The following is a 122,556-nucleotide window of genomic DNA, read 5'->3' on the forward strand; positions in this document are numbered from 1 at the left end:
GGAAGGTGAGAGGGTGAGGTCAAAAGAGGAGAGGAGTGGAAAGAAGGAGGCAGAGAGGAATGAGTCAAAGGTAGACGTGGGGAGGTTAAAGTCGCCCAGAACTGTGAGAGGTGAGCTGTCCTCAGGAAAGGAGCTTATCAAGGCATCAAGCTCATTGATGAACTCTCCGAGGGAACCTGGAGGGCGATAAATGATAAGGATGTTAAGCTTGAAAGGGCTGGTAACTGTGACAGCATGGAATTCAAAGGAGGCGATAGACAGATGGGTAAGGGGAGAAAGAGAGAATGACCACTTGGGAGAGATGAGGATCCCGGTGCCACCACCCCGCTGACCAGAAGCTCTCGGGGTGTGCGAGAGCACGTGGGCGGACGAAGAGAGAGCAGTAGGAGTAGCGGTGTTGTCTGTGGTGATCCATGTTTCCGTCAGAGCCAAGAAGTCGAGGGACTGGAGGGAGGCATAGGCTGAGATGAACTCTGCCTTGTTGGCCGCAGATCGGCAGTTCCAGAGGCTACCGGAGACCTGGAACTCCACGTGGGTCGTGCGTGCTGGGACCACCAGATTAGGGTGGCTGCGGCCACGCGGTGTGGAGCGTTTGTATGGTCTGTGCAGAGAGGAGAGAACAGGGATAGACAGACACATAGTTGACAGGCTAGAGAAGAGGCTACGCTAATGCAGAGGAGATTGGAATGACAAGTGGACTACGCGTCTCGAATGTTCAGAAAGTTAAGCTTACGTAGCAAGAATCTAATTGACTAAAATGATTAAAATGATAGAGTACTGCTGGGGTAGGCTAGCTGCGTTGTTGACACTACCCTAATCAAGTCGTACCGTTGAGTGTGAAGTTTCTACAATGCTGCTTATCGGGAGCTAGCTGGCTAGCTAGCAGTGTTGGTTACGTTACGTTGCGTTAGGAGAACGACAATAGCTGGCTAGCTAACCTAGAAAATCGCTCTAGACTACACAATTATCTTTGAAACAAAGACGGCTATGTAGCTAGCTATGTAGCTAGCTACGATCAAACAAATCACACCGTTGGGACTGTAATGAAATGAAATGAAAAAGTGATACTACCTGTGGAGCGACGCGGAATGCCTCCTCCCTAAGTTTGTTTTACTCACTGCTTTAGCACACTCTGCTAACCCTGATGTCCTTGCCGTGTCTGAATCCTGGCTCAGGAAGGCCACCAAAAATTCAGAGATTGCCATACCCAACTATAACATCTTCCGTCAAGATAGAACTACCAAAGGGGGCGGAGTTGCAGTCTACTGCAGAGATAACGTCATACGAAAGTAACGTCATACTTTCCAGGTCCATACCCAAACAGTTCGAACTACTAATTTTGAAAATTACCCTCTCCAGAAATAAGTCTCTCACTGTTGCCGCCTGCTACCGGCCACCCTCAGCTCCCAGCTGTGCCCTGGACACCATTTGTGAATTGATCGCCCCCCATCTAGCTTCAGAGTTTGTTCTGTTAGGTGACCTAAACTGGGATATGCTTAACACCCCGGCAGTCCTACAATGTAAGCTAGATGCCCTCAATCTCACTCAAATCATCAAGGAACCCACCAGGTACAACCCTAACTCTGTAAACAAGGGCACCCTCATAGACGTCATCCTGACCAACTGGCCCTCCAAATACACCTCCGCTGTCTTCAACCAGGATCTCAGCGATCACTGCCTCATTGCCTGTATCCGCCACGGAGCCGCAGTCAAACGACCACCCCTCATCACTGTCAAACGCTCCCTAAAACACTTCTGTGAGCAGGCCTTTCTAATCGACCTGGCCCGGGTATCCTGGAAGGACATTGACCTCATCCCGTCAGTTGAGGATGCCTGGTCATTCTTTAAAAGTAACTTCCTCACCATTTTAGATAAGCATGCTCTGTTCAAAAAATACAGAACCAAGAACAGATACAGCCCTTGGTTCACTCCAGACCTGACTGCCCTCGACCAGCACAAAAACATCCTGTGGCGGACTGCAATAGCATCGAATAGCCCCCGTGATATGCAACTGTTCAGGGAAGTCAGGAACCAATACACGCAGTCAGTCAGGAAAGCTAAGGCCAGCTTCTTCAGGCAGAAGTTTGCATCCTGTAGCTCCAACTCCAAAAAGTTCTGGGACACTGTGAAGTCCATGGAGAACAAGAGTACCTCCTCCCAGCTGCCCACTGCACTGAGGCTAGGTAACACGGTCTCCACCGATAAATCCACGATTATCGAAAGCTTCAATAAGCACTTCTCAACGGCTGGCCATGCCTTCCGCCTGGCTAGTCCAACCTCGGCCAACAGCTCCGCCCCCCCGCAGCTCCTCGCCCAAGCCTCTCCAGGTTCTCCTTTACCCAAATCCAGATAGCAGATGTTCTGAAAGAGCTGCAAAACCTAGACCCGTACAAATCAGCTGGGCTTGACAATCTGGACCCTCTATTTCTGAAACTATCTGCCGCCATTGTCGCAACCCCTATTACCAGCCTGTTCAACCTCTCTTTCATATCGTCTGAGATCCCCAAGGATTGGAAAGCTGCCGCAGTCATCCCCCTCTTCAAAGGGGGAGACACCCTGGACCCAAACTGCTATAGACCTATATCCATCCTGCCCTGCCTATCTAAGGTCTTCGAAAGCCAAGTCAACAAACAGGTCACTGACCATCTCGAATCCCACCGTACCTTCTCCGCTGTGCAATCTGGTTTCCGAGCCGGTCACGGGTGCACCTCAGCCACGCTCAAGGTACTAAACGATATCATAACCGCTATCGATAAAAGACAGTACTGTGCAGCCGTCTTCATCGACCTCGCCAAGGCTTTCGACTCTGTCAATCACCATATTCTTATCGGCAGACTCAATAGCCTCGGTTTCTCGGATGACTGCCTTGCCTGGTTCACCAATTACTTTGCAGACAGAGTTCAGTGTGTCAAATCGGAGGGCATGCTGTCCGGTCCTCTGGCAGTCTCTATGGGGGTGCCACAGGGTTCAATTCTCGGGCCGACTCTTTTCTCTGTATATATCAATGATGTTGCTCTTGCTGCGGGCGATTCCCTGATCCACCTCTACGCAGACGACACCATTCTATATACTTTCGGCCCGTCATTGGACACTGTGCTATCTAACCTCCAAACGAGCTTCAATGCCATACAGCACTCCTTCCGTGGCCTCCAACTGCTCTTAAACGCGAGTAAAACCAAATGCATGCTTTTCAACCGATCGCTGCCTGCACCCGCATGCCCGACTAGCATCACCACCCTGGATGGTTCCGACCTTGAATATGTGGACATCTATAAGTACCTAGGTGTCTGGCTAGACTGCAAACTCTCCTTCCAGACTCACATCAAACATCTCCAATCGAAAATCAAATCAAGAGTCGGCTTTCTATTCCGCAACAAAGCCTCCTTCACTCACGCCGCCAAGCTTACCCTAGTAAAACTGACTATCCTACCGATCCTCGATTTCGGCGATGTCATCTACAAAATGGCTTCCAACACTCTACTCAGCAAACTGGATGCAGTCTATCATAGTGCCATCCGTTTTGTCACCAAAGCACCTTATACCACCCACCACTGCGACTTGTATGCTCTAGTCGGCTGGCCCTCGCTACATATTCGTCGCCAGACCCACTGGCTCCAGGTCATCTACAAGTCCATGCTAGGTAAAGCTCCGCCTTATCTCAGTTCACTGGTCACGATGGCAACACCCATCCGTAGCACACGCTCCAGCAGGTGTATCTCACTGATCATCCCTAAAGCCAACACCTCATTTGGCCGCCTTTCGTTCCAGTACTCTGCTGCCTGTGACTGGAATGAACTGCAAAAATCGCTGAAGTTGGAGACTTTTATCTCCCTCACCAACTTCAAACATCAGCTATCCGAGCAGCTAACCGATCGCTGCAGCTGTACATAGTCTATTGGTAAATAGCCCACCCATTTTCACCTACCTCATCCCCATACTGTTTTTATACTGTTTTTTTATTTTATTTATTTATTTACTTTTCTGCTCTTTTGCACACCAATATCTCTACCTGTACATGACCATCTGATCATTTATCACCCCAGTGTTAATCTGCAAAATTGTATTATTCGCCTACCTCCTCATGCCTTTTGCACACATTGTATATAGACTGCCCATTTTTTTTCTACTGTGTTATTGACTTGTTAATTGTTTACTCCATGTGTAACTCTGTGTTGTCTGTTCACACTGCTATGCTTTATCTTGGCCAGGTCGCAGTTGCAAATGAGAACTTGTTCTCAACTAGCCTACCTGGTTAAATAAAGGTGAAATAAAAAAATAAAAAAAAATATTTCATACGGAAAGAAGTATGTTCAATAGAAAAGTAAAATTAGCATGTGCGCATCCTCTTCCCCCGCGCACGCACAGACTGATTTCCAACTATGCCTCCCGGTACCAAAACTCAAAATTCTTCCTCGTTTTGGAAAAACAAGCCTGAAACCTTGAACAAAGACTGTTGACATCTACTGGAAGCCAAAGGAATTGCAATCTGAGAGCTGGAATTACATAGGACCCACAGCTTTCCATTGAAAGGGCATGGGATCTCAAAAAACACAATTCTGGTTGGTTTGTCTTTGGATTTTCGGCTGCTATATCAATTGTGTTTTAGTTGCATACATTATTTTAACATTTCTACAAACTTCAAAGTGTTTTCTATCCAATGATACCAATTATATGCATATCCTGTCTTCTGGGCCTGAGTAACAGGCAGTTTACTTTGGGCACGTCAGTCAGGTGGAAATTCTGAAAAAAGGACCATAGCCCTAAGAAGATGTATTAATATCTGATTACAGTTACGTAAAGTGATTTTGTAGTCATAACTCAAATTGATAGAGTCACTGTGTAGGGGGTCCAGAATTCAGTTGTATCAGCTTGACATTTTTGAGTAATGTCCCCACTAAACCACACCTCCAATATAATTTCCCAGTGTACTTTGCCATTTCAAATTAATTGTAGAGTTACCACCCATAACTATTTGTTAGGAACAGAGACATGGTTGTTGAATTCATCATTTTCAGTCCTGTTGCCTTCACCAAGTCAGTTTCTAGGCAAATATGTACAATAATTATAAACTGTGTGGTTGCTGATGCCGATTGGCTGACAGCTGTGGTATATCACGGGTACGACTAAACAATGTTTTTTATTGTTCTAATTATGTTGGAAAACAGTTTATAATAGCAATAAGGCACCTCTGGGGGTTATGGTATATTACTAATATACCACACCCCTTCGGGCCTTATAGCTTAATTAAACTCTTTATAACAATACATTACATATCTCATGAGGCCTAATTTTAGGCCTAGATTTACCTTAATACAGTGGCATGAAACCCATGGTTTACAGGCTACATCAGGCCTGCAAGTAGGTTTGCAAAATTCTGACTGTTTTTTTTAATCCTTGTTGAATGATTTCCAGGAATCTTCCAACTGGGATTTCTGGTAAACCTGGGAAATTTACCAGAATTATGCAACCTTATCTATAATGCTGTATCTTACACCAAGAACACATCCTCAGTCATTTCTTATCTGAAGCCGAATAGTCAAAACAATTCCTCATGCAGCAAAAACTCAACAGCGCTCACCATTAGGCAGGATATATGCTTTGACTGAATAGGCATACAAGAAAGGCTAATAGTTTGTTAACACCATCTGCTTTCGTTTGCTCATGAAAAACAGTAGTTCAACAAGATCTAAATGCATATTTCCATGAAACTAATTGACGTGAAGAATTATAATTCACAATGGACATTGATGAAATGAGGTATGCCTAACTTGGTGTTTGAGGGTATTAAAATAGAACATGTTCTTGAGACAATATGTGTGGGCATAGGCAGACGCTGCAATTGGAGGATATTCAATAGGCTACATCTGTCGGTACAAATTTCAACTGAGAAATGATGACTTAAAACAAAAATGAGCGCTCCCTCAACTAAGAAATAGCACTACACCACTGAATATCTCTAAGAATAGATCTGTATAAACCATATGTTCAAAATGTTATTTTCTCTAGCTATGTGAGAAAGATATTGTAAGGGTTTTCCTCCTCTTCGTCCGAAGAGGAGAGGCGAGAAGGATCGGAGGACCAATATGCGGTGTGGTAAGTGTCCATACCGTTTTTAATAACAAAAACACTGAACACTATGAAATTCAAAAACAATAAACGAATACGTGAAATGACAAAACCGAAACAGTACCGTGTGGTGAAAAACACAGACACGGAAACAAACACCCACCAACAAACAGTGAAACCCAGGCTACCTAAGTATGATTCTCAATCATAGACAACTAATGACACCTGCCTCTGATTGAGAACCATACTAGGCCGAAACATAGAAATCCCCAAAATCATAGAAAAACAAACATAGACTGCCCACCCCAGCTCACGCCCTGACCATACTAAATAACGACAAAACAAAGGAAATAAAGGTCAGAACGTGACATATATGGCAAGCCTAGGAGTCCTTCTTCAATAGCAGAGTGAGTTTCCCCTCAACACAGTAAGCTGTGGAAGGTATGGCTGGCCCAATGAAGGAGCATTCCTCCCAGTCAGAAGTACTGACTCACAAAGCCCTGTAAGCACTCACTTTGTCAACCTTCTGAAGGTCTAAGCAAGCACACAACCTCCATCATATGTGACTCGTTTCAGGAAACTAGGCATATGTCGTAAATATATATATTTTTTATCAAAATGCATTTTTTGGCAGAAATGCCTTCTGGCTTTTCAAATGTTGCTACATAAGACCGAATCCAGGTGGTCAGTCACATATTTCATAACCACACACTGTGATAAGTAAGTGTCTTGTATGGTCAATATTCCTGTCAATTCAGAATCCTTCAGATCATCTTTTGTATCCTATGTTGATTGATTCCAGGAATCAGTTGCAGTCAGTTACTGCAGTCAGAGAGTCCCAAACAGTGAGCCAAGCATTCACTTCTGCCTCCACTGGTGATTCACTCAGTTCATTAATCAGAGTGAAATGGACTTGGGCTCACTTAGTTAACCGGGCCCCAGCACCCCCTCTATAACATGAACATCTGTCCAGACTTTATTAATCTCCCCATCAGCTTCATCAGTGAATGATACCCAGCTACTGACATTTTGGAAGGTGGGCCCATTACTTTCTGGTAGTTACGATGAATGGGTGGCTGACTACTATCCCCCACCAATGTTTGGGGCGGCAGGTAGCCTAGTGGTAAGAGCATTGGGCCAGTAACCGAAAGGTTGCTGGATTGTATCCCTGAGCTGACAAGTAGAAAAACTGTTGATTTGCCCATGAACAAGGCAGTTAACCCACTGTTCCCTGGTAGGCTGTCATTGTAAATAATAATTTGTTCTTAAGTGACGTGTGTAGTTAAAAAAGTTTACATAAAAAAAAAAAAACAAGTGGCTTTGTGAAATTGCTGTTCCTCAAAACCATGGGTGCTTCTCAGTACGCAGACTCCCAATATCTTACTATAGGGTCTCAAAAGCATGGGTGCTTCTCAGTACGCAGACTCCCGATATCTTACTATAGGGTCTCAAAACCATGGGTGCTTCTCAGTACGCAGACTCCCGATATCTTACTATAGGGTCTCAAAACCATGGGTGCTTCTCAGTACGCAGACTCCCGATATCTTACTATAGGGTCTCAAAACCATGGGTGCTTCTCAGAACGCAGACTCCCGATATCTTACTATAGGGTCTCAAAAGCATGGGTGCTTCTCAGTACGCAGACTCCCAATATCTTACTATAGGGTCTCAAAAGCATGAGAAAGAGAGGAACAAAAATCTATTGGATGACCAATGATTGTCTGATGGTAAATGTACTAAAACGGCATAACTCAAAAAGCATGATGTTCATCATTAACTTTTCTGTGTGACTCATTAAGGACAAAGAAAATGGAATCAAGAAAACAGAATCATTTAATAATGAGCCTTCAGGAACTTTAGGGTGGATATTGTCTACTTTTTGTACACTTCTCAAAAAAATAAAGGGAACACTAAAATAACACATCCTAGATCTGAATGAATGAAATATCCTTATTAAATACTTTTTTCTTTACATAGTTGAATGTGCTGACAACAAAATCACACAAATATTATCAATGGAAATCAAATTTATCAACCCATGGAGGTCTGGATTTGGAGTCACACTCAAAATCAAAGTGGAAAACCACACTACAGGCTGATCCAACTTTGATGTAATGTCCTTAAAACAAGTCTAAATGAGGCTCAGTAGTGTGTGTGGCCTCCACGTGCCTGTATGACCTCCCTACAACGCCTGGGCATGCTCCTGATGAGGTGGCGGATGGTCTCCTGAGGGATCCCCTCCCAGACCTGGACTAAAGCATCCGCCAACTTCTGGACAGTCTGTGGTGCAACAGACTTGGTGGAGGGAGCGAGACATGATGTCTCAGATGTGCTCAATTTGATTCAGGTCTGGGGAACGGGCGGGCCAGTCCATAGCATCAATGCCTTCCTCTTGCAGGAACTGCTGACACACTCCAGCCACATGAGGTCTAGCATGGTCTTGCATTAGGAGAAACCAAGGGCCAACCACACCAGCATATGGTCTCACAAGGGGTCTGAGGATCTCATCTCGGTACCTAATGGCAGTCAGGCTACCTCTGGCGAGCACATGGAGGGCTGTGCGGCCCCCCAAAGAAATGCCACCCCACACCATGACTGACCCACCGCCAAACTGGTCATGCTGGAGGATGTTGCAGGCAGCAGAACATTCTCCACGGCATCTCCAGACTCTGTCACGTCTGTCACATTTGCTCAGTGTGAACCTGCTTTCATCTGTGAAGAGCACAGGGCGCCAGTGGCGAATTTGCTAATCTTGGTGTTCTCTGGCAAATGAAAAACGTCCTGCACGGTGTTGGGCTGTAAGCACAACCCCCACCTGTGGACGTCGGGCCCTCATACCACCCTCATGGAGTCTGTTTCTGACCGTTTGAGCAGACACATGCACATTTGTGGCCTGCTGGAGGTCATTTTGCAGGGCTCTGGCAGTGCTCCTCCTGCTCCTCCTTGCAGAAAGGCAGAGGTAGCGGTCCTGCTGCTAGGTTGTTGCCCTCCTACGGCCTCCTCCACCTCTCTTGATGTACTGGCCTGTCTCCTGGTAGCGCCTCCATGCTCTGGACACTACGCTGACAGACACAGCAAACCTTCTTGCCACAGCTCGCATTGATGTGCCATCCTGGATGAGCTGCACTACCTGAGCCACTTGTGTGGGTTGTAGACTCCGTCTCATGCTACCACTAGAATGAAAGCCCCGCCAGCATTCAAAAGTGACCAAAACATCAGCCAGGAAGCATAGGAACTGAGAAGTGGTCTGTGGTCCCCACCTGCAGAACCACTCCTTTATTGGGGGTGTCTTGCGAATTGCCTATATTTTCCACCTGTTGTCTATTCCATTTGCACAACAGCATGTGAAATTTATTGTCAATCAGTGTTGCTTCCTAAGTGGACAGTTTGATTTCACAGAAGTTGGAGTTACATTGTGTTGTTTAAGTGTTCCCTTTATTTTTTTGAGCAGTGTATATTGCTTAAAATGTCTGAAGTTCAAACAATGATTTGTATTCACTTTGATAAGTTAAACCTTAATCACAAATCATCATCAATCAATCTACCTTAACAAAAAATGACTTAAGTAAAAGTGAAAGTCACCCAGTAAAACACTACTTAAGTCTAAAAGTATTTCGTTTTAAAACTACTTAAGTATCAAAAGTAAATGTAATTGCTAAAATATACATAAGACTAAAAAGTTAAAGTATAAATAATTTCAAATTCCTTATATTAAAACAAAACAGGCGGCCCAATACTCTTGATTTTAACATTTACAGATAGCCAGGGGAACACTCCAACACTCACACAGCTTAACTGATGTTCACTGCAGATAAACACTATTATTTCCTCAGAATGCCATAAATCTAGTTGCAGTAACGTATGGAAAAGAAAGGAATATAAAGATAGTATACATCCCTGTTAAGTCCATGTTCTCATGTAGTCTGTATGTGCCCTTAGGTATTGTGTGAGTTACATTCAGGAGACAAGTAGCATCCCTGGAACTGTACACCAATTAATCACATTTCTGACATTGGTATGTTTCTTGCTGAGAATGATGTGTTGTAACATTCATGCTTTATTAAAGAATCTATACCTATGATACTACATCATGTATACATTTCACAAGTACATGTACATCAAGTATTATTGTTAAATGAAAATAAAATGACTGCATTTGTGTCAAGACAGTGATGATATATAAATATATATATATATATATACAGTTGAAGTTGGAAGTTTACATACACCTTAGCCAAATACATTTAAACTCAGTTTTTCACAATACCTGACATTTAATCCAAGTAAAAATTCCCTATCTTAGGTCAGTTAGGATCACCACTTTATTTTAAGAATGTGACATTTCAGAATAATAGCAGAACAAATTATTTATTTCCGCTTTTATTTCTTTCATCACATTCCCAGTGGGTCAGAAGTTTACACACGCTCAATTAGTATTTGGTAGCATTGCCTTTAAATTGTTTAACTTAGGTCAAACGTTTCAGGTAGCCTTCCGCAAGCTTCCCACAATAAGTTGGGTGAATTTTGGCCCATTCCTCCTGACAGAGCTGGTGTAACTGAATCAAGTTTGTAGGCCTCCTTGCTCGCACATGTTTTTTCAGTTCTGCCCACAAATTTTCTATGGGAATGAGGTCAGGGCTTGGTGATGGCCACTCCAATACCTTGACTTTGTTGTCCTTAGGCCATTTTGCCACAACTTTGGAAGTATGCTTGGGGTCATTGTCCATTTGGAAGACCCATTTGCGACCAAGCTTTAACTTCCTGACTGATGTCTTGATATGTTGCTTCAATATATCAACATAATGTTCCTCCCTCATGCTGCTATCTATTTTGTGAAGTGCACCAGTCCCTCCTGCAGCAAATCACCCCCACAACATGATGCTGCCAACCCTGTGCTTCACGGTTGGGATGGTGTTCTTCGGCTTGCAAGCCTCCACCTTTTCCCTCCAAACATAACGATGGTCATTATGGTCAAACAGTTCTATTTTTGCTTCATCAGACCAGAGGACATTTCTCCAAAAAGTACGATCTTTTTCCCCATGTTCAGTTGCAAACCGTAGTCTGGCTTTTTTATGGCAGTTTTGGAGCAGTGGCTTCTTCCTTGCTGAGCGGCCTTTCAGGTTATGTTGATATAGGATTTGTTTTACTGTGGATATACTGTAGATACTTTTGTACCTGTTTCCTCCAGCATCTTCATAAGGTCCTTTGCTGTTGTTCTGGGATTGATTTGCACTTTCGCACCAGTACATTCATCTCCAGGAGACAGAACGTGTCACCTTCCTGAGAGGTATTACATTTACATTTACATTTAAGTCATTTAGCAGACGCTCTTATCCAGAGCGACTTACAAATTGGTGCTTTCACCTTATGACATCCAGTGGAACAGCCACTTTACAATAGTGCATCTAGGTCTTTTAAGGGGGGGGGGAGGATTACTTTATCCTATCCTAGGTATTCCTTAAAGAGGTGGGGTTTCAGGTGTCTCCGGAAGGTGGTGATTGACTCCGCTGTCCTGGCGTCGTGAGGGAGTTTGTTCCACCATTGGGGGGCCAGAGCAGCGAACAGTTTTGACTGGGCTGAGCGGGAACTGTACTTCCTCAGTGGTAGGGAGGCGAGCAGGCCAGAGGTGGATGAACGCAGTGCCCTTGTTTGGGTGTAGGGCCTGATCAGAGCCTGGAGGTACTGAGGTGCCGTTCCCCTCACAGCTCCGTAGGCAAGCACCATGGTCTTGTAGCGGATGCGAGCTTCAACTGGAAGCCAGTGGAGAGAGCGGAGGAGCGGGGTGACGTGAGAGAACTTGGGAAGGTTGAACACCAGACGGGCTGCGGCGTTCTGGATGAGTTGTAGGGGTTTAATGGCACAGGCAGGGAGCCCAGCCAACAGCGAGTTGCAGTAATCCAGACGGGAGATGACAAGTGCCTGGATTAGGACCTGCGCCGCTTCCTGTGTGAGGCAGGGTCGTACTCTGCGGATGTTGTAGAGCATGAACCTACAGGAACGGGCCACCGCCTTGATGTTATTAGAGAACGACAGGGTGTTGTCCAGGATCACGCCAAGGTTCTTAGCGCTCTGGGACGAGGACACAATGGAGTTGTCAACCGTGATGGCGAGATCATGGAACGGGCAGTCCTTCCCGGGAGGAAGAGCAGCTCCGTCTTGCCGAGGTTCAGCTTGAGGTGATGATCCGTCATCCACACTGATATGTCTGCCAGACATGCAGAGATGCGATTCGCCACCTGGTCGTCAGAAGGGGGAAAGGAGAAGATTAATTGTGTGTCGTCTGCATAGCAATGATAGGAGAGACCATGTGAGGTTATGACAGAGCCAAGTGACTTGGTGTATAGCGAGAATAGGAGAGGGCCTAGAACAGAGCCCTGGGGACACCAGTGGTGAGCACGTGGTGAGGAGACGGATTCTCGCCACGCCACCTGGTAGGAGCGACCTGTCAGGTAGGACGCAATCCAAGCGTGGGCCGCGCCGGAGATGCCCAACTCGGAGAGGGTGGAGAGGAGGATCTGATGGTTCACAGTATCGAAGGCAGCCGATAGGTCTAGAAGGATGAGAGCAGAGGAGAGAGAGTTAGCTTTAGCAGTGCGGAACGCCTCCGTGATACAGAGAAGAGCAGTCTCAGTTGAATGACTAGTCTTGAAACCTGACTGATTTGGATCAAGAAGGTCATTCTGAGAGAGATAGCGGGAGAGCTGGCCAAGGACGGCACGTTCAAGAGTTTTGGAGAGAAAAGAAAGAAGGGATACTGGTCTGTAGTTGTTGACATCGGAGGGATCGAGTGTAGGTTTTTTCAGAAGGGGTGCAACTCTCGCTCTCTTGAAGACAGGAGGGACGTAGCCAGCGGTCAGGGATGAGTTGATGAGCGAGGTGAGGTAAGGAGAAGGTCACCGGAGATGGTCTGGAGAAGAGAGGAGGGGATAGGGTCAAGCGGGCAGGTTGTTGGGCGGCCGGCCGTCACAAGACGCGAGATGTCATCTGGAGAGAGAGGGAGAAAGAGGTCAGAGCACAGGGTAGGGCAGTGTGAGCAGAACCAGCGGTGTCGTTTGACTTAGCAAACGAGGATCGGATGTCGTCGACCTTCTTTTCAAAATGGTTGACGAAGTCATCTGCAGAGAGGGAGGAGGGGGGAGGAGGATTCAAGAGGGAGGAGAAGGTGGCAAAGAGCTTCCTAGGGTTAGAGGCAGATGCTTGGAATTTAGAGTGGTAGAAAGTGGCTTTAGCAGCAGAGACAGAGGAGGAAAATGTAGAGAGGAGGGAGTGAAAGGATGCCAGGTCCGCAGGGAGGCGAGTTTTCCTCCATTTCCGCTTGGCTGCCCGGAGCCCTGTTCTGTGAGCTCGCAATGAGTCGTCGAGCCACGGAGCGGGAGGGGAGGACCGAGCCGGCCTGGAGGATAGGGGACATAGAGAGTCAAAGGATGCAGAAAGGGAGGAGAGGAGGGTTGAGGAGGCAGAATCAGGAGATAGGTTGGAGAAGGTTTGAGCAGAGGGAAGAGATGATAGGATGGAAGAGGACAGAGTAGCGGGGGAGAGAGTGCGAAGGTTGGGACGGCGCGATACCATCCGAGTAGGGGCAGTGTGGGAAGTGTTGGATGAGAGCGAGAGGGAAAAGGATACAAGGTAGTGGTCGGAGACTTGGAGGGGAGTTGCAATGAGGTTAGTGGAGGAACAGCATCTAGTAAAGATGAGGTCGAGCGTATTGCCTGCCTTGTGAGTAGGGGGAAGGTGAGAGGGTGAGGTCAAAAGAGGAGAGGAGTGGAAAGAAGGAGGCAGAGAGGAATGAGTCAAAGGTAGACGTGGGGAGGTTAAAGTCGCCCAGAACTGTGAGAGGTGAGCCGTCCTCAGGAAAGGAGCTTATCAAGGCATCAAGCTCATTGATGAACTCTCCGAGGGAACCTGGAGGGCGATAAATGATAAGGATGTTAAGCTTGAAAGGGCTAGTAACTGTGACAGCATGGAATTCAAAGGAGGCGATAGACAGATGGGTAAGGGGAGAAAGAGAGAAGGACCACTTGGGAGAGATGAGGATCCCGGTGCCACCACCCCGCTGACCAGAAGCTCTCGGGGTGTGCGAGAGCACGTGGGCGGACGAAGAGAGAGCAGTAGGAGTAGCGGTGTTGTCTGTGGTGATCCATGTTTCCGTCAGAGCCAAGAAGTCGAGGGACTGGAGGGAGGCATAGGCTGAGATGAACTCTGCCTTGTTGGCCGCAGATCGGCAGTTCCAGAGGCTACCGGAGACCTGGAACTCCACGTGGGTCGTGCGCGCTGGGACCACCAGATTAGGGTGGCCGCGGCCATGCGGTGTGGAGCGTTTGTATGGTCTGTGCAGAGAGGAGAGAACAGGGATAGACAGACACATAGTTGACAGGCTAGAGAAGAGGCTACGCTAATGCAGAGGAGATTGGAATGACAAGTGGACTACACGTCTCGAATGTTCAGAAAGTTAAGCTTACGTAGCAAGAATCTAATTGACTAAAATGATTAAAATGATACAGTACTGCTGGGGTAGGCTAGCTGCGTTGTTGACACTACCCTAATCAAGTCGTACCGTTGAGTGTGAAGTTTCTACAATGCTGCTTTTCGGGAGCTAGCTGGCTAGCTAGCAGTGTTGGTTACGTTACGTTGCGTTAGGAGAACGACAATAGCTGGCTAGCTAACCTAGAAAATCGCTCTAGACTACACAATTATCTTTGAAACAAAGACGGCTATGTAGCTAGCTATGTAGCTAGCTACGATCAAACAAATCACACCGTTGGGACTGTAATGAAATGAAATGAAAATGTGATACTACCTGTGGAGCGAAGCGGAATGCGACCGAATGCGAAAGTTCTATTCAGTAGACGTTGGCTGGCTATTGGCTAGCTAGGAGTGTCTCCTACGTTAAGGGCGACAAAATAGCTGGCTAGCTAACCTCGGTGAATTAAGATAATCACTCTAAGACTACACACTCTAAACTACACAATTATCTTGGATACGAAGACAGCAAAGACAACTATGTAGCTAGCTAATACTACACTAATCAAGTCGTTCAGTTGAGTGTGATAGTTACTACAGTGCTACGGTAGCCGGTGAACGTATGCTAGCTGGCTAGCTGCTAGGCAGATAGGAGGACGACGAAATACGATAATAACGCAATTATCACTCTAAGACTCCACACTCTAAACTACACAATTATCTTGGATACGAAGACAGCAAAGACAACTATGTAGCTAGCTAACACTACACTAATCAAGTCGTTCAGTTGAGTGTGATAGTTACTACAGTGCTACGTAGACGGTGAACGTGTTGGGCAGATAGGAGACGACGAAATACGATAATTACGCAATTATCTTTGATACAACGACGACTATGTAGCTAGCTAAGAAGAAATTGCTAAGATTAGACAAATCAGACCGTTGTACTATAATGAAATGTAATGAAAAAGTTATACAACCTGCAGACCGAAGCGCGGATGCGACTGGCTCGCTCCAACCCGGAAGTTGGTTATGTGGTCCCATGGTGTTTATACTAGCGTTTATACTAGCGTACTATTGTTTGTACAGATGAATGTGGTACCTTCAGGAGTTTGGAAATTGCTTCCAAGGATGAACCAGACTTGTGGAGGTCTACAATTTTTTTTCTGAGGGCTTGGCTGATTTCTTTTGATTTTCCCATGATGTCAAGCAAAGAGGCAGTGAGTTTGAAGGTAGGTCTTGAAATACATCCACAGGTACACCTCCAATTGACTCAAATGATGTCAATTAGCCTATCAGAAGCTTCTAAAGCCATGACATAATTTTATGGAATTAACCAAGCTGTTTAAAGGCACAGTCAACTTAGTGTATGTAAACTTCTCACCCACTGGAATTGTGATACATTGAATTATAAGTGAAATAATCTGTCTGTAAACAATTGTTGGGAAGAATTACTTGTGTCATGCACAAAGTAGAGGTCCTAACCGACTTTCCAAAACTGTAGTTTGTTAACAAGAAATTTGTGGAGTGTTTTAAAAACAAGTTTTAATGACTTCCGAATTCAACTGTATATATACGTAAACCACTGTTCAAAAGTTTGGGGTCACTTAGAGATGTCCTTGCTTTTGAAAGAAAAACAACTTTTTTTGTCCATTAAAATAACATCAAATTGATCAGAAATACAGTGTAGACATGGTTCATGTTGTGAATGACTATTGTAGCTGGAAACGGCATATTTCTTATGGAATATCTACATAGGCCTACAGAGAGGCCCATTATCAGCAACCATCACTCCTGTGTTCCAATGGCACGTTGTGTTTGCTAATCCAAGTTTATAATTTTAAAAGGAATTGATCATTAGAAAACCCTTTTGCAATTATGTTAGCACAGCTGAAAGCTGTTGTGCTGAATAAAGAAGCAATAAAACGGTCCTTCTTTAGACTAGTTGAGTATCTGGAGCATCAGCATTTGTGGTTTTCATTACAGGCTCAAGATGGCCAGAAACAAATAACTTTTTTCTGACACTTGTCAGTCTATACTTGTTCTGAGAAATGAAGGCTATTCCATGCGAGAAATTGCCAAGAAACTGAAGATCTCGTACAATGCTGTGACCTACTCCCTTTTTCTTTGCTACTCTGCCTAGAAGGCCAGCATCGACACCGGCCTCGAGTGCGATCACAGGAATGCAGTGCAGGTCGCTCAGAACCCAATGCAGCTGATGTAGGACCCAAATTGCGTTTGACGGGCCAGTTGCTGCTGCCGAAGTTATGGCGGTGTCAGATGGACCAGTTGTCACGGGGTTGGACGGATCGGTTATGGCGGCGTCAGACAGGCCAGTTGCAGCTGCTGAAGTTACGGCGGTGTCAGATGGACCAGTTGTCACGGCGTTGGACGGATCGGTTATGGCGGCGTCAGACAGGCCAGTTGCAGCTGCTGAAGTTACGGCGGTGTCAGATGGACCAGTTGTCACGGCATTGGACGGATCGGTTATGGCGGCGTCAGACGGGCCAGTTGCAGCTGCTGAAGTTGCGGTGGCGCCGGACGGACCAGACGCAGCGTCGTCGGACGGGCCATTCTCGCTGTCTCCCTTAATGGTCGATTATTCTGTCACGCTGGTATGAATGATTCGGGAGGCAGGCGCAGGTGCAGCTGCTTTGAAAAGTGTAGCAATTTTGAGCCTCGGATTGATTACATAGACTGCTACCTTAACATCACCATGACTCTTCAGGTACTGAAATTTCATGATTCCGTTTCAGACTGAAAAATAATCAGGACCAGTAGCTGCCTATCTTTCTATATGAGTTTCTTTATGTCGTTACTTTTGGTTTACTGCTCATCCAGGGGTAATACAGCAGCTAAATTGTTAAAAGCTTATGTATTTTGTCTATTACCATTTATTGGCCTGACATATTATGAGGCAACATTTTCAGGCACTTTGCATTCCCGAGTGATTGTGTGCCACAGACTTAAAATTGACATGACAGAAACTGAAGGTAAGCACACTGTACGTCTTTCCCTTAGACTATCAGGTTCAATTGATTTCATTACAATGGAGTCATATATTTTACATTTACATTAGTTTCCATAAAATAAGCCTGGTGGACTGACCGTCTTTGAATGTCACTGGCTCTGGAAGTTTAACCTCACCAGGACCCAGGAGCTGTGTTATTGTTGCTTGATACAATTCTGCAGTTTGGTGAGTGAACTGCTGCAGGCTATTATGGTAGCTTAAATGGCATCACACTTTAAACAAACTATGAAAATACTGTACATAATGAGAAAAACTGCTTTTCTGACTACCTTAGCCTCAGCATTTCAGCACAAACGTGTTCTATAAACATGTTCTACTAACACCCAGTGTGAAAGTAACTGCTGAGTGCTGAGACACCACACTTTTATTACGGCTGTTATTGTTCTACATATTATTTCACAATTTCATTTGAATTATATTATTGAGATTACTAAATTAAGTTTGGTGACTGCTTTTTTGATCGTTGAATATTTAGCCAAAGTCAAGTTTTAGGGAGACATTTTAATGTCAGCCTCTCAATTAGCAGACTGGAGACACAAGTTGGAATGATTATTAGAATTGAATTAAATATCAAGTAATGTCTATTCCTGGCTGTTGATCAAACCATAAATGGCCAAAAAATATATCACAACTCTTCTTGTGCTTGGCAATGTTTCCATGAGAATCTTAGTATCTATAAAGGACAAAAATAGAAATGCAACATGCAACAATTTCAACAATTTTACTGAGTTACAGTTGATTGGAATCAATTTAAATAAATAAATTAGGACCTAGTCTATGGATTTTACATGACTGGGCAGGGGCGCAGCCATGAATGGGCCTGGCAGGGCATAGGCCCAAACACTTGGGAGCCAGGTCCACCCACTGGGGAGCCAGGCCCAGCCAATCAGAATTTGTATTTGCCCACAATGGGGCTTTATTACAGACAGAAATACTCATGAGCACCTCCCTCCCCATCCACAGACGATCCAGCAGGTTAAAAAGGCGGATGTGGAAGCCCTGGGCTGGCGTGGTTACACGTGGTCTGCGATTGTGACGTCAGTTGGATGTATTTCCAAATTCTCTAAAATGACATTGCAGGCAGCTTATGGTAGAGAAATGAACATTCAATTATCTGGCAACAGCTCTGTTGGACATTCCTGCAGTCAGCATGCCAATTGCACACTCCCTCAACTTGAGACATCTGTGGCATTGTGTTATTTGACAAAACGGCACATTTTAGAGTGGCCTTTTATTGTCCCCAGCACAAGGTGCACCTGTGTAATGATCATTCTGTTTAATCAGCTTCTTGAGGTGTGGCACCTGTCAGGTAGATGGATTGTCTTGGCAAAGGAGAAATGTTCACTAACGGGGATGTAAACAAGTTTGTGCACAACATTTGAGAGAAATAAGCTTTTGTGCAAATGGAATATTTCTGAGATCTTTTATTTCAGCTCATTGAAAATGGGACCAACACTTTACATGTTGCGTTTACATTTTTATCCAGTATTTATGTATTTGAGACTGACAAGTTGTCAGCCAAGGAGTGGGGGTGATGGTGGGTGATTTTTTTTCTTCAGGATAACTGTTTTGGGGAATATTTTACTTTAGTTACTTTGTTTCTGTTCATCAAAGATTTACAAGAAGGCTACATGGTACAGTGCATCTCACATGGATCAATTTCTGGTTTATATTAGCACAATGTGCATAAATGTTTCGAATGGGCATCGTATAGACATTTATAATTTAGCAGACACTCTTATCCAGAGCGATTTACAATAGTGATTGCATACATGTCCATACTTTTGTTCCACTATACTGGTCCCCTGTGAGAATCGAACCCACAACCTTGGCATTGCGAGATGTCCACAATTCTATTTGGGTTCCAGTACATTATATAGATATTTTTTATATTTTTATACTTGCTTTTTTGTGTGTCATGACATTAACCTAAAATAGGTTCACCGGTACAGTGTTCTGAACTTTGGCACACCTCATTATTCCCCCAGGCACTAATGTTAGCTGTGTATCACCCAAGTGGGTGCTACACATTGGTGGTGGATGAGGTGATTTTCCCTCTTGTAAAGCACTTCAAGCACCTAGGTGGAAAAGAGCTATCTAAATCCCAAAAGATAATGTTCCTTGTTGTTTATCTAGTCTAGTGCATCAAGGAGCATTATGTGTTTTGGAATGAACATAACTTTTAAAGTGGTTTTTCACTCTTTTCTAAAACAATATTACCAGCGAATCCCTTGAATCTGAAGGTATACTACCATATAAAGACAATAGAGAAGTTTCTTTTCACATAAAAAAATACATGATTGAAATAAGGTATGACATTACCTAGGGAGGGCTGGGGCATTGTAAAAGTCTGTCTGGAATGGAAGCCAAGTCATGCGAATATTACCTGATAAAATAGACTAACTTATCCTTTAAAGGGGACAATTGACTACTAGGTAATCAGTGTTTCCTCTGGCAATGTACTTTATATCCATGGGAGTCTTGTCCTCAGATTTCATTGTCCTCATCCTAGGTTAGTCTGAGACAAATACTAGTAGGCAGTGGTGGAAAAAGTACCCAATTGTCATACTTGAGTAAAAGTAAAGATACCTTAATATAAAATGACTCAGGTAAAAGTGTAAGTTACCCAGTAAAATACTACTTGAGGATATCAAATGTAAATGTAATCGCTAAAAAGCATCAAAAGTACTTAAGCATCAAAAGTAAAAGTATAAATCATTTCAAATTCCTTTTAGTGAGTCTGCCAGATCAGAAGCAGTAGGGAGGACCAGGGATGTTCTCTTGATAAGTGTGTAAATTAGACAATTTTCCTGTCCTGCTAAGCATTCGAAATGTAGCGAGTAATTTTGAGTGTCAGGGAAAATGTATGAAGTAAAAAGTACATTATTTTCTTTAGGAATGTAGAAGTAAAAGTTGTCAAAAATATAAATAGTAAAGTAAAGAACAGATACCCCAAAAAACTACTTAAGTCGTACTTTAAAGTATTTTTACCTAAGTACTTTACACCACTGCTAGTAGGCCAGGCAGGCATAGGTACTCCATAGACTTCTGGGCTACCGACTTTAAGGCTAATCTGAAGATAGTGCTGGCTAAGGCTAAATCTGATGAGTGTCGAGAGTATAGGGATATTGTTATCCAAGTCGGCACCAACGATGTTAAGATGATTCAGAGGTCACCAAGCGCAAGATAGCTTCAGCATTTTAATTATCTAGAAAGATGTGTCGGCATCAAGTAATTGTCTCTGCCCCCCTCCCAGTTAGAGGGAGTGATGAGCTCTACAGCAGAGTCTCTGGCCCCCTCCCAGTTAGAGGGAGTGATGAGCTCTACAGCAGAGTCTCTGGCCCCTCCCAGTTAGGGGGAGTGATGAGCTCTACAGCAGAGTCTCTGGCCCCCTCCCAGTTAGAGGGAGTGATGAGCTCTACAGCAGAGTCTCTGGCCCCCTCCCAGTTAGAGGGAGTGATGAGCTCTACAGCAGAGTCTCTGGCCCCCTCCCAGTTAGGGGGAGTGATGAGCTCTACAGCAGAGTCTCTGGCCCCCTCCCAGTTAGGGGGAGTGATGAGCTCTACAGCAGAGTCTCTGGCCCCCTCCCAGTTAGGGGGAGTGATGAGCTCTACAGCAGAGTCTGGCCCCCTCCCAGTTAGGGGGAGTGATGAGCTCTACAGCAGTCTTACAACTAAATCGCTGGTTGAAAACTGTTTTATGCCCCTCCCGAAAGATAGAATTTGTAGATAATTGGCGCTCTTTCTGGGACTCACCCACAAACAGGACCAAGCCTGGCCTGCTGAGGAGTGATGGACTCCATCCTAGCTGGAGTGGTGCTCCCATCTTACTGTATCTACGAACATAGACAGGGCTCTAACTCCCCTAGCTCCACAATGAGATAGGGTGCAGGCCAGGCAGTAGGCTGTTAGCCAGCCTGCCAGCTGAGTGGAGTCTGTCACTAGCCCAGTCAGTGTAGTCAGCTCAGCTATCCCCATTGAGACTGTGTCTGTGCCTCGATCTAGGTTGGGCAAATCTAAACATGGCTGTGTTCACCTTAGCAATCTCACTAGAATAAATACCTCCATTCCTGTCATTATTGAAAGAGACTGTGATACCTCACTTAATGTTAGATCCCTCACTTCAAAGGCAGTTATAGTCAATGAACTAATCACTGATCATAGTCTTGATGTGATTGGCCTGACTGAAACATGGCTTAAGTCTGATGAATTTACTGTGTTAAATGAGGCCTCACCTGCTGGTTACACTAGTGACCATGTCCCCCGCGCATCCCGCAAAGGCGGAGGTGATGCTAACATTCATGATAGCAAATTTCAATTTACAAAAGATTTTGAGCTTCTTTTGAGCTTCTAGTCATGAAATCTATGCAGCCTGCTCAATCTCTTTTTATAGCTACTGAGTTCCTTGAATTCCTATCGGACCTTGTTGTCATGGCAGATAATATTCACATTTTTGGTGACTTTAATACTCACATGGAAATGTCCACAGACCTACTCCAAAAGGCTTTCTGAGCCATCATCGACTCAGTGGGTTTTGTCCAACATGCCTCCGGACCTACTCACTGCCACAGTCACACTCCGGACCTAGTTTTGTCCTATGGAATAAATGTTGTGGATCTTAATGTTTTTTCTCAGAATCATAGACCTCCATTTTATTACGTTTGCAATCGCAACAAGTAATATGCTCAGACCCCAACCAAGGATCATCAAAAGCCATGCTATAAATTCTCGGACAACACAAAGATTCCTAGATGCCCTTCCAGACTCCCTCCACCTACCCAAGGATGTCAGAGTGCAAAAAATCAGTTAACCACCTAATTGAGGAACTCGATTTATCCTTGCGTAATACCTTAGTTGCAGTCGACACCCATAAAAACAAAAAACATTTGTCAGAAGAAACAAAGCTCCCTGGTATACAGAAAAAACCAGAGCTCTGAAGCAAGCTTCCAGAAAATTGGAACGGAAATGGTGCTACACCATGCTGGAAGTTTTCCTACAAGCTTGGAAGGACAGTACCGTGCAGTATCGAAGAGCCCTCACTGCTGCTCGATCATCCTATTTTTCCAAGTTAATTGAGGCAAATAAGAACAACCCAACATTTATTTTTGATACTTTCGTAAAGTTAACTAAAAAGCAGCATTCCCCAAGAGAGGATGGCTTTCACTTCAGCAGTGATAAATTCATAGACTTCTTTGACGAAAAGATCATGATCATTAGAAAGCAAATTACGGACTCCTCTTTAAATCTGCGTATGCCTCCAAAACTCAGTTGTCCTGAGTCTGCACAACACTGCCAGGACCTAGGATCAAGTGAGACACTGAAGTTTTTTAATACTATATCTCTTGACACATTGATGAAAATAATCATGGCCTCTAAACCTGCAAGCTGCATACTGGTTTGTTGGATGGTTTGTCCTCTGCATAGATGGTTTGTCTTCTGACAAATCAACTATAAATTTTGGCGTTCCTCAAGGTTCCGTTTTAGGACCACTATTGATTTCACTATATATTTTACCTCTTGGTGATGTCATTCAGAAACATAATGTTAACTTTCCTTGCTATGCAGACGACACACAGCTGTACATTTCGATGAAACATGGTGAAGCCCCAAAATTGCCCTCCCTGGAAGCCTGTGTTTCAAACATAAGGAAGTGGATGACGGCAAATGTTCTACTTTTAAACTCGGACAAAACAGAGATGCTAGTTCTAGGTCCCAAGAAACAAAGATATCTTCTATTGAATCTTACAATTAATCTTGATGGTTGTACAGTCGTCTCAAATACAATTGTGAAGGACCTCAGCGTTACTTTGGACCCTGATCTCTCTTTTGATAAACATGTCAAGACTGTTTCAAGGACAGCTTTTTTCAGCTACATAACATTGCAAAAATCAGAAACTTTCTGTCCAAAAAGGATGCAGAAAAATTCATCCATGCTTTTGTCACTTCTAGGTTAGACTACTGCAATGCTCTACTTTCCGGCTACCTGGATAATGCACTAAATAAACTTCAGTTAGTGCTAAACACGGCTGCTGGAATCATGACTAGAACCCAAAAATGTGATCATATTACTCCAGTGCTCTCTACACTGGATTCCTGTTAAGGCTAGGGCTGATTTCAAGGTTTTACTGCTAACCTACAGAGCATTACATGTGCTTGCTCCTACCTCTGTTTCTGATTTGGTCCTGCCGTACATACCTACACGTCAACTACGGTCACAAGACGCAGGCCTCCTTACTGTCCCTAGAACTTCTAAGCAAACAGCTGGAGGCAGTGCTTTCTCCAATAGAGCTCAAATTTTATAGAATGGTCTGCCGATCAATGTGAGAGACGCAGACTCTGTCTCAACCTTTAAATCTTTATTGAAGACTCATTTACATTTACATTTACATTTAAGTCATTTAGCAGACGCTCTTATCCAGAGCGACTTACAAATTGGTGCGTTCACCTTATGACATCCAGTGGAACAGCCACTTTACAATAGTGCATCTAAATCTTTTAAGGGGGGGATGAGAAGGATTACTTTATCCTATCCTAGGTATTCCTTAAAGAGGTGGGGTTTCAGGTGTCTCCGGAAGGTGGTGATTGACTCCGCTGTCCTGGCGTCGTGAGGGAGTTTGTTCCACCATTGGGGGGCCAGAGCAGCGAACAGTTTTGACTGGGCTGAGCGGGAACTGTACTTCCTCAGTGGTAGGGAGGCGAGCAGGCCAGAGGTGGATGAACGCAGTGCCCTTGTTTGGGTGTAGGGCCTGATCAGAGCCTGGAGGTACTGAGGTGCCGTTCCCCTCACAGCTCCGTAGGCAAGCACCATGGTCTTGTAGCGGATGCGAGCTTCAACTGGAAGCCAGTGGAGGGAGCGGAGGAGCGGGGTGACGTGAGAGAACTTGGGAAGGTTGAACACCAGACGGGCTGCAGCGTTCTGGATGAGTTGTAGGGGTTTAATGGCACAGGCAGGGAGCCCAGCCAACAGCGAGTTGCAGTAATCCAGACGGGAGATGACAAGTGCCTGGATTAGGACCTGCGCCGCTTCCTGTGTGAGGCAGGGTCGTACTCTGCGGATGTTGTAGAGCATGAACCTACAGGAACGGGCCACCGCCTTGATGTTAGTTGAGAACGACAGGGTGTTGTCCAGGATCACGCCAAGGTTCTTAGCGCTCTGGGAGGAGGACACAATGGAGTTGTCAACCGTGATGGCGAGATCATGGAACGGGCAGTCCTTCCCCGGGAGGAAGAGCAGCTCCGTCTTGCCGAGGTTCAGCTTGAGGTGGTGATCCGTCATCCACACTGATATGTCTGCCAGACATGCAGAAATGCAATTCGCCACCTGGTCATCAGAAGGGGGAAAGGAGAAGATTAATTGTGTGTCGTCTGCATAGCAATGATAGGAGAGACCATGTGAGGTTATGACAGAGCCAAGTGACTTGGTGTATAGCGAGAATAGGAGAGGGCCTAGAACATAGCCCTGGGGGACACCAGTGGTGAGAGCACGTGGTGAGGAGATGGATTCTCGCCACGCCACCTGGTAGGAGCGACCTGTCAGGTAGGACGCAATCCAAGCGTGGGCCGCGCCGGAGATGCCCAACTCGGAGAGGGTGGAGAGGAGGATCTGATGGTTCACAGTATCGAAGGCAGCCGATAGGTCTAGAAGGATGAGAGCAGAGGAGAGAGAGTTAGCTTTAGCAGTGCGGAGCGCCTCCGTGATACAGAGAAGAGCAGTCTCAGTTGAATGACTAGTCTTGAAACCTGACTGATTTGGATCAAGAAGGTCATTCTGAGAGAGATAGCGGGAGAGCTGGCCAAGGACGGCACGTTCAAGAGTTTTGGAGAGAAAAGAAAGAAGGGATACTGGTCTGTAGTTGTTGACATCGGAGGGATCGAGTGTAGGTTTTTTTCAGAAGGGGTGCAACTCTCGCTCTCTTGAAGACGGAAGGGACGTAGCCAGCGGTCAGGGATGAGTTGATGAGCGAGGTGAGGTAAGGGAGAAGGTCTCCGGAAATGGTCTGGAGAAGAGAGGAGGGGATAGGGTCAAGCGGGCAGGTTGTTGGGCGGCCGGCCGTCACAAGACGCGAGATTTCATCTGGAGAGAGAGGGGAGAAAGAGGTCAGAGCACAGGGTAGGGCAGTGTGAGCAGAACCAGCGGTGTCGTTTGACTTAGCAAACGAGGATCGGATGTCGTCGACCTTCTTTTCAAAATGGTTGACGAAGTCATCTGCAGAGAGGGAGGAGGGGGGAGGGGGAGGAGAAGGTGGTAAAGAGCTTCCTAGGGTTAGAGGCAGATGCTTGGAATTTAGAGTGGAAGAAAGTGGCTTTAGCAGCAGAGACAGAATAGGAAAATGTAGAGAGGAGGGAGTGAAAGGATGCCAGGTCCGCAGGGAGGCGAGTTTTCCTCCATTTCTGCTCGGCTGCCCGGAGCCTCATCTCTTCAGTAGGTCTTATGATTGAGTGTTGTCTGGCCCAGGAGTGTGAATGTGCACGGAAAGGCACTGGAGCAACAACCACCCTTGGTGTCTCTGCCTGGCCGGTTCCCCTCTCTCCACTGGGATTCTCTGCCTCTAACCCTATTACAGGGGCTAAGTCACAGGCTTACTGGTGCTCTTCCATGCTGTCCCTAGGAGGGGTGCTTGACTTGAGTGTGTTGAGTCACTGACGTGATCTTCCTTTCCGGGTTGGCACCCCCCCTTTGGTTCGTGCTGTGGGGGAGATCTTCGTGGGCTATACTCGGCCTTGTCTCAGCATAGTAATTGGTGGTTGAAGATATCCCTCTAGTGGTAAGGGGGTTGTCCTTTGGCAAAGTGGGGGGGTTATATCCTGCCTGTTTGGCCCTATCCTGCCTATTTCTCCTGTCTTATCCGTATCTGTCCTGTGTGAATTTAAGTATGCTCTCTCTAATTCTCTCTCTCTGTCTCTCTGTCTCTCTGTCTGTCTCTCTCTCTCTCTCTCTCTCTCTCTCTCTTGGAGGACCTGAGCCCTAGGACCATGCCTCAGGATTACCTGGTGTTCTAGGATTACCTGCTGTTCTAGTTTCAACTGTTCTGCCTGCGGCTATGGAACGCTGACCTATTCACCGGACGTCCTACCTGTCCCAGACCTGCTGTTTTCAACTCTCTAGAGACAGCAGGAGCGGTAGAGATACTCCGAATGATCGGCTTTGAAAAGCCAACTGACATTTACTCCTGAGGTGCTGACCTGTTTATTATTATTATTATTATTATTTGACCCTGCTGGTCATCTATGAACATTTGAACATCTTGGCCATGTTCTATTATAATCTCCACCCGGCACAGCCAGAAGAAGACTGGCCACCCCTCATAGCCTGGTGCCTCTCTAGGTTTCTTCCTAGGTTCCGGCCTTTCTATGGAGTTTGTCTTAGCCACCGCACTTCTACACCTGCACTGCTTGCTGTTTGGGATTTTAGGCTGGGTTTCTGTACAGTACTTTGTTACATCAGCTGATGTAAGAAGGGCTTTAGAAATAAATGTGATTGATTGACTGATTCTGTTCTCTCACTGCACTCTAACTGACTGAATTTTATTGTCATATTTTGTTCTATTGCTATTGTACCACTCATAATATAAATTCAACCAAATATGAAAAATAAAACCAGAACTCAACACTGGCTAGCCGCATGTATGGCTGTTCTAGATCTTGCCTTAGCAATTCCAATTCCAAGCGATTCCAAATCCCAATAGGATTAGTCTATACTCCAGTCACTGTTGGTTACCCTTAATAAAGGAACATTTCAATAAATGTCTACTTCATATTCATCATCTCCAACACCACTCCAACATCAACATGTGAAAATAGCGCATTCAAATTTCAAATCAAATCAAATTGTATTTGTCACATACACATGGTTAGCAGATGTTAATGCGAGTGTAGCGAAATGCTTGTGCTTCTAGTTCCGACAATGCAGTAATAACCAACAAGTAATCTAACTAACAATTCCAAAACTACTGTCTTCCAAAACTACTGTCTATCAAAAATATGGCTTTTCCTGAACCCTCTTTTCAGAGTGACACTGATTATTCTATATTCTATAATTCTTCCATCCACACCACAGTCTTTTATCATATGGGGATTGTTTCCACTTTCCAGCGTTACCAGAACTTCCATTCAGCATAACTATATATTTCAGTCCAATATGTGTCACCTGGCCTCCATCTGCCCTGTGATAATAGGCCTGTATTACTAAATATGATTAATAAAAGCTATAACAATAATACAGTGCTAATGAGGAGTGTGTCTTATGGCAACAGCCTGGGTTCTCACACAAAGACTAACGTCATGACTCTATGACCCAGATCAATCAGGAAGAAACAGCCTGGGTTCTCACACAAAGACTAACGTCATGACTCTATGACCCAGATCAATCAGGAAGAAACAGCCTGGGTTCTCACACAAAGACTAACGTCATGACTCTATGACCCAGACCAATCAGGAAGAAACAGCCTGGGTTCTCACACAGAGACTAACGTTATGACTCTATGACCCAGATCAATCAGGAAGAAACAGCCTGGGTTCTCATACCAAGACTAACGTCATGACTCTATGGCCCAGATCAATCAGGAAGAAACAGCCTGGGTTCTCACACAAAGACTAACGTCATGACTCTATGACCCAGATCAATCAGGAAGAAACAGCCTGGGTTCTCACACAAAGACTAACGTCATGACTCTATGGCCCAGATCAATCAGGAAGAAACAGCCTGGGTTCTCACACAAAGACTAACGTCATGACTCTATGGCCCAGATCAATCAGGAAGAAACAGCCTGGGTTCTCACACAAAGACTAACGTCATGACCCTATGACCCAGATCAATCAGGAAGAAACAGCCTGGGTTCTCACACAAAGACTAACGCCATGACTCTATGACCCAGATCAATTAGGAAGAAACAACCTGGGTTCTCACACAAAGACTAACATCATGACTCTATGGCCCAGATCAATCAGGAAGAAACAGCCTGGGTTCTCACACAAAGACTAACGTCATGACTCTATGGCCCAGATCAATCAGGAAGAAACAGCCTGGGTTCTCACACAAAGACTGACGTCATGACTCTATGGCCCAGATCAATCAGGAAGAAACAGCCTGGGTTCTCACACAAAGGCTAACGTCATGACCCTATGACCCAGATCAATCAAGAAGAAACAGCCTGGGTTCTTACACAAAGACTAACGTCATGACTCTATGGCCCAGATCAATCAGGAAGAAACAGCCTGGGTTCTCACACAAAGGCTAACGTCATGACTCTATGACCCATATCATTTAGGAAGAAACAGCCTGGGTTCTCACACAAAGACTAACGTCATGACTCTATAACCCAGATCAATCAGGAAGAAACAGCCTGGGTTCTCACACAAAGACTAACGTCATGACTCTATGACCCAGATCAATCAGGAAGAAACAGCCTGGGTTCTCACACAAAGACTAACGTCATGACTCTATGACCCAGATCAATTAGGAAGAAACAACCTGGGTTCTCACACAAAGACTAACGTCATGACTCTATGGCCCAGATCAATCAGGAAGAAACAGCCTGGGTTCTCACACAAAGACTAACGTCATGACTCTATGGCCCAGATCAATCAGGAAGAAACAGCCTGGGTTCTCACACAAAGAGTAACGTCATGACTCTATGACCCAGATCAATCAGGAAGAAACAGCCTGGGTTCTCAAACAAAGACTAACGTCATGACTCTATGGCCCAGATCAATCAGGAAGAAACAGCCTGGGTTCTCACACAAAGTCTAACGTCATGACTCTATGACCCAGATCAATCAGGAAGAAACAGCCTGGGTTCTCACACAGAGACTAACGTCATGACTCTATGACCCAGATCAATCAGGAAGAAACAGCCTGGGTTCTCACACAAAGACTAACGTCATGACTCTATGACCCAGATCAATCAGGAAGAAACAGCCTGGGTTCTCACACAAAGAGTAACGTCATGACTCTATGACCCAGATCAATCAGGAAGAAACAGCCTGGGTCACATTTGGGAGGAAAAGTTATTATTTCTTAGTCACATCAGGAAGTAGCTGGAAGTGGAACTTCTTCACTCAGTGGTTAAAGATGTCAACATTTGCCTCAAATTAACCAATGTCATCCTGTTACCATGGCAACTAATGATGTTATTAACACAGAACTTGGGCTTGCAGCAGGCTTCCCATGTCTTGTCTCTGTCTTGGCTTGAATGGATCTCTGAAATCTCCAGATGAATAGGAGTGTTTCTGCTCTTGATCTGCTCATACTGGAAAAGGGAGAAATACACACGGGCTGTTTCAGACACTTAAAAATAAAACATGTTGATAACAGAGTTGCCAAGAGATCATTGAACTGCAGGTAGCAGAGGGGTTGGAGAGCTCCAACACTTGGATGATGGCTGAAGGGGTCCACTAGGAAATTGATTCCCTTAATTTAAAAAATCCCTGTTCACTCACAGCTGGGCCTTGCATGATGTTACTGTATTAGCATCAGGAAGCTGCCATAGAGTCAATGTGAACTTGTTAAGGTGTTCGGAGTGTAATGATCCACAGGAGACCATTGCATAATGGACATTACATGAGCCCTGCAATGGATGAGGAATTGCTCAGAACCCCCCCAAGTCTCTCATGTTGTGGAGAGCCTTGGAATCAATGACCTTTCACTAGTAAAATGCATAGCGGGTCGTTCATAGCCATTAGAGGTTGTGCAAGAAGATGATAATCGAATGTGGCACTGTATCCCTGCTAGGGGCTGCATTATGTCATACCTTTGACCAAATACATTATGTATGAATGGCCATTATATGTCAAAACATCAACATTGTGAGGGCAGGAAAACAAAAGGCCTTCAACTAGCATTTAAACATGTTGTAAACGTACAGTCCTTTATAGCACTCGTTCTCAATCCTGGTCCTGGGGACCCAAAGGAGTGCACATTTTTATTTTTGCCCTAGCACTACACACCTTATTCAAATCATCAAAGCCTTATGATGCGTTGATCATTTGAATCAGCTGTCTAGAGCTAGGGCAAAAACTAAAATGTGCACTCCTTTGGGTTCCCAGCACCAAGTGTGGGAACCAGTCCTTTATGGGGCGATGCTTAGCCTACAACTTGGAAGTGGGGACATTTAAAAATATTTTTCAAAATCACCTTTATTTAATTAACCAGGTAGGCTAGTTGAGAACAAGTTCTCATTTACAACTGCGACCTGACCTTGATGAGCTCTTCCACAATTCTATGCGGTGAAAATTATTATTTGGGTGAAAAATTATTCTTTACAAATGATTAATCTACATTCAGTGTCATTAATTGTAATGTGGTTATGCCAGTCTAAATGCAGATTATAATGTATGAAATACCTTGGGTCATACAGAAGAATACTCATGCCAAACATGATTTCCTTGTTTTTATTAGCATTTTAGGGGCATGAATCTGCTTCCATAGGTCCATAGGTTCAATGTACATGAAATGAGTCAACAAAGGTGTCTCAAACTGTTTTCCTAAACAGAGGACTAAATGTGTTTGCTTACAAGTGGCGATTAGTGAAATGGGGAGCAGACCCTTCTAGTTGGGGCAATCTGCCAATGCCCCATCTGTGCCCCAGCCCACTGAGGGCACAGTCTCAGGGCACCATGGAGGGGGAATGGCTCACACGCAGGGGCAGGAATGAGTAAACAAAGACAACATAAACATTCAGAGTGCCTGTCCCTAAAGAAACACCTTTTGTTTCTCACAGGGATGTTGTTTTGAATATTTTACAGACACTCTTATCCAGAGCAACTTAACTTAACAAGCATACTGTATACATTTCTGTATTTTTTTGTATTGGTCCCCCATAGGAATTGAACCCACAACCTTGACATTGCAAGCACCATGCTTTACCAAATGAGCCACACAGGACTTAGCCACTGATGGTGGCTTCATGTACCAAACCAACCCAGTCTGTGACATATACAGTGTATTCGGAAAGTATTCAGACCCCTTGACTTTTTCCACATTTTTTTCCATGACAGCCTTATTCTAAAATGGGTTAAATAGTTTTTTCCCCCCTCATCACCCTACCCCATACCCCATAATGACAAAGCAAAAACAGTTTTTTGCGTATTTATGACAAATAAAAAAGTATTCAGACACTTTACTCAGTACTTTGTTGAAGCACCTTAGGCAATGATTACAGCGTCGAGTCTTCTTGGATATGATGCTACAAGCTTGGCACACATGGTTTCCATGTGTTTGATGCCATTCCATTTGCTCCGTTCCATTTCAGCCATACTCCCCTCAGCAGCCTCCACTGTCATTTACTCTGATGTGGTTACCTTGATGAGTCCTTATTTAGAATTCTTTCTCTCATAGAGATTTGTCCCAAATAGCACGATGTAGTGGATTACTTTTGACCAGGGCCCATATAGCTCTGGTGTACAGCCGTGGCCAAAAGTTTTGAGAATGACACAAATATTAATTTTCTGAAAGTTTGCTGCCTCAGTTTGTATGATGGAAATTTGCATATACTCCAGAATGTTATGAAGAGTGATTAGATTAATTGCAATTAATTGCAAAGTCCCCCTTTGCCATGCAAATGAACTAAATCCAAAAAAACTTTTCCACTGCATTTCAGCCCTGCCACAAAAGGACCAGCTGACATCATGTCAGTGATTCTCTTGTTAACACAGGTGTGAGTGTTGGCGAGGACAAGGCTGGCGATCACTCTGTCATGCTGATTGAGTTCAAAAAACAGACTGGAAGCTTCAAAAGGCGGGTGGTGCTTGGAATCATTGTTCTTCCTCTGTCAACCATGGTTACCTACCTTGCTTTGCACAAAAGGGCTACACAGGCAAGGATATTGCTGCCAGTAAGATTGTACCTAAATCAACCATTTATCAGATCATCAAGAACTTCAAGGAGAGCGGTTCAATTAATGTGAAGAAGTGCCATTTCGGACGCAGACGCTGTTGTGACCTGGAGATAATTATAAAGTTTAAAACTAACCGACGTTGCTGTTAAAACAAATTGCTCCGATCAATCAACATGTTCCATTTCTCTGAGGATAAATCTCAAGACTTTTAAGAGGGACAGGCACAATGAACTGTGTTGCACTGATCCTTATAATGAGAAGAGATTCAAGTATCCCCTGGTTGTGTACTGCAGTAAACTAAGAAACACCTGTATTATTGGAAATGAGGACATGCTAACATATATCAATCATTGTATTTCCTATTTCCTTTGAAGACCAGTATCCATAGCCGCGGGAATCCTTTTTTTGCCCGTGCTACAGACGACTATTGCGGTCCGCTAATACAGGACTAGTACAGGCCCAGTACAATATTTTCATATTTGTTTCATTCAGATTTTTCAGGGGGTGTTGCAGCACCCTCAGCACCCCTACTTCTCACAGCTATGCCAGTATCGATGACCAGTAATCATGATTGACTTTACCATCACTCGTTCATTGGTGCCATCATTCACGGTGTGTAATCAAAAAATATATATATATTGGTCACATACACATGGTTAGCAGATGTTAATGTGAGTGTAGCGAAATACTTGTGCATCTAGTTCCGACAATGCAGTAATATCTAACAAGTATTCTAACAAATTCACAACAACTACCTTATACACACAAATGGATGAATAAGAATATGTACAGTGGGGCAAAAAAGTATTTAGTCAGCCACCAATTGTGCAAGTTCTCCCACTTAAAAAGATGAGAGAGGCCTGTAATTTTCATCATAGGTACACTTCAACTATGACAGACAAAATGAGAAAAAAAATCCAGAAAATCACATTGTAGAATGTTTAATGAATTTATTTGCAAATTATGGTGGAAAATAAGTATTTGGTCACCTACAAACAAGCAAGATTTCTGGCTCTCACAAACATTTACTTTGACATTTACTTTCTTTGCGTTCTGTTCAGACCCTTTTCCCCAAATTTACCGTGTGAAGGAATAAATTCCCTGTAAACTGTAAATTCTCTGCCTTTTGTCATCCTTACTCGCACCTACAGTCCAAGTCATCTTTCACTCCACGGGGAGTTGAGTTGTAGCAGGGTGTTGCGTTCCCTCTTCCTAGAGGCGTTCGTAACAGTCGCAAATGGGTCTTCCAAATGGACAATGACCCCAAGCATACTTCCAAAGTTGTGGCAAAATGGCTTAAGGACAGCGAAGTCAAGGTATTGGAGTGGCCATCACAAAGCCCTGACCTCAAGCCTATAGAAAATATGTGGGCAGAACTGAAAAAGCGTGTGCAAGTGTAACCGGTGTAACCAGATCAGGTTGTTTTAATTAAGCAGAACCCACTCTCTGCATCCTGCATCTGCATCCAAAAGAAAAGAAAACATTTGTAGAGCACATATGTTCCGCGAATCGTCGCCTCTTTCTACACAATACAAGGGACTGGGATCATTCGAGGAGCTAGCCATCGTTCACACATACCCTAATACCCTAGCTAGCTATTAACCACATGTTGAATTCAGAATTTTGATATCATCCTAAAAGGTACAATTACAAGTGCATCTTAACAATACCATCCACTTATGAGTAACCTCTAAATATACAAAATTATTCATGAACAAAACACTGTGTGTATGACTTTGTGCTTAAAATAATCAAACTTTTCTGAAGACGACAGAAAAAGTGTGCCTACCTCTCATAGTGCATCAAAATGATTTGAGCACAAGCACGCAGGGCAAAATGTAAGGACACACTCCCCTTCTCCCAGGATGCAGGCATGCATAATAACAAATCAACACGACATATTAATATATGAACCTGGTGAAATTCACACGGTACTTTAACAACTGTTACACGAGCAAGGAGGCCTACAAACCTGACTCAGTTACATCAGCTCTGTCAGGAGGAATGGGCCAAAATTCACCCAATTTATTGTGGGAAGCTTGTGGAAGGCTACCAATACATTTGACCCAAGGTAAACAATTTAAAGGCAATGGTACCAAATACTAATTGAGTGTATGTAAACTTCTGACCCACTGGGAATGTGATGAAATAAATAAAAGCTGAAATAAATCATTCTCTCTACTATTATTCTGAAATTTCACATCCTTAAAATAAAGTGGGGATCCTAACTGACCTAAGACAAGGAACTTTTACTAGGATTAAATGTCAAGAATTGTGAAAAACTGAGTTTCTACAACATCCGCAGAGTACGACCCTGCCTCACACAGGAAGCGGCGCAGGTCCTAATCCAGGCACTTGTCATCTCCCGTCTGGATTACTGCAACTCGCTGTTGGCTGGGCTCCCTGCCTGTGCCATTAAACCCCTACAACTCATCCAGAACGCCGCAGCCCGTCTGGTGTTCAACCTTCCCACGTTCTCTCACGTCACCCCGCTCCTCCGCTCTCTCCACTGGCTTCCAGTTGAAGCTCGCATCCGCTACAAGACCATGGTGCTTGCCTACGGAGCTGTGAGGGGAACGGCACCTCAGTACCTCCAGGCTCTGATCAGGCCCTACACCCAAACAAGGGCACTGCGTTCATCCACCTCTGGCCTGCTCGCCTCCCTACCACTGAGGAAGTACAGTTCCTGCTCAGCCCAGTCAAAACTGTTCGCTGCTCTGGCCCCCCAATGGTGGAACAAACTCCCTCACGACGCCAGGACAGCGGAGTCAATCACCACCTTCCGGAGACACCTGAAACCCCACCTCTTTAAGGAATACCTAGGATAGGATAAGGTAATCCCTCTCACCCCCCCCCCTTAAAAGATTTAGATGCACTACTGTTCCACTGGATGTCATAATTTGTAAGTCGCTCTGGATAAGAGCGTCTGCTAAATGACTTAAATGTAATGTAAATGTAGATATGTACATGAAGGCATGGTAAAGTGACGAGGAAGCAGGATAGCTAATAATAAGAGTACATTTATGAACAGAGTAGCAGCAGCAAATTATGAGTGTGTGTGTGTGTGTGTGTGTGTGTGTGTGTGTGTGTGTGTGTGTGTGTGTGTGTGTGTGTGTGTGTGTGTGTGCGAATGTAGTGAATGTGGGTGGGTTTTGTGTGGGTTTTTGTGTGTGTGGGTTTTGTGTGGGAGTGTCAATGCAGTGTGTGTTAGTGAGTCTGTAATGAGTGCGTGTAGGGTCAGTGCAGATTGAATGGTACATTTACTATTTAGCAGTCTGGCTATTTAACAGTCTTATGACTTGGGGGTAGAAGCTGTCTCGGAGCCTGTTGGTCGAGAGCCGACGCTTCGGTACCGTTTGCCAAATGGCTTGGGTGGTTGGTGTCTTTAGCAATTTTTTTGGCCTTCCTCTGACAACGCCTGATATAGCGGTCCTGGATGGCAGGGAGCTCGGCTCCAGTGATGTACTGGGCTGTCCTCATCACCCTCTGTAGTACTTTGCGGTCAAAGGCAGTTCATTTGCCATACCAAGCGGTGATGCAGCCAGACAAGATGCTCTCGATGGTGCAGCTGTAAAACTTTTTGAGGATCGACGGGCGGCAGGTAGCCTAGCGGTTAAGAGTGTTGGGTCAATAACCGAAAGGTTGCTGGTTTGAATGCCCGAGCCGACTAGCTGATAAATATGTTGTTGTGCCCTTGAGAAAGGCACTTAACCCTAATTGCTCATGTAAGTCGATCTGGATAAGAGCGTCTGTTAAATGACAAAAAAAAAAAAAAGTCAAATCTTTTCCACCTCCTGAGGGGAAAAGGCCGCTGCAGAGCCCTCTTCGCGACTGTGCGGGTGTGTGGACCAAGTCCTTAGTGATGTAGACGCCAAGGAACTTGAAGCTGTGTATTTGTGACATGTCTGTAGACTTCACACATTGCATTCCATTTGAATATGCAGACTGGGCAGTCTAGTTATCTACGGTATCCATTTTAGGACATCATCAACTGAAGATGTCCTAAATGTAATGCCTTCATTTCATAGGACAATGAGGTGACTTGAATGACCAAACACATGAGCATGGTCCAAACCTTTGATGACATGGGCTGGATGATGCTCAATTACCTTTTATTGCAATTGATTGAAGCTTTTTAGAGAGAAAATGTTAGCATGGCACTTATTCCAGCAGATGTGCTTAAACACAGCTGAGGTGCGTTCTTGTCACGCAATGAACATTACAATTGTGTTACACACTAGAGAGAATGATGTCCCATTTGTTTATTTCACAGAAATGAACAGAGCTGAAGGAAAGCTTGCATGAAAAAAATATATGTTGTTTTTATATTGTCGATAAGTGAAAGGTAGGCCTATACTTATATCATTTGCTTTCACCTATGTTTGAACATGTGACACGAGAACATTATGCAGCAGAACATTGCTCCCGTAGGACCTAGTCAAAGACAGGGTTTGATCTCCATGTGTGATGAATTCTTTACTGTGACAGTGACATAATTAACAGGCTGTAAATGGTTCTTGTTAAACTCACACTGGGCTTATGAAGCGACTGGGACTTGAAATATGTCCCAAATGGCACCCTATTCCCTAAATAGTGCACTACTTTTGACCAGAGCGCTATAGGCCCTGGTCAAAAGTAGTGAACTTTAAAGGGAATAGGGTGACATTTGGGAAGTCGCCTTGATCTTCACACAGAGCCACAGAGGAGCGGAGATGGAGACATGCTTTGCTTGCACTGAGACATTTTGATATGTCCTCTGCACATCTTGAGGTTAAGAGGCAGACAGTGAAACAGCAGCAAACTTAACTTATCCCCATAATTAACATAGACGGGACTCCACTTCAAAGACACATGGGTGGCGTCCCAAATGGTACCCTATTTTATACTTTTAACCAGGGTCCATAGGACTCTGGTCAAAAGTAGTTCAGTATAAGGAATAGGGTGCCATTTGGGACACAACCATACTAATAGGCATTCCTAACCAGCAACAGGGATTACTACTGCTGTGTATAAGTTAAAGCTGTTCTCAATAATCAAACAGACAATAAATAATAATTACATTTCTTACTGCTTGTTAGCTGTTTGTTATTCTTCTCCTGGCCATCTCTGACAGGTCCAGATTTCAGACTTCTTAACATAAATGCTGTTCTATGTACATTCAATTATCAGATGAGGACCATTACATTGTTAGTATCCATAAGAAATATATGAACAATGTAGTTAAGTAAAGAAGCACGTCTCTATATGTGATTGAAAGGAGGTAGGTCTCTCTTTAATCCAATGTCTGTGGATGTGATAGCAAGTTTTTTTTTATCTTTTCAAAAAAAGCAATGAATATCAGGATTTTAATATAGACGATTTGAAATCTGTTCGGACTTCTGAGTCTTTCCAGTTGAATTCATCCTATCAGAGACATCCTCACTGCATCCATCACACAGCTTAACTTTGAGTTAATAACTGTCCTCATGGCTAAAATGAACAACTTTTCTTAGTAGCAACAGTCCTTGTCTAAAAACCCATGATATAAGTATACTGCCAATGGAATGTTTGCTAATGATCTCAGTGACCATTGTCCCATTGCCTGCATAAGAGATGCTAAGCGACTTAAATCCTGCCCACGCATTTTTACAAAGAGACATTTTGGAAATTTTAATAAGCAACAGTTCATGTCTGATCTGGGGATGTGTGACTGGGAGATTGTGTCATCCATATCTGACTCTGATCATTCCCTAAATTGTTTTACTTCTCTGTTTAACACTGTTGCAGATAAACATGCACCAAACATGAATTGTCTGAAAAATTACTGGAAAGAAATTCAGCTTGGGCTAGATTGACTGATATTCCATCGGACTTGCAGTCCTTCAGACATTTCAGAAATAGAAAAGCAAAGTCAACATACTTCTTGAACCGTGTATCTGAGAATGATGGGAATCGAGTGATTTTCTAGAAAGTGATCAAATATCTGAAACAAAACTCTGATGGCGTCAAGTCTAGTTTACTGGATATTGCAGAATGTGTACCACAAGGGTCCATCTTGGGACCTGTTCTCTTTACTATTTATATAATTCATATTGGTCTATCTGTTAAAATGTTCATCTGTATGCAGACGACACTGTTATCTACTTAAATTGTTCTATTTAACTAGGCAAGTCAGTTAAGAACAAATTCTTATTTACAATGAAGGCCTAGCCTGGCCAAACCCAGACGACGCTGGGTCACTTGTGCGCCGCCCTATGTGACTCCCAATCCTGGCCAGATGTGATGTAGCCTGAATTCAAACCAGGTACTGAGATAAAGTGTCTTGGACCACTGCGCCACTCGGGAGACCCTCTATGCCATTTCCCCAACTGTTGACCAGGCTGTTAGAGATGCAATCTAACCTTGTTGCCTTCCGGGATGGAGCGAGCCGGTCGCATCCGCGCTTCGGTCTGCAGGTTGTATAACTTTTTCATTACATTTCATTACATTTCATTATAGTACAACGGTCTGATTTGTCTAATCTTAGCAATTTCTTCTTAGCTAGCTACATAGTCGTCGTTGTATCAAAGATAATTGCGTAATTATCGTATTTCGTCGTCTCCTATCTGCCCAACACGTTCACCGTCTACCGTAGCACTGTAGTAACTATCACACTCAACTGAACGACTTGATTAGTGTAGTGTTAGCTAGCTACATAGTTGTCTTTGCTGTCTTCGCATCCAAGATAATTGTGTAGTTAGAGTGTGTAGTCTTAGAGTGATTATCTTAATTTACCGAGGTTAGCTAGCCAGCTATTTTGTCGTCCTTAACGTAGGAGACACTCCTAGCTAGCCAATAGCCAGCCAACGTCTACTGAATAGAACTTTCGCATTCCGGTCGCATTCCGCTTCGCTCCACAGGTAGTATCATATTTTCATTTCATTTCATTACAGTCCCAACGGTGTGATTTGTTTGATCGTAGCTAGCTACATAGCTAGCTACATAGCCGTCTTTGTTTCAAAGATAATTGTGTAGTCTAGAGCGATTTTCTAGGTTAGCTAGCCAGCTATTGTCGTTCTCCTAACGCAACGTAACGTAACCAACACTGCTAGCTAGCCAGCTTGCCCCGAAAAGCAGCATTGTAGAAACTTCACACTCAACGGAACGACTTGATTAGGGTAGTGTCAACAACGCAGCTAGCCTACCTCAGCAGTACTGTATCATTTTAATCATTTTAGTCAATTAGATTCTTGCTACGTAAGCTTAACTTTCTGAACATTCGAGTCGTGTAGTCCACTTGTCATTCCAATCTCCTCTGCATTAGCGTAGCCTCTTCTCTAGCCTGTCAACTATGTGTCTGTCTATCCCTGTTCTCTCCTCTCTGCACAGACCATACAAACGCTCCACACCGCATGGCCGCGGCCACCCTAATCTGGTGGTCCCAGCGCGCACGACCCACGTGGAGTTCCAGGTCTCCGGTAGCCTCTGGAACTGCCGATCTGCGGCCAACAAGGCAGAGTTCATCTCAGCCTATGCCTCCCTCCAGTCCCTCGACTTCTTGGCTCTGACGGAAACATGGATCACCACAGACAACACCGCTACTCCTACTGCTCTCTCTTCGTCCGCCCACGTGCTCTCGCACACCCCGAGAGCTTCTGGTCAGCGGGGTGGTGGCACCGGGATCCTCATCTCTCCCAAGTGGTCATTCTCTCTTTCTCCCCTTACCCATCTGTCTATCGCCTCCTTTGAATTCCATGCTGTCACAGTTACCAGCCCTTTCAAGCTTAACATCCTTATCATTTATCGCCCTCCAGGTTCCCTCGGAGAGTTCATCAATGAGCTTGATGCCTTGATAAGCTCCTTTCCTGAGGACGGCTCACCTCTCACAGTTCTGGGCGACTTTAACCTCCCCACGTCTACCTTTGACTCATTCCTCTCTGCCTCCTTCTTTCCACTCCTCTCCTCTTTTGACCTCACCCTCTCACCTTCCCCCCTACTCACAAGGCAGGCAATACGCTCGACCTCATCTTTACTAGATGCTGTTCCTCCACTAACCTCATTGCAACTCCCCTCCAAGTCTCCGACCACTACCTTGTATCCTTTTCCCTCTCGCTCTCATCCAACACTTCCCACACTGCCCCTACTCGGATGGTATCGCGCCGTCCCAACCTTCGCTCTCTCTCCCCGCTACTCTCTCCTCTTCCATCCTATCATCTCTTCCCTCTGCTCAAACCTTCTCCAACCTATCTCCTGATTCTGCCTCCTCAACCCTCCTCTCCTCAATTTCTGCATCCTTTGACTCTCTATGTCCCCTATCCTCCAGGCCGGCTCGGTCCTCCCCTCCCGCTCCGTGGCTCGACGACTCATTGCGAGCTCACAGAACAGGGCTCCGGGCAGCCGAGCGGAAATGGAGGAAAACTCCCGCCTCCCTGCGGACCTGGCATCCTTTCACTCCCTCCTCTCTACATTTTCCTCCTCTGTCTCTGCTGCTAAAGCCACTTTCTACCACTCTAAATTCCAAGCATCTGCCTCTAACCCTAGGAAGCTCTTTGCCACCTTCTCCTCCCTCTTGAATCCTCCTCCCCTCCCCCCTCCTCCCTCTCTGCAGATGACTTCGTCAACCATTTTGAAAAGAAGGTCGACGACATCCGATCCTCGTTTGCTAAGTCAAACGACACCGCTGGTTCTGCTCACACTGCCCTACCCTGTGCTCTGACCTCTTTCTCCCTCTCTCTCCAGATGACATCTCGCGTCTTGTGACGGCCGGCCGCCCAACAACCTGCCCGCTTGACCCTATCCCCTCCTCTCTTCTCCAGACCATCTCCGGTGACCTTCTCCCTTACCTCACCTCGCTCATCAACTCATCCCTGACCGCTGGCTACGTCCCTCCTGTCTTCAAGAGAGCGAGAGTTGCACCCCTTCTGAAAAACCTACACTCGATCCCTCCGATGTCAACAACTACAGACCAGTATCCCTTCTTTCTTTTCTCTCCAAAACTCTTGAACGTGCCGTCCTTGGCCAGCTCTCCCGCTATCTCTCTCAGAATGACCTTCTTGATCCAAATCAGTCAGGTTTCAAGACTAGTCATTCAACTGAGACTGCTCTTCTCTGTATCACGGAGGCGCTCCGCACTGCCAAAGCTAACTCTCTCTCCTCTGCTCTCATCCTTCTAGACCTATCGGCTGCCTTCGATACTGTGAACCATCAGATCCTCCTCTCCACCCTCTCCGAGTTGGGCATCTCCGGCGGGGCCCACGCTTGGATTGCGTCCTACCTGACAGGTCGCTCCTACCAGGTGGCGTGGTGAGAATCCGTCTCCTCACCACGTGCTCTCACCACTGGTGTCCCCCAGGGCTCTGTTCTAGGCCCTCTCCTATTCTCGCTATACACCAAGTCACTTGGCTCTGTCATAACCTCACATGGTCTCTCCTATCATTGCTATGCAGACGACACACAATTAATCTTCTCCTTTCCCGCTTCTGACGACCAGGTGGCGAATCGCATCTCTGCATGTCTGGCAGACATATCAGTGTGGATGACGGATCATCACCTCAAGCTGAACCTCGGCAAGACGGAGCTGCTCTTCCTCCCGGGAAGGACTGCCCGTTCCATGATCTCGCCATCACGGTTGACAACTCCATTGTGTCCTCGTCCCAGAGCGCTAAGAACCTTGGCGTGATCCTGGACAACACCCTGTCGTTCTCAAATAACATCAAGGCGGTGGCCCGTTCCTGTAGGTTCATGCTCTACAACATCCGCAGAGTACGACCCTGCCTCACACAGGAAGCGGCGCAGGTCCTAATCCAGGCACTTGTCATCTCCCGTCTGGATTACTGCAACTCGCTGTTGGCTGGGCTCCCTGCCTGTGCCATTAAACCCCTACAACTCATCCAGAACGCCGCAGCCCGTCTGGTGTTCAACCTTCCCAAGTTCTCTCACGTCACCCCGCTCCTCCGCTCTCTCCACTGGCTTCCAGTTGAAGCTCGCATCCGCTACAAGACCATGGTGCTTGCCTACGGAGCTGTGAGGGGAACGGCACCTCAGTACCTCCAGGCTCTGATCAGGCCCTACACCCAAACAAGGGCACTGCGTTCATCCACCTCTGGCCTGCTCGCCTCCCTACCACTGAGGAAGTACAGTTCCCGCTCAGCCCAGTCAAAACTGTTCGCTGCTCTGGCCCCCCAATGGTGGAACAAACTCCCTCACGACGCCAGGACAGCGGAGTCAATCACCACCTTCCGGAGACACCTGAAACCCCACCTCTTTAAGGAATACCTAGGATAGGATAAAGTAATCCTTCTCACCCCCCTTAAAAGACCTAGATGCACTATTGTAAAGTGGCTGTTCCACTGGATGTCATAAGGTGAAAGCACCAATTTGTAAGTCGCTCTGGATAAGAGCGTCTGCTAAATGACTTAAATGTAAATGTAAATGTTACAGAAAGAACTTGTTGGTTTAAAATGTGTACTTAATGCAGCCAAGACTAAATATATGTTGTTCTCTAATTCTCACAAATGTTTTTTAGATGGACTACATATTTATTCATTGAACAGTTCTCCCATCGATTGGGTTCCCGCCTATAAATATCTGGTCTTATTTTTAGCACCAATTGGTAGATTTAAAAATACTCTAGTCTTGTATATTATTTAGGGCTAGGAAAGTATATATGAATAATAAAAAATATATACATATATTTTGGTGAATCAAAAATACAGTGGTTTGATTCATCCTGAAAGTTGTCATATTCAATTGTTGAAATATGAAATATTGGAAGGTGAGAAAAGTGTACAATAGGGGTTAAACAGTAGTCCTATAAATCTACCCTAATAATCCTCACTAATCATGGATCTGTGATGACAATAGCCCAGTCATTGTGAACCATGTGCCAGGCTCCAGGTTTAAACTGCTACATATGCTCTGTGTTCCATTTTGATTAAAATAGGCTACATGTCCCTTGTAATATGTTAGCATAATATGATCCACTATTGATAGTGGACTACTACATAAACGTGACAGAGGAAAGAACAGTAAACTAACGATGCAATGGAAGGATACAAAATGTAAGGAATCTAACGCTAAAGTCAGTGACAGTTATAAATGTATTTGGTTATAACTGATGGTGGCTACCAATAGTGGCTAATATTTAACACAATACACATTTTTGGGCATATAATTAAAACGTTCTAGAAAAAATCAACTCGGTAGGTTTGGCGCTATTGTGTCATTTGCACATTTCTACAGAAGCCTATAACTTGGGTCTCCAAATTTCATCCCAAGTTATAAGGCTAGAATTACATCAACTTCACTGTGAAAAAGGTGATACAGTATATTGATATGCTTCAGTTTGCTGGCATATGACTGGTTTCATATTTGTCTAGAGCAATCATAAAGTAAAATATTTCTAAATTAATAATAATTTATATTTACAATCTATAGCATTTCAGGTAAGACCCAAGCGCAGACTGTGTTGAAGTAACAATGTTTATTACAGCAACAGGGGCAGGCAAACAACAGGTCAAGGCAGGCAGGGGTCGATAATCCAGAGTGGTGGGGCAAAGGTACAGGATGGCAGACAGGCTCAGGGGCAGGCAGAGTGGTCAGGCATTCACCAATATATACTGTATATTCACCAATATATAGAGTCCAGACAGGCAAGGGTCAAAACCAGGAGGGCGAGAAAAGAGAGACTGGAGAAAAGCAGGAGCTACGAAAACCGCAGGTTCACTTGACATACAAGACAAACTGGTAACAGACAAACAGGGAACACAGGTATAAATACACAGGGGATAATGGGGAAGATGGGCGACACCTGGGGGGGGGTGAAGACAATCACAAGGACAGGTAAAACAAATCAGGGCGTGACACAATCCCCTTGTCCAAACGGCTTACTCATTTACTTAGCTCTTATCAATAGCTTTTATCAATTTGCAAATGACAGACCATATTCATTGTGACATCGCGTGTAAGGGTGGTGAAATTATGAGGGAATAAATTGAAGGTCCGAATACGGTAGATCTGTAGACACCTCCGCCACACCTTCATTTATTTGATCTCCACTCCAACGAATAGCTGGTGAATAGCATGCTATTCTTATGCTTAAATTCAATGTCAGAATACGCATAGAGAGAAAAGAGCATAAAAATGGAATTACGTTCCATTTACGCTCAACTCAGGAAGGAATTCACCCCAACCTGCATACTAAAATATTTTTAGCCTGGTTGCTCATGGTAACAGAGTAGCTCAGCATATGTCTCCTACATTGATGACCAGTAATTGTTGCTATTTGTACTAACAGCTTCTTCTTAGTGACTCATCATGAACAAAATAGCTATTTATTTGACATACATAAGTGATTGTCATGCACTTATAACACGTATTCAATCATACTTTTCAACTCAAGAAAACTACCAACAAGACAATCATAGGTGAGCAACAGCTTAATATTTGCATATTTGGACATGTGTGGTAGGAGCACGGCATTTTCCCAGATATAGAAGAAATCTGTGTTTGGAGCATCACAAAAATACATGTTTTAGAGAACTGGTCATCATTTGTTAATTAATAAATGTGACTGTTTATTTCTTCGCTCCTAAAGAACATTGACATGCACTGAGTGCACAAAACATTAGGAACACCTTCCTAATATTGAGTTGCACACCCTTTTGCCCTCAGAACAGTCTAAATTTGTCGGGGCATGGACTCCATAAGGTGTTGAAAGCGTTCCACAGAGATGCTGGTCCATGTTGACCCAATGCTTCCCACAGTTGGGTCAAGTTTTCTGGATGTCCTTTGGGTGGTGGACCATTCTTGATAAACACGGGAAACTGTTGAGGGTGGAAAACCCAGCAGCGCTGCAGTGCTTGATACACTCAAACCGGTGCACCTGGCACCTACAGTGCCTTGCGAAAGTATTCGGCCCCCTTGAACTTTGCGACCTTTTGCCACATTTCAAGCTTCAAACATAAAGATATAAAACTGTATTTTTTTGTGAAGAATCAACAACAAGTGGGACACAATCATGAAGTGGAACGACATTTATTGGATATTTCAAACTTTTTTAACAAATCAAAAACTGAAAAATTGGGCGTGCAAAATTATTCAGCCCCTTTACTTTCAGTGCAGAAAACTCTCTCCAGAAGTTCAGTGAGGATCTCTGAATGATCCAATGTTGACCTAAATGACTAATGATGATAAATACAATCCACCTGTGTGTAATCAAGTCTCCGTATAAATGCACCTGCACTGTGATAGTCTCAGAGGTCCGTTAAAAGCGCAGAGAGCATCATGAAGAACAAGGAACACACCAGGCAGGTCCGAGATACTGTTGTGAAGAAGTTTAAAGCCGGATTTGGATACAAAAAGATTTCCCAAGCTTTAAACATCCCAAGGAGCACTGTGCAAGCGATAATATTGAAATGGAAGGAGTATCAGACCACTGCAAATCTACCAAGACCTGGCCGTCCCTCTAAACTTTCAGCTCATACAAGGATAAGACTGATCAGAGATGCAGCCAAGAGGCCCATGATCACTCTGGATGAACTGCAGAGATCTACAGCTGAGGTGGGAGACTCTGTCCATAGGACAACAATCAGTCGTATATTGCACAAATCTGGCCTTTATGGAAGAGTGGCAAGAAGAAAGCCATTTCTTAAAGATATCCATAAAAAGTGTTGTTTAAAGTTTGCCACAAGCCACCTGGGAGACACACCAAACATGTGGAAGATGGTGCTCTGGTCAGATGAAACCAAAATTGAACTTTTTGGCAACAATGCAAAAGGACCGGATATTTTCGTTGAGTTTCTAGCCGGACATTTTTCCAGACGGACAGCTAATGATCTTTACATCGCCTCCTGATGAATTTTATCGCTTATTAACGTTTACTAATACCTAAAGTTGCATTACAAACGTATTTCGAAGTGTTTTGTGAAAGTTTATCGTCGACTTTTTGAATTTTAAAAAATGACGTTACGTTTTGAAACGATGTTTTTTTCGTTTATCACACAGTCTACATATAACGATATCTAGGCTTTATATGGACCGATTTAATCGAAATAAAGACCCAAATAGTGTTTATGGGACATCTAGGAGTGCCAACAAAGAAGATGGTGAAAGGTAATGAATGTTTTCTATTTTATTGTGCGGTTTGTGTAACGCCGAAATGCTAATTATTTTGTTTACGTCCCCTGTGGGTCTTTTTGGGTGTTACATGCTATCAGATAATAGCTTCTCATGCTTTCGCCGAAAAGCATTTTAAAAATCTGACTTGTTGCCTGGATTCACAACGAGTGTAGCTTTAATTCGATACCCTGCATGTGTATTTTAATGAACTTTTGAGTTTTAACTAATACTATTAGCATTTAGCGTAGCGCATTTGCATTTCCAGAGCTCTAGTTGGGACGCAAGCGTCCCGAGTAGAAGCAACAGGTTAAAATTGATGGGAAGATGGATGGAGCCAAATACAGGACCATTCTGGAAGAAAACCTGATGGAGTCTGCAAAAGACCTGAGACTGGGACGGAGATTTGTCTTCCAACAAGACAATGATCCAAAACATAAAGCAAAATCTACAATGGAATGGTTCAACAATAAACATATCCAGGTGTTAGAATGGCCAAGTCAAAGTCCAGACCTGAATCCAATCGAGAATCTGTGGAAAGAACTGAAAACTGCTGTTCACAAATGCTCTCCATCCAACCTCACTGAGCTCGAGCTGTTTTGCAAGGAGGAATGGGAAAAAATGTCAGTCTCTCGATGTGCAAAACTGATAGAGACATACCCCAAGCGACTTACAGCTGTAATCGCAGCAAAAGTTGGCGCTACAAAGTATTAACTTAAGGGGGCTGAATAATTTTGCACGCCCAATTTTTCAGTTTTTGATTTGTTAAAAAAGTTTGAAATATCCAATAAATGTCGTTCCACTTCATGATTGTGTCCCACTTGTTGTTGATTCTTCACAAAAAAATACAGTTCTATATCTTTATGTATGAAGCCTGAAATGTGGCAAAAGGTCGCAAAGTTCAAGGGGGCCGAATACTTTCCCAAGGCACTGTACTACCATACACCGTTCAAAGGCACTTAAATATTTTGTCTTGCCCATTTTCCCTCTGAACTGCACACATATACAGTCCATGTCTCAATTGTCTAAAGGCTTAAAAATCCATCTTTAACCTCTCCTCCCTTCATCTACATTGACACACATGCACAATATTAAAGTGCCTTTGAACGGGGTATGGTAGTAGGTGCCAGGCACACCGGTTTGAGAAGCATCGCTGTGGAATGCTTTCTACACCTTGTAGAGTGTGGGCCCCGACTAAATGAGGCTGTTCTGAGGGAATATGTTCCTAATGTTTTGTACACTCGGTATACATTGCCCTATAAAGTTCTGGCTATAATACTTCTATATGAAAAGTGGGATTGTTATTGACTTTTTCTCTCTTTCAAAGCAAAACTCACACACAATCCCTTCTTTGAGGAACATGATAAATGTAACCATGTAGTAATGGAACAATGATCTCATCGACCTAGTGAGACACTAGAGATTATCTTCGGGTGTAACGCCAGACAAGGGGCTGTATAAATATCATGCCTAACTAGAACGTCTTAATTGAAGCCCTCTCTCTTCTTGAATATTTGCGGTCTGTTGTAATGTTGACTGAATGCTAAACGACTGAGCCTTACTAAGCATCTACTGTAAAACTGTGAGAAAATTTGACTGCTTAGCCATGTAATTCTGTACTTTATTTGTCAACAAGAAGTATCAAGAGACTTTTTATTGTAGAGGAGAAATGTGCAGTCAGTCAGGAGATTGTTACGAGTCCTTTTCATTCATCCCACTGAGAACATGTGCCATAAAATGTCATATTTAAAACCAATTGTGGAGTCTTACTGTAAGTTTTTGGCACTCCAACAGTGCATGAACAGTTATGTCATCATCATCATATGTGGAGACCGTGAATACATAAGGTATTTAAACTACGATGACGGCATGCAAGCTTATATATAATCACAATGACCCTGAGAGGGACTATTAAAGTAAACACAAAAAGGTTAAGAATACTTTCTCTCAGATTCTCTTTTCCAAGTATACATTATCTAGCATGTGTACCCTGAATACGCTAAAACATCCCCTTGTCCATAAACAGTATTTAAAGCTTAATTGAGACTTAACTTTGATCTAGACTTGTTCATGGTGTATAATCAATACAACGACACAGTATATCATAATTTACCATCTTGTCTTACTCTGCCATTTTACCATGTAATTTAGTATGCTCCCATACTATGATGGTCTAAAGACCAGTTTGATGGCACTGCACAGTGTATTGCTGTGTAAACGTATGATTTACTGTATGGGTAATTGCACAATTGACATACATTTTCACTTGACTTTCTCTGGAAAACAACTGTGGCTGCATGTTTTGAATATCACATCTTAAACCCTCATATTTGCTCTCTCTCTCTCTCTCTCTCTCTCTCCTCTCTCTCTCTTTATGTGATGATGTCATCTGTGTATGGATTCTGTCAGCAATTCCAATTGAACTGAGGTGACACCATGTCATTTGGAGAAAGAGCCAATGCTCCAGAACCAAGTTGAGTTATTCTGTTACTTTGAACTCCAGGTGCTCATCCGCTCTCTGATTCTGCATGAGGACTCCTCTATTGAAATGGGAGCAAACAGAGGAGAAGGAAACCTCTTCATAACAGGTATATGATCATCTCTGTGCTATCAGGAAATGGAGTTGCTGCTCAAGGAACACCTCATGTTGTGCAGACGAGCCCCTCTGCCAGACTCACATCTCCTAGCTGCTGCTGCCTCTTTCCATGAGGTCATTCTTGGCCAGGGAAATTCTGTGAGTTTATAGTTCTGCTAAGTGCCTCCAAAAGCCAGACAGAAGATGAGTTTTTATTCCACTTCACAGTAACTTATAAACAATGGTCTGCACCATGTTGAAAGCTGTTCTCCTTTGACTCTTTATGGTTTGTCCCAAAATGTTAGCTTCTTTGCTAAAAGAAGTTCAAATCGTATGGATACAATATTGTTTTTCACACATGACCAGGTGAAGGAAGATAACGCAATGCTTTTGTTCATTCCTCTGTCCACACACTCGGGCCATGTGATACGAAAGTATTCATCACTTTGAAACTGATTCATCTGCTCGAGCCCTGTGTATGCACCACTAAAGTGCCCAAGTGCCATTAATCAGAGAAGTCCACACTGACAAATGAGGCTTCACATTAAAGTGTTTGATTATATTCTGCAGATGTGAGAGGTATGTGCGCCAACTCAAATGTGAGCCCCAGTTGCAGACCCCACAGTCCACCAGACACTGGACGGCATCCCAAAAGGCACCATATTCCCTATATAGTGCACTACTTTCCACCAGAGCCATATGGGCCCTGTTTAAAGGTAATGCACCAGAAAGGAAATAGGGTGCCATTTGGGATGCATACAGTGCACCAGGAATGGTTTGCAAATGTGCAAAAGGCTGCTCTTTCATCTGGCCTGGCGTCTATGAGACAACGTGCTGCACTCAGCCAGAGCACCTGTGCCAATAGTATCGTCTCTGACCCCAAGAGGTGAGTCACCCCTGGCTTTGAGAGGTGGACTACTTTTTATAGGCAGTAATCTTATGCCTCTATAACATAACATGCATCAAAACACGACAATGATGACACCTTCTTTTCCAATCATGTAGAACTTACAGTGTAATGACAGAACGACCATCATTCACAACTACTTCAAGGATCAAGGATACTGATACTGTTTAAACTATTTGGATTTGACGTCCAGTCGTCCCTTTGATTAACTTTTTGTTGGGCGGGTTCAAGAAGAGTTCACATGATATTGGTGTTATACTCAGAGAAAATGGCGACTTGAGACTATTTCTGCTGGAAATCTGTTTTTAATTTTACCACCATCAAAGAGCAGCATCTTAATCTCCATGCCTCTCTAGGGAAAATCATGGATTCACTTCAAAGGCTCATTATTGATAAGAGTGGTACGCTGAGGAGCAAGGACATTCCTCCTCCCTCCCTGCTCATCCCTTTTCAATTAAATACCAGAACTGTGCTGATGAAAAACGCCAGAGTGCATATAGACGTAGTGAACTTCCTTAAATCTGTTTTTTAGTAAAAAAAAAAATGGTTCCATCTGTTTGAACTGAATCTAATTCAATGTAATTTATTTGGGTAAAAGACATACAACAACATGTACAATGTAGATCCAGAGGATAGCGCTTAAAATAATTAATGAAAACACTTGGTCCTCAATGGAAAAACAATAACACATAGGACTAATGGATTTGTACACCTCTGTGTACTCTCTCAAATCTGAACTCTTCATTGTCAGCTCTCATCCATATTGTCTAACCATCAGATATACAGTTGAAGTTGGAAGTTTACATACACCTTAGTCAAATACATTTAAACTCAGTTTTCACAATTCCTGACATTTAATCCTAGTAAAGGTCAGTTAGGATCACCACTTTATTTTAAGAATGTAAAATGTCAGAATAATAGTACAGAGAATGATTTAATCAGCTTTTATTTATTTCGTCACGTTCCAAGTGGGTCAGAAGTTGCATACACTCAATTAGTATTTAGTAGCATTGTCTTTAAATTGTTTAACCTGGGTCAAACGTTTTGGGTAGCCTTCCACAAGATCTCACAATAAGTTGGTTGAATTTTGGCCCATTCCTCCTGACAGAGCTGGTGTAACTCAGGTTTGTAGGCCTCCTTGCTCGCACAGGCTTTTTCAGTTCTGCCCTCACATTTTCTATGGGATTGAGGTCAGGGCTTTGTGATGGCCACTCCAATACCTTGACTTTGTTGTCCTTAAGCCATTTTGCCACAACTTTGGAAGTATGCTTGTCATTGTCCATTTGGAAGACCCATTTGCGACCAAGCTTTAACTTCCTGACTGATGTCTTGAGATGTTGCTTCAATATATCAAAATAAATTTCCCACCTCATGATGCCATCTATTTTGTGAAGTGCACCAGTCCCTCCTGCAGCAAAGCACCCCCACAACATGATGCTGCCACTGTAACAGTATAGCTTCCATCCCTCTCCTCACCTCTACCTGGGCTCGAACCAGGGACCCCCTCCACACATCAACAACTGACACCCACGAAGCATCGTTACCCATCGTTCCACAAAAGCAGCGGCCCTTGCAGAGCAAGGGGAACAACTACTTCAAGGTCTCTGAGCGAGTGACGTCACCGACTGAAACGCTATTAGCGTGCACCACCGCTAAATAGCTAGCCATTTCACATTGGTTACACCACCCCCGTGCTTCACTGTTGGGATGGTGTTCTCCGGCTTGCAAGCCCTCCCCCTTTTTCCTCCAAACATAACAATTGTCATTATGGCCAAACAGTTTTATTTTTGTTTCATCAGACCAGTGGACATTTCTCCCAAAAGTACGATCTTTGTCCCCATGTGCAGTTTCAAACCGTAGTCTGTCTTTTTTTGGAGCAGTGGCTTCTTTCTTGATTTGATTGTTGTGAATGTGTTAAATCATACCCCTGAAAAACAATCCATTTCCAAATCCTATATTAAGCTGCAGTGAAATAATCATTGACACGAGAGCACATTTTCAGTAGTTTTATTGAAAAATGCCTCTTCTGTTTCAGAAATAAATAAGAAAATAAGGCTGTGGAATTCACAATTTGAAGTTAAAACATGAAGCAGCAATACCATATTCATAGTCTTGCACACAAATTCCAACTGCATTCGATATTAATAAAACAACAATGATAACAACTATATTCTGATTAAAAAACATACTAAATATACACCACAGACATGCAACCTTTGGTAAAATCAGCTGTGATTTGATATAAGAAAACTGATAAACATTTAGTCTAAAGATACAAAATGGAAGCCATGTTAAACTGCAGTACTGAAGATGAAAACTTTAGGTAGATGGTGAACAGATGGCCATCTTTCATGTGAAAAACAGAGCAAAAGTATAAAATAGGAATAAAACATCATTTGATAATCAGACATTTTGAATGAGCCGTGATTGGAAAGAGAAGTGTTTTTCATTGGATGCCCAACACTGTGTGAACAAACATTTGCATTGTCCAACACTGCAATTCGATGAACACTTAATGCAGATATGTTACAAGCAAAAGATACAATAGGAAAAAACAGCAAGCTCACAGATTGTCATGGGAAAAAGTATAGGATTTTGTTTTTGTTTCTGAATTCACATATGATTTAAGGTACTTCCAAAAATAGATGAGGTATCAAACCTCTTTTTAGTGAAATGTGCATAGCCCTTAATGACACCATATGTGAACAAAACAAAAACAAACACAAGAAGAACAAAAAATAACCTATTTTATGACGCTATCCTTTTGGATTCCTTTCTTGATAGTGACCTCTCTCAACGCTCGTTTTGTGAGTCATCTTCTTCTTCAGGTGTTGGGACTACGTAGGTTTCAGGCTCAGGTGAATATGGCTCTGGTTGGAAATAGTGTTTTATGCCGATTGAACATGAGTGTAATTTGCAGAGTATGTCTCAACATGCACAAACTGTTGTGTTACAGTATGTTTTATTTTCAGGCTTGGACATGCAGTATACTGGTGAAATGACACAATTGAGTGGGTGTGGCCATATACAGATAGGTTGTGATTTTGAAGGGCACTGATAGAAAGGGTTTGTAAACAATTCAGTGCATTTTCTAAATCTGTGTGATGTTAGCATTTCCATGTTAGTCCAGCTTGAGTGGTTGTGGGTGGGTTCAGTCATTTAACAGAATCATCATTGCCATTTTCTGCAGCTCATTCATTTACAAAATATCAAAAATCAAGTCATTCTAGCACCAGCCTAATCATACATTTTGTGATGTTATTCCTCATAACATAACAGAGGTAACCAGCTGGTAGTGGTAGAATATCCATTAATACTACAGCAAAATAAAGAAATGAGAACCAGAAAAATGTATGAATGACGATTCTTAGAATGCTCTTACTGTGTACGTAGAGAGAAACACTACCTCCAGGGGAACATGGTACAATATGAGCCTGAGCAGTCGGTGTGTATGTGTGTGTAGGATACAGAAACATCACCCGTGGGGATGTGGTACAATATGAGCCTGAGCAGTCGGTGTGTGTGTGTAGGCTACAGAAACATCACCCGTGGGGACGTGGTACAATATGAGCCTGAGCAGTCGGTGTGTGTGTGTGTGTAGGCTACAGAAACATCACCCGTGGGGACGTGGTACAATATGAGCCTGAGCAGTCGGTGTGTGTGTAGGCTACAGAAACATCACCCGTGGGGACGTGGTACAATATGAGCCTGAGCAGTCGGTGTGTATGTGTGTGTAGGCTACAGAAACATCACCCGTGGGGACGTGGTACAATATGAGCCTGAGCAGTCGGTGTGCGTGTGTGTGTAGGCTACAGAAAAATCACCCGTGGGGACGTGGTACAATATGAGCCTGAGCAGTCGGTGTGTGTGTGTGTGTAGGCTACAGAAACATCACCCGTGGGGACGTGGTACAATATGAGCTTGAGTAGTCGGTGTGTATGTGTGTGTAGGCTACAGAAACATCACCCGTGGGGACGTGGTACAATATGAGCCTGAGCAGTCGGTGTGCGTGTGTGTAGGCTACAGAAACATCACCCGTGGGGACGTGGTAGAAAAGGAGGCATTCATGTTGGCATTCAGCAAGCAGCAGGTTACAAGGCAAAAGTGTAACTACAGGTGTTAAAACTACATTTTGTGGATGTGATTCAAACATCATTTAGTTTATTTACAGATAACACCTCAAGAGTAACAATATTAATATTGTTGAAGTTGTTGATTCTCTCTGTTACAAAATACAACCTGGTTAGTGTTTTTGTTTGTTTGTTTGTTTGTGTATGGTCCTCCACCCGATAGGTTTCTCTGTTCGTTCTTTGGCTTCAAGATGCAAACAGACCACTACGTTGTTGCCATCACCGATGCTTGTTTGTTCTAGTTGCTCTACAATGTTGTTAGTACCAGTCCACGTTGTTGTTCTTGTCTTTCTCAACATAGTTTGTTAATGTTATCCTTTGGTGGTTATCCTCAAACAGCTCTAGAGCGCGTGAGCAAGTATCTCAGTAAGAGGAATTTTTTCAGGAATTCAAAGTGAAAGCAGCACAGGCGATTTAGAAAGTTTACTATGGTGAACCTGAAATAAGGTCAAACAGGGTGTTAGTCTTCAGTTGGTATGGGACTATTTACTTTCTCTCCTAATGTTAACAAATCAATTATCACAATTTATATATAGTCGTTTCTGGAATATATCCATTTGTCATCAGTCTGTACTGTACTTATATTTTGTAGCAACTATGAAGCAACTATGTAGTAACTATGAAGCAACTATGAAGCAACTATGAAGCAACTATGTAGTAACTATGTAGTAACTTCTCATGCTTGTAACTCATGTTTCGTGCTGCGGCTTCATGCAATCATTGAGGATGTCATGCCATCTACCTTTCCAGTTTACATACCTCGGTATCCTTGTCCATTGTAAGGAATGCCGACACACTGGGAAGAGTCACAGTAGCCAGGTGTGCCAGGTTGGCCCCTAATACCTGCGAACCCTTGGCGCCCAGGAGGACCGCGGGGCCCGGTGGAGCCTGCGGAGCCTGGAGGGCCGGTCCGTGTCTCGCCTGCTGGGCCTGAAAGAAAGAAAATCACAACCAACCAATCAGAACCCATCTGAGTGTCGTCACCCTGTGACATCAGTGGGAACTATAAGAGTAGTAACTGTTTCTGCCACAACAGCTTGGAACATTCAATTTAAAAAAAGGACAAACTGAAGCTGAAGGAAAAACCTGGATTTCTTCGTTGAACCTTTTTCCTTCCTCTGTTTCGTCTAGACGTTTATAAAAGCATAAGCTTGGAATTTTCACCTTAACTCCTTCAGCCTTTCATTCATGCTCCTCCAAGTCCTTTAAACATGTGTTGTGAATGAGGCCACAAGAAGACCTCAGCATGTCCATCTGATTAGCCCATGAACAATCACTCACCATCAGCTAGCTTCCCCAGTAATCTGGGAAATTCCTTTCCCCCCGATTCAAGACCACTTTCCACAACTCTTGACCTTGTAGACCTTAAGTACATTGCATGTTTTTTCTCCAAGCTCCTCTTGTTGAAGACCAGGCTTCTGGAAGCCCAGTGCTTTATAGTTAAACGTGCTGTATGGAAGTGGAAGACTGGATGGCTGTATTAGCTACACCTGTATTGTTACTCTACAGCCCCTGGCAGGGTGAGCTCATGTTATTGTTGGATGTCATGGTAGGCAGTTTGTCTGGAATCTAATGATTCTGCATTAACAGGGTTAAACCAAAGGGAATCCTTGGTTTCAGTACACAAACGGTGACCTCTGTCAGCACACTGGGCCTATCAGTAACAGTGTGTAATGACTGTGGTACTGCTCAAGCCATTTGAACGGATTCTGAAATCAACTCAGGTGACTATCTCCAGACAGTTTGATGTCATGTATCTGTTTGGTACAGATAAGTCACACACATAAACCTCTCTCACTCTTTTGGTTTTCACATTTGCAATTGTAACTGCTTCCCCATTGCTTTCACTCTGAACGGGCAGTTTTCGAACCATGAGGTGTCATAGAGTTCGGATGGGTCCCATCTTCAGGTGTGGTAATTAGGCAGTTTTCGAACCATGAGGTGTCATAGAGTTCGGATGGGTCCCATCTTCAGGTGCGGTAATTAGGCAGTTTTCGAACCATGAGGTGTCATAGAGTTCGGATGGGTCCTATCTTCAGGTGCGGTAATTAATGTTTACCCCAGTGTGAACAGAGAATTTATTTCAACATCTGTGCATACGAGCACCTCACACACAAAGGCAACATAAATCCCCTAGAATGCAGAGTGTTTAACTGGGAAAACACTGGACAGCAGCGTTGATAATTTATTAAGCACAGCTGGCTCAGCACAGCTTCAGGCAACACCTCTGAGCTGATCTGTAGCCTGTAGTTACTGCAAGGCACATTTTAACTGGGAGGAATGGTTCAATTCACAGTGACACACCCAGCTTACAATGAGAGATGTGGTGAGAAATGACTCCCATTACTGTAGCTAAAGTAAAGTAATGATTGATTTCCCTAGATTCAAACAAAAGAATATGATGCCATGAGAATCACGTGGAGAGATTAAGTTTGCTGAATGAGCACCCTCATGGAAGGAGATGGGTGTTGCTATTAAGACTCAGATACGATGCTATACAGGACAAAGGAGGAATGGATAGTTGTGGACCTGGAGCGGAAATGTTGTGAAACTAACCAGGTGGTCCTCTTTGTCCTCTCTGTCCGACTCCTGGTGTTCCCTGATCACCTTTCTCTCCTGCCGGGCCTGAGAAACAAACAACCAGAATCACTGACAGCAGACAAAGACAAGGACACACTCAAAGAGAAAAGCCTAATGAAACCATTATGACCACACAGGAAGTTAAATATTAATAAAGCTTGCAGGGGGGAAAATAGATGGACATTTCCCAAGCCACTGAAAACAGTCTGAGACAGGCCTACGGAAAGACACACAGAAATACAGACAGAACTACTGAGACGAATGGAATATGTTGTGAAGATGAGACTTTGGAAAAGTCCCTGAAGGCTTCATTCCATTGCTAAGACAGTAGTAAGACAAAATGGCTCGTCTATGGAAAAATGTCCAGTCTTTGTTCCAACTGTGATATGATTGATTATCTTCTGATTCCACACAGCAAGACACTCTAGTTAGGCCTACTGATATTGAACAGCTCGGTCAGCGGTGGAGGGCTGTGTGTCTGCTGGTTTTGTTTTTTGCTGTGATATTTCCTTAGTTATTTCCCTTCAATGTGTGTCCACTTAAGACCTAGACAACCAGGTGAGGAGTTCCTAACTACAAGGGAGGAGCAAAAACCAGCAGGCACACAGCCTTCCAGGAATTGAGTTTGACCCTCCTGAGCTAGACCTCTTGACAAAAAAATTTATTAGTCAACATATAGACCTATTGACAAACAGCTTTATTAGTCAACATAGAGGCCTATTGACAAACAGCTTTATTAGTCAACATATAGACCTATTGATAAACAGCTTTATTAGTCAACATAGAGACCTCTTGACAAAAAAATGTATTAGTCAACATATAGACCTATTGACAAACAGCTTTATTAGTCAACATAGAGGCCTATTGACAAACAGCTTTATTAGTCAACATAGAGGCCTATTGACAAACAGCTTTATTAGTCAACATAGAGACCTCTTGACAAAAAAATGTATTAGTCAACATATAGACCTATTGACAAACAGCTTTATTAGTCAACATAGAGGCCTATTGACAAACAGCTTTATTAGTCAACATATAGACCTATTGACAAACAGCTTTATTAGTCAACATAGAGACCTATTGACAAAAATAAATATTAGTCAACATATAGACCTATTGACAAACAGCTTTATTAGTCAACATAGAGGAATTCTTGGGCTCCTGACAGCAATGGGCATGCGGGACAATGTACCTCTCTCTCCTTGCGGGCCAGGTTGTCCAGGACTTCCTGGGAATCCGTTCCTGCCTGTCTGTCCGGGCTCTCCACGGGGACCCTGGTTACCGCTGGGCCCTGGAGATCCGGGGGGACCTGGGTTGTTGCTGCTACGGTAACCACTGGGAATCTGGTTCAGCATTGAATTGACTCGACTCATTTGTCCTAAAAGTCGACATTGAAAAGGTAACAGACATTTAATGAAATGCAGACACTGTTAGGATTTGCTTTCAGACATTTAATGAAATGCAGACTCTGTTACGACTTTGATTTCACTGTAGTGGCAGAACTCCTTCTGAATGTAGTGCTACAAAAAGTCCCACTCACCGCTAACTATCTGCTCGCACACTTGTCTGGCTATGGATCGCATCATGTTCTGAGGAGCAAAGTCACCCTAGAAGCAAACAAGGAGGAAGGCTTGGTGATGAATATACATGACTTACTGAGATTAACTGAGGTTAAAAACTTGAAGATAGACCCTTGGGGATGTTACTCACTCTCTCTCCTCTGTCCCCTTTCATACCATTGGCTCCCTGAATTAACAGAATAATACAAGGCCTTTACATTTCACTGTATGATGCAATAACTTGGCCTTTCTGTGGTTCGCATAACATGGAGAACTGGATTATGAAATTTGGTATAATTTGATATATGCTTACCGAAACACCTCTGTCACCAGACTTTCCTGGTTTTCCTGAAGCACCAGGCATTCCAGGAGATCCGGGAGGTCCCTGAACAGTGACAAGCACAAAATCACCAATCTGATACATGTATTACACCATGCACTTTAAGGGAACACAATGGAAAGTTAAAAAATGTATGTACTGTGTGTATGTTTTAAAAATGTTTTTACTGGCAGATAAAATCAATCAATCAGTCAATACAGTAACAAACAAAGGAACCAATCAGATATGGTGACACAAACAAAGGAAACCAATCAGATACAGCAACACAAATAAAGGAACCAATCAGATACAGTGACGCAAACAAAGGAACCAATCAGACACAGTGACACAAACAAAACCACCAATCAGATTACATTCAAGAGACCTATGGTATGTCTTTACTATAGTTTCGGAGAGTATGAGCTTGACAGTGACATGATATACAGTACATAGATTCCTTTCTTTCTCTGACTGCATTTTGTCTGAACATACCATTGGTCCTGTTGGGCCTCTGGATCCGGCCTGCCCCTCCTTTCCTTGGGGTCCCTGCATTTGCAACACACAGACAATAGAGTTAAACAAGTTATTGAGATGACAGGATCAAGCATATTAAACCCTAGGCCTAGACATTGTGTGATCATTAGACAATGGCCTATAGACTAACCCTAGGTCCAGCAGGTCCAATTGGGCCGATGGTCCCAGCTACCCCAGGTGGACCCTGGGTAAAAAGACAGAAACATAACCCACTTCAGAGCTGGATATGTTTTCCCCCTCACAGCCCACATTAACACAGGTCACGTTCCTTTGACCAACCAACTCAAACCAGTTTGTTTCACCACCAGTTTTCCGTGTGTCAGACAGTAAATCTCCCTTTTATTTCTCGTTTGCTCAAAAACCCTGCTCACTTTTTTATTGTCAATCCTCTCTCGCCTTTGATGCTTTGGCATTAGATTTACAGGGAACATAATATATTCCAGATCCATTTTATTGGCCATTATAAAACAGGGCTGCGTACTCTGCAAGTCATTAAATGCATATTGCCACAGCATCAGTTCTAGCATGGTCACCTGCAAACACTACCAACAATCACTTTGGGGATGGGTTTACCAAGGCTTTTAACTTGGAATCAATAATTATCTTACACTGGGTAATTCATTCTCCAGTGTCTTGTGGCATAAACACAGCTGCATTAATTCCGAACAGAGGTTTACTTTATTTTATTTTATATGGGGAGGGTGGGGGCTTGTTTCCTAAATCAGAATGAACTCAGCATAGAAATACTCTGCGTTTTCTAGGAGACATCTTTCAGTCACAAAAGGGGCTTCTCTTTTCTTTTATCTATAAATAAAAGAAGTGGGCTATTTCTAGAAGTACAAAGATGCCATTTTATGTATGAGTACTGGAGCTTCTATTTATTTGTGGTGCTGTCGGTCTAATGAAGACCATCTCAAAGGATCTCTAAAATGCAGACATCTGAGGACACATGGAAGTGCATTGTTGTTGTGTAAAAAGTCACAAGCTAAGCCTGGAAATCATTGAATGTTGTCAATGTTGATTAAATAGAAGAGCCAGCTTCGTTATGTAAGCAGAAGGTCATTTACCATGGTGTTCTGTGTAGCTATGCCATCTATCATAGACGGTTGGTACGTTACAAAATATAGGCTCCAGGAAACCGGATTTTTCATTCATACATTTTTTTATCACCTCATCAGCTTTCTATGCACCATAGTACAACAACTGACACAAGGAGGGAGGCACTGCAGTACAACAACTGACACAAGGAGGGAGGCACTGCAGTACAACAACTGACACAAGGAGGGAGGCACTGCAGTACAACAACTGACACAAGGAGGGAGGCACTGCAGTACAACAACTGACACAAGGAGGGAGGCACTGCAGTACAACAACTGACACAAGGAGGGAGGCCCTGTAGTACAACAACTGACACAAGGAGGGAGGCCCTGTAGTACCACCACTGACACAAGGAGGGAGGCCCTGTAGTACAACAACTGACACAAGGAGGGAGGCACTGCAGTACCACAACTGACACAAGGAGGGAGGCCCTGTAGTACAACAACTGACACAAGGAGGGAGGCACTGCAGTACAACAACTGACACAAGGAGGGAGGCACTGCAGTACAACAACTGACACAAGGAGGGAGGCACTGCAGTACAACAACTGACACAAGGAGGGAGGCACTGCAGTACAACAACTGACACAAGGAGGGAGGCCCTGTAGTACAACAACTGACACAAGGAGGGAGGCACTGCAGTACCACAACTGACACAAGGAGGGAGGCACTGCAGTACAACAACTGACACAAGGAGGGAGGCACTGCAGTACAACAACTGACACAAGGAGGGAGGCACTGCAGTACCACAACTGACACAAGGAGGGAGGCACTGCAGTACAACAACTGACACAAGGAGGGAGACACTGCAGTACAACCACTGACACAAGGAGGGAGGCACTGCAGTACAACCACTGACACAGGAGGGAGGCACTGCAGTACCACAACTGACACAAGGAGGGAGGCACTGCAGTACAACCACTGACACAAGGAAGAAGGCCTAATGTGGAAGGCCTGACTAGAACGACCCTTGTTTAACAGAAATGGTTGATCAGGCTGAATGGTTTTCCACTCACTTAACAGAGAATAAATCCAAATTGGGGAATCTCAACCTGTTGTTAGTTACTGTCTCTTTGTGAGTCCTCTTCATAAGAAATATTGTCTATGGCTTGCCACATGGAGAGAGGCCAGAGTAGTAGCATATCTGTGAATTATCCCTCGTTTCCTGTTCTAAAACACAGCCGGGGCCGCGGGCCAAAGCAGCACTCACTTTCTGTCCAGGTAGCCCAGAATCACCAGCTTCTCCTTTTGGTCCTTGTCGGCCCTGAAACAGTGAAGGGAGAAACCCATTCACACTCAGTGGATCACATAATTTAAAAAAAATCTGTCAATCTGTCTTTGTGCAACCCAAGATAAACACACTGTGATGAGAGTTGTATGCGAGATGTGTGGAAGTATATTGGTGATGTCCAAACAGGCCATGGGTTAATGAGACATTTCTCTTGAGTCTGGGTGTGTTTCAGAGAAGGAAATCCCAGTGGTGATTTATGCACAGGCTGGTTTAAAGGCCCCAGATATCACGTTTAGCCCCAGAAATGGAGGAATGCAGGCTCTACAGGCCCTTGCCACAATTACTCCAGCTTGTAAATTCCTTACATAATAAATGGCCAAAATAATCCCTATTTGGTGTGTGAAGTCATCATGGGATTTACGTTTAACCGTTGTAAACGAGCTGTGTGTGGCAGTGGCTGGGGAGAGGGGAGTGTGTGTAGGTGTGTGGAGTGTTCAACTCACAGCTTCTCCTGGAATAGACAGCCCACTGCGTCCTTGAGGGCCGGGGAGACCCATAGGTCCTGGCAAGCCTGTATCTCCACGCGGTCCAATTGGACCCTATCAGAGAAACAAAGACAAGAGATAAGAATCAATTAGACCTGGAAAGTATGTTAATATTGAGATCTCCAGACTAAAAGTAGTAGTGCAGTCAAATGCTACTGTTGCAATGTGTGGAAGAAGGCACCAGAAACCGTGGAATGCATGCACTGTCAAACAGAGCCTCCCTCAGTTTCGAGAAGACAAACACATTGCCAATAAGTGAATTCAGATGTTTTTCTTCCATATCAAAGCCATGATACTGCAAACAGTTTAAAGGATACTCCAATATTCCACATTCTCCAAACTGTGTCAACGACCTTGACCACTTTATGACTGACGTCAGTTATGACTTTAAAATGTAACCCTGCAGCCCTAAAGAGGGACTCTGAGAGGTGAGGTTAGTGAGGTACTTACAGCCGGACCAGTCTCCCCTCTTTCCCCCCGGGGACCTTTGCTCCCAGGTGCGCCCTGGGGAAGGAAGAGCATTAGTCAAGTTAACACTGTGAGGGATAGGAGTGTCTAGAAGCCCAGAGCAACATCTGTCAGGATGCTGTCAGGATGGATGCTCTCTCCCTGGGGGCTCCGTAGTCTTAACATGCAGACTATTGTAGTTTCCTTCTGGTTTGCCCTTTTAAAAACAAATAAAGGCCAAATTGTACAGTCAGTCCTGCATAATGAATATGTTTCAGAGTGAAACTGTACAGTCATAACATTTATAGGAACTTGTCAAAAAATATAATTTTCCATCGGCAGATCAAGGAATTCACTAGAACCCCCTGGCCTGCAGCAGAGAGAGGGAAGGAGTGTGAGTCCGAAGAAGCACCCTATTGGCTACAGAGTGCACCATTATTTTATCAGAGCCAAGGTAATAGGGTGCTGTTTGAGATGCAGCTGTAGAGGATGTCTTACCACTGCCCCCTGTGGTCCCTGGAGTCCTGTGCTCTCTGAGGTGCATGTGCAGGCTTTGGGGAGGGACGGGCACTTGGACTCCTCTCTCTGATAGGGTAAGGAAACAGACAGGCACAGGAGTTGGCCAAAAACACAGACCCAGTTCTCTGTGAGTCTGCAGAGATGCTGATTAAGCTGCAGGTAATTCACTCAGCCAGTCTCATGTACGTAGAATTACAGACTTCATGACTGTAAGTTTCTCTGGGTAAGAGCATCTGCTAAATGACTGAATGGTAACGTAAATGTAAAAGAGGCAGGCTCAGGAGGTTACAGGATAATATGGCTTATTTGGAATGATTAGATGGTATTAGTACCAGTAGTACGGTACATGTCAAGACTATACAACAGATGAAGTACATGCTCTCTAGTTGACAGCTAATATTTCACTAGAACAGCTCAATCAGACAGCTGTGTTGCATGCAATGATCCTGTGGCAATGGACATCATGAGCTTCCAGCAAGGCAATTGTTGAAAAGCCCTACCCCCTACCCCCTACCCAAAAGCCCTACCCCTAACCCAAAAGCCCTACCCCCTACCCAAAAGCCCTACCCACATGTTTTTACATTCTGGGTGTCCAACCAACAGTGATCGTGGGGCTCTTGAAACAAAAGCTGCTTTTACTCGTTGAAACAGAGGCCGGTTCCTAGATAACTCTGGTGGGACTAAAGTGAGAAAGTCGAGGTCGAACAGGGGCTTTGAGGCATAGGACCCAGGGTCAAAACACCAGTGCCTGCGGTACAGTACATTAAAAGGATCACGTGAAACGTGTAACAAGAGTTGTTGTTGACAATGTCTTCATAGCTTGGCACTGTTTGTTGTTTAATGTGCGTATTGTTGAAGGCCGTTCATAGTTGTGATGCCTTTACAGTCGATAGCCGTTGCTTCTCCACCTAATGGCGAGGCTCTGGGGAAACCGGGCAGGGTAACTGCGAATCAGTGACATACACTACTTGACAAAAGGCGTTTGAAGCTGCAGCTGGGCTATTTAAACAATTATAGCACGGCCTAATTCATGTGCTTCATAAACATCCAATGGGAGTCTTCCAAGAGTTGGAATAATTTAAGAAGAAAAAACAGGTGGCATAAAATGTTCCTGTTCTATATAGACTGAATGACTTTTCTTTGTCGCTGCCAGAAATGTACTTGGTACTGAGGCACGTTGTCATTCAACGATGTCTTTGACATATTAGATATATTAGATAGGACAACTGCATAGGGGTGGTAGAGTCAAGTTCTAATCATGCAATGCTTCGCTGCTATCACTTTTCCATAGATTAAGTGGAATGTACTGAGCTCGCTGTCTGCACACTAGTTGACCATTGAGAAAATCAGATTTCTTCTTCATGTGTTCAGGATTATGTAAGTATGTCCTTAAGAGATGTGGGATGGGTATGCATTTGTTTACTGCAATGTTAAAAGATGAGACAAGCAATAAGCATTAGAAGCATGTGTCTAATATGAACGTGCACAAACACACACGCCTGCACACACACACACAGATGCTCAACAGGAGAACTAAGGAGATGGGTCGGTGAAAATGTTAACAGACTGCTCAGAGCATGCTTTGCGTCTGTGAAGTTGTACTGCCCGCCTCTCCCCTCCAGGGAGGTCCAGATGTAGGGTGAAGTTGTCCCTAGACACTGATCTGTGATGCATTTTGCATTTCCCCCACTAATGGGCTAAGGTTAGGATTGGGGCAGAGGAAGCTGATCCTAGATCTGTACCTAGGGAAAGCTTCAGCGGAGGTCCACTGAGGCTGCTCTTACTCACCATAGATGGAAGGTCACAGCATCTGTCTCTGCTCGTCCAGCCCAGGGTGCACACAATATCGAACATCTGGAGCTGGAACTGTGGAACAAGGGGAAAAAAGTTAAACAGTGTTAGTTACATGTGTCTTTGATACTTCCTTGTCATCCAAAAATACCAACTAAGAGCATGCAGACAGAGAGCCCACAGAGAATCAGATAAGGATAACTGAGACACACTCCACTTGGGGTAAACTATGTTGGAGACAGTACGCTTCAAGACTTCCTCCTGTCATTACAGCACTCAGATACACAGGGGTACTATAACGGACTTGCTTGTAGGCTGCTAGGTCCAGTAGGTCCATATGCCTTGACGTTGTGTGACAGTTCACTTACAGTTGCACTTTTCCCCTTGGAACCAATGGACTTGGACATTTTGCCTAGGACTTGATAGCCGTCCGTGGACGTGTTTCCAGCTTCCTTAATCTCCTTTTCCGCCACCTCTTGGCAGTCGAGGTTCAGCTTGACTTTGGTGGGGGAAACAAGGATGTGGAGCTGTATAGAGAAAAGATTGAGAGTTGTTACATTCTTCGTCCAGGACATACTTTCGTCTAGGACCATCTGCTTTCTATCTTGAAACTCTGCAAATCATTGGGTTATCTGGGGTTGACAACAGAGCGCAGAGAGACACAGGGTGTATGTGGATGTGTTATTTCCTCTCCTTGATGTGGTGTTCACTGACAGCCTCCAAAAGAGGTAGACCAGAGAGAAATAAAGCCACACGATTTCAACACATTCTGATAGCTAACACTCAATTCTAAGGATGTACAGTGTCCTAAAAGTTTTCTCAGGATAAGATACATGGTTCTGGTTCAAAAAGTAATCTGTACTAATGTATTAACTGTTAATTATATATATTAGTCATATAGCATGTAATAACATCAGTAAAATGAACCTGGTGTGGTAAAACACAGTAGGAAATACCAGATCAGATGTTTTCAGCAAAAAATACTTGCTCAATGATTTATAGAGCACCGTCATCCATTCATCTCTCTCATTTACTTGTGGTCATGGGATTAAAGTGTATGTGGTGTACACCAAGGATGAGTCTTTCCACCGCTATGTTTCCCAGAGTCAATGTATGCATTATGTTGCTATTCCTTACTCAGGTCAACCTCACATCTTCTGATGATGTAGTTTTGTGGTGTGCCATAAGAAGTGCTCCCTTTTACTCTCTCCCTCTATTGCCAAGAGGCTAGCTGCTGTTCTGTGGAGTTCATTCACATTCTTACTTAGCAGGCAACATGCTACTGTACCAAGCCATGGAGTCAGTCCCAGAGATTTGGCAACCACATGCGGTTTCATTCATTGTGATCAATATCGTTGGAAACGTATAGCTATGTTTTGCAGACCACTAGCGGAGGAAGCTTCTCTCTCAGGATTCTTCTGGGAGAGCGAGCAGACAGACAGTGGAGCACGCTCAGCAATTTATGGAAACTGTGAGTCTGTTTTGGACAGAGAGAGGGTAAATAAGGTAAATATATACCCTAAGAAAGCAACTTGGAGAAATTATCAACTTCACTCGAGGAAATTACATCATCAGACGGCGCTCTATACAGTCTCAGACAGTCTCCAGTTCAGTTTAAGCCCAGTTAACACATAACGTTCTGAGAACCATATGTTTCTTAGCACTGGTTAGAGAGCGTGGTTATCCTATGGATATTTTACATACAACCTTCCCACAACTTTCCGGGAATGGTGTAGGATAGTTGCTTGGCTTTGAAACATTCTCAGCACAGTTAAGGAACTTCACAAAAAAACTTTATTTAGTTAGTATTTCATTACTTTAACAGAGGGTTTCCTACATGTTCAAACATGGTTTCATTTCATTTTAATGTTATTAATGTTCTATGAACGTTCTCCAACTGGTTTGATATTGGGGATGTTCTCAAATAGTTTAAAGAATGTGTTATTCTGTGGTAATGTCTGTGGCAATTTCAGTACGTCATCATTGCGTTTCCTACAGGTTTAATCATGGTTCTATTTAAAGTCAGGTTCTCAAATTATTCTGAGAACATTAAGAAAACGTTCCAACGTTGTAAAAATGTTATTTAAAAAAAATTAAATAAAATCCACAAGAACATTTTAGTAATGTTCAGAGAAAGTTCTAAAAACATCCAGCTCTGAGTTAGACCCAGCTATTCAAACAGAGCAATAATACAAATCTATTTGTGAACAATAAAACATCTCACAGTTTAACCTGCAGAAAAGAGATGCCAAGAAGCTATAATGACCAAAAGGTAAACCCTTGGTCAAGGTTTCCCTGTCTTGGTAAAAACGTGGTGTGCAGCAAGCAGCATTCCCTCTAAGCTCACTGACGTGACGGCCACGTTACAGATGTCGGGGTTTCCCTTGACCTCCGGTCAGTCACTGGGACAGATTACACAGCACCTCCCTATGCCAGAACTTCTACCGTTCAAGTATGATTATGTCCTCTCTCTCTCGGGCCTCATGCTCACCATTGTCTAAAGCATATTAGCCTCTTCATACATACGTCTTGAGGGTTCTCTACCCATTTGGACTATATACTGTACAGATGTAAGAGCTTAATTTGAGCCAATTTACTAGGGCATGAAAATAATTAATTGACATTTTTGTAGGGATGATACAGGGAAAATCAAATCTGAAATTTCTAAGTGGAAACTTCAAACTTCAGAAGCCTTTTGAAACCTAAAATACACTACATGTTTTAAATGTTCTGCATTGTAGGAAGGTTCTCCTGCAACAGGGTGATCAAATTAAGACCCTACATCTGTATGGTTTTCCTTTTGTTCATTGACTCAAGCTTCCATGACATCCATATGCCTTTGTTTGAGTATTGTTTGGTATGATAGGCATAAGACTGTTATTGTATTTTCCAAACACAAGACAATGGTTTTCGATAATTAATTAAACTTTTGATACGTTCAAGTTGAATGATGAAAAGCAGAGTCGAGCAGTCAGGGTATGTCAACACTAATTTATCATCTTTATGGACATGGATATTTACATGATTCCTAACAACTATCGATCATGGTCTAAGTAACTGCTTTAGAGTTTGAATCCTGTGGATCTGGTAAACCTACTGTAAACGTACCTAATCTTGGTTGAAAGAGAGGGTTACTGGTGCGAGAACCAAGCCCTCAAACTGTCATCCGAGAAGGGCATCTAGAGAAGGTTTATACAGTAGTAGCAGTGAGTTGTTGTTTTTATACTGGTTGATAGAATGGTATTGTATTTCAACCAAATATACCCACAGGGGGCTCTGAATTCCTTCAGAATCCTCATAGGATTTGTCCTGTTGAGTAGAGCACGTCTGTTAAACCCATTTTAGGGAGTTTTGGATTGTCGCCGGTAACTAAGACCATTCAAACTTTGAGTTAGCTCTTTCCTGACTGATTAGATCGAGGTAAATCAGCCTTGCCATGAAGCAGTGCAACCCGGCTGTTTAGAAGCCCATAGCCTTCCTCAGCATAGAACACTTTCATTATTCCTGCCAGAGATGGCTAAAAAAAAACAGATCAGGACATCAATCAAATAAGGGAGTGAGAGTCTGGGTTCAAGCTAACCTGTCTAAATCATGTTTGTTTATGCTGCATATGCTGGCAGCAGGGATAGAGAAGTGGATTCTACAAGTCAACAACTCTGTAACTATTGGTCATCTGCCTCTTAAAAAGACGTGCATTTTGCCACTCTGCAAAATAAAGTTTCAACCTCTCCACTGACAGAGGGAAAATTACAAGTGAACAGAGCTTACACTAATCAATCCCAGCTCATTACTGTCTGTTTGTCTGTCTGTCTGCCTGCCTGCCTGCCTGCCTGCCTGTCTGTCTGTCTGTCTGTCTGTCTGTCTGTCTGTCTGTCTGCCTGCCTGCCTGCCTGCCTGCCTGCCTGCCTGCCTGTCTGTCTGCCTGCCTGCCTGCCTGCCTGTCTGCCTGCCTGCCTGCCTGCCTGCCTGTCTGCCTGCCTGCCTGCCTGCCTGCCTGCCTGCCTGTCTGTCTGTCTGTCTGTCTGTCTGTCTGTCTGTCTGCCTGCCTGCCTGCCTGCCTGCCTGCCTGTCTGTCTGTCTGTCTGTCTGCCTGCCTGCCTGCCTGCCTGCCTGCCTGCCTGCCTGCCTGCCTGTCTGCCTGCCTGCCTGCCTGCCTGTCTGTCTGTCTGTCTGTCTGTCTGCCTGCCTGCCTGCCTGCCTGCCTGCCTGCCTGTCTGTCTGTCTGTCTGCCTGCCTGCCTGTCTGCCTGCCTGCCTGCCTGCCTGCCTGCCTGCCTGCCTGTCTGCCTGTCTGTCTGTCTGTCTGTCTGTCTGTCTGTCGGTCGGTCGGTCGGTCTGTCTATGACTGGGAGAGTCACTGTGAGAAGTGTGGTTGAGGTCCTGTCCCCAGTGAGAGCAATAAACCGCCTAGTCTCCTGTCATGTGCCATCTATTAAAGGAGACTTTGCCATTGGTTAAACTTATCAGCAGTGCTAACTCTGGGTCTTCCTTTCCTGTGGTGGTTCTTATGAGAACCAGTTTCATCATATCGCTTGATGGTTTTTACGACTGCACAAAGTTCTTGAAATGTTCAGGATTGACTGACCTCTCTTTGCTTATTTGAGCTCTTCTTGCCATAATATGGACGTTTACCAAATAGGGCTATCTTCTGTATACCAACCCTACCTTACTTTTACCAAGGCAATTGACATGCATTCCAGGTGACTACCTCATGAGGCTGGTTGGGAGAGTGCCAAGAGTGTGGAGGGCTGTCATCAGGGCAGGGGGTGACTACTTTGAGGAATCTCGGATTTGGAGTATATTTTGATTTGTTTAGCACTTTTTTGGTTTCTGCAAGGTTCCATATGTGTTGTTTCGTGGTTTTGATGTCTTCGCTATTATTCTACAATGTAGAGGGTGGTAGAAGTGGTGAGGGACCCTGGAATGAGTAGGTGTGTCCAAACTTTTGACTGGTACTGTATTTCTTAAATACATTTTTTCACTTTTAGATTTGTGTGTTTTGCTGTGAATTTTTAGATACTACTGCACTGTTGGAGCCAGGCACGCAAGCATTTAGTTAGATACTACTGCACTGTTGGAGCCAGGCACGCAAGCATTTAGTTAGATACTACTGCACTGTTGGAGCCAGGCACGCAAGCATTTAGTTAGATACTACTGCACTGTTGGAGCCAGGCACGCAAGCATTTAGTTAGATACTACTGCACTGTTGGAGCCAGGCACGCAAGCATTTAGTTAGATACTACTGCACTGTTGGAGCCAGGCACGCAAGCATTTAGTTAGATACTACTGCACTGTTGGAGCCAGGCACGCAAGCATTTAGTTAGATACTACTGCACTGTTGGAGCCAGGCACGCAAGCATTTAGTTAGATACTACTGCACTGTTGGAGCCAGGCACGCAAGCATTTAGTTAGATACTACTGCACTGTTGGAGCCAGGCACGCAAGCATTTCGCTACACCCTAAATATGTGTGACCAATAAAATACAGCATGTACACTACCAGATACAGCATGTACACAACCGTGCTGGAACACTAGGACAGACACAGCATATAGGCCTACACAACCCTGCTGGAACACTGGGTAAACCCCAGAACAGAGTCACCCCCCCCCCCAACAGCAGCAGCAAGAATTCCCCTGTGTTTAGCTACCAGAGGCAACAGAGGCAATACTAGGCCTGCCTCCAACATCCAGGCAGAGAAACTGCAGCAGTGCCAAAAAGGAAAGAGAAAGAGAGAGAGAAAGAGTGAGTGTGAGAAAGAGAAAGAGGCAGACAGAGAAAACCTCCCCCTAGCCTCGCATTCCACTGCCTCTCTGATGTAATTGTTTAATAGCAATAGCAGTGACCCAATATTTTCCAGACTCGCGCGCCAGCAGTGACTAGCAGTGCCTTTTAATGGTCTCCCCAAAAAGACTTATAGATTCTAGTGAAAATGTGCAATAGGGTTGTCCACACCACCATTCACTGCAGTACGTCATTTCCACAGCCCCCATGAGCACCCTGCTCTGACCTTATGGTGAAGGACGCATTCCCGCTGTTAGAAAAATTCCAGTAAGTACCAGAGGGGAGTGCTTCCCTAATACACAGACAGTCTACTACATGCCTATAGTCTTTAGTGGTCTCTCTTCCTTTAGGCTACAACTCAGTGACTGAACTTAATGCTAATTCAAGTGATCAAATATGGCAACACCACTGATTTCTCTGCCCCACTAGTTCCTCTTGGAAACCAACAACCAAGGAATTAGAATTTCATTCAGCTCCAACCAATGTGGAGTTGGACCTGGACCAAACATGATCACTTCAGCTTGAACCAGCCATTTGATTAGCTTTAATGTCCAAAGAAACTGCTACAAGATCAATTGCCACTTGTATCTCTGGATTACTTTGAGAGTTATTGATTGCCATCAATAACAACAATCCATGCATCATGTGACATTGGAGTTTTTACAGTTTACAGTCAAAGACCATCTGCTTGACTAAGCAGACATTGTTTTGCAGCACACGTGTCTGTAGCTGTGTCGGAGGTACACCTCCTGTAACATATAACATATTTGGAATGCCAGGTATCCCTTCTCAGTGTCTGTATATCCTCAGGACATGCCAAGCTTACTGCAAGAACAAAGGTGCCAGCTGTGATTGATGTACCACACCTCCAGTCTTAGTTGCCAGGCCCAGAAAGTTATATAATCCAGCCATTTACTTCACTACACCCAGTATATTCCTCCAATCCCAACAGTCACGCAGATAAGCAGTCAGTGTTTACCTTGTGGAAGCTTCCATGGAAGATTCTCTTCACTTGATCATTGTCGAAAGTGACCCTCTGGATCTCCCCCCTCGTATCCTTGTTATAATACGATATAGTTTGGCTAGAAGCTGAAAAGAGAAAAACACAATTAGAGAGAGAAAGAAAGGGGTTACAGATAGGTAGGTCTCCAACGTCACATTAGGACGTGGTGTTATGCAAAGCTCCTAAACTAGAAACAGGACTCCACCATCATCAATGGATAGTTTATCATAAAGCACAAACAGATATGCTTTGTGATAGCTACAACATAAAACAGCAAGGTTGGGGCTTTATAAAGGCCAGCTGAAGCTAGCTAGTACAGGATGCTGGATGTTGGATGAGGCTGTGTGTGGTTACTGAGGGAGACCAATGCAGCCCTGGGCTCTGGAGCCCATTACAATCCATTCACTGATCCCATGAGAGGATATCAGACAGAACCACAGAAAGATATCTACAGCTGCTGGATATCTTCTCCTCAAAGAGCACTACTTCATCATTCCTCTATGTAGCATACCAAATGGCACCCTATTCCCTATGTAGTGCACTTCTTCAACCAGGGCCCACTATGTAGGGAATACGGTGCCATTTGGGATGCAGCCCCAGGAACCTCTTGTAACCCTTACTGTAACCCTCCACCCTCAACCCCTTCAAATCCACAACGGCAACCATTCAGCACAAGTCAAAGAGGCTAGAATGCCTTACGATCGATGGTGACCCCGACTTCAGGCTTGTCGTCCTTGGTGGACACCTGCCAGATGTCGAAGGCCTCAGTGGGTGTGTCCGGGAGGAGACGGAACATCATGATGATGGTGTAGGAGTGAGGTAGTCCGTCAGGGTGAATCTCTCTGTTCAAACCCCCACGCAACACCAACAATTAGACTGACCATTAAAAAACTACAAAATCAACTCACCATCAATATGCAGTATATATGTGATGGGATGTATAGACATTATGGACAGTATATATACAGAAATATATACAGAAATAGTTCAATAGGATTTCACTAGAATACAGTATAGTATATTCAGTACATATGAAATGGGTAAAACAGTATTACCATATGTTTATGTAGCACTGTGATATGGATGAATTTGTTCCTTTGAGTAAAAAACAGAGGTAAAACTATGTGGAATGTTAAGCTGACCGGGGATATTTGATAGGCCTACTGTGCAGCTGATAAAGCGCTTAGAGATGTATGATGTAGGAGATAGACAGTGGAGTTGGATGTCTCTGAGCTACGTGGGCCGAGTGAAATCAACAGTATGCCAGAACTTCAGATTGAACAATATGCCAGAACTTCAGATCACTGCTTAACACTTAACAGGATGTCGTAAATCTATTGACCTAGTTTAGAGGGGAATGGGGTCTAAACAGTCTGTCTGAACATAGTTGGGCAAGACGTGTCATGTTAGCAGCCTGGGCCATATCCAAGTGCCAAACAGACGTTTATACAGTTTTTACATGATGGAAAGGACCCACAAAAAAGTAACGTTCGAAAACATATAATTTCTTAATGGTTGCCTCCCTGCATTGACCTCCATCTCCTCAGTCTTCCTCCACTTGAGCGTAGACAAGCTTTCAGTCTGAGAATATCATTAGAATCTGAACAAACAGATTAGGGTTGCGAAATCACAGCAACTTTCCCCAAATTCCTTGGTTTGACAGTTTTTACAGTGGAGTTGGAAAAAGGGTTTTGATGAAAAAAAGAATTGATGTTTTTATTCTGCAGATCAAATGCTTCTCTATGTGATGCTTTCCTTCAAAGGTCAATCAAGCCATGACAAGGTCAGCCACAGCATATGGAATGATTAGGGAACATATTAACAAATCGTGCTCAGCTAAGTATGGTTTTGAGCTAATGTTTTCCAGCATGTTTGCCTGAGGGCATTTTAATGATATGTAATTCACTAGAGATCCACAGCAAGTGCTGGCAGTTTTTGTGCTGCAACTCAAATCCCTTAAATGTATTCGCTCAGAAAAGCAGCGCAGACATACAACCACAAGATGTAGATTTGACCAATCCAAGCCAGAGACGATGGTAGAAAAAGATTTAGTCAACTTTCACAAAATGTCTAGGTTATCCAGAAATTCTGGTTGGATTATTATTCCCTCCTGATTCCGGGAAATTTCAAACCAGGAATACCTGGGTATTTTTGTCGAAAATACCAGAATTTTCTAATCCAAGACAATGGTATGTCAGACTCACGTGGTGGGCTGGGTCAGGAAGGAGTTCTTATGGAGTCTGTAGGCTGTGTAGCTGTTGAAGGAACCAGGTTCCATAGACACTCCCTTGATATAGCCATAGGTCTTCTCTGTCAGGTTGAACGCCTCCAGCATCCTGAAGCCTAGAACACAAGGTAAATAAGTCTTATTAAGTTCTAGGAGGTTCTAGGAAGTTCTAGACAGTTCTAAGACATTCTAAGAAGTTCTAGAAATTCCTCATATACAATAATGAGTAAATAATACATGCTGTTTCTGCAGTTGGTTCTAATTTGGGATGCACAAAATTAATAATCTGAGCATATTTACCAGGTGATGTGAATCCATTTAGGTAGATCAGGGGACAAGCTGTGAATATAATATCAAAGATTAGCAACAGTTGAATTTGTTTCTATATTTGACTTTCATGGGAGATAAAGTATTTAGCAGTTAGCGATTAATTTAAGTGTTATCCAAAAAAAAAAAGATCCAAAAAAGCTCACATGATGTTGCGGTTTCGCAAATGAAGGTCACAAGGTTGTCTTGGATAGTTGCAAAGGCGTCGAAGTCGTCCACAACGAAGATGTGTCTGTCGCTTGGCTTGCTCCCAATGTTCTGCAGCTCAGCATAATCCACATCGGCAACACCAACCACAAACACACTGTAACCTGGAGGAGGAACACGTTCACACTTAACAATAAGGCCCGAGGAGGTGTGGTGTATTTATATGGCCAATATACCACGGCTAAGGGCTGGTCTTAGTTGCGAAGCAACACGGAGGGCCTGGACACAGCCCTTAGCCATGGTATATCGGCCATATACCTCAAAGCCATACCAGTGCTATACGACCTGATATACCATGGCTGTTGGCCAATCAGCATTCAGGGCTTGAACCACCCAGTTCATAAACTCACATAACCAACTATGTGTATTTGTGATTCTAACAAGTTACAGATTGTAGATACTTCAATGACAACATAGACAACACAAACCACACACTCGTTGTGATTGACGTTTTGACTGGAAGATTCCTGTTCAACTCAGTAACCCTTACCAGCATGCTGCAGTGCGGCAGCGTTTTTCTTCACCTCATCCTGAGAACGACCGTCTGTGACAGCTACCACAACCTTGGGGACATTCCTCCTCATTCCATTTTCGGACGTAAATACCTTCTCCTTGACATGCTTCAGAGCAACACCTGATCAAGAACAATGAAAGGTCAATGAAAATGACCATTTAATTAGTGTGATATCGGATAACTTTGAATAGACAACCATGTCTACTTAGTGGATGGATCTATAAAAAATAAGCATGTTTGGCTTGCATCCATTGAAATGTTAGCCTGAATGCCCGTCTGTTTGTGCTATAATGCCAACTCCTTGTCACTCATTATCATGCCAGTGACAGTAATGGATTCGTTAAGAGCAGACACAGATCTGGGACCAGGCTCATGGAACGTGTTGGTATCATTGTAACGTTTACAACCTGAGACTAGTTGGTGGGTGCTGGGTTTGGGAAGAGGCTCACCAGTCTTAGTGTTTCCTCCTCTGTACTGAATGAGTTGTAGAGCAGCGAGACCGCTGCCCTTGTCCGAGTAAGAGTTCAGCCTGAATTCGGTCTTTGCTTCGTCGCTGTACTGAACGAACGACACCTGTTTCCAAAGTAAACAGACATGAGCATTACGAGGAGTTGTAGTATGATGCCATAGCGTACCTGGTATTCTATGTAGTATGTTATGCTAAAACTAACAACTATCACCAAGTTGACTAGCAATTACAGTCTTAAAAGCATATTGTAACACAATTTATACCTCTATTTACATCACTACACACCTGCATTCCTGTCGATCCGATGACATCGAAGGCTCCAATCATGCTGAAGACGAACTGCACCACTTTCCGGAAGCTCTCTTCCCCGATACTCCATGAGCCGTCGATAAGGAACACCACATCTGCCTTGGCACCTTTGCACACTGATGCAGAAGAAAAACAACTCAATGAACTGCACTACATAGATTCCATGGCAGGCCACAGACTCTGAGCTGCCTGGAACACCAGGCATCAGAAAGAGAGTGGGCAACCTTAAAAATAAAAACGTCTGCAGGAATCTCAAAAACAAAACCATCGAGGAAAACAATGACATAATGAAGCTGTACATAGCAATTATTGGTTTAATTGATCATACTTTCCTGAAAAAAACCCGATCAAAACAAGAAACATTTGGTCACCATGAGGGCTGGAAATGAAATGCTCTTTAATGGCTTTCTCGCTTAGTACAAAAGAAGTAGTTGGCAAAACAAAAGATAATGTCTGCCTGATGTGGTAGAGCACTTTTTTTTATCTCTCGCAATCCCGTCCTCCAAGTCTGAGTCCATAAACAGGTTTTACACAATATCTTATCAAACAAACAGCTTCTTTGGACACCTAGGTTATTCATTAGTCAATGGGTGTGTTCCATTGAAAAACCCTGGGGGTCTGTGTGGACCATGTGGCGGCCATTAGTTTAACACTGGCACTAACACTCACTCTGATCTAGAGGAAATAAGTCTGCAGGTCTCTGCTTCTGCCAAATAATGAGATGTTGAGTGTTTTGCATATTCTCTAAACCTGCCTTTTTATTACTTTCACCTAATGGCACTAAAAACACACACAAATAAAACCATTCTGATGGCACTAAAAACACACACAAATAAAACCATTCGGATGGCACTAAAAACACACACAAATAAAACCATTCTGATGGCACTAAAAACACACACAAATAAAACCATTCTGATGGCACTAAAAACACACACAAATAAAACCATTCTGATGGCACTAAAAACACACACAAATAAAACCATTCTGATGGCACTAAAACCACACACAAATAAAACCATTCTGATGGCACTAAAACCACACAAATAAAACCATTCTGATGGCACTAAAACCACACACAAATAAAACCATTCTGATGGCACTAAAACCACACAAATAAAACCATTCTGATGGCACTAAAAACACACAAATAAAACCATTCTGATGGCACTAAAAACACACAAATAAAACCATTCTGATGGGACTAAAAACACACAAATAAAACCATTCTGATGGCACTAAAAACACACACAAATAAAACCATTCTGATGGCACTAAAAACACACAAATAAAACCATTCTGATGGCACTAAAAACACACAAATAAAACCATTCTAATGGCACTGAAAACACACAAATAAAACCATTCCGATGGCACTAAAAACACACAAATAAAACCATTCTGATGGCACTGAAAACACACAAATAAAACCATTCCGATGGCACTAAAAACACACAAATAAAACCATTCTGATGGCACTAAAAACACACAAATAAAACCATTCCGATGGCACTAAAAACACACAAATAAAACCATTCTGATGGCACTAAAAACACACAAATAAAACCATTCTGATGGCACTGAAAACACACAAATAAAACCATTCCGATGGCACTAAAAACAAACACAAATAAAACCATTCTGATGGCACTAAAAACAAACACAAATAAAACCATTCTGATAGTTCAGTGTGGTTCAGTGTGGTTCTGTTGGGTTATGATTGGTTCTGTGTGGTTCTGTGTGGTTCTGTGATTTGATTGGTTCTGGTGGATATGGTGCCATTTCTGCTTACCTGCCCATGCAGGGGGGATGGTAGGAGGTGGTGGAGGAGTGGGGGGTTGTGTTGGCGCTTCAGTAGGCTTGACCACTTTGACAAGGAGACAACAATAAGTAAAAATAGACAAGAATGGACAATTGACAAATCAACACTTAAAGTAACATTTTGAAGACTTTAGATACTCACAGGTTCTCTCCTTGGTGCCGACTCCGGGGCCCTCCAAGTTGGGGGTCTGAACGAACACGGTGGCGCTGTAGAGAGCGTCCGGGGAGAGACCCTCGAAGCAGTACTGGCTCTGAGCTGCAGTGATGGTGATCTCCTGCTGACCTTTACTGGAGGCTAGACAGAGACAGCACAAAGAGAAATATGAGCCATGTTGACATGTGTTGAGAAGAGAAACATGTTGACATGTGTTGACTGCCGAGGCTGCTGCCTGAAACGTTACTCCTCATAAAAATCACAGGTCTTCTCTGAGTACGCAAACCAGAGTTAATGCCATTCAGCTGGGGTTATTTGACAGTTCTGCGGTTAAACAATAATGTCAAAATACATGTAATATCTGTGTTATCACACTACATGTAATTCAATATGAATTGTTTTGGGGAAAATGCAGACATATTTTGAGAATGTTTTTTTGGGGGTCAAATGAACCATGAGACCAAGACAACGGCCTTATAAAGTGGAATTATCCCCTCATGCACCTCTCTGAGGCTGACCCCTTTCTGCTTAAGGCTCACATAGTCATTGCTTAGTCATTTTTGGTCAGAGACGTTTGCCATGATCCTGGCTCCTCCACCACTGTTTGCATTCCACTTCAGACAAACCATTGCCTCTGTCTATGTCTGATGCATCTTTAAAAGGTTGCTAGCTTCTCAAAACCTGGGGACTGTTTACCTTCGGGGAGTGCTTTCTGCAGCCGCTGCCTTTCTCACACAAGCAAAGCCTACTCTAGTTTGGAAATGTGTCACGGGTAATGACTACCATGTCAATATTTAAGTCCTTGCGATACTGCTTCCTGTTTTTAACAGTTTATACCCCGGTTCTATGTGTGAATATGAAACAGATTGATTCAAAGGCAGACAGTAATTAAAAGGATGTAATATTTTCAGTCAGAGATACAATTAAAATTTGGTGGACATATGCTTTCAGAAAACGCCACATCATGCATTCTCCTTCGAGGGATAAACACAGGGGAGGGCTAAGGATAAACAGTTGTGTGAATGTCTAGACTCAATCTCAACACGCAGCACAGTGCCATTTCAATGTTCTGAACACAGAAGAGGGTGTGGCTCTGATCCGTGGAGGGTCTATAGCATCTCTGACTAGTGACTGACTAATATATCATGTGTTGATGTCCCGTCAACATTCTCCTTTGTGGCTTCAGATTTTTTACATAAAAGGAAGCATATACTCAATTGGAATGCAGCAATTTTTCAGGGTAGAAAAAGTGTCTCATCTATCCTAGCTTAAAGGTGAAATCTGCTATTAATGTTTGGCTGAAACAGGAATTCAAGATTATGGCTTTAAGATTGAGACTTACGGTCCAGAGGGTTGAGCTTGATCCTGTAGGAAGTGGCAGCCCTGTGAGGACTCCACTTGATGCAGAACTTGTCGAAGCCAACGTTGTAGGTCTCGATGTTGGTAACGTTCAGGTAGACTATGGAGCAGAACACAAGAAGTAGAGCTCAGACTGACTTCAAGACTGAGGCTACAGTGGACCCTGGTCAAAAGTAGTGCACTATGTAAGGAATAGGGTGCTATTTGGGACTAAGCATGTCTTTAGGTTAGCATTGATGTTCAAGCAAGGTGATATTTCTGTTATTCAAACACATACGTGTTGTTCCCTGTCCTTCGAGGGCCCCGCTCATGCCAGCCCCATACTGGGCAAACACTTTGACATCGTAGGTGGTGCCAGGGAGCAGGTTCTGGAGGGTGTATGAGGTCACGTCACCCACAAATACGTCCAAGCTCTTACTCTGATCTTCTTCTGCAGGCAAAACACAACACAAACTCTACTTTACAACAGCAACACTACTACGCTCTGGATAAGAGCGTCTGCTAAATGACTTAAATGTATGTAAATGTAAACACAAACTCATAAGGTAGAGGAGAGGAGAGGGAGAGGAGAGGAGAGGAGAGGAGAGGAGAGGAGAGGAGAGGAGAGGAGAGGAGAGGAGAGGAGAGGTCTGATCTAAACCTGAAATCATCCTATTTGAAATGTAAAGGTGTGATTTCATGAAAATTATTCTGCATCATTACTTGTTCATTGTATTTAATAAACTTTGGCTTTGTACTAGAAAGTGTGGTTGGTTGATATGGACAATGAAATATAAAACCCTGCATGACAAAGCATGATATTGAGAAGTCTTGTAACTCAGGGTGTTATGGGTCCCTTCTCATGACTGCACAAGCGTGGCCCAGAGTCTGACGTCATCTCACCCGCAGGAGTGTAGACCAGCTTGTATCCGAGCACTGGAGATGGCGAGGGGTCCCAGGCCACACGGAAGCGGGTGTACCACTCGTCTGAGACGCGCAGGCTCAGGGGCTCCAGCAGGCCGACTATAACAGAGGCACAGCACCAGCAGAGAGAGCAGACACATGTCAACATTCAATCCATCACGGCAATTACTGCCAACAACAAGTGAGGCCATGACCCCATTTCCAGAATAGCTAGCCCCCAGTGCAGTAAATCACCACATTACCACGTCATATCCTGGGCTCCAAGTCTACAGCAGCCACTATTGTTTTTCCTCCTCCTCAGTTTATGAAGACTATTGTGAGTAATACATGTGTTTAGACTGGATAGATTTTTTCATAGTCTTGCTGAGGGAGCTGAACTGGGTAGTGGGTAGATTGGTTTGCGTGGGTGGTGACAACCCATTGGAGCGAGGCCCATCCACAGTGGTGCTTCTTTTAAAGCCAAGACATAAAGTTTCTATTGTTTGTGTAACTTGAGGCAATTGTTCACCAGTCGTTGAGCTATCCCAGTTGCCTCTACTGTGAATTCCCAATCTTCCGAACTCTTCAAAATGACTTTTTTGTTGGAATCGGTTGGATATAGTATGGCTCTTGTAAGTATTTTCCAGTCCTCACTCCCAGCTCAGCTCATCAGGCTTGGAAATTCTGTCCAACTAGCTAGACCGTCAGGTGTACAGTATACTAGACTGAACACTTCCTGAACACTTTCCCTAACTGCGTTACCTGTGCGTCCGGGCCCGATCAGAGATGGCCCTGATCCATCAGCATAGATGGCTTCAACAGTTATGCTGTAGGGAGTGTCAGGAAGCAGGTTCTGCAGGATGGCATTGTTTCGGTTGCCAGGAACAACCGTCTGTGAGGAAAAGTACCACAGAGAACTTAGTCAGTTCATTAAAAAAGGAACATAATTATGGAATTACTTTTGGAAGCTATGCACTAATTCTAAGCTTGCAGCAGAGAGCAAAAAGAGGCTATTAATGAAAGTTCCCTGTCCTCATGGAACACTGGAGGGTTAGCTCTCCTGACCTTTCTCGTTTAGAAGCATTTGTTATGTCACTCAATGGTTGGCTTACTAGGGAATAATTATGCAGTGCTGCTGTGCTGCCCTAAAGTGCTCCTGCTCTGTGTTTAAAGTCATTAATAATCCAACGTAATGTAACGTAATGTTTCCAGTGATAATGTTGATCTAATCGAGCCTTTAATTCGTCTTACTAATCAGCAGTTATTTGCTGGAGTTAACCAAAGACACTGAAGTAAGACTTTGTAGGCCTACAGCGCTTTAGCAGTAGTAACACGTTGAACAGTAAGTTCATGCGAGTGTGGAGGAGTGTGTTTGATTTGCAACTCAGCCAAATATAAAAAGAGACATGTTTAGGTCATGAACTCACTCGTCCCTCGAGTAAACCTTAAAGTTCCCTGCCAAGTGAAAGTCTGTCGAGAGAGACTCTGTATGTGTACCAAATGGCACCCTATTCCTTACATAGTGCACTACTTTAGACCAGAGCCCTATGGGTGCCATTTGGTATTCAACCTATGAACTCACAAACTCAGTGATGGGGTCTCCTGTGGTGGGGGCGTAGGCAATCTTGTATTGCTGCACTGGGCCCTCCGCGTGGTCCCAAACGATGGTCAGAGTGTTGGTGGTGGCATCAAACACCCGCAGGTTCCTAGGTCCAACACGGGGCACTGCAACAGCAACAGCAAAAACACTGGGTTACACTCAAACACATGTACCTAGCAACGGTGCACACCACATGATCCTCAAAATGTTAAACAGCTGCACCACTGAGAGCATCTTGTCTGGCTGCATCACCGCTTGGTATGACAACTGCTTGGCATCTGACCGCAAGGTGCGACAGAGGGTAGTTTGTACGGCCCAGTACATCACATGGGGCCGAGCTCCCTGCCACCCAGGACCTCTATACCAGGCGGTGTCAGAGGAATGCCCAAAAACTACAGCCACCCAAGTCATAGACTTTTCTCTCTGCTACCGCACGGCAAGCGGTACCGATGCACCAAGTCTGGAACCAACAGGACCCTGAACAGCTTCTACCCCCAAGCCATAAGACTTCTAAATATTTAGTTAAATAGCTAACCAAATAACTACCCAGACTATCTGCCCTGACCCTTTTTTGACTCAGCACATACGCTGTTGCTACTGTTAATAATCTATCCTGTTGCTTAATCACTTTATTTCTAGTTACTGTATATGTACATATCTACCACAATTACCACAATTACCTCGTACCCCTGCATATCGACTAGGTACTGGTACCCTATAGCCAAGTTATCGTTACTCATTGTGTATTTACTGTTACTTTTGTTGTTACGTTTTTCTATTTTTTTTCCCATTGTTGGGAAGGGTCTGTATGTAAGCATTTCACTGTTAGTCCACACCTGTTTACAAAGCATGGGACATATAACATTAGATTTGACCTAGTAACCACCACTATATATAGCTACGTGTGTGTGTGTGTGTGTGTGTGTGTGTGTGTGTGTGTGTGTGTGTGTGTGTGTGTGTGTGTGTGTGTGTGTACGTACTTAAATGTAGACTATAGTATAAGCAAGTATGTGTGGAAGCATTAGTAACACTCATTGGGTCGAGAGTATAAATGTAAACAAGAGTCACATGAGTCAGTAGTATCAATGTAAACAACACAGTTGGATTCAGGTCTCACATGTTTTGCCGTCTCCCTTCACTGGTGAGCCCTCCCCATCGGCATACAGAGCCAGGACACTGATCGAGTACGGCGTGTCGGGAATGAGCGAGTCCAGGAACGCGTTGTTGATGTTTCCCGGGACCAGGACCTTTGGAGAGGTCATAAGACATAGATCACAATGATGGCTTCCCAGAGAGGAAGATTGTTTTGCATCCCAAATGGAAACCTATTCCCTATTTAGAGCACTACGTTAGTATAGGGCGTCATTTGGGATGCATCCTGGAAGAAGGATTCTTATTCAAATGACCTTTTTCATGCATTACATACTGCTCTGGCACTGCTAACGTACATAATGAGCTCACTGTTAATCCATGCTAGAGTCTTCTTGGAGGGAGCCTAGTGCCAAAGGTTAACATGAAGTACTAACAAAGCCCTGAAGAGGTTTAAAACGCTAAACAAATACATGAATTTAGCTAAGAAGTGATTGATAAACAAATGAGTGTTATGAAGCATCCATCGTCTGGTAAATGCAAAGACGTAACCAACACCACGAGACCGGTGCTCTGTCATTGGACAGGCCTCAACGTGTACTGGATCTATCTCACCCCTGTTTCTAACAATAGTGGAGCCCAGTCTCATCATATCACCAGGGTCACCACTGTCACTAAGCAGCACATTATCTATTAGCTTGTCTGGGGGACGGCCATTACATCATGCTAAATACCTTCATCTAAAGCTTATCTGAGGATTTAACTGAAAATTTCATAGTTGAAAGAGTGATGGACAAGACATGCAGGTAGCTGAGGTATATAATAAAGTATATTTCCTGTGAAAAGCACTCATAAGGCTGTCCTCCTTACAAAATGGAGCCTGATTGAGAATAGACAGGAGGTTAGCTGAGCAGGCGAACGCTTTGGTAAAAGAAATTCTGTCTCTTAGCATGAGGCATTTTTAAGGCCTACTGCTGCATCAAAGAACATTCCAATAAAAACAGCCTCATTATCGTCCAACCAAGCCCAAAACATCAAACGTTACAATTTTCATCTATGTCTATCGCAGATGTGCATATGCACATTTTCCAAACTGCTAGTGGTACTTTAAAAGCTGTTTGTAGGCCAATTAGCTCTATCTTTCTCCATTAATCCAAGATATGTGTATCGCATCGGTGCATAAAATCAATGCTGATAGACAGATAATTAAAAGCCAAAAGGTCTGGATTTCCCCATTAGCCTAATAAGGGAATGCCATCTGTGGAGCTTCTAAACAGACTTCCTAACAAACTCTTCGAGTGAGGGTTTTCGATATCTTCATCAAACGTAGAGCCCAGCAACCCTACTCTACACTTTTATTGCTTAACTGGACTTTACCTTTCCCTCTAAGTGGTCTGAGCAGGGAGAGTAAGCGGTTGAGTGAACGTGCCTCCCCTCTTAATATAATGACAGGCTCTGGTTAACAGTGGAGAGAGATCGTTTGTAAGTCCCAAATGGCACCCTATTCCCTATATAGTGCACTGCTTTTCACCAGAGTCCTATGGGCCCTGATCAAAAGTAGGGCACTATATAGGGCATAGGCTGCTATTTGGGATGCATTTAGAGAACTTACTGTCTCAGCGGGTCTGTCTCCAGACAGAGGTGCGTAGACGATGCGGTACTGCTGCACCTGGCCAGAAGCGGGCTCCCAGCGCACATTCAGGCTGGTGGTAGTGGGGTTGTAGATCTGGATGTTCTTAGGAGGGGTTCGTGGAACTGGGGGTCAAAAAGGGTCAGAGAAAGTCAAGAGAGGGGAGGGCAATTATATACACAACCTCAAAAACACAAAACAACAACTCTGATTTTACTCTACAAACAACAACTCTGATTTTACTTTACAATGCCTTACTTAGAAGAGTACTAACTAAGTGAAGATACCACAAGAAAATGTGAGAATTAATAGACTGCGATGTTTCAAACAGGATGTATCTCAGTAAAAAAGGGGGGACTCAAATGCTGAGGGAAGTAGTCTAGTAACCAAGTGATTTTATAGTGTCTATGGGAAGAGAATGTACGGAGAAGTTGCACCGTTTGGGATTATGCAAAAGCCTCAACTTCACTTTTAAACTAAAACAGATGTGCATATTCCTCTGGCATTCAGCACGTTAGCCCATTAAAGATTAGATGCAGTACGTAGACTCAGACCCAGCCACCTTATTCATAAGTAAAAACATTCCAAATAGAACCTGTTTATCCAACAGTGAGGTTCATTCTATTTGAAACACATGCATATGGTGTGTTTAGGAAGACTAGTCTGTCAAACATACAGTATCTTCCCATTTGTACGGACATCAGAGCGCATCAAATATGAGTCAACGATCATAAATCTGTCTCTCTCTCAAGACTGACAAGGACTTAGCGAGTGTAAAAATAATGCTTGACTCCCATTGAACATTTTCGTATCAGCCATGCACAACCAACGGAGTCTCTGGAAGCCCCTGTAGAATCATTATGCACCATATGTTCTGTAATACTGATGTGCTCTGCTGGAATCACAGCTTTCCAATGCACTTCACTGGGATGGATTTCTGCTGACTGCACATGGCAAACCATTTGAGCAGAAACAACATCGATGCACACAGCAGCACAGACACAGGCAGGGCAACCTATTATTATTATTATTGTTATTAGTAGTAGTATTATTATTAGTGGTATTATTATTATTATTGTTATTGTTAATATTCTTGTTACATTTAAGTCATGCGAGTGTGGAGGAGTGTGTTGTTATTATTATTATTGTTATTATTATTGTTATGGTGAGATAAACTACACCTTTTTTCCATCTAAACGTTATGGGGGAAGGGGGTTGTGCAAATGCTATCTGGTTCAGAGATTTCAATACAACATGTTCTATTTCCACTCAGTTTTGTTAAATGTTGACCTCACCCCAAAAAAATCCCTATGAGGGTATCTATTATTCTGAGACCTATCTACCGGTCTCTTGATATCTGAGTTCAAACTTTGGAAAAACCAAACAGGCTCCAAATTTGAAATGCCACTGGATCAAACCAACTGAAAAGAGCACGTCTTTATCCCAATGAAAACAAAATGGATGATTGGAATTTCGTCAGTTGATAACTTACGCGTCTTTCCAGTCTCTGACTGGCGCAGGCCCTCTCCCTCGGGGTAGACAGGGACCACGGTGACAGTGTACAGCGTGTCTGAGAGAAGGTTCCTCAGGATGGTGTTGGTGGTGCCACCAGACACTTGCTCCTGTTCACAGAGAGGTGTTTGAGTTGCATTATCAGTGTTTATACCATCGATTGGTTGAATCCTATAGCAACCATATTAGGAATTTGTCCGATTTTAGGTATATAAATGACTAATATGGATGCCGTAGTTGACTCAAATCTGATTGGTCAAGTGATACCCTGTGCAGCATCAGAAGTTAAGGCATGGATAGTTGGTGGTCTTACCATGTCCTCGGCTCCGCCAGAGGCAGGGACGTAGAAGAGGCGGTACTGACGCACGTTGCCTTCCGCTGGCTCCCAGCGCACCTTGAGGGAGCTAGTAGAGGGGTCGGTGACCTGCAGGTTCTTCACCCCACCAAACGCCTCTGACAAGACACAAAACAACAAGTTTAGCATCAAATCACTTGTTCTATTTTGTAACTCTTTTTTTCTTCTTCACTGGACTCATTGTCCCTGTATGGTCTGTTTTTTCAGTCATGACGTACTTGTCTTTCCATTTTCTGAATTTCTCTTCCCTTCAATATCGCCGTACATAGGCACCAATGTCACCTTGTACTCTGTGTCTGGCACAAGGTTCCTCAGAACGGTGTTGGTTGACATCCCAGAAACCGTAGTCTGAGAAAAAGTCATCAGATTAGCAAAAATGTTGAGTAAAACCACCCGAATAAAGAGGTAGCTTATTCAAGTATTCAACATACATGTTTATAGTGTTCAAAGTGATCAGTTTAGTGAGTCTTCAAATATCGCTTCTATACCGTATGAGACAAAGTGTTGTTTTTGTACCTTCAGTTCAGGTCCTCCTGCTAGCGGGGCGTAGATGACAGTGTACTGGCGCACGTCCCCCTCAGCTGGCTCCCAGCGTACCCTCAGGGAGTTGGTTGTGGGGTCAGTCACCTGCAGGTTCTTCACTCCACCCAGAGGCTCTGAGGAGGAAGAAGACGCACATCAACATCATTCCAAGTAAATGTCAACGCTAATGTTCTTAAGCCGTTACTGAGTAAAGTTTAGTCTGATATGGAATCATGCAACTGTAATACGGGATATGGAAGCTTGTAGCTGTCAAAAAGCTGTCATTTCAAAATGAAACATTTTGACAGGTATATGCTTCCATTGTGTTAGAGTATGAGGTTCATGAGCTAAAGTAAGTACTGAAATGCTTCACTCACTTGTCTTTCCCATCTCAGACTGCAGTATGCCCTCCACGTCTGGGTAGACTGGGACAACAGACACATTGTATTGGGTATCAGACTCCAGGTTACGCAGGATAAGGTTGGTGGTGCCCCCTGAGACTTGTTCCTGTTCAGGGCAAAGTGAAGATCAATGTTAGCACTGTATGACAATTACCCAAGTTGATTATAATGTAAACATGACTGGGTTGACAGTAAAAGGGAAGGAGAGATGAATAGGAGACGTGCCATTTGCTCCCTCCCATCTGGCTGGGCCACGTAGAAGACCTTGTAGTTGCGCACGTTACCGACAGCTGGGTCCCAGCGAACAGACAGACTGTTGATGGTGGGGTCGATGACCTTCATGTTCTTCACTCCACCCAAAGGATCTGAGGAAGAGGATACAATGTTACAGAATCACACTTACTGTACTGTACAAGCTGCCAATACCTGAACAAGTAGCAGACACATTTTGTTTTTAAGAAGAAAAAATATGTTTTTATCGTCATATACACCGGATAGGTACAATGACATTTGTTGCTTTACGGGGTCAGCCATGGTAGTAAGGCCCCCATGCGCTAATTATGGATAAGTGCCTTGCTCAAGGGCACATTGACCGATTTTTCACATTGTCGGCTCAGGTATTCGAACAAGCAACCATTTGGTTACTCTAACCACTAGGCTACCTGCCACCCTTATCATTTAATTTCACCCTGTCATTTCAACCCACTTGTCTTTCCATTCTGAGACCTAGAGAGACCCTCCATCTCATGGTAGACAGGCACCACTGTCACAGTGTATTCCGTATCTGGATTGAGTTCCTTCAGAACAGTGGTGGTCGTTGTTCCAGACACCTGGTCCTGTTCAAGAAAGAAGAAGATAGAATATCAGTCAGAATCAGAAAGCCATGTTGACTAGCTTCAGGGGAATACACCAGCAGTAAGCCATGTTGACTAGCTTCAGGGGAATACACCAGCAGTAAGCCATGTTGGCTAGCTTCAGGGGAATACACCAGCAGTAAGCCATGTTGACTAGCTTCAGGGGAATACACAGCAGCAGAATGCCATGTTGACTAGCTTCAGAGGAATACACGAGTCGAGGCTTGTGTCACTTTAAATCAAAGGATGGCATCATTGTAATGGATTTCACCCTCCACAAGACTCCACTGGAGTAGACCATTCTCAGAGAATTCGGAGGGGTGCTATGTTGGTGAGACTACCAGGACGTACCACGTCCTGCTCTCCGCCTGCAGTTGGGATGTAGACAATGATGTACTCGCGCACGTTCCCCTCAGCTGCATCCCAGCGCACTTTCAGGGTGCTGGTGGTGGGTTCAATGACCTGCAGGTTCTTCACGAAGCCCAGGGGCTCTGAGCACCAAGAGAAAACAGAGTAGCTTAGCCATCACTTTGATTTGAAAACCACGATATAGATTGTATGTCTGCAGATGAGCTAATATATTCATCTCTTTCACTGTACAATTTTCCAACTGTCCCGATATCTTTCCCAACTGCCCCGTTATCTGGTTTTAATGTCCATTCTAGAATGCACTTCCATACAAGAATGCCCTTCTGATTGGCTAGAAGGGCATTTTAGATTGGACATTAAAACCAGATAACGTGACAGTTGGGAAAGATATCCGGACAGTTGGGAAAGATAACGGGACAGTTGGAAAAGATATCGGGACACCTTGTAATCATGACGCAATATGCATGTACATATGCAGACTGTGCTTGCTACAAAGTTACAGAAAGATATTGTATTCAACAATGCTGTGGTATAAGTTGTCGTTACTCACTTGTTGTTCCATCTTTGGCCTGGGTCTGCCCATCCCCCTCGGGGTACACTGGCAGAACAGTGACTGTGTACTGTGTGTTAGGTGAGAGGCTCTTCAGAATTGTGGTGGTTGTGCTCTCTGAGACTTGCTCCTACAAAGTAGAGCGAGATGGTGTCTCACCAAAAGAAGCTCCAACAGACATACAGGAACACTATGTCTACCTCCCAAAAGACACCCTATTCCTCACATAGAGCACTACTTCTGACCTAAGCTGGTTAAAAGTAGTGCACTATATAAGGAATAGGGTGCCATTTTGGATGCAGGTGGTATTTCATACACCAGATCCACAAGATAAGGCCCATGTACCACTGTTGTTCTATGGTCTGTAAAACTACATGAACTACAGCTTCTACTGGTCCATTTCATCTCCCTTCTGTGGAGTTTATTTTGATGTGAGGTTTGATTGAGAGTGAGAGCTATGGCATACACCACACGGAACAGGCCAATTCTACACAGATAAACCAAACAGTGCCTTAGAGGATTTTGTTCCACATAAGCGGCCAAACCAAAAAGTCAATTGCATTATAATTGTGATCACAGAGCTGTTTCACAGACTGTTAGCTCCCACCTGGCCTGAACTCCATCGCCACTAGGCTACAACGTCACGGCGGCATGACCACTTTGCTGCAGCCTCTCATCATGCTTAGCACAGCAGGCTAACTGCCAAAGCTAAGTCCTTCACATTAACTCCTCAACGCTAACTTCTCATGTTGGGCTGACGAAATCCCCACTCCACAAATTATGGCGGTGAAATGAAACAGGATTCTTACTTCCCACAGGATTGGAAGCCATTGTGTTAGGCTGGCATAAATGTGACATCACGTGTCACTGTTGAGTAATAGGCCTATGGAGAGCGGTTAACAGTACAGTAGAGTACTCACAATGATCTCAAGGCCACCTGCCACCGGAGTGTAGATGACTTTATAGCCCTGCACATTGCCGTCGGCTGCGTCCCAGCTGGCGGTGAGGGTGGTGTGGGTAGGGTTGGTGACCTGCAGATTGGTCACTCCACCCAAAGGCACTGGGGGAAAAAATTAAACAACTTTAAGTATGGTACTACGATTATGTGATTATTGGGGAAATCAAGTTAACCATTATTTTATGTTTCTCAGTTTATATTTCCAATGTTCCCAAATCACTTTTCGAGATTGCATATGCTACCACTTCATTTTACATTGCTACTCACGCGTCTTTCCATTCTCAGCCTGGCGTTTCCCCTCTCTGGCGGGGTAGATAGGTAACACTGATATTGTGTAAGGTGTGTCAGGCTTGAGGTTCCTCAGAACGATGGTGGTGGTGCTTCCAGGTACTTGCTCCTGTTTACAAACAGGTGGAAAGTGATTTGAATTAGATGACTGATTGCAGATGAAATGCTTTATGGAAGTGTATTAGCTTAAGGCTATTTATGAGGTGATAAGGTGAAAGAGACCCACCATTTCCTCTGGTGTTCCTCCAGCCACAGGGACGAAGAAGATCTTGTACTGCCGCACGGCTCCGTCCGCTGGGTCCCAGTCCACCTTCAGAGAGGTCATGGTGGGTTCAGTCACCTTCAGGTTCTTCACTCCACCCAACGGTCCTGGTGAGGAAATCAACAAAATATAGAAAACCTGTTCTATGTCCAATGTAACTCTATTATCTTACTGATAATCATCTTACATTGAAAACTCACTGTTTACAGAAGGTTATTGCTACCCAAACATTTTTTGAAATGGTCGGACAAAGAAAATGTGTTTGTGGCAGCAATGATCTTCCACACTTCCATACCGTACAGACTAAGTTATCTTAAAAGGAAAATACAAAAAGTGAATACAAATATGCATTATACAGCAGGTACTGATGACAATGTATGAAATTTAGGGAATTTATGCTTGGTCTGGGATCTGAGGTGTACTGCAAACATGGAAGTGCGTATTGGAATGATTGCTTGGATGTCAGCCAGTCTTACTCGTCTTTCCGTTCTCAGACTGCCTCCTGCCCTCTGTCTCTGCGAAGACAGGCACCAGTGAGACAGTGTAGAGAGTGTCTGGCAGGAGGCCTCTCAAGACAGTGCTGGTGGCAGTGGCAGCCACAGTTTCCTAAAGATTACACAAACACAACCATTAACCTCTGCCCACTCCAAACACACCCAGAATGAACTTTATGGCACGCAATGTGGAAACCACACTTTCTACACTGTCAGCTCAGCAGAATCCTACCATGGCTTCAGCAGCTCCACCGGCAGCAGGTACATAGAAGACTTTGTACTCCTTGACTTTCCCTTCGAATGGCTCCCAGCGCACGTTCAGGGTGGTCATGGTGGGGTTGATCACCTGCAGGTTCTTCACTCCACCAAGAGGCCCTGAGGTAGAAGACACATCAACATCATTCCAAGTAAATGGCGTCAATATCCTCAAGCCGTTACAGAGTGGTATTGATTCAATATGAATGCATATAGCTTTTTTACAAATTGACTTTTGACAGCTATACCAAAGAAGACTTAAATATGGGGCTGTCACTTTTCACTGAATGAACTTGGTATCGCATGGAACTACAATCCACTAATGAAGAGCTATCCTCACTATTGACGATTCTCTGAAATGATCAATTTCTCCGCCCCTCATCCCAATGTCAGACTTTCTTACTTGTCTTTCCGTTCTCAGACATTTTCTTGCCGTCTCCCACGTCGTAGACAGGCACCACTGAAACGGTGTAGATGGTGTCGGGTGTGAGGCCCTTCAGGACTGTGTTGGTCCCAGCCACAGTCTCCTTACATTACACATACATAATACAATTATTAACGCCTGCCCACACCCAACTTAACAATAACTAATGATACAAATCACAAAATATGACAAGCAACTATATTCAGTCAAACAGGAGTGTATAAGGATTATGAGTGCATAGGTACTCATATCCTTGAAAGTAACTACACTTTCTACAGTGTCAATTACCAGTCCTACCATGCTCTCAGCTCCACCGGCAGCAGGTACATAGATGACTTTGTACTCTTTGACTATCCCCTCGGCCGCCTCCCATTTCACGTTCAATGTGACCATGGTGGGGTTGGTCACCTGCAGGTTCTTCACTCCACCAAGAGACTCTGGATACACCAACCAGGGATTCAATAATATAACTTCATACTGATTGATAGTACTTATTAAAGTAATATCTTAAAGTGCTTAATAAATTACTATATTATCTTATGTTAACTTCTCTTATCTTATGGAGTTTGTATGAAGTTCAAATACAGTAATAAAGAGTTATCCTCTCCATTGATGAATCTAATGTATTTTAAGAAGGCCATTACTCAGTCCCTGAAACTTTATACTGATTGAACTTAGCATTGCAAGGAGTCTGTATGAAGTTTAAATACAGACTTAATGGAGAGGTATCCTCTGCATTGATGGTTATTTATGGATTTATGGATTTATTTCATAAATCAGCTTCTAAGAAGGCCATTATTAGTCCCTGAAAAGATCACTTAATAAGTGATCTTTAGAAGATCTTTAAAGATCTTTAGACTTAGATTGCAGACAGTCTTACTTGTCTTTCCATTTTCAGACTGTTTCTGTCCATCTCCCACTTCGTAGACCGGCACCAGTGAGACAGTGTAGAGGGTGTCTGGAAGGAGGCCTTTCAGAACAGTGGTGGTGGTAGTGGCAGCTACAGTCTCCTTTACATTACACAAAGACATCACACCTATAAACGTCTGCCTACTACCAACTCTGTTTGACTGAAGATAGTTGTTTGTCATATTTTGTGATTCATAAAACAAACAACTTCAAACAATACATGAATATGCTATTTCTCATTTAATTTTGAGATGTGAACTGTTGGAATATTTTTTTACACAGTCAGCCAACAGAAAGCTGAGAGACTTCCTGCCAGTCCTACCATGCTCTCAGCTCCACCGGCAGCAGGTACATAGATGACTTTGTATTCTTTCACTTTCCCCTCGGCCGCCTGCCATTTCACGTTCAGAGTGGTCATGGTGGGGTTGGTCACCTGCAGGTTCTTCACTCCACCCAGAGGCTCTGGATTAAACCATAAAGTGCTTTTATATGGTGTTTAAAACATTTGACTTTATATTGAGTGAACTGAAATCAAAATAATTCACAAAAGAGTTATCTGCTTCATTGAATGTACTCTAAAATGATACATCTATTAACACTTCTTATGGCTGGGGGCAGTATTGAGTAGCTTGGATGAATAAGGTGCCCAGAGTTAACTGCCTGCTACTCAGTCCCAGTTGCTAATATATGCATATTATTAGTATATTTGGATAGAAAACACTCTGAAGTTTCTAAAACTGTTTGAATGATGTCTGTGAGTATAACATAACTCATATGACGTTTTCGTCTTTTGAGCTTCTAGTCGTGAAATATATGCAGCCTACTCAATCACTTTTTATAGCTACTGTTTATAGGCCTCCTGGGCCATATACAGCGTTCCTCATTGAGTTCCCTGAATTCCTATCGGACCTTGTAGTCATAGCAGATAATATTCTAATTTTTGGTGACTTTAATATTCACATGGAAAAGTCCACAGACCCACTCCAAAAGGCTTTCGGAGCCATCATCGACTCAGTGGGTTTTGTCCAACATGTCTCTGGACCTACTCACTGTCACAGTCATACTCTGGACCTAGTTTTGTCCTATGGAATAAATGTTGTGGAACTTAATGTTTTTCCTCATAATCCTGGACTATCGGACCACCATTTTATTATGTTTGCAATTGCAACAAATAATCTGCTCAGACCCCAACCAAGGAGCATCAAAAGTCATGCTATAAATTCACAGACAACACAAAGATTCCTTGATGCCCTTCCAGACTCCCTCTGTCTACCCAAGGACGTCAGAGCACAAAAACCAGTTAACCACCTAACCGAGGAACTCAATTTAACCTTGAGCAATACCCTAGATGCAGTTGCACCCCTAAAAACGAAAAACATTTATCATAAGAAACTAGCTCCCTGGTATACAGAAAATACCCGAGCTCTGAAGCAAGCTTCCAGAAAATTGGAACAGAAATGGCGCCACACCAAACTGGAAGTCTTCCGACTAGCTTGGAAGGACAGTACCGTGCAGTATCGAAGAGCCCTCACTGCTGCTCGATCATTCTATTTTTCCAACTTAATTGAGGAAAATAAGAACAATCCAAAATGTATTTTTGATACTGTCGCAAAGCTAACTAAAAAGCAGCATTCCCCAAGAGAGGATGGCTTTCACTTCAGCAGTAATAAATTCATGAACTTCTTTGAGGAAAAGATCATGATTATTAGAAAGCAGATTACGGACTCCTCTTTAAATCTGCGTATTCCTTCAAAGCTCAGTTGTCCTGAGTCTGCACAACTCTGCCAGGACCTAGGATCAAGAGAGACACTCAAGTGTTTTAGTACTATATCTCTTGACACAATGATGAAAATAATCATGGCCTCTAAACCTTCAAGCTGCATACTGGACCCTATTCCAACTAAACTAGTGAAAGAGCTGCTTCCTGTGCTTGGCCCTCCTATGTTGAACATAATAAATGTCTCTCTATCCACCGGATGTTTACCAAACTCACTAAAAGTGGCAGTAATAATGCCTCTCTTGAAAAAGCCAAAATATCAAATCTTCCATTCCTCTCAAAATTTTTAGAAAAGGCTGTTGCGCAGCAACTCACTGCCTTCCTGAAGACAAACAATGTGTATGAAATGCTTCAGTCTGGTTTTAGACCCCATCATAGCACTGAGACTGCACTTCTGAAGGTGGTAAATGACTTTTTAATGGCATCAGACCGAGGCTCTGCATCTGTCCTCGTGCTCCTAGACCTTAGTGCTGCTTTTGATATCATCGATCACCACATTCTTTTGGAGAGATTGGAAACCCAAATTGGTCTACACTGACAAGTTCTGGCCTGGTTTAGATCCTATCTGTCGGAAAGATATCAGTTTGTCTCTGTGAATGGTTTGTCCTCTGACAAATCAACTGTACATTTCAGTGTTCCTCAAAGTTCCGTTTTAGGACCACTATTGTTTTCACTATATATTTTACCTCTTGGGGATGTCATTCGAAAACATAATGTTAACTTTCAATGCTATGCGGATGACACAAAGCTGTACATTTCAATGAAACATGGTGTAGCCCCAAAATTTCCCTCACTAGAAGCCTGTTTTATCAGACATAAGGAAGTGTATGGCTGCAAACTTTCTACCTTTAAACTCGGACAAAACAGAGATGCCCGTTCTAGGTCCCAAGGAACAAAGAGATCTTCTGTTGAATCTGACAATTAATCTTAATGGTTGTACAGTTGTCTCAAATAAAACTGTGAAGGACCTCGGCGTTACTCTGGACACTGATCTCTCTTTTGACGAACATATCAAGACTGTTTCAAGGACAGCTTTTTTCCATCTACGTAACATGGCAAAAATCAGAAACTTTCTGTCCAAAAATGATGAAGAAAAATTAATCCATGCTTTTGTTTCTTCTAGGTTGAACTACTGCAATGCTCTACTTTCCGGCTACCCGGATAAAAACGTCAGTTAGTGCTAAATACGGCTGCTATAATCCTGACTAAAACCAAAAAATGTGATCATATTACTCCAGTGCTAGCCTCCCTACACTTGCTTCCTGTCAAGGCAAGGGCTGATTTCAAGGTTTTACTGCTAACATACAAAGCATTACATGGGCTTGCTCCTACCTACTATCTCTCTGATTTGGTCCTGCCGTACATGCCTACACGTACGCTACAGTCACAAGACGCAGGCCTCCTAATTGTCCCTAGAATTTCTAACAGCTGGAGGCAGGGCTTTCTCCTATAGAGCTCCATTTTAATGGAATAGTCTGCCTACCCATGTGAGAGACGCAAACTCGGTCTCAACCTTTAAGTCTTTACTGAAGACTCATCTCTTCAGTGGGTCCTATGATTGAGTGTAGTCTGGCCCAGGAGTGTGAAGATGAACAGAAAGGTTCTGGAGCAACAAACCACCCTTGCTGTCTCTGCCTGGCCGGTTCCCCTCTTTCCACTGCGATTCTCTGCCTCTAACCCTATTACAGGGGCTGAGTCACTGGCTTACTGGTGCTCTTTCATGCCGTCCCTTGGAGGGGTTCGTCACTTGAGTGGGTTGAGTCACTGATGTGATCTTCCTGTCTGGGTTGGCGCCCCCCCCTTGGGTTGTGCCGTGATGGAGATCTTTGTGGGCTATACTCGGCCTTGTCTCAGGATGGTAAGTTGGTGGTTGAAGATATCCCTTTAGTGGTGTGGGGGCTGTGCTTTGGCAAAGTTTGTGTGGTTATATCCTTCCTGTTTGGCCCTGTCCGGGGGTATCATCGGATGGGGCCACAGTGTCTCCTGACCCCTCCTGCCTCAGCCTCCAGTATTTATGCTGCAGTAGTTTATGTGTCGGGGGCTAGGGTCAGTTTGTTAAATCTGGAGTACTTCTCCTGTCTTATCCGGTGTCCTGTGTGAATTTAAGTATGATCTCTCTAATTCTCTCTTTCTTTCTCTCTCTCGGAGGAGGACCTGAGCCCTAGGACCATGCCCCAGGACTACCTGGCATGATGACTCCTTGCTGTCCCCAGTCCACCTGGTCGTGCTGCTGCTCCAGTTTCAACTGTTCTGCCTGCGGCTATGGAATCCTGACCTGTTCACCGGACGTGCTACCTGTCCCAGACCTATTATTTGACCATGCTGGTCATTTATGAACATTTGAACATCTTGGCCATGTTCTGTTATAATCTCCACCTGGCACTGCCAGAAGAGGACTGGCCACCCCTCATAGCCTGGTTCCTCTCTAGGTTTCTTCCTAGGTTTTGGCCTTTCTAGGGAGTTTTTCCTAGCCAACGTGCTTCAACACCTGCATTGCTTGCTGTTTGGGGTTTTAGTCTGGGTTTCTGTACAGCACTTTGAGATATCAGCTGATGTACGAAGGGCTATATAAATACATTTGATTTGATTTGATATGGCAGGCAAAAACCTGAGAAAAAATCCAACCAGGAAGTGGGAAATCTGAGGTTGGTCGTTTTTCAACTCATTCCCTATTGAAGATACAGTGGGATATTGGTCATGTTGCACTTCCTAAGGCTTCCACTAGATATCAACCGTCTTTAGAAACTTGTTTGAGGCTTCTACTGTAAAGGAGGGGCTCATAGGGGCTCTTTGAGTCAGTGGTCTGGCAGAGTGCCACAAGCTCGTGACGCTCGTTCATGTGAGAGGTAGCTCGCGTTCCATTGCTTTTCTACAGACAAAGGCATTCTCCGGTTGGAACATTATTGAAGATTTATGTTAAAAATATCCTAAAGATTGATTCTATACATTGTTTGACATGTTTCTACAGACTGTAACAGAACTTTTTGACATTTCGTCTGCTTCTAGTGAGTTTGGATTTGTTTACAAAACACGCTAACAAAAGTAGCTATTTGGACATAAATGATGGACATTATCGAACAAATCAAACATTTATTGTGGAAATGGGATTCCTGGGAGTACATTCTGATGAAGATTATCAAAGGTAAGTGAATATTAATAATGTTATTTCTGACTTCTGTTGACTGCACAATATGGCGGATATCTTTTTGGCTTGTTTGGTCTCTGAGCGCCGTACTCAGATTATTGCATGGTTTGCTTTTTCTGTAAAGCTTTTTTGAAATCTGACAAAGTGGTTGCATTAAGGAGAAGTGTATCTAAAGTTCCATGCATAACACTTGTATTTTCATCAACATTTATTATGAGAATTTCTGTAAATTGACGTGGCTCTCTGCAAAATCACCGGATGTTTTTGGAACTACTGAACATAACGCGCCAATGTATACTGAGATTTCAAAAAATATAAATATGAACATACATGTATTGTGTAACATGAAGTCCTATGAGTGTCATCTGATGAAGATCATCAAAGGTTAGTGATTAATTATATCTCTATTTCTGATTTTTGTGACTCCTCTCTTTGGCTGGAAAATGGCTGTGTTTTACTGTGACTTGGCTCTGACCTAACATAATCGTTTGTGGTGCTTTCGCCGTAAAGCCTATTTGAAATCGGACACTGTGGTGGGATTAACAAGAACTGTGAAATACTTCTATGTTTGAGGAATTCTAATTATGGGATTTCTGTTGTTTTGAATTTGGCGCCCTGCACTTTCACTGGCTGTTGTCATATCGATCCCGTTAGCGGGATCTCAGCCCTAAGAAGTTGTTTAAGAGAATGTTGTAGGTGGTTTCTGGCCTTTTACAGGTCTGGTGGTTCCAGGTCCACTTACTGGTCTTTCCTTGACCTGAGATGTCTTTGGCCTCTCCGCTGGGGTAGATAGCTGCCACGGTAACAGAGTAGGGAGTGTCAGGCGTCAGCTTCTGGAGGATTACACTGTTCTTCTTTCCTCCCACCTGGGTCTGTTTGGGGGACAACAACAAAGTCAGAGGCTTTTCTTTGTCTGTGGGAGGAGAAGTGAAGTGAGAACATCTCACATCGATGTTAAAACAGTAATTTATTAGAACAGGGTGACAGATGGATGGCAAGCTAAACTCTTTTAATGGTTAGGGCTGTCCTCTTGCCGAAGACGTGGATGTCGATTAAGGCAGCCCTCCTCACCTCTCTGATTCAGAGGGGTTGGTTTAAATGCGGAAGACACATTTCAGTTGAATTCATTGAGTTGTACAACTGACTAGGTATCCCCCTTCCCCTTTCCTCGGCTCAGAGACAAAAAGCCCTGAAGTTCATTAGCTCACCACTGGGCACAAACTGGTGAAATCAACATTTTTCAATGTAATTTGTCACTTTATTGTATTGTGGAATCTATATGGAAAATACATTGCATTTGAAAAAAGTAATCAAACTGTTGTTTTGAGGGTGAAATTTCAACCACAGGATTATGCCATCATGGTAACCAATTTTCAACATTGACAAACCTTGTATAAAATATGTTGAATTTGTCACTTTGAAACAACGTCTGATCTTCAACGTATAAGAAAAAAACTATAGACTGAGCAGCAACTCCTACTGGAGAATGTATCTATCTACAGCTACACTTCAGTCTCCCATCTAGGGGTTTAACCAAGCCCAGCCCTGCTTAGCTATGATATTTGTCACAGACTGTTTCCAATGTGCTATCTTGAGAATGACCATTGACAATTCTTAACATAATAGATTCACTGTTGCTATCAAAGTCATTTCCAAAGGGTAGATCTAACAGAGCAAATGAAATGTAATCATACTTGATCAATCCTCTATCATCAATGATGCAATTTAAGCCTACATTATATAGCATTTGGACAGTCATCAACAGCTATTGTGTAAATTCAACCATGGATTCAACTAAAAATAGACAATACTGTACATACAGGACTAGGGTTTAAATCTTTGGTAAATTTAATTTTAAAAAACATGTTGGATTCATGTCTCCATCTAAGAAAATATAATCTAAATTATTAAATAATTACTAAATTAAGTCAAACCTTATTTAAAGTGCATTTAATGTTTGATTTGATTGAGTCCTACTAATTGAGTTCTCCTTCAAAATGGTTGCTCAAAAAAAATGGAGATGTCATCAATTAATGGAGTTAATGTAAACAATTAACTCCATTAACGCCATTAAATTAACTCCATTAAAAATGCAAAGCATTAACACATTATTAACATGATAACTTTGACAGTCCTAATAAAAAAATATATCTAACATTGTATTCCCATTGGAATTTGGTTATGCTTTTAGATGGTTGAAAGCATAGTGATAAAACATTAAGTATTCAACAAACTATTGACTGTCTTTTTGAGTAGGTGAAAAGAGGTTGTAATCTCATTGATTAACATATCAACCAAATATTACCCAATTGGGGTGGTTGGGGCCAAGCAGAGTTCTTCCATACTGTCACAGGAAAGCCATCCAAACATGACCAATGTAAACTCCAAAGCTCTTACATCAATTTGGACTTTTACGAGGCTGTGGAGTATGAACACGGTTTCTCCCCGAGCCCAGGGAACTCTCTAACTCTCTCTTTCCCCTCCTTTCCCCTCTTTCCCCGCCTTTCCCCTCCTTTCAGTCTAGCAGAAACAAAAGTGGGGTTCCCCAAGGATGAATTATTTACCCATTTGTGTGAACAGAGCTGCTCATTCAAACACCTTATAAGAAAGAACAATTGCCTTTCTTTCACTTCTGTGTTCATAAACTAGTAGTGTATAAAGGGAAGATTCATTGATCTTGAGGGACACTAGACATCATGGAAGAACAATTTCGTAATACTACAAGCCAATATTTTAAATGTATCCTGTCATTTAATGGGAACTACAGATGTAGGATCTTAATTTGAGCACTTTTTTGATGCTGAGAATTTTCCTGCACCGCAGGAAATGCAGATGAGCTTTGTGATTTCCATAAATTCACAGAAAACTCGCACTAAAACACGGTTATATTAACAGTATTGCACTTTTCATTTAACCACATTCTTTTCTAGATAATAGCCTAACCACCGTACAAGCAACATTATGGACTAAAAGGTCAAATAAGATTTAGAATAATCGTGCAGCGACAATACTGGTCAAATTAAGATCCTACAACTGTACAGTAAGCAACATCTACCAATGGCATGAAATGTTATCGGATGGGGCCACAGTGTCTCCTGACCCCTCCTGTCTCAGCCTCCAGTATTTATGCTGCAGTAGTTTATGTGTCGGGGGGATAGGTTCAGTTTGTTATATCTGGAGTACTTCTCCTGTCCTATTCGGTGTCCTGTGTGAATTTAAGTGTGCTCTCTCTAATTCTCTCCTTCTCTCTTTCTTTCTCTCTCTCGGAGGACCTGAGCCCTAGGACCATGCCTCAGGACTACCTGACATGATGACTCCTTGCTGTCCCCAGTCCACCTGGCCGTGCTGCTGCTCCAGTTTCAACTGTTCTGCCTTATTATTATTGGACCATGCTGGTCATAAGTGCGTGAATTAGACAATTTTCCTGTCCTGCTAAGCATAAAAAATGTAACAAGTACTTTTGGATATGTATGGAGTAAAAAGTACATTCTTTTCTTTAGGAATGCAGTGAAGTAAAAGTTTTCAAAAATATAAATTGTAAAGTAAAGTACATACACCCCAAAAAATTACTTAAGTAGCACTTTAAAGTATTTTTACTTAAGTACTTTATACCACTGGAGACAGGCACTTGAGGGTCCCAAGTGTGAATGTCATGCCTGGCTTATATGGCTTATGTTAAATCAACACGTCTGCAGACCACAACATCCCAACAGCAGTATGTCTCCATACTGTTTTAAGTGGACAGCGATACTATAATATAATTCCAATGATGTGCTATGATGGGATTAGATAGACATGTAAACAGCTCTGTCCGATGGTGTCATGTTGAAATCATAGTTTAGAGAACTGATACAATGTTTGGGGTACCCTGTCATAACTTCTCAGACACTTAAAACATTTTAAACTAACCAAATTATTTTCATATAAGCGCATCGTCAACCGAAAAACAAAAAAAAGGTATTTCCTAACATTTTCCGTAGCAGGTCACAATTAAGTTATCAGTTAAGAATGTGGTCTTGGCTGCTAGATACAGACCTCCTTTAAGTACACAAACAGACTGAATAGGAGGACCATGTCATAATTCTAACGTCAAACTAACAATGTGGAGAAAGACAAAATAGCGGGGAGGACACCAATTGTGGATCCCAAGAGGAAAGGGATTTCATATTACAATAAACCAATTTACAAATGCTTAAGTATTTTTATGAGAACGGAATTAGCCATTTGACTTTAAAGGTTCAATGCAGACATTTGTATTTCAATATCAAATCCTTTTTAGGTAACAATTAAGTACCTTACTGTGATTGTTTTCAATTAAAATGGTAAAACATTTACAAAAATATCTTCTTAGCAAAAAGCAATTTCTCAAGCTAGAATTTTGCTAGGATTGTCTGGGAGGGGTCTGAGTGGGGAGGGGAAAACTAAAAACTAGCTGTTATTGGCAGAGACTATTAATTCATTTAGCACCTGGTGATTTCACCAGACAGGCCAAAACTCCATCCCACCACAACAGGCTGGCATATCATGCAGACCTTTCAAACTGCTTTACACTAAAAGGCCATTATATAAAAAACACAGGAAAATCACCTTTTTTACTGCACTGGGAAGTACTTATGGTTTCATCATTGGGGTTTTAAACTAGCTCCGGCACGTTGGAGAAAACCTCACACAGATACTGACGCATCACACTGATAACAACTAACGTCACCACTCAGTTACAGACTAGAGAGCAAGAACCACTTCCTCTATATTATAGGTAAGTGAACTGAGAGATGTCATACCAAGAGGGCATAGGATTTAGAAGTTAGTTCTGGGTAGACACTACTTATCAGTTACTCACAATACACTCATAGTCATTGCAAAACAGTCTGGGAATTGTTAACAGATTACTGCTTTCAAGAAACTGCTGGAGGGTGTGTGTCGTACTTACCGAGAGAGCTTTGCCTCCAGCTACAGGTTGGAAAGAGATCTTGTAGTTCTGAACGGGGCCTGGGGCGTGGTCCCACTTCACTGTCAGAGTGACCGTGGTCGCATTGAACACCTGCAGGTTCTGGGGAGGTCCAGTGGGAGCTAGGAGCACATTACAATCAATACACTGACCCAAGACAGTGGAGGTTTATATAAAATAGCTGCAGGGAACATTAGGCAGCCTTTACCAATCCACAATCACATGGTGGTCAGGAAGCTGGATGAAACGATGATGATGAGGATAGGGGGTGAGGTGATGAGAACACATGATTTGGTGATGAAGTACATGTAAACGACATGATGGAGAGTGAAGCAGCCAGTATGGTTTCTATACTATATGACACATGCATTTCCAATGATGGGGACATTGATGGGGAATGACATTGTGACATGATGATGATTGACATTAACGACACGAGGAATGACAATGTTATGACATGAAAAACGACATTGATTTAATGACACGAGGAATGATATTATGACAAATGGTTGACAATTAGGTGTCTGTTGTGGAACGTCCGGCCGCTGCCGGGTCAGTAGTCACACTTTTGCATTTGCAGCTCTTTCAAGGCACAGCAATGCACATGCAAATGTATTTTATAAAAGTGTGTTTTCCATCAACAACTATTTAATTATCATTCGCATTACCATTATAATCATAATCATGAACATTTCAATGATAATGTCCTTCTCCGTTTCAAATAACATACCAGCTGTAGTCATCTTTAACACTGGAAAAAGAGAACGTCATGAGAACAACAGGGAAAGAACAAGGTTATTTCAATACGCTGTGGTCCACATCTGTGGTCTAAATGTAAAACATGAATGTAACTGATAGGGGAATGAGAGAGGAGAAGAACAGAAGGGTGAACCTACATGTGCGCTGGCTGCCAATCAGGTCCTCGCTCTCTGACTCGTCTGGGTAGATGGCCGTGACGGTGACATCATACAGGGTGTCCGGGTCCAGGTTCTCCAGATAATGGGACGTTTCATCACTGTTCAGGATAGCCTGGAGAGATGGATGAGAGAGAGGGGGAACAGGTAGAGGGGGACAGCGAGAGAGAGAGTGGTGGGCAGAACGAGAGGGAGACAGAAAGGGAGAGGGAGACAGAGAGAGGGAAGAGATTGAGAGAGAGATAGAGAGAAAGATAGAGAGATAGAGAGAAAGAGAGAGAGATAGAGAAAAAAATAAACAGAGACAGAAGGAGAGATAGAGAGAGAGAGCGAGGGGGAGAGAGAGGGTGAGAGAGGGAGAGAAGAGAGAGAGAGAGAGAGAGAGGGAGAGAGAGAGAGACAGAGAGCGAGGGAGAGAGAGACAGAGAGAGAGGGTGAGAGAGGGAGAGAGAGAGGGTGAGAGAGGGAGAGATAGAGACAGAGAGAGAGAGGGAGAGAGAGACAGAGAGGGAGGGAGACAAAGAGAGGGGGAGAGAGGGAGGGCGAGAGGGGGAGAGATAGAGACAGAGAGAGAAGGGGAGATAGAGACAGAGAGAGAGAGGCGAGAGGGAGAGATAGAGACAGAGAGAGAGGGAGACAGAGAGAGAGGGCGAGAGAGAGGGTGAGAGAGGGAAAGATAGAGACAGGGAGAGAAAGAGAGCATAAACAGTCCCAGTCCACTCCATAGCAGTAAATAGACCAGAATCACCAAACACCATCGGCTGGAGTAGATCAACATACATATTGGAAGTTGTTCTCTCCCTTCTTGGTCCAGCCGATTCGGTAGAGGGCCACGTCAGGGGCCCCGTGTTCCCATGTGGCCCTGAACGAGGTCTGGGTCACCTCGGACAACTTCAGGTTCTGCGGGGCAGGAACAACATCTGTACACATGGACGGAGATGTGAGAGAGGGAGATTATTATGATTATTATGAGGAAGTCCAGAGAGATGAGGCAAGGCCATTTCGTTCATCAGAGGGGCTGCGAACCATGTGAGGAACATTTTAGCTGTGAGTCCATATTATAGATAAATGGCCAACAAACGGGTTTTGAGTGTGTGTGTGTGTGTGTATGTGTGTGTCTGTGTGTATGGAAAACAACATTTCTTCAAACCATCTGGGATTAATGATGAACAAGGCCCCATGCAGTGAGCGATAGCAGACTCGCACACAAACACACAAAGTTTCTAGGCCCATATATAATTAACTAGACTCTCACACACACACACACACACACACACACACACACACACACACATACATACAGTCTCTGGGAACAGTGACTTGATGTTTGGGCTTCATCTAGAAAGACGAATGACTGAGGAACAAGCAAAATCCAAGGAAGGCCTGCAGACTCAACCGTCACCACCAAGATACACTCATATATCTAGTCTACAGTTCATCAGCCAAATGATAAATCACACAAACGGTTGTTTACCTGTAATGGCTTGTCCAAGCATTGGGTTTCCAACACCTGCGTCGTAAACTGGGGTGACAGCAACATCGTACTCAGATTGAGAGATGAGGTTGGCAAGAGGCAGGGATGTTATAACTCCATTGACTTCAACCTGGCAGAAAAGAGATAAACGGATAACGATTTTAGGAACAACAAACAATTAACAATATTATTTTTGCTGAAGAACTGGCATGAACTAGCACTACTACATAAACTATGATTTGTGGTACTACTATTGAATTTACAGCTAAATCTTGACAACTGTAGTATTTTGAACATTAAAACGTTGGGAGTTGTTTTCTCCCCCTCCAAGTTTCCTTTTTATTTCTAAATGTCATCAGAGCATTTGAGAAAAGCCATATGAATAATATGCCGTGTCCTTAAAAAAAAGTATTGAGGCTATATTTGTAATTCCAGAGGATATTTGATGGTAGGAAAAACTCTTGAAGTCAAAAAGCTTCCAGCAGAAATGCTGAGAAATGTCTTACCTCAGTTTCCACTTCGAACTTCAAGAAAAAAAATCAAGAAAAGGTTTCCATAACAGAGATAGTTCTCCAATATCAACGCAGAGGAATAGACCTTAGAACATAAGTCCACAGAGAGAGGCTCCTTTGGAGACAGCAGTCTGCAGATGCTCCATGAGAGGATCTGGGTAGGGATCAGTGGAGGCTGCTGAGGGGAGGATGCTCATAATAATGTCTGGAACAGAGCGAATAGAGTGGCATCAAACACATGGAAACCATGTGTTTGATGTATTTGATACCATTCCACTAATTCCGCTCCAGCCAATAACATGAGCCCATCCTCCCCAATTAAGGTGCCACCAACCTCCTGTGGTGGAGATGTATTCAGTACTCCTGTGGTGGAGATGTATCCAGTACTCCTGTGGTGGAGATGTATTCAGTACTCCTGTGGTGGAGATGTATCCAGTACTCCTGTGGTGGAGATGTATCCAGTACTCCTGTGGTGGAGATGTATCCAGTACTCCTGTGGTGGAGATGTATCCAGTACTCCTGTGGTGGAGATGTATCCAGTACTCCTGTGGTGGAGATGTATTCAGTACTCTTGTGGTAGAGATGTATTCAGTACTCCTGTGGTGGAGATGTATTCAGTACTCCTGTGGTGGAGATGTATTCAGTACTCCTGTGGTGGAGATGTATCCAGTACTCCTGTGGTGGAGATGTATTCAGTACTCCTGTGGTAGAGATGTATCCAATACTCCTGTGGTGGAGATGTATCCAGTACTCCTGTGGTGGAGATGTATTCAGTACTCCTGTGGTGGAGATGTATCCAGTACTCCTGTGGTGGAGATGTATCCAGTATCCAGTATCTTTGAAGTGCTGGGGTACTGGGATGCTGAGATGCTGGGATGCTGGGGCGCTGAAGTACAGGGGTGCGGGGACACTGGGGTGCTGGGGTACTGGGGTGCTGAGGTACTGGGGTTCTGAGGTACTTGGGTGCTGGGGTTATGAGGTACTGGGGTGCTGAGGTACTGGGGTGCTGAGGTACTGGGATACTGGGGTGCTGAGGTACTGGGGTGCTGAGGTACTGGGGTGCTGAGGTACTGGGATACTGGGGTGCTGAGGTATTGGTGTGCTGGGATGCTGAGGTACTGGGGTGCTGAGGTACTGGGATACTGGGGTGCTGGGATGCTGGGGTACTGGTGTGCTAAGGTACTGGGATACTGGGGTGCTGGGATGCTGAGGTACTGGGATACTGGGGTGCTGAGGTACTGGGGTGCTGGGATGCTGAGGTACTGTGGTGCTGGGGTGCTGAGTTACTGGGATACTGGGGTGCTGAGGTACTGGGGTGCTGGGATGCTGAGGTACTGGGGTGCTGAGTTACTGGGATACTGGGGTGCTGGGATGCTGAGGTACTGGGGTGCTAAGGTACTGGGATACTGGGGTGCTGGGGTGCTGAGGTACTGGGATACTGGGGTGCTGAGGTACTGGGATACTGAGGTACTGGGGTGCTGGGATGCTGAGGTACTGTGGTGCTGGGGTGCTGAGTTACTGGGATACTGGGTTGCTGAGGTACTGGGGTGCTGGGATGCTGAGGTACTGGGGTGCTGGGATGCTGAGGTGCTGGGATGCTGAGTTACTGGGATACTGGGGTGCTGAGGTACTGGGGTGCTGAGGTACTGGGGTGCTGGGGTGCTGAGTTACTGGGATACTGGGGTGCTGAGGTACTGGGGTGCTGAGATGCTGAGGTACTGGGGTGCTGGGATGCTGAGGTGCTGGGATGCTGAGTTACTGGGATACTGGGGTGCTGAGGTACTGGGGTGCTGGGATGCTGAGGTACTGGGGTGCTGGGGTGTTGAGTTACTGGGATACTGGGGTGCTGAGGTACTGGGGTGCTGGGATGCTGAGGTACTGGGGTGCTGGGGTGCTGAGTTACTGGGATACAGGGGTGCTGAGGTACTGGGGTGCTGAGGTACTGGGGTGCTGAGATGCTGAGGTACTGGGGTGCTGAGGTACTGGGGTGCTGGGGTGCTGAGTTACTGGGATACTGGGGTGCTGAGGTACTGGGGTGCAGGGATGCTGATGTACTGGGGTGCTGGGGTGTTGAGTTACTGGGATACTGGGGTGCTGAGGTACTGGGGTGCTGGGATGCTGAGGTACTGGGGTGCTGGGGTGCTGAGTTACTGGGATACAGGGGTGCTGAGGTACTGGGGTGCTGAGGTACTGGGGTGCTGAGATGCTGAGGTACTGGGGTGCTGAGGTACTGGGGTGCTGGGGTGCTGAGTTACTGGGATACTGGGGTGCTGAGGTACTGGGGTGCAGGGATGCTGAGGTACTGGGGTGCTGGGGTGTTGAGGTACTGGGGTGCTGAGGTGTTGAGGTACTGGGGTGCTGAGGTACTGGGGTGCTGGGGTGCTGAGGTACAGGGGTGCTGAGGTACTGGGGTGCTGGGGTGCCAGTATGCTTCTAGCAACATGTCGTCCTGGCCAAGCCTGCCCATGGAGTCAAGATCGCAGTCTACTGAATGTGCAGCTAATATAACACCCTGTGACATCAATGACTTGTGACTTTCCCTTAATAAACTCTGTCCCCTATTTAGGGGACTTTGTGCGGTTCTGGACCATTTCCAACCAACATTTTTGCTCAGTGAACATCAATTGTTGTGCACTTTGTGACAGCGCTGGTTGTCCCGCTTCGCATGCCGTTCTCCGCTCTCATCTGATATGCAGTATGTGAGCATAAGCAGCGAAAAGTCACATTTTCTGGCCTATCCAGACAAAGGATCCAACTCTCCTGGTGATGAATCTTGCAGCTTCACTTACAATAATGCATATGAAACATATGAAAGTGAGTATCTCACTTTGATGTTCTCAGATAGATTTAGTGCTCTCAACATGAAAAAATAATAAATAATTTCATAGAATTTAAACAAGACCACTTTTTCTTGGTCACAGCACCCTGTGCTTAAAGCTGAAGTTGTAATGAGTCAGCAGGGATTTGAATGGTGTCTGGGCATTGCTCAGAGGATGCTGGGAAGAAAATGCTCAGTCACCATGAAATGGTGGCAATTTTGTACACTCACTAAGCATGACCATATCTATTTATTATTTAAGAAAGGTTAAATATTAGATAAGTCATTTATAATTTGATTGTTACTATATTTAGAAAGCGTTTCAATTATTTCAAACCCTAATCCCCACTTTTGTTGAAAAGGAAATATATATTTTTTATCATATTTGTACTGTGTACGTGAGCTTGTGTCCTCAAAAGTAACTACACCTCAAAAATGTATAACTATTTTTACTAGAAATGTGAGATTTTAATATTTCTGGCGGTGTAAGCATTACTAGGTATTGTTTATGGCCCTCTCATGATAAATAATTACTTTTGGGTATATCTATTTAGGCGGAAATCTACATTATAGCCCATATGGCTCTGGTTAAAAGTAGTGCACTCTGGAGGGAACAGGGTGCCATTTGGGACACACAGAGAAGTAACAGAGTTCTTCACTAGCACTTTCCCAATGACGTCAGTTTGGTGTTAGATAGTGTCACCTCTTTGAGCTCTCCGTCCTCTGGCTTGTAGGTGATGATGTACTTGAGGACTTTCCCCGGGGAGGCGTCCCATCTGAGCTTCATGGTGCTATGGGTGACAGCAGTGATATGCAGCTTACCCGATAGTGGCAAGGGTACTGGGGAAGAAGAATGACAGAGAAAGGGAAAGAGAGGGAGAAAGGAGAGTGTGAGAGGGGGGCAGGGGAATGAAAGTGAGTGGGTCTTATAACCATTGGTATTGTGAGGGAAAACAGTTTTAGAGAGGGAGAGAAAGAGGGAGAGAAAGAGAGAGAGAATGAGAGAGAGTGACAGAGAGTGAGATAAAGAGAGAGCGAGAGACAGAGACAGAAAGGGGGTGGTAGTGTAGAGACATCCTCAACGACAATTACCACCTAACTACTAGTGTAGAGACATCCTCAACCACAGTTACCACCTAACTACTAGTGTAGAGACATCCTCAACCACAGTTACCACCTAACTACTAGTGTAGACATCCTCAACCACAGTTACCACCTAACTACTAGTGTAGACATCCTCAACCACAGTTACCACCTAACTACTAGTGTAGAGACATCCTCAACCACAGTTACCACCTAACTACTAGTGTAGAGACATCCTCAACCACAGTTACCACCTAACTACTAGTGTAGAGACATCCTAAACCACAGTTACCACCTAACTACTAGTGTAGACATCCTCAACCACAGTTACCACCTAACTACTAGTGTAGAGACATCCTCAACCACAGTTACCACCTAACTACTAGTGTAGAGACATCCTCAACCACAGTTACCACCTAACTACTAGTGTAGAGACATCCTCAACCACAGTTACCACCTAACTACTAGTGTAGACATCCTCAACCACAGTTACCACCTAACTACTAGTGTAGAGACATCCTCAACCACAGTTACCACCTAACTACTAGTGTAGAGACATCCTCAACCACAGTTACCACCTAACTACTAGTGTAGAGACATCCTCAACCACAGTTAGCACCTAACTACTAGTCTACGGACCTCCACAACACAACCCAGCCACCCAAATCCCATCCAGCCTCTGTGTTTATGACAGAAGCATGATGATCCTACTCACAGTGCTAGTTTAAAATGACAAATAAAGGAAACCACAAGTGAACTAACACTACTGTTGTGGTGTCTAAGTTGCGGCCTACAAAACAATAACAATGCTTTATGACAGTTATATCTTATAACGTCCACCATAAAAATCTAAGCCCTGTGTACTTAACCATCATGTGGAATTATGTCAGTTTTCTTAAGACACTCTTAATGAAGCCAAGAAGGAGAGGATGATGGTTATTCTCCCCATAAGGAACCTAAACTTCTGCATTTTCCAATGGGAAACCCTATGGGAACTTGTTGTTGTTTAACACTTTACTGCCACCAATCAGACTCAATATATCCCTGGTTGTGTAAATGACCTTGTTTAATAGGCCTACAAGAGCAATATAAACAAGTTCCATCCGTGTCTAACACATTTAAAACAGCTTAATGAGCATGGATTGGCAGGGGATGTTGTTTATTTCAGAATTGTGTACCGTAATGAAACAGATGCGCTCCCACAAGAGTGGAAGTCATCAGAGCTGCTATCTCCACATTAAAGTTTCCTTTTAACCATCTCTGTCCCCCTGAGAGCAACCGAACAGCATCGTTGTGAAACTCATCTCAATACACTTCCTGTCTATCACTGTAGCTCTTCTTACATAATTCGACATCCAAATAAGGATATTGGATTGGCTGAACCTGGACACCTTTATAGGAGGTGACTTCAAGGTTTACTCTGGGTAATTGGGATGAGGTTGTGTGAGGAAACCGACGAAGAGGAAGACAAACAGAAAGGAGAAGAGGAGAGGATGCGAGGGAGCAGAACAGCTGCAGCGCTTACAGGTGGTTTCAGTGCCCTTCAGTGGCTCTGCGCTGGTCTCTTCTCCAGTCACGGAGAAAACGTTGACCACGTACTCGGTCAGAGGTGTCAGCTTGGTCAGGACCACAGTGGTGACCGTCCCATCGACAATTATCTGAAGAGAGAGAAAAGGGCATGGTCGTTACGCAGGAAACCCCAAGCTCAAAATCCAAGTCTTTTAAACAGGAGGTAGACCAGAAGATAGACGATGACCTCAAGCCACCCCTCTGTACTGCTGTCTGCCAAGGAGTTTCAAATTCCTCATGGGATAATATTGTCATTACAGCACGTCCAAATAAAATGTTCCTAATACGCCACACGTTTAGGAAACTCAAAACAAAGCTGACATCTTCTAGAACACGTACTCTCGCTTCTATGTTTCAGAGGGATATCCAAAAGAAAGGCACCACATATCAGCAAATTGAAAGTGAAATCTGATTTATTTGTGTGAATAAGTGTTTAGGGTTCCAATGCAAGCAATAAAGATGAAGGAGAATGGTTGGAAGGCCAGGATTCTCATTCCAGCAGGAGGAGTTATGCAACAAGTCTAAACTAACTGGGTCTGGTCTAAGTTTTTTTTTTTAAATATTAACCTTTTTTTAACTAGGCAAGTCAGTTAAGAACAAATCCTTATTTACAATGACGGCCTACCCCGGCCAAAACCGGACAACACTGGGCCAAGGTTGGGGCCTGGTGAAAGTCTTTGGTCTTGCTTTCAGACAGGGCTCACTAGAACCACCCAAACCCTTGACCAGGGCCAATGAAAACACAATGCACGGAATAGACCCAGTCCTGTATTTATGAGGACATAAGTGACAGAAGGTTACAGTAAGTGTAACTGAAAGCAGGTCTGCCTCAGCCACTGTAGTCCACTTCTCAATGCTGAGAAGAGCGCCAGATAACTTGAGCTTAGATTGAATCAGATCCACAAGAAATGGATCGAAGATGGGAACTAGGTGGATTTAAGCAACAGTTTTACACTGGATACACTTGATAACTGTGAAATCTCCAGCGAGGCTGCATATAGGGCAGTTCCTACACCAGAAACTCCTGGATAAACAGGCTAAAATTAGACCGCTGCCATAGTAACCAGATCACCTCATGACAAGATGAACCATGGAGGTCTGAGAAAGGAATTCAGACCAAAAGGAATCATTCAGCCAATTCTCTGTCAAATCCAAACCAGGTGTGACGATGAATAGCTGATGCTCTTATAATGCTATGACCTTGAAGAGGTGAGGTGATTGAGTTGAAGGGAGGTACAGTACTATAGGCTATAGGATACCTGTTCAGTGATTCCTCCCGCCACGGACATGTATTCGATGCGATACTTTTCCACTGGACCTTCGGGCCCTGTCCAGGTGGCACGGAACGAGTGGTGGGTCACCTCAGAAGTCACTAGGTTAGTAGGCGGCTCCAAGCCTCCTCCTGGTCGAAGAGCAGAGGGAATGTGAGCAGACACGTCAAATATTTCACACACTCAATTCTCCAACCACAAATATGTCCCTTTCACCTCAGCCTCACCGGCACAGGGCTGTTAGGGCAGTTTATATAGCAAGTTGACATTTATTGTCATGAATCTTGCCTTGGAGGCAGAACCGAGCAATTTCCGGTAGCTGGGCCAGCTGCAAAATCAAAATTGTCTATATCGTAAAAATGTATGAAAACAAACATTTGCTTTTTGGTCTTAATTTAAGTTTAGGGTTAAGGTTAGGTTCAAAATCAGATTTTATGACAAGATATATTACAATAAATGCAAACCTGCATTTCTATATTTCACCATTTTGAAAAAATACATTTTTGTGAGAAAGTTTCCATCTCCATGGAGTAAATCACTATTTTGTCTCCTCATAAATTTGATTGAAGGACAAGAGTGTGTCCAAAAAACAAAAGTTTCCATCAACTGGTGGACCTTATCTAACTTAAGTCAATAAACTAAATTTATCAAGTGTGTTCGGCAAACTAGTGACAGTTTCGAGGCAATATCCACACGTGTTGGCATTTGTTCTGTCTTTTCATTGGCTCATCTCATAAATCATGCTGTTCTTATTGCTATTCTCCACCTGCTATGCTAATCCATGTATTCAACTGATGGGAGATATCAGTACAGCTTTTTCTGGCTTAGAGGTTAAATGGCTTTTTAATGCATTTTCCTTGCCATCTGATGCTGTTTTAGATTAGAAATACCACTAAACCCCTAAATGCTGTACCAAGTGCAATACCCAGCGTACAAAGAACTAGCTTACTGTGATTTGAAAGAGAGAGAGAGAGAGAGAGAGAGAGAGAGAGAGAGAGAGAGAGAGAGAGAGAGAGATAGATAGATAGATAGATAAGGCTTACCTGGACCCTTCACACTGTTACAGAGGTTGATGGTGAGCTCATCCACTATATCCAGCAGAAAGGAGAAGTCATTCACATTGTACATGTGAATCTCATCTGGGTCTGAGGCAATGGACCTCAACTCATTCTCATCAGCGTTCTTCACACCTAGAAACCACATAACACCACAATATTTACTTATGTTGGGATCATGACAAAATAGACTCAACTGTCCTCTGTTTATGATACAATCACAACACAAAAATCTGTTTATTATAAAATTTCTATTTTCATTGTCCCCCACAATGAAATTGATGAGAGGACTGTGGATCTGTCTCTGTCCATTAGTAAGTGCATACATTTGCACGTTCATCACACGCAATATCTCAGACACCACTAGCCCAATTTTGACAAAACATGGGTGAATGATGCGTCTTGCCATAGTGATCTGGCATTTACAAAATTACACTGATTGGCCAGATGGTGGCGCTATAACAAGCGATCGAAAATGCTAACTCTGAAAGGTAACGCCCCTCACCCCATTTGACCTGTCATGAAATTCCGTACATAGGTCCCTCTCCCCTAAGGTCCGCCATGATGGAATTGCAGGCATTTAACATTTTGTGAAAAACACTTCAAACGCTCCTCCTCTAGCACCGTATGACCGATCTGCACGAAACTGTCAACGTAATAATTTTCAGACCACTACCTAAAACAACATGGCCGCTATTGACCAATAAACATTCATGTGGTTGGGATCTGGCACATTAATGCATATAAATCAGTCAAGGAAATTCATATTGTAACAAAATTTGGTACATATGTTGCAAACACTGTCAAGACTCAACCTATGCAAGAGCATTCATATCGACCACACAGTGGCGCTATAATACGCACATGTTTATATCTCTTGATCTGTTTGAGTGATGAAATTTGGCACACACACTCAGGGATATGTTTCCCCACACGATATCTCAGATACCACTGGCTCAATTTATTTTTAACTTACATTTTTTTAATCGTTTATTTAACTAGGCAAGTCAGTTAAGAATAAATTCTTACTTTCAATGACGGCCTAGGAACAGTGGGTTAATTGCCTTGTTCAGGGGCAGAACGCCAGATTTTTACCTTGTCAGCTCAGGGATTTGATCTAGCAACCTTTCGGTTACTAGTCCAACGCTCTAACCACTAGGTTACCTGCTTCGGTGAATGGGTGAATGATGAATGATGCAGCTTACCATAGAGATCCGGAATTTACAAAATTACACTGATTGGCCCAAGGGGGGCACTATAGTAATCAACTTAGTCACACACAATATCTCAGACACCACTGGCCCGATTTGAATTAAATATGGGTGAATTATGCGACTTGCAAAATTACACTGATTGGCCGAAAGGGGGCGCTGCATCATTCTTGGCGGATGACAAGTTTACTGTTGCCTTGTTTGACATGGTCACAAACTTTGATGGTTAACTGAAACATGCAATGTTGTTCGGTTATACACTAGGAGGGTCACTCACCGATGGCGTAGAGCTCGATGTTTTCGTCCCTCAGCACCTGGGAGTTGGTGATAATCTCATCCTGCGACTTGCCGTCAGTGATGAGCACACCGATCTTGCGTGCGTCTTTACGCAGTCCCACGTTGGGCTTGAAGTTGTTCTGGAGGATGTAGTTCAAGGCCATACCTACAGAGACATTAGAGAGAACGTTTCATGTTACGTTAAGTTGACTTCAGTTAAAGATGCACTCCAGGATCTTAAGCACAACAAATCCACAAAATATAGTCCGAATTGGATTCGTAACATATCATACGAATCGCAAAAACAAAAAGGACGTAACATATCATACGCAATGGATGACGTAGTACTACTGGCTGAAATTAGACACAAGTTTGAGAGTGCATCTTTAAGTTAAAAAGATGACAGTTTGCAGTTGGCCCTTTATTTCATGATATGTCACCTGTCATGGTGTTTCCCCCTTTGTAGGGCAGGTCAGCCACAGCTTTGAGCAGCCCGTCACGGGTTGGGTGGGCATTCAGATGCCACTCAGTCTTGGGGTCTCCACTGTACTGAACCATACCTGGGGAGAACAAATACAACCACAGTATGACACCAGCGTGATTGAGCAGAATCCAATATGCATTTCCATTTCCAGTACCAAGTCCAGACCAAACTTAAAGAGAATGGGCTGGGTGATGAACCTATGCCTCATTACACATCACCAATGTGATTTGATCAAAAGAAAGATTACCGATCATGACTCTCTCAGGGCTGATGTCAAATACACCAACAATACGAGCGATGAAGGCTCGGATGGTTTTGAAGTTGAGACGGCCAATACTCCATGAGCCATCGACCAGCAGGATGATGTCAGCCTTGGCCTGGCTCTTACACTTGGCCTCTGTAAGGAGTGGAGGAGAGGGCCGTGAGAGGGAGTCCTGATACCATGGACACCCCTCGGATGTGTACAGTCCATGTAGTGTGATAAATGAGAGGATGTGTGTCAGAAGGGGTGAGAAGAGTGCCAAAGAACAACAGAATAATGTAAACACCTTCAGACAGACATGCACAAACACAGAGATGAACAACAAGCAGAAAGACATCAACAAAATCACAATAACACACTGACATTGAACGTTTTTATCTACAATAAACATGTTTTGCTACAACTCGTTTTGCAGCAGTATGTTTCTCTTCTCTTGAAGAGGGGATGAACTCTTGTTTTCCCCTTGGGTCTTGTTATTTTTTGTCTTCTTCTGGCCTTTTTCTTCTTCTGTTTTCAATTCCTGTTGTACATCCTCCAGGCCTTTTTATGGCCTGCAGCCTTCTTGATGTACTGTATGTGGGGCAGTCATTGGGTTTGTCCCCTGCCCTGAACAACTAGACCGACCCTGCTGACAGATGATATACGACAGACTCCTCTTTCCCAGAGTTACTGCAAATTCCTGCTGTGCTCGCTATTTGCTACACAAGACACCTGTGGGGGTGAAAGGGGGTTGATGCTTGCTCATCCTGCAGCCGAGCAAAAAGACCCAGATGCACGGAGTCGTTTGGACACCGAGCTATGCAATCTGCCACGGTGTCTGTGAATTGAAAAAAGGTTAGAAGAGAAAACAATTATTTACCCACTTTTCTTTATGGAAACATGGAAAAATAGATGCTTAACGACGTTTGGGGGATCGCCCCTTGTAAAATGTATATCTGATTATATAATGGACCAGTGTGTTTGAGTAATAACACTAGTAAACAAGCACTTTTCTGGAGGCTTAATGTACACTACTGGTCAAAAGTTTCAGAACACCTACTCATTCAAGGGTTTTTCTTTATTTCTACTATTTTCTACATGTAGAATAATAGTGAAGACATCAAAACTATAAAATAACACATATGTAATCATGTAGTAACCAAAAAAGTGTTAAATAAATCTAAATATATGTCATATTTGAGATACTTCAAATAGAAACCCTTTGCCTTGATGACAGCTTTGCACACTCTTGGCATTCTCTCAACCAGCTTCATGAGGTAGTCACCTGGAATGCATTTCAATTAACAGGAGTGCCTTTTAAAAAGCTAATTTGTGGAATTTCTTAATGTGTTTGAGCCAACAAGTTGTGATGTGACAAGGTAGGGGGGTATAGAGAAGATAGCCCTATTTGGTAAAAGACCAAGTCCATATTATGTCAAGTACAGCTCAAATAACCAAGAAAGAGTCCATCATTACTTGAAGACATGAAGGTCAGTCAATACGGAACATATCAAGAACTTTGAACGTTTCTTCAAGTGAAGTCGCAAAAACCATCAAGCGCAATGATGAAACTAGCTCGCATGATGACCCCCAGAGTTACCTCTGCTGAAGTTCATTAGAGTAACCAGCGTCAGAAATTGCAGCCCAAATAAATGCTTCACAGAGTTCAAGTAACGGACACATCTTAACATCAATTGTTCAGAGGAGACTGTGTGAATCAGGCCTTCGTGGTCGAATTGCTGCAAAGAAACCACTACTAAAGGACACCAATAAGAAGAAGAGACTTGATTGGGCCAAGAAACACAAGCAATGGGCCTGGTTGGCCCTGTCAAGGGGTATAGTCAGATGGAGCCACAGTGTCTTCTGACCCGTCCTGTCTCAGCCTCCAGTAATTATGCTGCAATAGTTTATGTGTAGGGGGGCTAGGGTCAGTCTGTGATATCTGGAGTACTTCTCCTGTCTTATCCGGTGTCCTGTGTGAATTTAAGTATGCTCCTTTTAATTCTCTCTCTCTTTCTTTTTCTCTTTCTCTTCTCTCTGAGGACCTGAGCCCTAGGACCATGCCTCAGGATAACCTGGCCTGATGATTCCTTGCTGTCCCCTGTCCAACTGGTCGTGCTGCTGCTCCAGTTTCAACTGTTTGACCTGCGGCTATAGAACCCTGCACTGTTCACCGGACGTGCTACCTTGTCCCGGACCTGCTGTTTTCGACTCTCTCTACCGCTCCTACTGTCTCTAACTCTGAATGCTCGGCTATGAAAAGCCAACTGACATTTACTCCTGATGTACTGACCTGTCGCACCCTCTACAACCACTGTGATTATTATTTGACCCTGCCGGTCATCTTTGAACATTTGAACATCTTGGCCATGTTGTGTTATAATCTCCACCCGGCACAGCCACAAGAGGACTGGCCACCCCTCAGAGCCTGGTTCCTCTCTAGGTTTCTTCCTAGGTTCCTGCCTTTATAGGGAGTTTTTCCTAGCCACCGTGCTTCTACATCTGCATTGCTTGCTGATTGGGGTTTTGGGCTGGGTTTCTGTATAGCACTTTGTGACATCAGTTGATGTAAAAAGGGCTTTATAAATACATTTGATTGAATGGACATTAGACCGGTGGAAGTTTGTCCTTTGCTCTGGAGGCCAAATTAGAGATTTTTGGTTCCAACCGCTGTGTCATTGTGAGACGCGGTGTGGGTGAACAGATGATCTCCACATGTTAGTGTGTTTTTTTTTTGCTGGTGACACTGTCTGTGATTTATTTACAATTCAAGGCACACTTAACCAGCATGGCTACCACAGCATTCTGCAGCGATACACCATCCCATCTGGTTTGCGCTTAGTGGGACTATGACCCAACACACTTCCAGGCTGTGTAAGGGCTATTTTACCAAGAAGGAGAGAGATGGAGTGCTGCATCAGATGACCTGGCTTCCACAATCCCCCGACCTCAACCAAATTGAGATGGTTTGGGATGAGTCAGACCGCAGAGTGAAGGAAAAGCAGCCAACAAGTGCTCAGTATATGTTGGAACTCCTTCAAGACTGTTGGAAAATTATTCCAGTTGAAGCTGGTTGAGAGAATGCCTAGAGTGTGCAACGTTGTCATCAAGGCAAAGGGTGGCTATTTGAAGAATCTCAAATATAAAATCCACGTTTAGAATTTTTCTGGTTACTATATGTGCTATTTCTTAATGTTGATGTCTTCACTATTATTTTACAATGTAGAAAATAATTTTTAAAAATAAAGAAAAACCCTTGAATGAGAAGGTGTTCTAAGACTTTGGACCGGTAGTGTAAGTCTCAGAGACATTCATCAACAAAACCACATGTCATCAACTGAGACAGTGTACACTGTCTGAGAGGCATCTGATAAAAAACAGATGACACTGACTTTGTTGTTTAGAATGCATCACAGGATACAGTGTCACATTAAGCAAATACATAAAGCAAATAGATTCATCTATCTATGTTGACTGGCTAGTATGTGGTCATTTAAAGGAGTGATTCATTCTGTAGTCTGTTTATAATGTCATCCAGTGGTGTAAAGTACTTAAGTAAAAATATTTAAGTGGTTTTTGGGGGGTATCTGTACTTCACTATTTATATGTTCTACAACTTTTACTTTTACTTCACTACATTCCTAAAGAAAATAATGTACTTTTTACTCCATCCATTTTCCCTGACACATTCCATTTTCAATGCTTAGCAGGACAGAAAAATGTTCCAATTCACACACTTATCAAGAGAACATCCCTGGACATCCCTACTCCCTCTGATCTGGCAGACTCACTAAACACAAATGCTTTGTTTGAGTGTTGGAGTGTGCCCCCCCCCCCCATCTATCAGCAAATTGTTAAAAAATCGTGGTTTGCTTAATATAAGGAATATACTTATATTTTATTTTTGTATATTTTAGCAATTACATTTACTTTTGATAATAAAGTATATTTAAAACCAAATACTTTTAGACTTTTAATCAAGTAGTATTTTACTGGGCCACTTTTACTAGAGTCATTTTCTATTAATGTATCTTTACTTTTACTCAAGTATGACAATTGGATACTTTTTCCACCACTGGTTTCATCCTAGTTCTAATTGGCTCTACCACATACAGTCACTATGGATACATATATACAGTACCACGAGGGCTATTCCACCCTCTGAGCCAGGGAGAAAAAAAAACATTTCCACCCTATAACCACACTAGCTTGGTCATTATTAAATTCTAGGGCCAAACTACTGCAGTAGTTTTAGTGTCAGCGGTGAACGCCCATGGCGTGTGCGTGTGCGTCCAAGGTCTGGTCTGGGTGCATGGTGGACTGGAACATCCCTTGCTCTGCTCCGACTGGTGCAGTCTGTTACTGTGTGTCAAGTGTGTCTGCTCCCCATTTCTGACACTAATTTCTGCCCAGGGTCACCAGCTTTCTCTCTGGGGTCTTATATGAGAAACATAACATTTTCCTAGCCGCATGCAGTTTTGTTCCACGGCAGCCCGGTTGGCACTGCGTAATCTCCTGGTTGTAAAACATCTCTAATTGCAAGCAGAGAAACTTTTTTCCATTATACTAACTTTTTATTCAATGTAAAAATGGGAAATATTAACTTTTGCATGTCAAGAAGTATTAGGGATGAAACAATATGGCTGCTGGGCCAAATGGGCACGGTGTTGAGAAATTTCAGCAACGTAATAGGTTTGGCATGCTGAACGTTTGTGGGTGGGGGGGTGTAACCTGACTAATCCTTCACTGGCACTGGAGCAAGAAAAAGGAGGTCAAAACAGACGTAGTTAATCATGAAAATATCAATGTCCCACTTATCAATACACCCCATCACAGTCTTAACATGATATGAGGCAGAAAAGCCCATTAAAGCCAAACAGCTATAAATGATTAGTACTCATTATAATCAATGGATGTATAATGTGGTGTGTTATTCTAATGGTTGTGATGTTGATTAGTTTAGACAAACACATAATTCACTAGTGGGATAATTAGTACCATGTCTCTCACAGTGGGAAGACCCCTCCTCTGCTCTAATGGGGGTGGGAGCAGAGGTGGGGGCTGTGGCTGGGACGCTGTGTGTCTGTGGTTTGGTCCGTGTGTCTATCGGAGTGGCTGTTCGGTCTGTGGCTGTTCTATTGCTGCATCCCATATGGCCCCCTATTCCCTAATCCCTATATAGCCCTCTGCTCTGGTCAAAAGTAGTGCACTATGTGGGGAGTAGGGTGTCATTTGGGACGCAGCCTAAGTCTGTACATATGTGTATTATAGTCGGTTATGTTATGGTATTGTAAGGTTTTACCGTTCCAAGATTCCAATGGCACATCGGGGGCGTCGGAGAGGGTAGTCTTCTCCTCTCCAGCCAGTGCTGCAGAGTGGCCTCCATCAAACATTCCAAACACAGTCACAGAGTACTTTGTTCCGGCCCTGATGAGATGGAGAGGTGAGATTTAAAGTTACTTTTATCCTCACAATGTCCTATGTAACCGTCTAAGAACGGCAGATCAATGTCACAACACCAACAACTTTCTGTCTGAAGATAGAACTTCCTGTGTCTCACCTGAGCTCTTCAAGCACCACAGTGTTGTCATAGGGCCCAACCAGCAGCTCTCCCAGGTCGATATCATTGCCACTGGGGTGGAAGGTGACCTTGTAGCCACGAACATCTCCTGGAGCTGGGTCCCAGGAGACTCTGAAACTGTTCTTGCCGGGCTCTGAGGTCTGTAGGTTTCTGGGAGCTTTGTAAGGTGACACTACAAGAGGACAGACAAATAGGAAAATCAGTTCAAATTCATGGAAGAAAAGTAATAACGTAATAACTTCAACTTTGGCAACACTAGTCTTTTTTTCATTGAGATCAGCCAACACACATTCCAGTCAGTTTCTCATTAGTCCATAATACATGTCTTAAGTCCTAGCCTACGTCCAAAATTGCACCTTATTTCCTTTATAGTACACTACTATTTACCAGGCCCATAGGGCTCTGGTCAAAAGTAGTGCACTATACAGGGAGTTCCAGTGTCTTAGAACCCAATGGTATGCCATGTGTTAGTGGTAAGCTCTCTGTATTAACCAAGTGTCTGAGGTTTTGTTAGTGAAAAGACACCTTCTCCACCTACAATACTCCCATAGTGTGTCCTACTGTGTCTCATATCATGGGGTTGAATTATGCACCAACGTACGTGTCGTTCCTACTCCTTGCCTTGCTTTTCCTTCTCCCCGCTTGTAAATGGGGTGCACCTTGATGCCATAGGTGGTCATGGGCTTCAGGCGCTTCAGCACGGTGGAGGTGGAGGTGCCGGGAACCCTAGCGACCATCTCTTTGCCCCCAGCGGTGGGCGTGTAGGTCACTCGGTAGTTGATGACTTTACCCGGCGCGGCCATCCACTTTACCTTCATGCTTCGTTCAGTCTCGTCGGACACAGTAAGTGCCTCAGCAGCAGCAGACACTAAGGACAGAGAGGAAGGCAATATTTCATAAAACATCTACCCTTCGATACGTAGCGAGGATGCTGAGAAAAACGATCTAAAAGAGAGTTAGGCTCTTATCCCCAAATCTGGTCATCTTAACTTTCCATTTTCCCTTTCTGAATAGAGCTAAGCTCCATGTACTATACAGTCAAAAGGTCTGATTGTTCCACTATTTCTGCAAGCAGACTAGTCAAACCAAAGTCAATCCTTCCAAACACTTAATGATCCCAGGAAAGAATGTCAGACTGATATTGGCCTCCAACTTCTCAATGTGTTGCTTGACCTAAATGGACCTGTGACACTGTTACTGGAGATCCATTGGTTCCGCTGTGCGAACGTAGCGAGGTAAGCACAGATTTGAAAGAGGCGAGGCCTCCTGAGGATCTCTCAAGAATGTATTCTGTTCAAAATGTGCTTGACTTGGCCTGCCAGAGTCAATAAACGAAATGGCTTTCCATATCTACATGTCTATTCAAACCATCACACTGGTTCCTCAAGAGTTCAAAGAAATTTCCATCAATATGATTTCCCATGTGTGCATGAGTAGGATAGAAGGATGTGTGGTCGATTTGAGCCTGTCTTAAATTCTGCTCCCATGCACCCTAACAGGCAGCATACAGGACATATTAAGCCATGCGCTGCACACATGCATTATAAAATTTTAAAACATTCCCTCCACAAAAGTGACGTTATCTTAGATTTTAGAACACATAATGCATCATAACTGTCACCACCCCCAGTTTTCCACTGCAGACCACAGCTTAAAAGGGAGTCTTAGAAATGGCCCTTTTCCACAATACCCGACACCAAGATAAAAGGGTTTCAGAGAGTGACGATGATGAGCACTTGGATGGGATTTTTGCATTTTTTAGAAGATCTTTCCTTTGGCACTGGTATACCATAGTGCCATTGCATGAAAATTGATGTGATGGCCCGAAGAGAGTTTCAAACTGTTCTACAGATCTACAAAACCATTCAAGTACACCTCCAAACCTCAGCAACTAACAACACCACTTCAGTGATATTGTTAATCCCTAGCAGTGATGAGACGTTGTTTGCATCCCAAATAACACCCTATTCCCTAG

The 122,556-nt window shown here is 43.6% G+C and overlaps 1 protein-coding gene across 2 annotated transcripts; it reads right to left on the reverse strand.

The window, feature by feature from the left end:
- Nucleotides 1-51,935: 51,935 nt before the first annotated feature.
- Nucleotides 51,936-121,444, reverse strand: LOC115107630 (collagen alpha-1(XII) chain-like). Of its 2 annotated transcripts, none has more exons than XM_065008691.1 (66): nucleotides 121,183-121,444; nucleotides 120,561-120,753; nucleotides 120,303-120,427; nucleotides 115,007-115,156; nucleotides 114,716-114,835; nucleotides 114,277-114,441; nucleotides 112,777-112,923; nucleotides 111,722-111,864; nucleotides 110,419-110,551; nucleotides 108,514-108,650; nucleotides 104,481-104,610; nucleotides 103,787-103,926; nucleotides 102,989-103,121; nucleotides 102,823-102,843; nucleotides 102,075-102,214; nucleotides 97,887-98,016; nucleotides 92,545-92,684; nucleotides 92,194-92,323; nucleotides 91,611-91,750; nucleotides 91,293-91,416; nucleotides 90,867-91,009; nucleotides 90,617-90,746; nucleotides 90,105-90,247; nucleotides 89,858-89,987; nucleotides 89,553-89,692; nucleotides 88,633-88,762; nucleotides 88,065-88,204; nucleotides 87,566-87,695; nucleotides 87,085-87,224; nucleotides 86,836-86,965; nucleotides 86,453-86,592; nucleotides 86,155-86,284; nucleotides 85,895-86,034; nucleotides 85,562-85,691; nucleotides 84,052-84,194; nucleotides 82,468-82,597; nucleotides 81,333-81,475; nucleotides 80,513-80,642; nucleotides 79,751-79,870; nucleotides 79,146-79,298; nucleotides 78,852-78,968; nucleotides 77,498-77,650; nucleotides 77,327-77,401; nucleotides 75,511-75,650; nucleotides 75,206-75,329; nucleotides 74,733-74,876; nucleotides 74,182-74,346; nucleotides 74,009-74,047; nucleotides 73,686-73,824; nucleotides 72,181-72,323; nucleotides 71,458-71,567; nucleotides 65,065-65,223; nucleotides 64,694-64,771; nucleotides 62,885-62,971; nucleotides 62,390-62,443; nucleotides 61,898-61,993; nucleotides 61,374-61,427; nucleotides 59,197-59,250; nucleotides 59,025-59,078; nucleotides 58,527-58,598; nucleotides 58,365-58,400; nucleotides 58,195-58,261; nucleotides 57,847-58,032; nucleotides 56,631-56,699; nucleotides 54,834-55,004; nucleotides 51,936-52,814 (listed from the first exon to the last, which is right to left on the reverse strand). In XM_065008691.1, exons 1-66 carry the CDS (start codon nucleotides 121,397-121,399, stop codon nucleotides 52,738-52,740), a joined length of 8,136 nt encoding a protein of 2,711 aa, XP_064864763.1. In that variant the 5' UTR covers nucleotides 121,400-121,444; the 3' UTR covers nucleotides 51,936-52,737. The 2 variants fall into 2 exon arrangements, with proteins under 2 accessions (XP_064864763.1, XP_064864764.1); XM_065008692.1 differs by having other exon boundaries at nucleotides 51,936-54,511.
- Nucleotides 121,445-122,556: the final 1,112 nt, after the last annotated feature.

This window comes from Oncorhynchus nerka, linkage group LG24, assembly GCF_034236695.1.
Source record: "Oncorhynchus nerka isolate Pitt River linkage group LG24, Oner_Uvic_2.0, whole genome shotgun sequence".
Taxonomy (NCBI): domain Eukaryota; kingdom Metazoa; phylum Chordata; class Actinopteri; order Salmoniformes; family Salmonidae; genus Oncorhynchus; species Oncorhynchus nerka.

Bases quoted from the DNA above. Each gene is read 5' to 3' on its own strand.
- LOC115107630 (XM_065008691.1), bottom strand. From the start codon at position 121,399: ATGAAGGTAAAGTGGATGGCCGCGCCGGGTAAAGTCATCAACTACCGA. The intron at 102,844-102,988 runs GTAGGTTCACCC...CTCTTTTTCCAG, and splicing joins GATTGGCAGCCAGCGCACAT to TGTTAAAGATGACTACAGCT. The intron at 87,225-87,565 runs GTGGGTTGAAAT...CCTCTTCCTCAG, and splicing joins GTCTCAGAATGGAAAGACAA to ATCCTTTGGGTGGAGTGAAG.